Here is a 120,144-nt window from a genome sequence, read left to right as displayed (position 1 = left end):
CCACTTTTGGGTGGGAAAAGACGGGACTAAAAAGGAAGTGGGGTCTTCGACGCTGTGTAAGGACCCTGATTAGTAGCCCGAGACGCCTGTACAGAAGTGGAGAAACGCAGGGGTCAGTGCGCCACTTTATCACCTGGGAGGCCCATTGTGTGTGTTCATGTAGCTCAGGTATGTTCTCACTAGGGCATCAACACTTACATTTGTCAAAGGAGATGCATAGTATGTCTGGTTTTACACATTAGCACACACAAAGCTGACATAAATCATGACTAACAAAGTGGGAATCATGTCAAAATTCATACTGGCTTAAATGATGCCTTAAATTTAGCGCACACATATATACAGACATGTATAATACTTACACAGAAGAAGACACATCTTTGGCAGTAGTTTTTCCTCTAGCTGGCTTCACAGTACGATCTGAATGACGGGGTAACAGTATCGATCAGCGGTGAGCCAAGGTTGAGCACTTGGGCAAGACTGCAAGAACCCGCTGCTGGAGATAATCCAGGAAAATGGACAGAGTCCTCGACAGAGGACGAGAGAATGACAGTGCGATTGCTGGACGGTGCTGCGGAATACAAAATGAGGCTACTTACTGACAATGTTGTTTTAATGTGGTCTGCCGACAAATGGGAATCTTATAAAGACGATGCCAGCCTGGACGACAAAGTGGGCAAAAGACAAAAACACACAAATATACACAGAGAGAGAAAAAAATCATATAGACGTATATATCACAAGCTGACAAGGAGAGAGGAGAGAAAATCAGGAGACAGAGGAAGTGAACTTGATTAGCTTATGGAGGCAGGCAGGGTAAGTCTTCATTAATGTTTGATTACAGATGGTGGTGCTGAAAGGTGCTATTACTCATATGGAACACGACCTTGCAGCCCCATCATCCCTCCTACGCCTCGTTCTCATCTCTCCCTCATCCCCATCTCACTCCTGCACTGACTGTTTATTTCCTCCTCTTGTGTGTCCCACTTTGAGCATCTGGCTCCTCACCATGTGGTGCTATAAAGGATGAGGCCAGCGACCACAGCAGCAGAGATCAGCACACTGCCTGTGTGGGTAAAAAAAAGCTGTACGAGTGTGGTGTCATCAGAGGAAGAGAAATAGTTTTCGTTTACAGACTCTTGCCCTATGGTGACAACAAAAATAGACACTAAACTGTTACTTCTTGGGTACAAATGCATTCCACTGAGGTGGTGACCTCGAACAGACGTTTTCTTTAACATTATTTTCTGGAATATTTACGGTTTATAACTGAAACTTAAGAGGTTTGTAACACAGGGCTCATGTCATATTCAGTCATAATTGTAAGTCGCTTTGGATAAAGGCATCTGCTAAATGCCGCACATGTAAGTGTGTCCATATACATTTGGCCATGTAGCGTCTAAAAAATCTATACATACATTTAAAAGTGAAACATAAATGTATGTTTAATACTTAAGTAAATCCTCTCTGGTTAAATTACTTCAGCAGTGAAACCTTTTATGAATAAGGATAATATATTCTCAAGGGTAAGTCTATATTTGTACAGAAATACATTAGTGCTGTAGGGATTATGTGCTTAAGCTCTTCAATCTTAGAAGTACAGACACAGTGTGGGGCTTTTCAGTGGCAGGATTGTGACCTCATAAAACACACACACACAGCAATACATGATGTAGAACTACCCGATTAGAACCGACAAATCAGGAACCGTCATTCATCAATAGCTGATATAAACACATGAGCCGGTTCTCTGGGTTCGGAGGCATCTGGGTTGGACCATCACACAGTGGAAATGTGTATTGTGGTCAAATGAATCAGTATTTCAGCTTTTTGGAAAGAATGGATGCCATGTGCTCTGGACCAAAGATGTAAAGGACCATTCAGCCAGGGTACGTCATGGTATGGGTTTGTGTCCGTGTTCTTGACAAAGGTGTGATGCTGTGATGGCAGCATTAATGCAAAGATAAATCGCTGCCTTCAAGACAACGTCCTTTTCCAGAGAACACAAAGCATGGCTGTGGAAGAATAGGACACAGGTACTGGACTGGCCTGCCTGCAGTTCTGACCTGTCCCCAATAGAGAATGTGTGGAGAATTTTGAAACGAAAAATCCGACAACGACGACCCCGTACTGTTGCACATCTTAAGACGTGTTGACGTTTGTAATGTGTTGCTGGCCTGGAATGCAGGAATAGATGTTTATTTAACAAATAAAATAAAGTTTTGACAAAAAACATAAAATATCTTCATTCTGTCTGTAATTAAATAAAAGTCTAAATGTAATAAACACTGCATTTTTATTTGCATTTTCTATAATGTCTCAATTTTCTTTCTTATTTGGGTTTTTTAATTTATTCTAATAGTTTGTAATAACCCTTCTGTAAAGATGCTTAATGACAACTTTTTTTGGAGATGAAGCGATCTTTTGTGCACTCAGGGTTCATGTTTTGACCCTGATTCTTATTGCTTTTTCTTCAGAGACTATCAGCTTTCATTCTCCAGCCCTGAGCACTGACTGTCTCAATCAACATTAATAATGAATGCTTCAGTTCATTTCTCTATCTGACAATCACCCTCCTTCCTTCTCCTCTGATGTGCATCATACTCCGGTACTGAAGCAGCACAAGCGTTTAAATATATGGTGAAGAGGAACTAAATAATCACTGATGATGTTGGTGTACTCGTGCTTTCTCATTTTATGGGCTTATCATAGCTGTGTAGCACACACACACACACACACACACATTTAAAAATGATACTCCCTGTAAACAGCCTGGGGGAAGAGAGGGTGTCGTTGTGAGAGTGTGGAGTTATTACGTGTGGAGGTGGGTGGTGGTAAGGTGTTGAATTTCGATTTGATGCTTCAAACTGGGGTGACCATATTTTTTTGTATTTTTCCCAGTTTAACTCCCAATCTAGTTGTATCCAATTACTCGATTGCATTATGCTTCCTTTCTACTGATGTTGACCTCCACTACTGACCGAGGAGAGCCGTGACTAACACACACCCCTCCATCACGTGTGCAGGTGCTGTATTTTCAAAACTCACTAATCATTACAACGCTTGTGTTTTAGCTCCCTCTAGTGGTGGATATTATTTACTGCTACAGTGGTTATAGCAGCAGTTCTCAACCTTTTTATTCCTCTCCGTCTGTGTTTAAAAAAAAATCTGCGACCCCTTCGGCTTATGATATTATTCTTTTTATTATTCATTATTCAGCAAGGATGGCAAAAGGTATTTTGTTCTTGCTCATGGGAAATTCGATGAAGGTGGAGGAGCACTGCATTAATCTATCCAAAACTCCCACCAGTAGCTCCACAGCTGTATTTTTATAGCGAGCTATTAATTACAATTGGTGTTTTGGCTCCCTCTAGCGGTGAACATTGTTTACAGCTATATTGGTTATAGAAGCAGTTCTCAACTCTTTTTCTCTTCTCCCTCTGTGTTCAAATAAATTCTGATACCACCTTGGCACGAGTTAGGAGTTATTCCTTTTATTATTTAGGTGTTGTGTTCTTGCTCATAAGAAATTCGATAAAGGTCGAAATGCAAAGCATTAATTTGTCTAAAACTCCCACCAGTAGCTCTGCTGCTGTATTTTCAAAACTCTATTCATAACAACGCTTATGTTTTAGCTCCCTCCAGTGGTGAATGTTATTTACTGCTACATTGGTAGACAGCAGTTCTCAACCTTTTCCTCCTCTCTCTGTTATAAAAAATTCTGTGACCCTTTGACACGGGTTATGATATTATTTTTTTTCATTTATCATTATTCAGCACGATTGACAAAAGGTATTGTGTTCTTGCTTACGGGAAATTCGATGAAGATGGAGGTGCAAAGAATTATTCTGTCCAAAACTTCCTCAAGTATCTCTGCTGCTGTATTTTCAAAACTCACTATTTATTATAACGCTTGTGCGCCCTCTAGTGGTGAATGTTATTAACTGCTACATTGGTTTTACAACTTGTGTTTTAGCGCCCTCTAGTGGTGAATGTTATCAACTGCTACATTGGTTTTACAACTTGTGTTTTAGCGCCCTCTAGTGGTGAATGTTATTAACTGCTACATTGGTTTTACAACTTGTGTTTTAGCGCCCTCTAGTGGTGAATGTTATTAACTGCTACATTGGTTTTACAACTTGTGTTTTAGCGCCCTCTAGTGGTGCATGTTATGAAATTTTCTAGTATTGTTTGTCGAGTCTTTTTTTATGTTAATCTTTTCAGTTTGTTTTAAATGAATGTTGGTTTTATGTTTGTTTGTACGCACCCTGGTTTTATCTGCGGTCTAAAAACTATATTATAATATTAACAATAATAAAATAAATAATAACATTATAATTGAATAATAATAAAAATATTTAGTAATCACATATTTTTATTTGGCCCAGTTTAATCATTTTTACAAGTTATTTCCACCCACCTAAAACAACATGCAGAAGATAGATTGGATTTCCTAAAGTGACCATGTCAATTCCAGTGTACAGATTTCTTATCCTTTACACTGAGTTTGATCATTTAAAGCTTGTTTTAAGTTAATACATTTACAGCCATTGTTCACCTATTTATTATTTACAATTACAAAGAAATTCTGAATTTGTTTTTACTCAAATTGTTATACTGATTATATTTTTGTAATAAAAAAAACTTTACTGTACAAGTCCTCCCTTAGACCTGTTCATACATATATTAAACATGTTATACATACTGTATATACACACACATACCCTAATGAATAGCCGTGAGGGAGGACTGTACCCTGCCCAGATTAGGGTTACTGGGACCCACCCACATTTCTAGGAATGTTGGTTCACATTGTAACATGCAAAATCATTTGGGATCTGAGGGTACTGATTGTTGCAGTTTTGAAAGTTGCATTTTTGCCAGTTCTTGCTTGATAAAAGACTTCAGATGCTTAGGACATCAGGCAGGTCAGTCAATCACATGCATTCTATGTATCTACGAAACAAGGCCTGTCATTGTTTTGCTGTCAGGCTGCCAGGGAATAGACATGACCAGTTTAGTTGACGAAAGTGTGTGTCTGAAAGTGTGTGTTGATGGTTGGGGCAGTGCATGTACATTCTAGATAGTTAGCTAAAAGTGTGTGTTGATGGTTGGGGCAGTGCATGTACATTCCAGTTTAGTTGACTGAAAGTGTGTGTCTGAAAGTGTGTGTTGATGTTTTGTGCATGTACATTCTAGTTTAGTTGACAAAGTGTGTGTTGATGGTTGGGGTAGTGCATATACATTATAGTTTAATTGTCTGAAAGTGTGTGTTGATGTTTTGTGCAGTGCATATACATTCTAGTTTAGTTGACTGAAAGTGTGTGACTGAAAGTGTGTGTTGATGGTTGGGGCAGTGTGTGTACATTCCAGTTTAATTGACTGAAAGTGTGTGTTGATGTTTGGGGTAGTGTGTGTACATTCTAGTTTAGTTGACTGAAAGTGTGTGTTGATGTTTGGGGCAGTGTGTGTACATTCTAGTTTAATTGACTGAAAGTGTGTGACTGAAAGTGTGTGTTGATGTTTGGGGTAGTGCATGTACATTCTAGTTTAATTGTCTGAAAGTGTGTGACTGAAAGTGTGTGTTGATGTTTGGGGCAGTGTGTGTACATTCTAGTTTAGTTGACTGAAAGTGTGTGTTGATGGTTGGGGCAGTGTGTGTACATTCTAGTTTAATTGTCTGAAAGTGTGTGACTGAAAGTGTGTGTTGATGGTTGGGGCAGTGTGTGTACATTCTAGTTTAGTTGACTGAAAGTGTGTGTTGATGGTTGGGGCAGTGTGTGTACATTCTAGTTTAATTGTCTGAAAGTGTGTGACTGAAAGTGTGTGTTGATGTTTGGGGCAGTGTGTGTACATTCTAGTTTAGTTGTCTGAAAGTGTGTGTTGATGGTTGGGGCAGTGTGTGTACATTCTAGTTTAGTTGTCTGAAAGTGTGTGTTGATGTTTGGGGTAGTGCATGTACATTCTAGTTTAATTGTCTGAAAGTGTGTGACTGAAAGTGTGTGTTGATGTTTGGGGCAGTGTGTGTACATTCTAGTTTAGTTGTCTGAAAGTGTGTGTTGATGGTTGGGGCAGTGTGTGTACATTCTAGTTTAGTTGTCTGAAAGTGTGTGTTGATGGTTGGGGCAGTGTGTGTACATTCTAGTTTAGTTGACTGAAAGTGTGTGTTGATGTTTGGGGCAGTGTGTGTACATTCTAGTTTAGTTGTCTGAAAGTGTGTGTTGATGTTTGGGGTAGTGCATGTACATTCTAGTTTAGTTGTCTGAAAGTGTGTGTTGATGGTTGGGGTAGTGCATGTACATTCTAGTTTAGTTGTCTGAAAGTGTGTGTTGATGGTTGGGGCAGTGTGTGTACATTCTAGTTTAGTTGACTGAAAGTGTGTGTTGATGTTTGGGGTAGTGCATGTACATTCTAGTTTAGTTGTCTGAAAGTGTGTGTTGATGGTTGGGGTAGTGCATGTACATTCTAGTTTAGTTGTCTGAAAGTGTGTGTTGATGTTTGGGGCAGTGTGTGTACATTCTAGTTTAGTTGTCTGAAAGTGTGTGTTGATGGTTGGGGTAGTGCATGTACATTCTAGTTTAGTTGACTGAAAGTGTGTGTTGATGTTTGGGGTAGTGCATGTACATTCTAGTTTAGTTGTCTGAAAGTGTGTGACTGAAAGTGTGTGTTGATGTTTGGGGTAGTGCATGTACATTCTAGTTTAGTTGTCTGAAAGTGTGTGTTGATGTTTGGGGCAGTGTGTGTACATTCTAGTTTAGTTGTCTGAAAGTGTGTGTTGATGGTTGGGGCAGTGTGTGTACATTCTAGTTTAGTTGTCTGAAAGTGTGTGTTGATGGTTGGGGCAGTGTGTGTACATTCTAGTTTAGTTGTCTGAAAGTGTGTGTTGATGGTTGGGGCAGTGTGTGTACATTCTAGTTTAGTTGACTGAAAGTGTGTGTTGATGTTTGGGGCAGTGTGTGTACATTCTAGTTTAGTTGTCTGAAAGTGTGTGTTGATGGTTGGGGCAGTGTGTGTACATTCTAGTTTAGTTGACTGAAAGTGTGTGTTGATGTTTGGGGCAGTGTGTGTACATTCTAGTTTAGTTGTCTGAAAGTGTGTGTTGATGTTTGGGGTAGTGCATATACATTCTAGTTTAGTTGTCTGAAAGTGTGTGTTGATGGTTGGGGTAGTGCATGTACATTCTAGTTTAGTTGTCTGAAAGTGTGTGTTGATGGTTGGGGCAGTGTGTGTACATTCTAGTTTAGTTGACTGAAAGTGTGTGTTGATGTTTGGGGTAGTGCATGTACATTCTAGTTTAATTGACTGAAAGTGTGTGTTGATGTTTGGGGTAGTGCATGTACATTCTAGTTTAGTTGTCTGAAAGTGTGTGTTGATGGTTGGGGCAGTGTGTGTACATTCTAGTTTAGTTGACTGAAAGTGTGTGTTGATGTTTGGGGTAGTGCATGTACATTCTAGTTTAGTTGTCTGAAAGTGTGTGTTGATGTTTGGGGCAGTGTGTGTACATTCTAGTTTAATTGACTGAAAGTGTGTGTTGATGGTTGGGGTAGTGCATGTACATTCTAGTTTAGTTGTCTGAAAGTGTGTGTTGATGTTTGGGGCAGTGTGTGTACATTCTAGTTTAATTGACTGAAAGTGTGTGTTGATGTTTGGGGTAGTGCATGTACATTCTAGTTTAGTTGTCTGAAAGTGTGTGTTGATGTTTGGGGCAGTGTGTGTACATTCTAGTTTAATTGACTGAAAGTGTGTGTTGATGTTTGGGGTAGTGCATGTACATTCTAGTTTAGTTGTCTGAAAGTGTGTGTTGATGTTTGGGGCAGTGTGTGTACATTCTAGTTTAATTGACTGAAAGTGTGTGTTGATGGTTGGGGCAGTGTGTGTACATTCTAGTTTAATTGACTGAAAGTGTGTGTTGATGTTTGGGGTAGTGCATGTACATTCTAGTTTAATTGACTGAAAGTGTGTGTTGATGTTTGGGGTAGTGCGTGTACATTCTAGTTTAATTGACTGAAAGTGTGTGTTGATGTTTGGGGTAGTGCATGTACATTCTAGTTTAATTGTCTGAAAGTGTGTGTTGATGTTTGGGGTAGTGTGTGTACATTCTAGTTTAATTGACTGAAAGTGTGTGTTGATGTTTGGGGTAGTGTGTGTACATTCTAGTTTAATTGACTGAAAGTGTGTGTTGATGTTTGGGGTAGTGTGTGTACATTCTAGTTTAATTGTCTGAAAGTGTGTGACTGAAAGTGTGTGTTGATGTTTGGGGCAGTGTGTGTACATTCTAGTTTAGTTGTCTGAAAGTGTGTGTTGATGTTTGGGGTAGTGTGTGTACATTCTAGTTTAGTTGTCTGAAAGTGTGTGTTGATGTTTGGGGCAGTGTGTGTACATTCTAGTTTAATTGACTGAAAGTGTGTGTTGATGGTTGGGGCAGTGTGTGTACATTCTAGTTTAATTGACTGAAAGTGTGTGTTGATGTTTGGGGTAGTGCATGTACATTCTAGTTTAGTTGTCTGAAAGTGTGTGTTGATGTTTGGGGCAGTGTGTGTACATTCTAGTTTAATTGACTGAAAGTGTGTGTTGATGGTTGGGGCAGTGTGTGTACATTCTAGTTTAATTGTCTGAAAGTGTGTGACTGAAAGTGTGTGTTGATGTTTGGGGCAGTGTGTGTACATTCTAGTTTAGTTGTCTGAAAGTGTGTGTTGATGTTTGGGGTAGTGTGTGTACATTCTAGTTTAATTGACTGAAAGTGTGTGTTGATGTTTGGGGTAGTGCATGTACATTCTAGTTTAGTTGTCTGAAAGTGTGTGTTGATGTTTGGGGCAGTGTGTGTACATTCTAGTTTAATTGACTGAAAGTGTGTGTTGATGGTTGGGGCAGTGTGTGTACATTCTAGTTTAATTGTCTGAAAGTGTGTGACTGAAAGTGTGTGTTGATGTTTGGGGCAGTGTGTGTACATTCTAGTTTAGTTGACTGAAAGTGTGTGTTGATGTTTGGGGCAGTGTGTGTACATTCTAGTTTAGTTGTCTGAAAGTGTGTGACTGAAAGTGTGTGTTGATGTTTGGGGCAGTGTGTGTACATTCTAGTTTAGTTGACTGAAAGTGTGTGTTGATGTTTGGGGCAGTGTGTGTACATTCTAGTTTAGTTGTCTGAAAGTGTGTGACTGAAAGTGTGTGTTGATGTTTGGGGCAGTGTGTGTACATTCTAGTTTAGTTGACTGAAAGTGTGTGTTGATGTTTGGGGCAGTGTGTGTACATTCTAGTTTAGTTGACTGAAAGTGTGTGTTGATGTTTGGGGCAGTGCATGCACATTCTGGTTTAGTTGACTGAAAGTGTGTGTCTGAAAGAGTTGGGGCAGTGTTGATGGTTGGGGCAGTGTTGATGGTTGTGGTTGGGGCAGTGCTGATGGTTGAGGCAGTGTTGATGGTTGATGGTTGGGGCAGTGTTGATGGTTGGGGCAGTGTTGATGGTTGATGGTTGGGGCAGTGTTGATGGTTGGGGCAGTGTTGATGGTTGGGGCAGTGCTGATGGTTGAGACAGTGTTGATGGTTGATGGTTGGGGCAGTGTTGATGGTTGGGGCAGTGTTGATGGTTGATGGTTGGGGCAGTGCTGATGGTTGATGGTTGGGGCAGTGCTGATGGTTGGGGCAGTGTTGATGGTTGGGGCAGTGTTGATGGTTGATGGTTGGGGCAGTGTTGATGGTTGATGGTTGGGGCAGTGCTGATGGTTGATGGTTGGGGCAGTGTTGATGGTTGGGGCAGTGTTGATGGTTGATGGTTGGGGCAGTGCTGATGGTTGGGGCAGTGTTGATGGTTGGGGCAGTGCTGATGGTTGATGGTTGGGGCAGTGTTGATGGTTGGGGCAGTGCTGATGGTTGATGGTTGGGGCAGTGCTGATGGTTGGGGCAGTGCTGATGGTTGATGGTTGGGGCAGTGTTGATGGTTGGGGCAGTGTTGATGGTTGGGGCAGTGCTGATGGTTGGGGCAGTGTTGATGGTTGGGGCAGTGCTGATGGTTGGGGCAGTGCGTGTGGAGTGTATGTGGACAGACTCGCGTGCTCAGGCTCGAGCTGAGTGGAAGCACTGAACGTGTAGAGCACGCGCTGCAGCATTACAGTAGAGTACAGGGCGCTCTGAGCGCGCGGACACACCCAGAGCGGAGAAACATGCAGACAGTAATGCGCACACAGACTGCATGCACACTGCTGCACATTAACACTGCGGCCGCCGCAAGGAATAAACCACTTCCAGAGGAGAGGACCTTTTTTTCCCTTTGCTTCAGTAGCAAAGCGTCCTGAATGCGAAAGCAAAGCATGATTAAAACGAGTCATCGTCTGTGCAATGCGCTTGCGAAAACAATTATGCGCCATGCAGCTGCTTTGCAGTTTTTCTTGTGTGTTGTTTTTCTTAAAGGCTAGCGGATCGGCACACAGAAATCACCACAATCATAGGTAACGTCTATTATTATTTTTGTTCGTTTTCTGCGTCAATAAATGGTATTATTTACATTACATAATGCGTTGTGTTTTGCTGGCAAGATGGCGTCGGGTACAGTCAGGTGACCTTGTGTTTTTCTCCTGGCTCGTACGGAAGTCAGTTTGTCCCCCCCCCCCCCCCCCCTCCTCCCCCCCTGAAATGTGATTGGCTGGTTTGAACAGTGTAGTGATGAGTGTGGGCTCTTGGTTGGAGTGTGCCATGTGGCAGTCAAATGCATGTGACCAAGGTGTTTTTAAAAAAGGCGAGGGGGCAAAATCGATGGTCATGTGTAGTGCCACTGATGGCACCAGTGGCAGGCCAGCAGTCTCACAAACAAATTAACTACAATATTAGACTTTTGTTCCAAAAATAAATTGGGTTATAACTTTAGCTTCTTTGTGTAAATTGTAGCTTTATGTGCAGATATTTGGATGCATTAATGCAGTACTGTTGTGTAGACTGGGTCTGACTTGCACATTTGTTTGTGGTGTATGCAGAACAGAAAGTTAAACTATGGTCCCATTGTGCATTCCCTCCTGAGTCGATGCAAAGGGGGAGGGGTTCGTTTGTCATGATCAGGTTGGATTGTAACCTGCAATAAATAAATAAATAAAGCATTTATGTTTACACAAAATACACTTGTGTGAGCATAACAGTAATACTCCCTTTAAAACGTTTCTTGTTCCACATTCCATCACGTACAGTGAATTGTTTCTTTAGTCACATTTTGTATTTTTTGTTGTATTTAATTATGCTGCGTTTATTTACAGTAAGACTGTATTGTGAGTATTATTGCAGTGTTCATAGACTCACCAGGTCTAAAAAAAAGGTGCTAAATGCCAACATCTGTCATGGTATGGGGGTCCATTAGTCCCCACGGCAAGGGTGACTTACATATGTGTGAAGGTACCTTTGATATATTGGGATTTTAGAGAGTCAATGTGCTGCTTGGTTCATAAAACCACGTTGGCATGATTTTAACGCGTAGATGTCACCCTAAAACAGTCTACGGGAGCAACCGAACTCCAAACCCCACCCGAATTCAGGCGTTGCGCTCATTGGTGCCACGGTGCGTCCTGGGTAGTTTGAGACCCTAACAGGCGCATGTGATTGCTCCGCGGTGACGACAATCCCACACCCAGGTCCCGCCTCCGTGCGCGCAAGTTTGTCCGACTGACACGCTCTAGTTTGTAAAGGGGCTCTCGCTGAATGTGCAGGCGCAGACTCAAGACTTAATTGCGCTCTTTTTTTGAGTAAACCCGTCATTCTGAATCCTCCAGGATGGATATGAAGAAGCGAATTCATCTGGAGTTGCGTAACCGAACGCCGTCGGACGTGAGTTGCTTTGTGATTAATCGCGATTGTTCGATTTTGGTGGAAATAAACGTTAGGGTATGATTAAAGATTGATCGATGTGCACACCGTCAAGTTGATGTGTTGAATGAAAAGTTTGCTCCGACTTTGTTCCAGCCGAATGCACGACACGGCTTGTACCTGGTTCGGATGCTTTGCAGTTTGTGCTGGGTTTTTTTTTAACTTTTCCCCCCTCGACGGGGTCTGATCGATGGGTTAAAGTGTAGCAGTAACGCGCATTGTGTAGCCAGCGTATAAACAAGGGAAGCGGTGCGAGGAGCCATATTTGTAACTTTGTATCCCCGATCGCGCCCTTTTCCTTTGCGCCCTTTTCTATGCACCAACAGGGCTTTACGCGTTGAAATCGAGAGCGCTATTTATTCGCCATGAATTCGTCAAAATGACCTTTTAATGATATTTATACATATGCACGGTCTGGTATGGCTCACCTGCGCTTGCGCCACTGGAATAACTTGAGACAAATTTTCGCTCAGCTCTGTGTATGTACGAGTCAATCGGTCAAATGTGATTAGATTCCTGCAATGGTCTGATCATATTGCAGTTAAACGGTTGAGTCGAACATGAACGATGCGTAAAAATAGCATTTTTTGTTGCGCACAGCAAGGCGATTTAATTTTCGCTGTTATTCGCACGTTGCGTAAAGGCGCACCAAATTAAAACTGCACAACAAAGCCGCGCTGATGTGTATGTAACCACAACCAAACGCTTTTTATTGTTTACAATAAATTGTTTACAACAAGGTGATTTAATTTTCGCGTTAATTCGCACGTTGCGTAAAAGCGCGCATTAAAACTGCACTGATGTGTGTCGATCGCGCTGTATATAACGATAACCAAACGCTTTATATTGTTTATTACACCGGTATACGACCTCTATACGCGTTTTTGATCAGACTGATCCAATATTAGATCCGCCGAAGTATCTTGAGCCCGGGCTGTGACCAAATTCACACATGCGTTAGGACGTCTGGTACGTAGAACGAGCCTGTAATAAGTGTTTCTCAGTATTGACGCCTCTCTAAAGTCTATAACTAACCAAGACTGTTGTAATTAGTTAATTTCAGTGTCTCAGTTTGTCATTTCTAAGCTTGGAGCGTGTTTGTTTGCGCGCTACGCAGCTCCAGCGCCGCCGCTCCAGTTCCGACATCTAGGACAAGCCGCCATTTTAACCAGCAACAAAGACAGACGGCTCGTTTAATGGTTTAAAATCCCTCCTTACACAAACCCGGCCTCAAGTTCACACCAATCTTTCGTCTAATGAAAACAAAACAGCTCATAGTTTCAGAAATTCGAACTAAACCTCGCGTTTTTACGTGCGTATGAAGTACAAGCGTGCTTTCTTTATCCCCGGACTGGATGGCGTGCGCTACCTGCCCCTCCTACTCCCCAAATCTTTCCCCACTGGGCTATCCCCCGCACTTTCGGGACATGTTTAGTCGATCGGGATCACTTCTCCGTACGATTTTGCGCCTCGTTTGCACTCTTCGTTATTCTTTTTGCGCATAGATGTTGTTCCAGATGCGCAAACAGCGACGAGCCGCGGCTGGTTTCGGGTTCAGCAGCCATTTTGTTGTGTGAGGGGGGAAACAGCGTGTTTATCTGATCCGAATAATCGCTCAGGGTTACAAAATGATCACATTAATCGACGTGCTGTTGTAAAAAAGAGCACCGTGCAAGAACACTTCGAATTTATTACCCTATGGTTTATCTATATTTAACATAATTTATTAATTTATAATTGTAGTGCATTAAAATGTGCACGTTTTAGTGAAGAAGGGAGCCAGTACTTACAACTGGAATTAGTAGTCTACTCTCTAGGAACCAAATATCACTTTTTCGTATAAAATTCTTTACTTTTTTAGGCCGATGGATCTCAAAACTGGTCTTTAGTTGAATTCACTAAAGCCTACATGCAATAGAACTTTATCAGGGTTGTCTATATTTATATATGTTGACACTATATTTGACACTTTGTTCACATAATGACCCATAAAATTACATTATTTACTAGTCTTATCTGATTAAGTTACATTTACCTCAGCACTCCTGGCTTATGCATGACCCAAAACTAAAAATTGGTCAAATTAAAACAAATTTGTCCTTTAAATTACAGTCACAATAGCCATGTATTCACAATGTGCTTTCTTTACTGCAGCTCTGTATCCTACAGCTCCGTTATTAATTTTTTGGTTATGAGAAGAGTTAAATCGTACATTAGACGCATTTTAATATGGATCTTTACAGGTTCTTGACAGGAATTGATTCTAGGTATAACAGGTTGGCTAAATTACATACAGTTCACCTCAGTGGGATTTTTGTACAGCTCACCCTTCCTACCAAAACTGGACATTTTAGGACACAGTTAAGGTGGTACTGTAAACAATATTGGGTATGTTTTAATAAGGTGGCCCCTCTTAAAATGTGTTGGTACTTTTACATATGTACCTTTTATTGTGATAAGTGAATGCCAACTTTTTTAGGGCTGTCGCTACTTACAAACCCCTAATTTACATACAATGCCCAAATGTTGTTTGTGGCACTGTATAATGTTTTTTTTTTAAACAGTGTTCAAACAAACCAGTGTAGCCTTTATTAAGGTGTAACACAAACTGTTAACATGAATTTGAACTACCAAAACTTTGCCAAACCTACATTATCCATTTATTATCACAATTTCCAGCTTTTTCAAAAAGGGTAAAATGTCGGAATTGTATCTCCTCAAAAGTATGTCATTGTTTCCTAATCACAAATATTTGAGCTGATCTGGATTATTTGTGGTGATGTCTACATTACTTTATGTACATTTTAATAAATATAAGGTATACATGTTATATACACATTATAGACATATTAAGTAGTCAGTAAACATGTTATTAAATATTAGTTTCTGTTCATGGAACATTAGCATCATATTTCAGTAGTTTCAGTCAAAGGATCTGATCTGCAAATGATTCCTCCCTATATAACCAAATAAAAATATGTTAATATTGCTTGTTTGGTGTATATTTATTGTTACACTAAGCCTTCATGTAAGAAAATTTGATCTGTAAGTACTGTTATTAGCAGAGTCTTCTAAATTATGATTTTTGTTGGTGTCTGTTATAGACAGTGCATTCTTTAGTTATCATAGGAGAAAACATTAACTGTAACCCAAGCAAGCTACACTCTGAGTCAAAAGCTGGCAACAGCAGTGATGTGACTCAATTTAAGCTTGCAACATGAACCAGAAGCCAGTCCAACACAAAGATGCTCTCCTCAACTTATCAGGAGCTGCAGAGTTGGTTACTTCCACACATCCTGTGCCTAGTGGCATGATTTTTTATTTTATTTTATGCCAGAAAACACGTAATAGTATGTCATAGCGCTCACACCTTTTTATTATTTTTATTTTTTAAAGGTGAAAGAACTCGTGCTCGATAACTGTCGGTCAAATGAAGGCAAAATCGAAGGCCTTACAGATGAGTTTGAAGAGCTGGAGTTTCTAAGCACAATCAATGTCGGCTTAACCTCGGTCGCCAACCTGCCCAAGCTCAACAAACTAAAAAAGGTACAAATTTGGTCTGTTTATTAAATCCAACAGAGAAATAAAATTGTACTGTTTTATTTTCTAATCATTAAATTTGCTTGTTTTTTTTGTGATTAGTTGGAGCTCAGCGACAACAGAATCTCAGGTGGTTTGGAGGTCCTGGCAGAGAAATGTCCCAACCTCACTCATCTCAACCTCAGTGGCAACAAGATTAAAGACCTCAGCACTATCGAACCACTGGTGAGTTTTAAAAGCACAGTAATGGTGATATTTAGACATGTGGTAATGTCAGTTTTAACACCCTAAACTGTGCTGCAGGTTATTGTGTATGTAGTGTGTCATTATGATAAAGTACTTTTTTCTTCCTGTATTGTGTATTATTTACAATTTGCCTGATGGGAAAATGTTGTGGTATTTCACTAGCCATTTGTTGTACAGGTTGAGCTTAAATGGAATGAATAATTTCCAAGAATAATTTATTTTTGTTATTTATGGCTGTATTATAGGATAGTTAACCATGTGTTTTTAACCAGGTGTTTTAGTTGTGCTGTAAACAATGTACCTGGAAAACTAGTAGTAAAATAACTTCAGAGCTATACCTGGTTATTATAATACATGCTTTTTATTGTTCTATATGGGTATAACTACTAACATTCTGTTTTTTGTAATGATTGACTGAATGGTTTCTGTTTCTGTTTTATTTTTTTAAACAGAAAAAATTGGAAAGTCTCAAAAGTTTAGACCTGTTTAACTGTGAGGTAACAAACCTGAATGACTACAGAGAAAACGTCTTCAAACTGCTGCCACAGTTGACATATCTCGATGGCTACGACAAAGAAGATAAAGAGGCGCCTGATTCTGATGCAGAGGCCTATGTGGAGGGATTGGATGATGAAGATGACGATGATGGTATTGAATTTACACCTAACATTTTTTTTTATAGTTGGTGATTTCATACTCCTGGCAGTAGGTCAGATAAAGTTTTTTTTATACACATCAGTTCTATAATAAACTGATTAACCATGTTGGTCCTTGTTTGCATATGACGTGATTAGTTCCATTGTTTTTAAAATACCTGAACGTTTTTTACTTGCAGTAGATGATGAGGAAGACTATGACGAAGAGGCAGCTCCAGGAGAGGAAGACGATGAAGAAGAAGGAGATGAGGAGGATGATGAGGAAGGAGAAGAAGAGGAGGAGGAAGATGTCAGTGGAGAGGTGAATGCATTGTGGGGTGGCACAATGGGTAGCTCTGGTCCTTACAACAAGTAGGGCCTGGGTTTAATTCCTCGGCCGAGCGACAGTACAAAACTAGCACTGAAATAGTAATAACACCCTTTAAAACATGTGGGAATACATAAAGCATAAAGAAAATATATATTTTTTTAAAGTGTGTTAAACTGCTCTAATTGCTGTTGAATCCAAAAATGTTGTATCTAACAAATGTATCGTATTAGGAGGAAGAGGAGGAGGATTTAAATGACGGAGAAGTTGATGACGAGGATGAAGATGGTAAGCACTGGTCCTGTTTTTGCTTTTTTTACTAGCTACAATCAATGAGCATCTACAAATTTACACAACCATGCAAACTGTAGTATGATTTTAAAAAGTTGAAATTATTTGCCTTAAATTTACATTAGTATTAATAATACTACTACTACTACTAATAATAATAATGCTTTAGTACTATACAGTAATAGTATAATGTGATAAGGTATAAATTAGCATTAACTAAATTGGGGTGGGGAGTTGCTGGCGGCATTGTTATGATACATGTGTTCCCTGTCGTCTGGCATTTCACCCCCAATGATGCCTTAGAGATCAGTGGGCATGGCTGAGAAAGCATAATTGGCATTGTTTTCTTGGTGGGAGGAATTGCATTTTTGTCTCATTCTAAACTGAAGCCCCACCAGCAAATTTTAGGCTGTTAGCCAATATTTTTATACACATTTATTATTTGAACCTTATTGACGTGATTATTCAATCTTTTTACTCTTGTGTTCAGAGGAGGAGCGGGGTCAGAAAAGGAAAAGGGATTTGGACGAAGAAGGCGAGGAGGACGATGACTGAACATGCACTCTTGGGTTTCCTTTGTGATCCGACTGTTTTAACCTCTGTTTCTATGTCCTGATGTTGTTTTGCGGTGGTTTGGGGAAGTATGCAAATGGTAGGGGTGGGTCAGTAGACAAATGAGGACACCAGTTTGAATATTATGTTTTTTTTTTTTTCTTTTTTAAACTTTGACCCCATTTGTTTTCTCCCAAACCTCTACAGCTAACTGGCAACATGTCGGTAATTTTCTGTTGTCAGAAACAAAATTCAAAAAACAAGTTCTGTGTTGCTTTCTTTTTGTAATTTTTATTCTCCCCTTTACTGTTGATGCCTATTCAGATTGCTTATACAGATTGCTGGGTATGACTTATGTATTTAAATGACAAAAAATACCAAAAACCTTTTAAAAACAGCATGTCTGGCTCTATTTTAAATTTGACTACAGGATTTCAAGAGGGTTTTGTTACCCACTTTTTTAAAATCACACATTTTTTGTTTTGTGTACTTTGCATCTCTTTGGTGTTGTCATCACGTGGCGTGCTGTTTGAGCGCAGAAGAGACGTCGGGATATCGGCTCAAACGTGCGCGCTGCGACCTCTCAATGTGATATTTTTTTTAATGTTTATTTAGAACTGAATGTCTGCCATTGTCAAATGATTTTCCTAAATCCCTTCTCCTTCTTGCGTGGATAGTTCAGAGGTCTCGTGTTCTTTGTAAATAATGACCAAATATATTTTTTTCTATTCCCTTTGATAACGGCAGACATTTCAACAGTAAATCTCAGTTGTACCTGTTAACTGTAATAAAACAAATGAAAACACATACAGCTGTAACATAATTTTGGAAATCAGTTTACCGGGTGCCACAGTAAAACACTGAATCCACACAGGCCAGTTTTATAGATTTACATTAAAACATTTACATAATCAAATTGTATCAGAGAGAAAAACAAGCTTGTAATATTTTTAACTGAATGTTTTTATAAGTTTTCAGGTAATTTAAGTTTAATCTTTTTGTAGATGCTATTTTGTAAATACTGAAATACAGTACAGACATTTAAGGCTTTTATACCTGGTGCAAGTGGCTCTAAAGTCCATGCTAAAATTAAAATAGTAAAAGGTTAAAATATTTAAAAGCTTAAAAAAAGACTAGGGTTATTTGCAAGGTGCCTTTAATAAAGTAAAAGTATTCAAAACTACACGGTTGTGTTATAATAGATAGAATAACACACAAGTGTTATCTTACAATGTGACCTTTAACCAGTCTTTATATAAAGAGAAAATGACAAAGGGGTGGTCAGTGTTATTCAACAAGTAATTTTGCTACATGCAGACAGATTGACCAAGTTTTGCAATGTCTTGACTGACCTTTATGTCCTGTAGTGTAGGAATTGGGTATGGCCTCCTACCCCTTTCTTAAAAAAAAGATCCATCCATTCCTTTTGGCTGCTCCTGTTATTTCAGCAGCTGCATATTTAATTTGGCTATTTTAAAGAGTTTAGGCTGGATACCATTCCTGACTGGGCCCTCTTATTTGTCCAGACTGGGAACTGGCACTTCGGGTGCACTGATACATTTACCCCAACGGCTTGGTTTTTTGTGAGCCCTGCATGGGATTCGAACCCCCTTGAACTATTACATCACACAAGCTCACATTCATCTAGCCCAATTACATAACTTTTTATTGTTGATAGTGTTGTACTTGAGTCTTTATTGGATTTGAAAGTAAACCCATCACACATCAACTAGCACAGTCGTACAAAAGCTGTAGAAGTCAGCTGCATGTGTAAGTGAAATGAATGTTTCCTTATGTGACATAAACTACAATTTATCTACTTACCTTGATCTTCCTAAAACCCCAGCTTTACAGTAAGCAAAGTTTTATGTTAATGATTTTGTACACCGTATCCATTGTGGTCTTTTAAGCATTACACAACAACCGCATTTGCTATGGGTGAAGAAGAAAAGCCAAAATTCGCAGAAGGTAAGAATTTTATGTGGCTTGTGAGAATTTTATTAAAGAAAAAAACAGTTGTTTGCTGTTCTTCCAACATTAACAACGGCTGTTGAATGTCAGAGCTGCCTTTTTTAATAATCTGTGATTAAAAAGGTGGCTAAAGAAAACTGGACCAAAAACTACATTGTTTCTATAATATTCAGCAGCCCACTCAACTTCAAATAATTATTGTAGCAGCATAAACGAAACCCTTCTCGAGAGACAATAATGTCCAGTCTCAACTGGTTTTCACCCATTGGTAGATTTAAAATGCATTTTCTCCCTAATGCTCTGACTTTATACTAAGTTTAGAACATGTATTAAAGTGTAATATAAAAAATATAATGTTTTTGAGTATTTAGAATACAGTGACTTAATGTTATAATTATTTAAGCATATATCTATGAGGATTTTAGAATATATTAATTTAATATAAATATATAAATATATTTATAATATATATTTAATATATATTATATTATATATATATTATATTTTATATATATATATAATATATATATATATATATAATATATATATATATATATATATATAATATATATATATATATAATTAATATATATATATAATATATTTAATATATAATATATAATATATATATATATATAATATATATTTATAATATATAAATATATTAATTTGGTGACACACCAAATAATGGCCAAATAGAAATCTATGTACTGTGGTATACACGCGTGTTGGAAACATTCAAATTACCTGTACAAGATGATGTCCCAGGGTGGAGAAACAGCCTCCGGTCACGGAAGGGTGTTTAGTTTTTCTTCAAGAACTCTGTTTGTTTTTCTACACCTTACAAAAACCTTTAAGTGGTTTAGCTCTAAATCCCCCCCTAGAATTCCTACATGGACAAAGTAACTATTATGAATGAACTAAAATGTTTTAGAATGACAAGAAAACCCCAATCCCCCCACACCTCCCAATGTTCAGTTTATGGCTACGGCTTTGAGTACCACACACTTACTTTATATGTACCCACTCACACTAGGTAAAGAACTGTGTATTGTATCCAACTCTTCTAATGAAACCAACTTGCCGTAAGCTAACCGATAGATAATGGATAGAATATTTTCCTCTATAAACCATGAGTTTCTTAAAATATCTTTGACTGCTATCTTTAAGTCCCAGTGAAATATCACATGACACTACCTACAGCCCCAGTCTCAGAGACTCCACTTGCTTTTTTCACTGGCTTTGTTTATGCAAGGTTGTCTTAGCTGGCAAGCAAATTGAACTGCTAAAAAGTAAAATGAACACAAATCAAACAGTATCATATCACGTTGCATGCACACACTAATTACAAATAATGTAAACATATTAAAAAACTTTAACTGCTGTTTATTATAAATATACTGTGATGGACATTTAATGTTATCTAATTGCCCATTTGCTATGTTAAAATAAGTTTTTCTACATTCACATTGAAATATTTAGGGTCTACAAGCCATTATGTTGTAACTTATGTAGTGCAGCATCTTCCTAAAAAGCTGTTCTCAGCCTTTTTTAGTCAGTAACCCTATTTTTAGGCTTTAAATGTTTGTGATGTCACTAAAACCCCACTTCTCAATCAATCAGCTTATTTTTGCAGGGCATTACAGTAAAGAAGTTCATGTTCCACAGCTAGGTAATGCTGTCAAAAGGTCACGTCTGAATCATATTGGATAAAAGTCTCCGCTAAGTGTCATTGTATGGCATTCCAGCACATGCACTTCACTAATATTATTTCTCATAGCTAATATCGTTTAACCAAAAGCTATTAATAAAACTAATAACTCTTATTTTTAAGGTCTCCTGCAACTTCATTTGTATTTCTGACAAACCCACATGAGGTACTGACCCCAAATAAAGAACCGCTACTGTAGATTGTTGGAAGTTGATTGAAATTTGACTGTAAAATACATTTACACATGTGTATAAAAAATACCCTCATAACACAATGTTCAATAGCATGTATATACATTATATTTGCAGCTTTTAGCTGACTTACTTACCAGTGGCAACTTGGTGGTGGTGGGGCTTGAACCACCAACCTTTTGAAGACTAGTTCAGTATCTTAACCACTGAGCTAACACTGCCCTGTGTAACATAGCATTTAAAAGAACTACCCAGTGGCTTTGCAAACTGGTCATCAAGTGCTACTTTACTATAAGAACTTTAATTAAGTTGAAAAAGGCTGAAATATTCCTTTAATTTGCAGCTTATTTTAATGACAGTGGTCACTGCTGTTAGATGTAATCTATATGATGTAACTATTCTAATTACTGTTACTGGTTACAGAATTTTCTGCACTATTAATGAGTCCTACATGAACTTGGCACAGTGTATACAAGCATGAACAGATGAGAATCTCAGTCAAGTTAAAGATACAATAAGTAAAACGATATGTTTCTATTATTATTCAAATCACACTAAACACACAACAAGATTGCATTTGGGATGCCAAATGTTTGGTAACTGGAGGACAAGACCACTTTAGGGGTGCCAAAGTAATGGAAAATCTGTGTACTTAGAATGCACACATAGCTGGCAGTGGCGCAGAACATAGTGTGGGTGCCACACAGCTCCGGGGTCATGGAGATCTGGATTCAAACAGTCACTGTAAGGTGTTTGGTATCTTTTCAAGTGCTTGGTTCATTCACTTTCGAAAACCATGGCAGTAGGCGAGCTTTAAATTAGCTTTAATTATACAAAGAAAGCCACAAATACATGAGAGAGGGAATACAACCATTACAGGGTGCCAATCAATAGGAGGGTAACACACCCACCTTGCTACAACTTGCCAGTGTGTGAATTAACTTCAAGTTGCCCCCCAAAACCCACGGAGAGATGGAGAGAACATGTGGCACAATTTTTACCACCAGATTTACCATGGTCAGGGCTGTGGAGGGGCCGGCTCCAATCTAAAACTCCAGCAAGGCAGAAATACACTTATGAGTGTGCTTTAGTTAATGCAGGGCAACACCCATCTACTCACACCAGTGTTTGCTGCCAATTTTCCTACTTATCTTACTCGTTCACACAAGGTGGTGGGTCTGACACCACCCGAAAACCCTGGGTGCAGAAGAGGAATATGAAGCGAACAGAATGCAGGTCAACACACTCTCACATTTGTTCTAGGAGCAATCCACCTTTTTCAGGTTTTATAGGGGAGTGAAAACTGGGGTAGAGAACATCCTCCTCCAGAAAGTGACCCTGTACTGACCGGCACCTACACTACCCACTGTGCCACGCTGACAAGCATTGTATTTACATTTACATTTTCAGCATTTAGCAGACGCTTTTATCCAAAGCGACTTACACAATGAGCAATTGAGGGTTAAGGGACCCACCAGTGGCAACTTGGCGGTGGCGGGGCTTGAACCAGCAACCTTCTGTTTACTAGTCCAGTACCTTAACCTCTGAGCTATCACTGGCATTGTATAGATTAAAATGTCTTTAGGTATCTCACACACTTAAATCACATAAAAACACATAAATTCTACTTATTGCATCTTTAAAATATTATAAAACAAAAAATGAGACAAGCGAATCTAAAATTCTGGACATACTTGGTTGACCGGCTAAGTTGTGTCTACATCCATGGCTGAAATTGAGATTAGCATAATTATTCAAAACAACTGCTGAAAAACGTATAACAAAATAAATAATTAATTATACAATTATACATTTTAAAAAACAAAAACACAAATAATTGAATCCAGTTAATGGCTTGTACCAAATGACCTATCAAGCAATTTTCATCCAATACTGCAAGTCTGGCAGCTGACACATTCACAAAGAGAAGGTACGTGTTAAAGTGAGTAAATACAATTAATACCATTAATAAAGAACGAGAGAAAAGAAGAGAAACCCTGTAGATGTATAACACACAGTCTCTTTAAACTACGTTCTGCTGTGAAATCATGTGTCTGTGTGTATGTATGAGCCTTAGGATACTGATGCTGCCGAACAATCAGCAGTAATCACAGGCCACAGGCGTGAAAGGTTTTAGCAAAGGAAGGGGGTGACCTACACCCTTATAAAGTCTGACACAGCAGTAAAGGCATCCATAGCTGAAATCGGGGTGAGAAACTGCTCGGTCAGAACGAGGTACAGGAGACGAGGAGAGGTTCAGCAGTACGGGGTAATCTTACAGGAAGGACCAGTAGCCTGGACTCTGCTCACATGCCGAGGTTGCTGTTGTTGTTACTGTTGTTGAGGTTGTTGGTGTTCGGACTGTTTCTGAGGTTGTTGAGCTCTAGTTCCAGCTGGCGTATTTTAACGTCCTTTTGCCCGAGCTCGTCTTTCAGCCGCCGCAACTCGTCCTGCTGCCTAAAGAACATCCGCAAAAGCTGCAGAGTGGAAATATGAGGAGTAGGATGATTACTTACAAACACTTTAATAAAATAATAAAATTCCAGAACTGCTAATGGACACTGATGTCAACAAAAGTATTAAGTAAAATAAAAATATAAAGCACTTTTTATACTAGTGTGCTACATTATTATTGCTTCTGTTACACTGTGTGCAATTTTTGCATCAATAAACTGACAGCTCATGAGAATTTTTATTGGACACTTAAAATGTACTTTCAGCAAAACACATTCAGCAGCATAAAAAAGTCCATAAACTAAAATAACCCATTTTTAAATAAACACATTGACTTATAATGGAGCTTTTATTATTATTTATTATTTCATTTCATGCGTGCAAAGTTCAGGCACCTCGTTCTCAGTACGAGGAGGCACATTTTCCAGCAGGTCGATTCCATTCACCACCACACTCTTCTTCTCCTTCACCGGGGCCTTGAACACCAGCTTACTGGGTCTGCTGTAACCCTCCTTCAGAGACATTAACACCGGCCCTGCAATAATACACACACACTCATGTTGTATCTCACACTGCAGCCTTTAAACCTACATACGTACAGCTCGCTTGACTGGACGGTGTCATCTGTGTTCCAGCAGCTTCTTATTCATAACTGACCTGCTTTTAAAGGTTCTTTAAAAGCAACTACTATCTGAGCAACTACAGTCAATCCAATGAAAGAAATTTAGGTTAGGGCTAGGGTTAGGGCTACGACTAGGGTTAGGGCTAGGGTTAGGGCTAGGGTTACGGTTTGGGCTAGGGTTAGGGCTCGACTAGGGTTAGGGCTAGGGTTAGGTTTAGGGCTAGGTTTAGGGTTAGGGTTACAACTAGGGTTAGGGTTAGGGCTAGGGTTACGGTTAGAGTTAGGGCTAGGTTTAGGGTTAGTTAGGGTTAGGGCTAGGTTTAGGGCTAGGTTTAGGGTTAGGTTTAGGATTAGGGCTACGGCTAGGGTTAGGGTTAAGGCTTGGGTTAGGGCTAGGGTTGGGGCTGACATTTCTGACAATATCACAATGCTCTCAGTTACCATTTAACATCTGTGCACAGAGTATTATGGAATGCTACGTTTAATTGTGGGAGTTTTACCTCGATTCATACCACTAAGCCACTCATCTGCAGAAAGAGCGGGTTCTGTTCCTGGAGTCATGGGGTAGATGTCCTCCTGATACGTCTCTGACTGCAAACAGTGAACATTCATATAAAACACAACAATTATATGTACTAAATTAAATTAAAGAAAAACTTCAGTGTTTTAACCAGTGTTTGATTAGAAAACCTGAAACCCATACTTAAACCCATACGTAAAAGTATGAAAAACTTACCAGAAATTTACTTCGATAGAAGTTAAAGAAAAAGTATTGAAAGTAGAAGTTCAAGTAAATGGTGTTAATAGCTTTTTATTTCAAATGGCATGTCCAATTAGATTAATATATTACATATTCATGCCCTTCTTCATCCATGAGCACTTTGAATTAATGATTCTGCTTTCTTATACATTGCTATGGAATTGTTAAGAGGATGTTTTTCAGCACAGTTAGAGAATATAATTAATCATCTCTACTTTTGCTATCTAGACAGGCCACCATTAACTAGTGCTGTGTAATTGTGTGTGTATTTGTGTGAGTGTGTGTGTGTGTGTGTGTGTGTGTGTGTTTGTTTGAATGTGATGAGCTTTAACCCAGCATTAGTATTTGTGCATGAATAATGATGAAAATGTGCATCTGGATCTCTGAGTCAGTATAATTACATGGCTTGCATTTTCCTGCACTAATAAAACCTTGCAAACAGACATTGATCCAATTCTCTGCCTGCAGATTCAGGACACAATAATAGCTGTATTTTTAGAGGAGCAGGGCACCATAAAGCTTAACAGTCCAGATATGGGTTAGATTACTAGAATTTAGATTTGAATCTTAGCTGTGTTGCGTGCTTAATGACTCAAAGCTTTTTAAATTATTATTAAGTTGCAGACGTTCAGAGACAGGTAATGTGTTAAAGTAGCATAAAAGACAGCATATGCTTGGTTTAAAATTAAATGCTGCTCAGCACACCTTGTGGATAGTGCATTGCACATATAATAACTAGCATTACACTAGCTGCAAATGATTTTTTACCTTATCGTTTTTACAACAGCAATAGACCAAACTTAATCTTTATTTGGTGCTTTTTACTTGAAAATTAATAGTTAAAAAAAAGTACAGTGGGGCAGTAGGGAAAATACAACTACAAACTCAACACAGTGATTTGAAAGCATATTTAATTAAAAACAGCCCAAAATATTAAGAAAGGGGTCATTTAATATTGGGAAACCTGTAGAATGATTAAAAACTGTTTTGGAACCTTCCACAGGTAAACAGGTGTACAGATTGTAGGTATTTCTCTTTTTTCAAACTGCAGGCGCTGCAATGCCAATCTTTATTCTGGATCTGCTGCACCTAAAATAAAATGCTATCTGATGAAGACAGAATTAAATTGTTAGGGTGAAGGCTTTACTTAATTGTATGATTAATGGTAAAGCTGGTCTCTCTCCATGTTCAAAATTATTTGTAAGGACAAACTGACAGATGAATCTCCCCCCTGAGAGATTTGGCAGGAGCCGCCACTGGTTTAGTTGTTTTGTTATTTCAAGACCTATTAAGGTCTATGGGTTTTATCCAGCAGGAGGTGCTAATGCTAGCCCGCAGCAGGTTTACTGGCTGTCTGGCTTGTACTCACTCTCCTAGGTACGATCATAGAGATGGGCTCGATCAGTCCCTTTAGCGTCACCAGCTTATAGAACCTGAAAACTTCACAGGATGCCACATCCAAGCCATGTTTGGGCATGGTACCTAACAGACAAAAGAGTATCACTGTGTTATGGCATACTTAGATGTAATTATTTAAGATTATAACATTAACATCAGATTTTAAACCAGAACAAGTGATGTATAGGTGCTTTAATCATTAAAGGGTGTACATTTACCAAGTCCTTTCTGAGGGGCAGGAGACCTGAACTCCATGAGGTACTGCAGGTACGGCTTCTCTGTGGTCACCTCATAGTAGCGGATGTTCCCATCACCCTAAAACAACCCCAATAATTTATTCATGCTGAACTTTTGTTTTGTTTTATAAAGTCATAAGCTGTAGAGATGTTCATAAATCATTTAAGTAGATTATTTAGTAGTAACAGCATGCTAAACAATGTATTATTATACATAAAAAAGACCTGACATTTTTTACTTCTCTTTTTTAATGTGTCAGTGTGTGAGGATGCTGTATGCTGTATTTCCCTTTATGTAATTATTTTGCATCTACTCATTGTTGTTTGGTTGACAACAATTCATTTATTTATTTATTTACCCGTAAGAAACCCATGCGGACACGGGGAGAACATGCAAACTTCAAACAAAAGGAACCTGTAACGGGGCGAGCGGCTTCTGCCGTAGTTTGGAATGACTACGTTTCCCACAAGCCACCGCGCTCATCGGTGAAGATTTGCAGCACCTGTGCACGCTGCTATATTAATGCGCGTTTCCGACAGCGTGGCTTTTGATACTGCTGTTGGGTGTATCAGCGCGGTATAGCGTTATATTAATTTAGATATATTCAGAATAGAAATGTAGAAAGAAACAGTTGTACGAAGATATGGGAAAAGTAGTTTCGCGTTTCTCGCTCTTTAGTTTCTGCCTCCGCGATCAGCGTGGTCGGGATTCCTCTCACACTGATCGTTTATTTTGTTCGTGAGAGTTTGGTTATTATTTTAAGTAGTGTAGAGGCTGAACGCGTTTTAATTTCGCTGTGTACGCGGATTTATAGGCATAATATTCTTCCTTTTGCATTGCTGTCAGCGTAGCGCAGAGTATTTTGCGCATATTCCTCCGCCGTCTTAGAGCGATTTAGTTACACAATCACTACCAAACTCCCTTGAAGTTCTAACTTTCCTGCACCGTGGGTCCAAACGGTGTCTAAACTTTATTTTTCACTCACGGTTGGGACCCACGGTGCAGGAAAGTTAGAACTTCAAGGGAGGTTGGTAGTGATTGTGTAACTAAATCGCTCTAAAACCTTGTTGTGAGGCAGCAGTTCTACCACACAAGCCACTGTGCTGCCCTGGTTGACCACTTTCAGAATTAAATAACTTGATTGTTTGTACTAGAATAAGTAGATTGGGATGCTCTATCCAGCTCGGTGTACTTTACGAGTTGTGTTTCTTATCTTGCCCGCTAGGTAGAGCATATATATGTGTCGGTTTAGGGTGGTTCAGTTACACAAGCACTACCAAACTCACCTGAAGTTTTAACTTTCCTGCACCGTGGGTCCATACTGTGTGTGAGTGAATAATATAAATAAAAGCAATAAAGGTAAACTTTATTATTATTCACTCACACACCCCTTACAGGACCTTCTTCTTGTTAGGCAACAGTGCTACCCACTGTGCTGTCTGGGTTGACAATTGTGTGGGTCCAAACTGTGAGTGAATAATATAAGTAAAAGCAATAAAGGTAAACTTTATTATTATTCACTCACACACCCCTTACAGGACCTTACAGCAGTTCTACCACACAAGCCACTGTGCTGCCCTGGTTGACAACTTTAAGAACTAAATGAACTTTAAGATTTTTACTAGACCTAGTACATTGGATACTTTATCCAGCTAGTATAGGTATTCTATGGTGTTTCTTACCTTGCCCGCTAGGTAGAGCATATGTGTGTCTGCATCATAAAAAGGGAAAAGCAGCCCAGAAAGGCCGTCTATCTCCTCCTCTTTTATTGGCATGGACAGATCCTCCTGAAAGTCAAAACAGAATGATTCAGCAGGTTATAAATGCAATTAAATGCATCATCAAAACAAAGTCTAGACAGGACTGGCAACACTACTGAGTGAACATAACTGAAGCAAACACACTGAAACCACTCTGGTGATCCTAAATTTTATCAGTGTTTATTTTTACTCGCTGTCCTGGATGATCAAAGCTTTAACTGCACCATGTTAAGCACATGAAGCTGTTTAGTTTCAACCATAAAAACCTTCAGCGGTGTGAGAAACCTGAAGACGCTGGAGATTGTATATTTATAAACCAACTGGGCTTGTGCATTGGGTTAAAAAACACACACACACACACACACACACACACACACACACACACAAACACAAGTAAGTGGATGCTCTTCTCACCTGATCCCAAAGTGCAATCTGGCGCGTGTTCCAGCGGGACACCCCTGTTGTTAGGAGGCGCTTAAGGTTGCCCAGGAACACCACACGGTTCACCTTGTGGTTCTTGCAGCTCGCCTCCTGCTCAAATCACCCACAGGGTACAAAAATATTCATGATGATGAGTGAAAAATCTGTTACTGCCACCTGCACTACATTACACTGTTTTGATAAATTAAGTATAAAACCTTTTTTATATGAAACGTGTTAATGTTTTATATTTTGATGAGATGCTATAATCTAATTATTATTCGTGATTGAGTAAGGGTGATCTGTTGTGGGGTTAAAATAAATTAAAATAAATTCCTATACAGAAAATGCAGTAAGTATTCATGCACTCATCCATTTCTCTCTAAATATAAAACCCCGCTTAGAACATCAGATGACCTCACCTGTAAAACCTGACCGGAGCGAGGTTCGATGACGCGCAGCTTCTTGTCCTTGCAGCTGGTGGCCAGCAGACTTCCATCAGTATTGAAGGACATGCAAAGGATCACATCCGTGTGACAGTCAATCATCTTCACCGGCTCACCAATCTCCAGGTTCCAGATCAGGATCTACAGCAAAGCGTAAACACTGAAAATTTTAATTGTATATTGAATATTGTAATTGGTTATTTATGGGGTTAAGGTCAGAGCTCTACACCAAACTCATTAAACCATGTTTTGACAGATATTGCTTTGCCCACAGGGTCACAGTCAGCTCTAAAGAAAAGTGTCTTCTCCAAACTGTTGCCACAATGTTATCATGTAATTGATATAGTTGAAATTGAAATTAAAAAACACTGATTTCGTGCAAACAAACATTAAAAAAGTAAAGAAAACAGCTGCTCTTATGTTACCTTGTAATCATATCCTGCGCTGAACAAGATGCCGCTGCTGGTCGGGTGCCATTCTACAAGACCTACTCGCCTACTGTGGCCGTGCAGCTCCAATATAGCTTCAGTCATATTCCTCCTCAAGCCACCATCTGGAATCTCCCAGATTCGTACCTAAAACACACACACACACACACACACACACACACACACACACACACACACACACACACACACCATGTAATAATATTATCATGGAACACTCTAAAATATATTTTTATTTATATTTGATTTCTGGTGTTAAAGGTATTTATGTTTACAAGATTAAAACATCTGAAACATCTTGTTGAGCCTCACATCAGTGCTCATCGTGCACAGGAGTCTGTCATGTTTGCATTTAAGATTGGTGTCTAATGTGAATGACAGGAGAAATGTAAACACAAGTGGTTCAACTCTTGTGTTTGTCACTATTGCATAAAACAAATCTAAAATGCTCCCCGTCTTCTTTCCCCGACTTAAAACATTAACGTTACACCTACATTAACGCTCCCCAGTTTTTGGATAAAAGCAGCGGCTCCACAGAAACAACAACTAGACGGCGAATGCAGAAGATTTTAGGAGCGCTAGAAATTTTTTTATTTTTTCACTGAGCTCAGAGGGAAGTGGGTACGTTTAATTTAAAAATGTAATAATCTTCCTATTAGGATTATAAACTGGTGAGTAAAATCAGCAAAATCTTAGTTTACTCGACGATAGATCATTAGTCACTCAAATGAAAAGGAAGTGTAATTGTTAGTAATCAGGTAGGTCTGTTATATTTTTATTTGTTTTATTACTAAAGAGTCTGTGGACCCGTGTTTGCATATTTTTACTCTATCTGGTCCCCAACAGAAAAAGTTTGGACACCCCTGGTTTTTTTTACCAACTAAACAAACTTCATGGTAAGTTACTATTTAAACCTTTTAAACATTAAAATGAAAATTTACCTTCTGTGACTGAATTTTAGCCTATAAGCTGTCTAACTAGCGAACTAGCTGTCAAAAAGATGTCAATGTTATTATTAAACTGATGTATTTTATTGTTTTTGGACATCAACTGATGGTTACTTATCACTTTATATTTAATATTTAATCTATATTTAATCTGGACCGTGTACTGTATACTTGGAACTGCACCTTCCTGCACTTTTAATTCCATTTCATCTGGTTATTTTGTTTATTTACACTCAATCCATCCATCATTTATAACTGCTCTGTAGCTATGCAGTATATGTAAAACTCAGGTTACACTCAACCTGTCAAAAGTGCTTGTACTTTTTCGAATTTATATTGTTGTATTTCTTTTCTTTATAGTGTGTATTTGATTTGATTTGATGTACAATGCTACTGGGACACTTAATTTCCTTCGGGATCAATAAAGTATCCATCCATCCATCCATCCATCCATCCATCTATCTATCTATACCAAAATTACTTCATTTAACTCTGGGTGAAACTGAACCTAAGGATGCTTGATTCAACTATTTACAAAATATATTCACTGTTTAAGCGTCCTGTTTATTAAATAGGCTGTAAAACCAACAACAAACAAGCTATTAAATGTTTAAATATGTATAAAGCTCACTGAACCCAGAAATACACTTTCAATATTACATATATATTTTGGCCCCTTTGTATTGGTTATGGCCCTTTAGTGGGCCCTGATTTTGAAAACATTGCCATTTTCAACCACTGCACCTTAAAAATTCAAGCAAACCAATCACAAATGGGTCTTAATCTGCCATTTCTGGTCCCAAATATGTAAACAGACTTGTACTTTGTGTGCATAGTTGAGAATGTTGGACCTGCTATTTCCTGAATGAAAATTGAAGCTGAATAGAATCTCCTGCTGGCTCATGTACTGGGATTTGAAAGGATTATGGGGTTAATATAAAGAGCTTTGGCTTTATTAGAGCTTTTGACCCAACATGACTGAGTAATAACGAGACAGAGACTCTGTGACACCGCTTTATTATTTTTTTTCGTAAAGGATCATGATTAAATTTGCACTTAACCTTTGGTTTGAATGAGATTTATCATTTGATACAATAAATTAAATGTTTTAGGGAAGCATACACAATTCATACTCTAATTGTTTCTTTAACTGTGTACACTTAATAGGCAAAGAGTGACTGGATTTGTCTTTTATTTAGTTCTTCTGCAGTGGTGTATTACATTTATAGCACATTAGTTTGTAAGTTTTCTGATGTTTTCAATTCCTGATTGCAAATTCTGGTCAAGGAGAGCAAGGAACTAGCACCCTGTTTTTCTGTGCTTTTGAAATATTTCTTTCACATACTATGCAGTAGTTGGAACAATTAAACATTGGCCATAGCAGATTTTTGGTGACTGGTGTAGTTTTACTCACAGATGAGTCTTCTGAGCAGGATGCAATGATGTTTTCATAAAAGGGGTTCCACTTGATATCCAGCACATTGCCTTGGTGGCCGCAGACCTTTGGGTGGTGAGGGTCAGTTCGACCAGACTGTGCAAAAGAAAAACAAGAAACATAAATATTTATACGTAAAAGATTTCTGCCACAAATTTAGAAGGTGAGAGGAACTAAAGTAACCTGCACATCATAACAAGATACTGATAAACCATGATTCCCAAAAGTTTGCTATTCTACATGTAGATAAATGACATGTCATGTGAGGTCATTTTCAGTGAAATGTATCAGCTGGGCTTTTCTGTAATGTGTTTAAACATCCAGGGAGTGGCGCTGCTTTCTAGCACTCAGACTCATTGTGATTATTAATGGTGATGATATGTTTCATGCCACATAAATTCATTGGCCTTTTTGAGGGGTCATGTGGAGTTTGTAGTGTAGCGTAGACACTAGTGCACCCATATACTTCCCTGAATAAGGTGTGTCCATCACAGGACTGAGTATAAGCAGCTGAGACTCAAGCACTAGTGCTGTTATGAAATATATCCTGTACATTCAAATGCAGATATACTTCACAACTAAGATGTTGCACTTGTGACCTCCTGGGGACACACAAAACCTCATATGATGATCCTTTAATTATTTTAAAAAGAAGCTACACAAAATTAAACTAACCCTGTAGTTAGATTTATTCTCAGACGACGGGTTTCCTTCCTGCTCTAACAGACACAAAGGAAATCATTATTTCTTTTAGTTTTTGTAATAATCAGATAGAATTAGCACAAGCGTTGCTCAAGGGCACTTTCATCTGTGAGACATTCTCTGAGTTCTGACATTCAACTGATGACTTTCTGCTGATTTCCCACCAGGCATCAGAACCCACTGGGACAGACAAATAATAAAAAAAAGACTTCATTAAGAAAGCAGTTTGTAAGAAGCCTAAATGATTAATTCAATAAAAACAACCCTGATTTCAAGTTGTATTTTATAAAATGCAATAATAAAATTAAGACTCTGTAAATAGTTAATTTTCTTAAAACTTTATTTAACTGACAAACATACAAAGTAATGAGTTGTAATGCTTTGGCTGACTGACCTAATTGTGTTTTGTAAATATAAACAAATTTAAAATTTGATGCCTGTAACAAAAAAGTTGGTACAGAGACCTGGTCAGGGCCACTGGGGGTTTGGTTCAAACATAGCAAATCATGTCTGTGTAAATGTACGGCTTGCTGTTAGCAATGCTAAGATTCGAATACCAACTAGCATAATAAACCACTAAGACACCTGAGCGCTAGGTAACGTAGGGTACTGTAGATTAAACCAGGTGAAGACGGACCAGACAGCAGGTGGGAGTGAGTAATGACAAGGTGATGGGGCTGAAGGCCACTATCCATCTAACAAACATGTTCATATTTTTAGGACTGTTGTAATTAAATTTACCATAGAAACTTTGTACCCTCTTTTTTCTTGTCAATTTAGACATATCAAATTCCCTCTTGCATTGCATCTCATGCATGTGATTCCTGCCACTTTTCTGCACATTTCTTCAGTGCAGCAGAATGAATACGATGTACGATTATAAACACACAGCCGAATAAAAAGCCCATTGAGCTGAGCTGGGTCACAAAGGTCAGCAGGAAGACTGGGAGGGGGCAGCAGACCAGAATGGACATACTAAGAGGATGCTGGAGTTTCCTCTGAGACACTCAGTTACAGGAATAGAAGGACAAAGGTCCTGAGTGACACTTCTTTTCTTAATGTGTTATTTCATTTTACTGCTTCCTTTCTGCTTTACACTGAATATCAGCACTAAAAGCCCTGATTAACAGTCTGTTAAAATAAATTTTACCCTGTAGAGTTAATCAAAGATAATTTTTCAGTTAATTAGTAGTTTAAAGAAATGTGTAGAAAACAAGCCCACTAAGACACGCCTTTCTTTGTTTTGAGGTATTAGTTTGAGTTATTTTGATATTTTATGTTTACCCTATGAACTTTATAGATGTTTGTGTACATTTCTAAATAAATGCCTTCAATGCATCACAAAAAAGTTGTGACACGGGCAAATTCAAACTAGGCATGCTGTAAAATGTAAAAAAAAGAAAAATATCCAAAATGGATGATGCTGTCATGAATTCACTGGATATTAAGACTTTTTCTAATGTTTCTTTTATTTCCAAACATGGGTCAAGCTTTGCCACTTTGCAAAAAACTGCATGATCAAATGGTCGCGGTGGAGCTTGAATCAGTGACCTACCTTAATCTGTGATCTACCACCTCCCTAGTTTTCTATTTGGCCTTTCTTTTATTTAGTGTGGCTGCAGAAATTGTGATTGAGGAAAGAAAAAATTTAAAAAATGCATGAAGAGTTTTAATAGAAATAGACAGACAGAGAAAGACAGAAGCGAGACAGAATCACAGATGTGTTGGCTGAAGACCAGCTTGTCCTGTGCTGAGTACCACACGCAGTCCTCACCCTCGCTCACGCCTGTCTGTAGCACACGTGAGTTTAAACACTAATTAATTCAGTCAGCCGCTGTAATCGTGAGTCAAACAAAAGACTGCACGGAGAATCTGTGTGATTATAATAATTACACTCGTACAGTACAGTCAGTCTAGACTTCTGTTTAGGAAGCATTTTAATGCCTCATAGTCTCATACTGTGTCCTCATCAGGGTCACAAAGGGTTTAAAAACACGGCATGAACAGACTTTTATAGCGTGTTTGGTTGTAAGGTTCGTAACAGGTATGTGGGATAATGACAAGATCATCACATGCTACATGCTAAAAATAAAAAATTTACCTATTGGAACTTATCTGTGCAGCTGGATTTGGAATGGTCATTTTATGCCTTTAAAGTCAGGCTCTTTTTTTGGGTGGTGTTTCTGTTGTTTTGTTCACCCTGGCATATTTTATGGACAGCTACCAGGGTGTGTTAGCCACATCTTTAATAGTCAGTTTTTACAAATTAATGTAACGACATCCTGGAATAAAGACGGTGTTATTTACATCATTGATGGTCTCATATTGACATGTTGTGCTCAAACCAGGCAGCTCTTGTAACCAAAGCAGTGGAGAGCTGCGAGGAAAGCAAGCAGGAGGCTGGAAAGTACGTGTCACACTTTTTGCTAATTAACACTCGGTTTTATTCTGCCCAGGAGGTGCGAGTGTGCAGTAGCACATTATGGTGAACTTCCAGTATCAAGCGGCCTGGGACTGGTCAGAAGTGCTCCTTATATCCAGTCATGCTAGGAAATGAAGTCTGGGCAGTACAGCCTCCTCATGCTGTTAGCAGTAAAGAAGAAATTGCCCTGGTGGAACATTTTTAAGATTGTGGTTGATTATACCTTGGCACCTTAGTGTGGTCTAGTCTGGTTGTCGGCATTTTGCTTGGTTTTATTTTACTCGCCGTGCGTCATAAGCACGCAATAGTTTTTACTGCTCTTTTAAAATTCTACTTTACTGTATTTTCCTTTACTTTTTATCATATTACCCTTAGCCTTGTACATGTGTGTGGAGAGGTAGACCAGAATTTCTGATGGTTAAACCATTACTAATGACATCATTATGCATGTCACACATTTTTCCATTTCCTTTTTTCTGATGGCTGCATGATGGTGGTTCCATTTCATAATCTAAGACTATCTGTTATAAGCAGGATCTAGTTCAGTTGTAGCCTAGTGGTTAAGGTACTGGACTAGTAATCGAAAGGTCACTGGTTCAAGTCCCACCCTTGCCAGGTTGCCACTGTTGAGCCCTTGAGCAAGGCCCTTAACCTTAAACTTTCACAGAACAGTTGATTCTTTGCTGCCCAAAGCTGCAGGTCCGGAACCAAGATCAGGTTACATTATTTTATTAACTTTTATACTATAAAATTCTTTGTATGTCACGCATTAGTGAACCCACACATCGGATTACCTCTTGGTTTGAAACTTTTGGTTTAAGATTGTAAAAAATGTGAACTGGACCTAAAAAGTCCAGCACTGGAACCATAACGGTGGACAAAAGATGAAAAAATCATGTGGAGATACAAAAGAAAGGAATAACCAAAAAAACTTCCCGAAGGACTCAAAGAAGAAGAATAAAACGAAAATATCTGTGGCAGGATTAGAGAGAATAAGAAAAGACTCTCACCTCCTGCAGAGATTGGATAAAAACCCAAACGGAAATTTGAGGCACAGAGGGCAGTGCCTCTCTCGCCGGGCCATCCTCTGACCAAAGGCCTGGGAAGCCTGTTGGAGGCCTACACCCTGCAGAATGAGATCATTGACCGAACAATGGCACAGAAGAGCCGTCCCGCTGCACCACACATTAGCTATGTGACTTCTAGTGATCTTCACAAAAGTGCCATTGATAGCTGATTGCGTTTGGTTTGAGAGCATGGACGGGGGTGTGGGAGCCCGATGGGCAGCGTAGCGTGACCGGATACAGTAGTTAAACGGAGCTGATTGTGATCATGCTATCTGTGTACATGTTAAAACTGTCATAGAAATAAGTGTTGGACTTTATTTGGAGATGAATTAGCCTGTGTGATTCACTTTATACAATGATCAGCTTTAACATTATAATCAGGGGCCTAATATGCTGCCGAAACAGCTCTGACCTGCTGAGATTTGGACTTCACAGGACATCTTAAGGAGTCTTGTAGTATCTGGTATCAGAAAACTACCAGTGGGCAGCTAGGTGGCTCTGTGGGCAGCCTCACAGCAAGAAGGTCCTGGGTTCGATTCCCAGGTGACCCAGGTCTGGGTCCTTTCTGCATGGAGTTTGCATGTTCTCCCTGTGTCTGCATGGGTTTCTCCAGGCACTATTACACCCCGTTTTCTAATTAAGAAATGCTAATTATTTCATGTTTAAGAAAGGAACTCTGCCACACCATAGCTTTATAATAATATTTGATATATTTGACTCAGGTGTATGATTCATTTAAACAAAATGTAAATACAAAGTAAAACAGGAAATAATTTTTGGCATTGATAATTTTTTGGCCACAAATTTAAACTAATCTGGTGGTGAAACATAAGGCATAGGCTAGTGAGTACACAATTTTTTGAGGCGCACTGGTCAGTTAAAAAGATTCCATAAGACAAAAATGACATCAGAATGATGCAGACAGATAAACTTAACGGCTGCTGGCCACCGCTGATCAAAGACAGATTTTACTGTGAAATTGCTGATCTTTAAAAGGCTCTTTTAAAAAGAATTTCTAGAGATAAAAGCCTGAACTTCTTGGCCCTACTTGAGACAGATAATTCCTTCCATTCTCTCAGAGCGCTGTTCATTTTGCAGGCTACAAACAGATGTTTAAGGGGTTACTGAGCAATCGGAAGTGGTCTCATTTGCCTTGTTACAAAGTGGGGATTACTGGAATGGATTCCATTCTTTGCTCTGTAATGAGAGTTTGACTTGGCATTTTCTCCAGACTGAAGGATTTAAGCCCTGGAGCAGAACGGACCAAGTATCATCTAACGGGGTCCCTGGGACAGAGTTAGCACTAACAATAATTCTGTCAATGGTTTCCTGATTTGGAAGAAAAAAGAAAGCTTGTTTACTTCAAACGGTCCTGCAATCAGGGGCTTCAGTAAATCTGAACTCCTGACAACGGGCATGTTGGACATCTCATTACAAAATAATAGGCATTAGTGTAAAGCTACCCCCCTCTCATCTTTGTGGTTGTTAAAGCCTTTAATAATAAAGGATTGAAATACTTTATTAAGTAATAAAGGACTGAAAATGACTAGATTGTGTGAAAAATAGGGGGAAATATAAAAAAACAAAACAAATAAATAAATAAAAGGTGGTATCACCAAACTGTGCAGTGGATCTAAGACAGCAAACCCAAACACCCTGGATTTAACACACTTATGTTTTAGCTTCACGGATCCTCGGCTGTAACTCAGAGTTCTGAATCGTGTTTAACTTTCTAATCAAACCCACACGATTGTGTCCAAACCCACAAAAACTTCTCTTGCTATATTTTTTAAGTGTGCCGTCAGTATAAATGCAGCCTCTCTTGTTCAGTTTAATCTCCCCTTTGTTCGGGTCCTTCGTTCACCCATGTTCGTGAGACAGATTGCTCAGACAGAATGCAAATGCCAGTCGAGAGTTGGCAGCGAGCGCCAGGCGTTACCTGAGTGACCGGGATAACGACGAAGGCCCCTCCTCCGGCACTCTCCGTCACTACGGCCAAGAACTTGCTGTTGACGGCGCAGAAGTGGTTGTCATGGACGTTCTTTGTGATGGGGATGCCTTCGAAACAGTGCTCCCGGTTGGCCACTTTGCCGTAGACGTTTCGAAACTTGGAGCTTCGGTAGGTCGGGCGCCATGACATCTGCAGGACAGTAAGAAAGAGGGTCGAAAAGTATTAAGGATCTGACTCGTCCATTGCTCAGCTATTAAAATCCAATATTTAAAAAATCCACACAAAAATGAATACACTATGAAACCACTTTGAAAGTCAGTTCAGTATTTGCTGTTTAAATAAATAGAAAAATAAGCGCACTTCAAATATTAAAATTGTTTTTTAAAGCAGAATATTTAGGGAAATACGGCGACTCAGAAGAAACAAAAACTGAGTTCAGAGAAATGTTTACGATTTTCAGAGTAATGTTCGTCTATTGATTAGCACAGAGTATAATGGATCAACATGGTTAAACATTAAGCCTAAAAATGAGGTGATTACAAAGCACTGGCTTGCATTATTAAGAAGCCTTTAAGTAAAAACTTTCTGTTTTTTCACAAATGGATACTGTCGTTCCCAAAAGGGATGCAAAATCTGTAATGCTGTTTACAGACATGTAAATGTTTTTTTTTTAATCATCAAATTCATGACGCAAAATAGAGACGCCTTAAGAATTCCTAAATACATTTGTGATTAAGGATGATGTTTTGTACATGTTGAGATTTATTTTAAAACATAATATCTTTAGCTGTACACATGAACTCGGGGCCGACACAACATGGTGCTGTGCCGTTCATTTCTAAGTATATATATATTTTTTGACTGCTCCAGTTTTTCAGGAGTGGACACAGAGGATTGGGCACAGTTTTTACACCTGATGCCCCTCCTGACTTACGCAACCCTTCTTATTTTTTTATCCATGCTTGGGACCTTCACTGGAAGCACTGGCAAATGCACCTCCCAGTGGCTACTTTTAGACTTTGATCTATTCATTTAATTTTAAAATGTTTACCAAGATAATTGCTCCAGTGTTCCAGTAAAGAACTCCAATATTCATGACATCAAGAACCAATCAATCAATCAATCAATACAGACTCATTTCCTAGTTTGTGACGCACATTAGCTGGCTCAACCTTATGCGCCACACCAAACCTCCTGCCACTAAAACAACAGGAGGTAAAATTAGTTTTAAAGGCTTCCTTAAATTACAGCCAATGCTCAGCCACAAACAGATGTGTACGTGGGATTCCTGCGCTAATGAGGCGACTGTACCACTCAAAACATGCCGGAGGAGACTGACTAAAAAGACTAAAAGATGTATAATCCTGTTTGTCCCTGTGTGTCATTATGAAGAGGGCATCACTCATGGCTGAGGATGGCATGTGTGTGAGAGGTCGGTCATTAATCTGGCACTAGCATGTACGTTAGTATGCTAAAGACAGGCGGATAATCACTTCTTGCTTGCTGCAGAGGAAGCATGAGTGGCACTCACATTAATACGTCAGACAAAATATTGGGGCTCCTGTCTGTCTCTTTTTTTGTTTTCTTTAGGGTGTGTCTGTGTGTGTGTGTTGGCTGAATGTATGTGAACTGACCTAAAGAGGACCCATACCGTGCCTGGTTATTAATAAATGATTAACATCAGGAAAAGGCCTTGGGCTATAGAGGGATGAGCAGTTCAGTTCTGCTCACAAGGATGCTCATTCATCTGTTATCTCCTGTACGTTCTCTTAACTTCTTCCCACCGCCCAACCCCCTCATCAGCAAACACACATGATACGGAGCAGTCGCGTATCAGGCCTATAAAGGCTTCATTTTTCTGTTAATTTGCCAAAAACTATCACAACGTGGTAAATAAATACATGTTCATGATTTGAATTACAATTATATTAATACTGTAGGCTTCGATCTGGACTAAATGTGTGTTTCGGTGTCTTGAACTATTTCAAAATTTGTCTCTCATTCTTGAACACATTTGTACTCAAATATTGCTTTATTTCAGTTAAAACAAGCTGCCGTTTTGGTATTTTCATTTTAAAATCTGTATCAGGTTCATGGTGGGTCTGTCCACACCTAAAACATTAAAAACGATATAGCAATACTTTTACATTTGAGGCATTTAGCAGACGCTTTTATCCAAAGCAACTTATAATTGTGACTGAATACAGTTCAAGCAATTGAGAATTAAGGGCCTTGCTCAGGTGCGCAACAGTGGCAACTTAGCAGTAGTAGGGCTAAACCGGCAACCTTCTGATTACTAGTCCAGTATCTTAACTGCTGAGCTAGGTTGCCACTGTTGATGACTTGTGGTGTTGTGATTAATATTTATTGCCAGCAGTATTTAGTTTTGCTAACAACTCACCTACAACTCTGTGCCATGTTACACAACACCAAATTAAAGCATTTAATGTGGAAAAACAAATAAATTGATCACATATTAATATTATATTGGTGCATATAAACCCCATTCACAACATCCAAATAAGTAAAACATTTTAAATCCCAACAAATGTCGAGAACAAATGTATAAATTGCAGCTGTTTCTTACCTTCCAGCTGCTCAGTCAGCACAACAATCTGAAGTTGTTTCTGTTTGCTGTGCCTCAGAGAAGAAGAACTAAGGTGTATCCCGTCCGAATTTAAAAGATAAACCACTTAGTCGGCCTACTGCTTCCCAGCGGCATCTGTTTCCTTTTTCCTTCTATACTTCTCCTCCTTCTCCCTCCCTCTATCCCTCCCATCCCCTGTTTTTCCCCCCTCCCTCTATCCCTGTATAACCCCAAAACTTCAAGCTGCACTATTACTGTCATAGCCAAAACATAACAGAATCTCTCTGTAGCTCTTTCTGCTGTAAAAGTCCAATCTGCTGCACTAAATCTGATGTTTAATGTGTGTGTGTTTTTTTTTTAATATGATCAGGATTCATCATTGTTTCACGTGAATGTCTCTATTAGCTATGTGCTCATTTAACAGAAGTCACAGTGATTAACAAAAAATTTAGTAATTGAAGCCAAATAATAAATATAATGCATGCACTGTAAAGCCTCTAAGCTCCAGGGATGCCGTACAATGGCTGACCCTGCACTATGACCCCAGCTTTTAAACAATCTGGGATACACACAAAAATTAATTTCATTGTACTGTACACGTGTATATGTATATATGAGGCATTCTATTCTATTTTATTCTATTCTACTGTGTCCAACAGCCCATCCTCTGTAATCATTCTTCCCAGTGACTTATGGGATTTGGGGTAGGAGTCTTGTTAGGCATTTAAATCAAACACCAGTGGGTACCCTAAGATCCTGTAGGGCAAAGTGCAGATTCTAAACCCCATGATTAAAAACTGCATCCTCTACAAACCTCGTAAACCTTGAGGATTTCCATTAATGAAACCACAACACAGTGTGCTAAATGGGAACAGGCAACATTTCCTCCTACAAACTGGTGATGATCTGTTAAAAGAAGCAGTACTGGTTTTCCCCCAGTATCCCATGCCTACTTCCTTTCATGGTTCTCTGCACTGAAGTGAACTGACTGCTCTTCACTCCTCAGGGATCAGCCAAGCCTCCGGTCAGGCCTGCAGCACTGCAGTAGATGGGATTTCATCGATTAAGCTGGAAGCCGGAGTGATATTTGCTTATCCATGCTGTTCACTGCGGGTTTGCTAATCTCTGCGCATATACAGTGGCAAGATTAAGTTTGTGAACCCTTTTGGTATTATCTGGATTTTTGCGTGACTCACATACTCATCACATCATTAACAAACACATTGAACATAATGAATAATTACAGACAAACAGTAAAATTAGCCTTAGCTGTTGGTCAGAATTGGTCAGTTTGATGGAATTTAAGACCATTCTGGAACTCCTAGCATGAACGGCTCCTCAGATCATGCCGCAGCTTCTTATTTGAAAGATTCTAGATTCTGACTTTGCATTATTTATTTTGTTGTTGATTTTTATTGTTGACATGTTCAGCTTTGCTTCAGTGCGCTGTTAGCTGAAAGTTAGCCTTTGAAAAACTTTTTATTATAAATTATACTGTTTGTTCAGACTTTTCAAGCTGTCTGGGCCCTGGCAGCAAAGCAGCCCAAAGTCATGACACGTCCTCCACCTTGCTGGGGATCAGAATTTGGATTTATTTTCAGTGCACTTTTTGTCAAAACCTTTTGTCTCATGTATCCAAAAAACATAAAAACATTCTGCTAATGCACTTTGGAGATCCATGTGGTCTTTTGCAATGTTGTATTTGGACAGGAATGGTTTTCTCTGTTATGTTCCTCTATCAACACTTTCTGTGCTTATTATTTTTGGACACTAGATGTATTAATAGATTTTATCAGGTTTTAGAAGGCTGTGCATTTGGTGTCTTTTTGCGGGCAACCCTCTCCTAGGGAGAAAGTGTAAGCATTACAAAAACCTCCAGCTGTAAAATATTAATATTATTTATTTAAATCTTTGTAGTATTGGAGATTGATGCTGTAAAAGTGATGCTTTTATAGCTTTTTTTTAAAATCTGACCTCTACAAGGTCCTTTACAATTTGTTTTGATTACTAAATGGTTTTTAAAACCTGTATCTTTAAACTCATCTCATTAATTGGAACATGCACTTGGACTCCTGGAGAAGGTTAACAAACTTGGTTTCCGACTTTGACTGTGAATAATTAATCGGTGTGACACGTGGGTACAATTGTTTATGTGATATTGGTGTGGACAGTGGTAGCTCAGTGGGTAGAGCTTTGGGCTGTAAATGGAAAGGTTGTGGGTTAGAATCTCAATCCTGTGCCCCAAACAACAGCTGGTATTTGTGGGCAAAACATTTCCCTGTACTGTACACGTGAATCTGTATATATTACAAATAAAGCCATTCTATTCTATTCATTCTAATAGTATTTGGCTATTCAAAAAGGTCAGTTGAGCTATTTTTAATCCTCTATGCTTAAGCAGGTGTGTGCACAGGTGGACATTATAGTGGTCATGCTCATGCAGTTTGAGGAATGGGCAAAACATTCTCGGCTCTACGTGGGGGTTAGCCGCGGGCCACAGCATTCCAAAATATTAACTCAGTTTATTGATTTTTCCACATCTCGCCTGCAGCCAGAGCTCTTCCAGTGTTCCTATTCATGCTAAACAAAGCAGCCATGGTTTTTATCAAGTGCAATCAGTACCTTCAGTTTCTCTAAGCTTATGTTTTTTTATTAATTTTTTATTGTATTTTATTTTTTTATACAAGTAAGTCTGAGTGTAACTCTGAATGTGTTCTGAATACATGCAAAACTATTTTAATGCATTTAAAATCTTAATGAAGAACAGTACACTTAAGATTGCACATTCATCATTCAACCATAAATACTTTTCATAATTTAAAAATCATTTTGCCACTGGTCAGTATTTAAAAAGCTTACTAGCTTCTGTCCTGTTAGCAGCCATAGTAATTTTTGAAAGAAACACAAAGGAAGTCTATTAATTCAGTCGCTGACACCCAACATTCATAAACATGACTCAAAACTGAGTGTTTAACTAAAACATTTTTTTATTCAGTGCTATTCAAATTCAAGAGCGGAAGCATGTGTGCTCAGGACAGGACACATAACGTGACTGAAAGGGCCACATCAGGCCCTTATTCTCACTTTATGGTGCCAGTGTTCCGGGATTTTGTTTTTGTTTTTGCTGCTTTCCTCAAAGACAGAGAGATGCAGCAGTGGCAGCCTCTTGCTGCCAGAGATCCTTGCTGACTGTTTTGGCAGCTTGTGGACCAGCTGTGGGCTGGAAGCTGCTCTCATAAGCACAGCGGCGGCTGGGAGAGAGCCAGCAAACACGCTGCCAACTGATACAAAGCCGGTTTTGGAGATACATCATGGATGCACTTTGGTCATCGTTGTTTCTTGAGTACGTAGATGCAGCCCTAAGCATACTGACAACCCACCAGTCTTCTTGTCTCTGACAGTGATGAGCACCCCCGTGTTTTACTATAGGTCTGGTGTTAGCCAGGAGAATTACAGTGCCTGTTTAAAGTTTATAGTATTGGTACTGGACTAGTAATCAGAAGGTTACCGGGTTAAGCCCCACAACCGCCAAGTTGCCACTGTTGGGCCCCTGAGCAAGACCTTTAACCCTCAGTTGCTCAAACTGTATTCAGTCATAATTGTAAGTCACTTTGGATAAAAGCATCTGCAAAATGTTGTAAATGTAAATTTATCATATGAAATGCAAAAAGCCTAAATTTATCTTCTCAGACTGGTTGTTCTTGAATGAGATAACAAAGGCTCATAAAATAAGACATTAATCAAAGAAAATAAATGTAAATAAATAAATGCATGAAGCAGACTTTCTTACTTACAGAATGCATCAATGTGACATGTAAAGATCCTTCATATCAGGACCTAAATGCCCCCCTCCTTCCAGCTGGTAGGGGTGAAACTTTATCTCACATACAACTGTGTCTGTTTGATAAGTCTGCCAGACACCCCCACCCACAAATTAACATGTTTTGGTAAATATTTGGAAGTTTATCTACTTATTTTTTACATTGGACTCTTTGACTTAATACTATTACCTTTAATAATAATTTGTTTTTTGACCCCTGGTTTAATTAAAAAATAATGTGGTTCCAATTTTTGGCAGCAATTTGGGGAGTTTCACTTTCCCATTTTAGCATGCCCATGCCTGTGAGCTAGAAAATGGATTGTCCAGTTTACACTGCACGGAGCACAAACCTCAATCACAAAAACATTCTTGGGATGACTTGGAACACTGACTGCAGGGCAAACCTTGTTGCCAATCATCATACCACTTTGGGACAGTGGTAGCCTAGTGGGTAGAGCATTGGCTTATTAATTGAAAGATTAAGAGTTTGCAGCCAGTGTTGGGCCCCTGAGCAAGGCCCTTAGCCCTCTCCGCTCCAGGGACACTGTGCAATGGCTGACCTGCGCTCTGACCCCAACTTCCAAACAAGCTGGGATATGAAGAAAAATAATTTCATTTTGGTACTGTGCAGCAGGGTACCAATCCATCTCGAGGAACTCACCAACTCCAAGATAACTCCAGGTAATAAATAAATAAGGTAAATAAGTGGTATCATTTTAAAAATGGGATGTTCTAGTCAATAAATAAAAGCAAGTCTATCCCAGGTCTCAAAGGGTGCAAGACACACAGAAACACTTTGGACAGGGTGCCAGTATACACACACAAACACACACACACACTCACATCTAAGGGCAGTTTTTTTAGTATCTCCAATTGACTCCTGACTGCATGTTTTTGGACTGTGGAAGGAAACCGAAGCTCTCAGAGGAAACCCACACAGACACGGGGAGAACATGCAAACTCTACACAGAAAGGACCCGGGACCTTCTTGCAGCAAGGTGACAGTGCTACCCACCGAGCCACTGTGCCACTGAGCTGGTTCTCTTCTCGAGGCTCTCATGTTAACATGTTGATCCTATTGACAGGTTTTGTGTGTGTTACTATGTTGTCTGTCATGCTTTAAAGCATTAGTGTTGTGTGTGTGTAATGAGCTGGGTAACAGATGGTGTAATGGGGGATTAAAAACTCTGTGTGTGTGTGTGTGTGTTAGCTTAGAGGACGAATGAAGGGTTGAGACACTGGCACATGGAGGGATGAAGCGGGTATAATCATTTACAGTGGGGGGGTATGGTGGGTGATGACAGGCCTTATAGTGGCAAAAAGCCTCATGCTGTGATTCACCTGTCAGTAAACTCATGTCATTAATAATACATGTCGTTTATAATGACCTCAGATTTATTAAATGTGTGTATGTGTTAGATGTATTAATATTTATAAATTCATTTGTATTTAAGTTGCATTATTGCCCTTGAATCGTGCTGTCTTTTCTGTAATGTTGGACCTTTTTCCCTCTTTTAAAAAAATACTTTAATACTTTTTACTTTTTCTTTTCCATAAGACAAGTGTCAATACACCTAAAATATTTAACTTTATATTACTAACAGTCTTTATAGTCCTCCAAAGAGGAGCAATGGTGAAGAGCTTTAATAAAAACCCTTTAGGTGACTGAGTCACTGGAGTGTCAATTAAACTGATTCAGCTGAGTTGATTCAGTTAAGCTAAATGTTTAAACTAAATAATTAAAACAGATCAGTGAAAATTTGAATTCTGCAATGAAATAATGTTACTAATACAGCTCTGTGTATGCAAATCTATCAAAACCACTGCCACCTAAACTGTTGTGGACAAAAATCTTCCTAGAATTTATTGTTTTGGCTTCTACTGCGAGAAAACAGGCGGCTTTTTCATGCAGGAATGAAAAACGGGATGTCAAGGTTTTGACTAGCTATCTGCACCATCTGTACTGGGATATCCGGCCAAACATCACATCAGTTCTCCTGACTGAGTTTAATATCATGCGGGGTTGCATTGGGGCCACGTTCAAAAGTATTAGTAAACCCCTTTTAATTATTGTGAAGTGAATTTAATACAGCCTATTATATGGGTTAATGAGTTGGGCGTGGAGTGAACACATCGGTATGTTGCGAAATATATGGATTTGATTCCATAATGCAAATGTTATTAATTAATTCATAGGGTCCCAGTATTTGTGCATGCTGCCAAGATCTAAATACATTGAGAGATATCTTAGGTAATTGTTTTGTTTATTTAATATTAGTAATTGGTTGATTGGTTAAATCCTGCTCAAAATACCTCATTGCATACTAACCAAAGAGGTACAACAGGTGTAATTTCAGTACTTATTAAATAATACTAGTATTATATATAGTACTTAAATATATATAGTAAACTATATAGTACTTATTATTTAAATTCAGAATGAAAACCCTCATTCCTGTTTAACCAGCTTTATCCATGAATTAGATTTTACGGGATGACGGAACCTTTGAGCTCCATATGGTTGCGTTTAGACGGCGCTGATAGGAAAGCTAATTGATTTTTCTTGACTGTTGTGGATTTGCTGACACCACTGTAGCTGTGAAACCGCAGGGCTCACCCCAGTGAGATGACTTTGCTGAATGGCCTCTTTACTCTGTGTTGTAGTGCGGCTAGGCCCTTTCACCAGATTATAAAATGACTGCTAATATCCTACCGTCACAAAAGCTGGAGCACAGATGTGCATCATGTGGCAGCTGTTGGGTTATTGTAAAGATAAGTGTTTCCAAAGGAGGTTTAAAGGTTAATTGGCTGCCAACGTGATCATTCTGGGTGTCTGAAGTGATTATATGTTGACTACCCAGGGGAAATAGTAATAGAAAAATAAAGAGTTTAATCTGCTAGTTAAGAACCATTGTATTTACGGGTCTCGGCCACGCCCATCTGCCCTTCAAGTCCGTCTCTTGGGTAAAAGTCCAATTCTCTACTGGAATAATAATGACACCACACTAGTAGCACAGCACTGTCACTTTACAGTAAGAAGGTACTCGATACGGTGCGCCCACTTACTGAAACTCCAAACCACAAGACAGGCATTACAAACCCAGTTATTTGAAGGAAGCACATGCTAGTCGTCACCCTATCACAGACTGGTAGCTGTCGGCTGGAGGGCGGAATTTAGCAGTGGCTTCATTGGTAGAAAATAAATGGCAAATAAAAATTTAAAAAGAAAGAAAATGTTCATTTCTACAGCATCAATATGTTCTGACGTTCCTGTAATAAATATAAAGAATTCATTTATTATTTATTAGAACAGTATGAGATTCTAATGTGATGTAAATGACACATGGATTTATTTATAGACCCATTTGCTCCTGTAATGGAGAGCTAACTGGTATTTCTAACTGGTTTCAGTATTCATACACCACACATATTGTAGTGATGAATGAAGATGTTAAATAAAGTCTTTATATTTTTCTTTATGTAGCATCAGTGCAGCATTTTAATGAACATTGATTTTAGAAGGATCTTTTGTGAAATACAGAAGTGTTTGTCTTTTTTTTTTTTTAGCTAACCAGCATTCCCACTGGGTTTCCATAGGAACTATGTGGGGAATCCTGATCACCATATTTAACACAAAACCTCTAAATGGCTGAATAGACGGACCCATGCAAGACGTATTAAGGCTTTTATAGCCATTACAGTATGAAAATGGTGCGTTTGAACTGCAGGAGTGGCAGAATAAGAGGAGATTTGCTAGTATTTGCTCATCGGCTCATTGACGTTGTTTATGTGCAACGGTTCTCATCAGTCTGAAAGAATTTCAGCTGCAGATTTTAAAACGTTGCACCACAAAAAATGTTGATACATTTTGCTTCAGGTCTGTACAGTGAAAAACTAATATAATTGTCAACTGAAGGCAACTGACCAGCGAATTCCTGCAGGCATCATCCATCAGAAAGCAACAAAGTGCGGAACGACTCCATAATAACGGATGGGTTTGGAAGGGGATGTTCCATAAGCACATCTGAGAAATGTCACGTATGTCATCAGCACTGGTCACTATTTGGAAAAAGCAGACGAGACTCAGGGTGCTAGACATGTTTTCTGTGGAGACTAAGAATAAAAGCTTTTACATAATGCTGCCAGTACGAGTGCTGCTAAGTGACTTGGCTCTCGTTTGCTCTCCCACTCATTCACGTCCTCCTCCTCTCTCACAGTAGTTCTGCTGTGTAGGTGGAAATGGTTCCTCTCTGGTGATGCAGACCGCTCAAGGCTTTACACACCCTGTAAAAATCGTCTCAACGCTTTCATGCTGGTATAAGCGCCAGATCTCCAAAACATGAGCTACTTCCGTTTTAATGCCACCAGATTACCACGGTTAGTTTACACCAAGTACACGAGTGATTATTTCACAGCTGTTGGTTATCTGTGTCTGTACTTTTACCAGTTCAAGGCCTGAAAACAGGAAACACATCCTCTCCTCTCTCCCAATACAGAATAATCTCACATGTTCTCTCCAGTGTCTCCAGAGTCAGTGGGTGTGCACCGTAGATAAACGTAGCCCTGATTTCATATTCATTCTGACATTAGATCATTAAATCGGACGTAAACTCATGCACACACTTTCTTACACTGTCATATCAACACCTACATATCCTTTTTTGATATTTTTATTTCATATATATGTATATTGTTTATCATAATGTATTGTATCATACGTATTTTAAATTGTTTTTGGAAGTAATGGATGTTGGATGTTGATTGAAGGAAAGGTGATGCATCACAAAAACACGCCCCTGTCCCAACTTTTTCTAAAAAAATGTTGCAGCCGTCAAATGTAGAATAAGAGTATGCAGAAGCTATAAAATGATTCAGTTAAACAATAATCTTGTCTATGTTCTGTTTTGTAATTGAATACAAGCCACAAATCAATAGTCTGTTTTCCTTTTTTAATTTTTCTACTGTAGAAGAATAATATGAAATCTAAAAAAAATTATAGAATTACTGTAAGAATTAATAGTGTTTAATGGTTAATTAAGCCGCTTGCACCACCAAGGCGCTGACCGGGGAGAGTCACAGACTATCACACACCCCCATAGTAAGCATCATATATAATTTGCACAGCCTATAAGCTAAATTAAATTTGAGCAGAAAAAAAGAATAGAGCGCTTAATCTGTTTTACAGCTCTCTCATGAATGGGTGTAGATCACGTTGGGGAGGGGTAGCAGCGCCTCTTGTTCTATTTCCTCTAATAGGAGGATATTAATAAATGACACGCTCTCCTTTTCTATTTTACATTCTGTCCCTCTGAAATGTCCACACAGAGTAAAAGATGAGTTGGGAATTGCGTTTGCTGTCGTTTAGGCACTCTTGCTTTCACAGAAACGAATGTCAAACCTTAGAGTGAAGCACAAGGTGAAGTCCTGTACATGCAAACATGTAAAAGAACCAAATGCTGAATTCAGCACTAGAACTGGTTGTCAAAATGGCCTGCACAAAGACGAGGGATAATGAAGATCAGTGCTTGACTCTCCATGATCCACATATGAACTCGTCTCGTGCTGGTGAAAAGAAGTGGTCAGCTAGTGTTAGTCATGGCTCTCCTTGGTCAGCAGTGGAGGTCAGCATCAGTAGAGAGGAAACAAAATGTAGTCATGTAATTGGATGCAACTAAATTGGGGGAAAATGCATAAAAAACTTATTATTAAAAATGTATTAAACAAATTCTTAAACATTAAGCAAAAGGACTGATTAGTTATGAATTGTAAACATTTTAGATTTTGACCTGCAATTTGGCTTTTCCATTCAAAATGAGTATCTGATTTGAAAATTCTAATAAAGCAGGGGTAAAGGCACTTCATTTCTTTTTTTGCAGCTCATAATATTAAACTTAACACTAAGTTCACAATTCTTTAAACAGATTGATATGATAATGACGGGGAAAACAGAACTGAACATTAGCTCTGTGCAAGAAGGTCTTAAGCTTCTAAATTGATGTAAGCAGTTGCTGCTGATTTTGCTACTGAGCAAACACGACCTCAGTAAAACGCTCAACACTCATTTTTAAAAGTGCTTCCACTCTTTCCCTGCAGCTAGTCTATTATTTCAGGCCTTCAAGTCACAGGTACACACTCGCGAGCCAAGTGGGAGCAATTTGAGGGAACTGTGGCCAGCGGTCAATAAAGCAGCAAGTGGGTCTGATCCCAATTTACTCTGCAGCCTGGATGCATACAGTAGTGGTGTGAATGTAGCAGTAGTTGTGTATTTTTAATTGTTTTGTGAGTATTTTGTTCTACACACTGTACACACATGACTGTAGAGAAGTTCTGAGCCTCAGGCAGAATGAGGCATGGGGTTTTTTGGATGTGAAGAACCATTTTTGACCTGTACTTTTGCCTGGTTGGATATCAAAGATATCAAAGAGATGGGAGCAGCTGAAAGCTTGAGGCAGTATCAGAAGTCAGTGCTAATGCTCACACACACACACACACACACATCACAATATCTTAAAGACATAGCCTAGCATTTTGGAGCAAAATCTTGATTCACTGCGATTTATATTTAGACATGCTTGCAAATAAAATCTGCGATAGAGTGAAGCCGCAAAAGTCGAAGCGCGATATAGCGAGTGATTACTGTACAATTTATAACTATATATATATATACAATTCAAACCCTTATACTACAAAATTAACACCTATTAGACCCCCACCCCCACCCCCCAATGACCCTGATTTGGATAAGTGTTTTAGAAAGTAAGTAAGTGATGCTGGTGTATTTAATTATGATCTCACTGTTTGTATGTTTTAAATCTTTAGCCATTCGCAGGACACAGTGATGAAAATCTTGTCTGGAGCTCCGACTGTTTGTATGTCTGCTGACACAGTGGACATCCTGCCTCTATTCGTTCTCCAACCCACACACACACACACCTACACAGAGTAACCCAGTGTTTATAGAAAAATACCCTGCCGTTTCTAAATGTGCACCTTCATGTATTTATGCTAGTCATGCTCTTCCACATTCCTTTTATTATCTTCGCAGAGCTCCCAGTAATCATGAATTTAATTTACAGTCAAATTAATTAAATTTTCAGGTGAGCCCAGCCGGGGATGAGTGATCAACTTCACACCAACACTGCGCTCTCCTAATTCAATCTTATTATTAGGCGCAGTTAATAACCAAGACTTAAGAAATCCTTTATATTATAAGATGCATTTATTTCCTTTAATGTAAACTAAACTCACATTTAGCCAGATGAAGTAGGTTCATGAACCAGAGAACGGTCACATGGCTACACTGCAGGGGGTCTGTAAGATTCTGATGGACAGGTCACTGTCAAATTTAAACTTCAAAAAGTAGAAAATAAAAATGTAAATCATAAATATTCGAAACACTTTTGAGCCAGGCCGTGTTATCAGCCGGCTGGGCGTCTGCACAGACATGATTGGTTATGTCTGAAAGGTGGCCGAAGCCCTGTGATGGATTTACCCCGTGTCCAGAGTATTCCTGCCTCACAGCTAGTGCTTTCTAATGGAAAAAGTGGGCACTGAACCAACTAAAAACATGAATGACAAACCTACTGTAACACAGAACTGCAGATGTACAGTAACACAGCATCTCACTGTTACTGTGTTATCCCAGTCTGCCTTCCGTTGTGAGTGGCTGGTTAAGCATCGTCAGCACACACACACACACACACACACACACACACAGCTCAAGGTCATTGTGCTCTCTGGTGCCTAATCGTTTACTGGCACCACCCACAGTTTTCATCGTCCTCTACGTGGCCTGCAGAACAGCACACACTGTCATGGACACATGCATGCATACACACACACACACACTCACACACACACACAGCTCTACTGCACTACCATACGATGAGCTCTGTAATCAATATTCTTTTAGCATACAAATGAATAAGATTTAGCTTTATAATAATATTTATCACACACACACACACACACATTATTGAAGTAAAACATTCTGTTCAGTCCAACCTGACCAATGTGAAAGAAGTATTTGCCCACTTAGCTATTAAACCAATCACCTAAACAAATTCAATTAACAGTTTTTCATTTTTCCTTCACTTGTGTTCAGTGCTGCACAGCGTCATATTAACACGAAATTACGAGTGTCAACAAAACCTAAACTTTAAGGCTGTGTAAACTTGTAGCTAAACTTGTAGTTCAGTTCCAACATATATTGGGTTGCATTGATTTGTTGTTCTGGTTTGCTGGTCCACTGGTCTGAAAAAAAGGAAAAAAGGACATCCAGGCACGTGTGTAACAGTTTGAGAGACCTGTTGGTAACGTCCTGGTCATATACTTACACGCTCGTCACAAGTCACATGACCACATTTACTACATTTACAGGTAAATTTGATGGTGGAATTAAGAAATCCAACAGAATTGCTTACACAGTTTCCCACAAGGTGTGGTTCGCCTAAATTTGAATCCTTGTTGCACACAAGTTCTAAACTCACACACACATGTAAACACACATGCTCACACACAACATTCAACGTTCATGATAAAACCCACTCCATCTGGTCGCCAAATGGGCCACAATGCCCACGGGTGCAACCTGCATCCTGTCAGGGTCTTTTCTTTATTTTTAGCAAACTGTTGATGTGAAGCATGAGGTGTGTGTGGGGGTGTGAGTACGATGCCTTATTAGAATCCCCTCTACTTAGGCAGCTGATCAGGTAGAAAGTAGGCAGCAAGGCAGCTCACTAGGTTTTCAGACAGACTTGTGTGTGTTGATCACTGATGTATCCAGCATGGACACTTTGACTGTCCTGCATCTATGTAGTCCCATACAGTGAAGGGTTTGATGCAGTGTGTTGTGACACATTCACCTCAGTAGTAAAACGATCAGACATTTGAGCCACCGTTGCTCTTCTGTTGGTCAGTACCAGACCCCTTAGGCATTAGTGAGACCTGGCTGCCCATCAATCTGTCTCAGGTCTTTATGTCTGATCATATCTGCAGCATTCAAAACATGAACTGTGAGTGACCATCAGCCCAGCGTTTAATAGATCCCTGACCATCACATGCACACTTGTTATGATAAACCCGTCTCTATTAAACATAAACTAACTGAATGTATTAAATACTTACAGCAGCGACAATCTATTGCAATACCAAAGTTTTTGAAAAAAAATCTTTAATCAAGCTGAAATAGAGACAGTCCTCAAGTAAAAAAAAAATGCTCTAAAATGGCGCGTCTAAAGAACAACACTCGACAAGGACTATAAACTGAAATGCAAGGGTTCTTCAAAAAGTTTCTGCACTTTTTAAACTCTATTTATTAAGAATTTCCAAAACAAATTGCATCACTTTTCTACATCATCACCTTCCGGTGCAATTTCCCAGCGTCGTACCATCTTTTAATGCCATCAGCAAAAAATGTTTTTGGCTGAGCGTGTAGCCACTGATGCGCCACTGCTTTCACATCAACATCACATGAAAATCTTCTTCCCCTTAAAGCTTCTCTGAGTGTCCAAAAAGGTGGATACCAGATGGCGCCAAATCCGGACTATATGCGTCTCTCAGACATGACCTATAACTGCTCCTACTGCCCTCAACGTTTCCAACCAAAATATAAAAGTGCAGAAACTTTTTGAAGATCCCTCGTATGAGAATTATCCACCTTTCCTGTCGTGAATATACATATTGTGTAATCACAACGTAAAATATCTACATAAATAAAATAAACCACAGTTCTTATAAAAGCATTCAAAGCCACTTTGAAGACCTCCAAAGGCAAAAGACACGCCCAAAGACAGGTGCATACACACACTGTACCACCATTTGCGGACCTTCCTGACAATTAACTCAGTTTTAAGTGCATTCAACACCTAAACATAAACCTAAATCTAATCAGACACAAACACGTATTACTTTTATCACGGCCAGCACAAGAAAATTATTTACTTTTCTGTTTTTATAATCCCATCCAGTCTCCTTCACAAAGTTCAAGGGTTGGCCTGTATGCAGGACAATGTGGATTAAAAGCTTTCGGGGTAATCGGTGTCAAAGCCGGAGCCAGACAATCCGACTCTGCAATAGCACATAAATAGTTAGCCTAGCCTAGCCTGCAGGTAGGGTGGCCGTCTAAAACGAATACATCCCAAAAATAAAAAAACCCAATGCATCTGCATCTCCTCGTGTTCCTGTTCCTCCTGTGATAACCCACGAGGCTAAACACTCTCACACACTTTCACACACTGGCAGCATCACCCCACTGCAGCAGGGTCCAGGCGCCCCCGCCTCTCTGCAGCACTTACCTTTGTGACAGTCATGCAGAAGTAGGGCGAGAGCGGCCGGCTTCACTTCCCGAAACGCACACAGAGCAGCGAGTGTGGGTGCGCAGTTCAGAAACAGAGCGAGCGGCAGAGGATGGAGCGAGAGAGCGAAGTGAGCAGGATGAGGCAGAGCCACCGCTACACTGCAGTGGAGTCAGGCTGGCTGCTCTGTGTATCCTACTACACAGAGACACCTCCCTCTCGAGCTCTCTCCCTCTCACACTCTCTCTCACGCTCTCTCTCTCACACTCTCTCTCTCCCTCTCTCTCTCAATTCAGTTCAATTTCATTTAATGGTAGCTTTATAAGCATGACAAATATAGACATTAATATTACCAAAGCTCAGTTAGAGGTTTAAGAAACACATTAATAATAATAACAATAATAATAGTATAGAAAAATAGTTACAAAAATAAAAAAACAACAATAGCAGTGCAAATAGTTACAAATAATAATAATACTAATATTTTCCCACCTCTTTATGGTACCACATTAATACTCTCTAATATTCACTGATGTGGTGTTTCTGTCTCACATTTTTTTTCTAAACTTTAAAAAAAAAAAAAAACCTTTGTATTTTGCAGGAATTCAGATTGTTCATGAAATCAATCAGACCAAATATATTTCAATGCTTTTAAACTTGTGACAACAGTTGTCGAAAAAGCCCTTTCCTGTTGCAGCATGACTGTGTCCATTAAAGCTCGTACAGAGGCCTGACCACAAGGCCGTTGAATTTCTTTGGGATCAAATGAAACACATTTCTTTCACCGTGACACTGGATGCATGCTGCCACTTACTGCTGTGGATAGCAAAACTGTTTTTTGCTGGCTGAGCCACTTAGCAGCAAGCTTAAAAACAATATGCGTCAATTTTGTATGAAATGTAATTTAGCTTAAAATAAGAGCGCCCTGCAGTGGTCCTCATTTGGAGACATTAACAGATAAACGGGGAAACATGTTAATGAAACTTTATTGCCTCAATTAAAAGGTGCATTAAAATCCTATTAAAAAGCCGCACAGCCACAAGCAATTCCAGGATTAGTAAACGTAGGATTGCTATCTAATATTCAAATCCAGTCTCCTGGTTCACAGCTTGCTAGTAATTTTCTCATAATGCCTCGGTACTAATTAAAATTGTATTTCAGCAGGTCATGTTTGTGATTTACCTCTGACTGCATCATTTAAACAGTTTGTCTTATTGCCACACTTTAAAAAGCTCAGCGGCACCACCTCACTTCAGAGGAAACAACAGCCACGTGTAATGTAAATGCAGCCTTACTACAAATGAGAACATGACAGACTCCACTGTCAAATGGTTTGCATCTGCTTTTGTAGTTCAGTGTAATTATTAGATCCAAAACTCCAAAATTTTCAATAAGAATTAGAAATTATATAAAATATTAAATTGGAAGCAAATCGCAAAAATGCTCAGTGTCATTACGAATGAGCTTTATTACTTCAGAAAGTAAAACCCACTGAATAGCACTGGTGTTTAGAAATAATTATACAGATTTATTCTTGGATTTAGAAACTATAAAAGGAAAAACGACTGATCCCTTCATTGGTAAAAAAAAAAAAAAAAAAACACACTATATAAAAACATACTGTAAAAATATTAAAGGTATTATTAAGTAATACATTAGGGCTTCTGCACAGTATCTAGAAATCTAAAATTAAAATAGTCTGCAATGCAAGAGACTCATATCCATGAGTATATACTGCCCCTTAGTGGTCAGCTACAGTACTGCAACTGATCGCCTCAGCATCAAAATCTAAACCAAATAAAAAATCTAAGACAGTACTGTGTCTTCATAGGTTTTTTTTGTCTTACAATAAATGTTATTTGAAGATGTAAAAGTATTGAAAGTGACAAATAATAAAAAAAAAAAAAAAACAGGAATGGACCAGTAACATTTTTAGGTGCTAGTTTGTAAAGTAAATAAAAGAGCTAGCTGGCTTTTAGACCTGTTAGGTTGAAACGGTGCATTACAAAATAAATCCTGTGCTTTTAGGAATGATAATGGATTAAAATCCCTCCTGCACAAAGCATGTTAGAGGCCCAATGCAATACATGCAATGCAATACATGCAATGCAGAAATGCTAATACTAGTTGATTTTCTTATGCTTGCCGTAGTATCAAGGTGGAGGATGTGAAGAATCCACTATTTCTCCACCAGTTTTTGTCTTTGGTCGTCTGTACCAATAGTTTTGTACCAGTTGGGGTCAGTGTTGTTCTCTCTAGTTGTTCTAAGGCGTTACAGAATGGAGGTTTGTAATTCTCTCCATTAGCATCTTTCTCACTCAGGTATTATTCTACTCTTGGGTTACACTCTTCCATGTGCACACAGGCCGATTCCTTGATCAGCAGAGGGAAAATTCTGCTGGTGGGTTTCAAGAAAAGGCTAGACAAGGCTAGCAATAGTTTTCTAATTCACATTATATCTCTTTTTGCATATATACAAACATGTTTTTCTCTCTTTTTTTTTTAATTATTGTTGTCTATCCAATACTGTATAGTTCGAGATGTCTCATTTACATTGTTTATTACACACACACACACACACACACACACACTTACCTTAATTAAGCATGAGAGCTTAAGTGTAGTTTGTTTTACCTTTATATAATTTACCTTATTTAAGCATTTACAGACTTAAAACAACTTCTTATTGTACTTGTACAGTGAAAATAAAGATTCCTTACCTTATTTTTTATAGTGTAGCGTATTTAAACTTTTTTTATTGTTGATTAAACAGGAATATTGTTTTCTCCTACTTACACACACTCATACAAAGCCAAGGCATTCATTAAATTAATACATTCCCTTAAATGTTAACATTTAAGACCCCACAAAGAGAACAAAAGCATGTATACATGCTAGTTAGTGCCAATAAGTGCTTGTCAAGCTACATTATATACAATAAGTCCCTATGGGCATTATTAAAGCTGTACACTTTAAAATGCTAGTGCTTTGATCTTCACTAAATTACAAGGAACAATAAGTACCCCCACTGCAATAATGCCCAGAAATGCCTTTAAGGAGAAATGTCAACGTGAAGTCCATACAGCATGTCAGACACGATCCGATCTGCACGCCTGGGTCCACAGAATGGAAACAGCTCTAATTTGCTGAGTGTAAAACCTGAAATATTTTAACAGTTTAAAACAGTTTTTGTGTGGCAGATCAATACATTTTCATTTTGTCAAACATGCCTGATTCAGTACAGCTCGTTACTCTTTTGCACGTGGTACTTAAGTTGTGTCGTGGTTTTTATGGTGTAAAGCCCAGAGCTTTGAACAGACCAAAACAGAGTATGGAGGCAAGATTAGAATAAATCCTAAATGTAAGGCACATGGGAAAGCATTTAACTGACTGTTCATTTAATTCTGTCATATATCTAAAACAATGCACACATTATACAGGGATGAAGTCATAGCAAAGTATATATTCTCTGATGAGAAAAAAACATTCCCCTCCAATGGTTGAAAATAAAATAAATAAATAATCTGTATAGCAATGCCGATTTCATAAGGATTATGCACGTCATGGGTAGTTCTCATAGGATGTGACTTCTATAAAAAGATGTATCTTCAAAACAGCAGGGTGCTCACAGGCAGCTATAGTGAGTACCTACTGATAGGGGCGGCACGGTGGCTAAGTGGGTAGCACTGTCGCCTCACAGCAAGAAGGTCCTGGGTTCGATCCCCAGGTGGGGCGGTCCGGGTCCTTTCTGTGTGGAGTTTGCATGTTCTCCCCGAGCCTGCGTGGGTTTACTCCGGGTGCTCTGGTTTCCACAGTCCAAAGACATGCAAATGAGGTGAACTGGAGACACTAAATTGTCCATGACTGTTCGATATAACCTTGTGAACTGATGAATCTTGTGGAATGAGTAACTACCGTTCCTGTAATGAATGTAACCAAAGTGTAAAACATGACGTTAAAATCCTAATAAACAAACAAACAAAAAACCTACTGATAGTCATCCAACCTTGAACAAACCACCAACAGGTTGTTGGGCAGCCAAGACTCATTGAACAGAAGAGCTACTGTGGCTCCAATTGCAGATCTTCTACTGGGGGGTAGAGAATATTTGCCTGACATGCGCTCAATAACAGCACAATTAATCTGACCAGCTCTAACAAAACTGAAATGTGACTTTTCCCCATCCCAGCATACAGTGTGGCTAAACCCTCCTGGAATATAAAGAGTCAAACCGCCCAGCCGGCAGAGCAATCGAACAGTCGAAGGGCTGAATCAGTATTTCCAGCTAAACCCCGTCATTCCAGGTTTCCAGCTGTTTGGCTCGACTTGACTGCAGCCCCGCCAGCCTTTGTAAAGGTGCCTGCGTGTGTCTTTTTATTTTCCACCCTCAGGAAACGAGTCATTTCTTTTTTCGGCTCCTGTGATGCTACGAGTTTATTTTTGCTTTCGTCCCAGAAATCTTCGGCGCGGCTGTGGTGTCCTCGTCCCACATCCAGGAAAGTGAGCTGATCCCTGGAGGGAGCGCCTCGTTCGTTCTGGACGAATGACGTTCGATTCCTTATTCGATGCCTTCGCATGTGCTCGCCAATGTTATGTGCAGCCGTGAATTCAGATTACACAGAAACAGTCACATCAGCAGAAATGTGCAATTCCTAGGTGTTTAAAACCATCCAAAAATAGAAAATGTGCAAAAAATTATTTCTTAATGAGTAAAATGGAAACTTTTCCACAGGATTTCGTGAGTGGTCCGAGAGTCCTAACATGAAAAAACTCGGTCAAGCTAAACTTTAACCTGGCATATCATCAGAGACACGCTATCGTAAACAAGGAAGTCTGGTGCATTTATACACCCCTGTACTTTTTAAATACTTTTAAAGGCTTATTCCTTCTCTTTGGTGGGTAAACAGCTTTGTGAAGTAGCTTTGATGGCACTTCAAACTACCGTAGATCAAAGAGAACAAAGGAAAAGATATAGGAACAGGCACAGGGTTTTGGGGTCGTGTGTTTTATTTATTTGTTTCCTTCCTTAGCGCTGAAGGCAATCCCAGCATTCAGTGCAGCACAACTTTTCTCACAAAAAATGACAAATATGGCAGGCGAATGCGGAGCAACCAAGTTCTTTTCAAATTTGTATAAAGGTGCACAAGTGTTGTTTATTTGTAAATCCGGGCTCATCAGGGACAGTTTAACCATTTTTGGTAAACGGAGGGAGATGTTAGCTGGCATGCTAGCGGGTTGTGTCGCTAAGCTAACTGTGTTGCTATTGGCTATTGCTACGGTGACGCAATCGGCGTAATTGCTATCTTAGTAGTGTGTCTAAATAATCTGTCTTATGAGTTGAGATGCTGTATGAGATGTCCTATTAGAATCCTCTCTACTGAGGCAGCTGATCAGGTAGACAGTAGGCAGCAGGGCGGCTCACTAGGTTTTCAGACAGGCCCATAATCACCCTACAACAATTTTTAAAATTCCTAATGTTGTTTAGTACCGTATTTGGTAAACGTCTAGTCAGAGCCTTATAATGTTATAGACCAGTAGATAGATTTGGAGTCTGACAACGATCAGACATTTGAGCCACCGTTGCTCTTCTGTTGGTCAGTACCAGACCCCTTAGGCATTAGTGAGACCTGGCTGCCCATCAATCTGTCTCAGGTCTTTATGTCTGATCATATCTGCAGCATTCAAAACATGAACTGTGAGTGACCATCAGCCCAGCGTTTAATAGATCCCTGACCATCACATGCACACTTGTTATGATAAACCCGTCTCTATTAAACATAAACTAACTGAATGTATTAAATACTTACAGCAGCGACAATCTATTGCAATACCAAAGTTTTTGAAAAAAAATCTTTAATCAAGCTGAAATAGAGACAGTCCTCAAGTAAAAAAAAAATGCTCTAAAATGGCGCGTCTAAAGAACAACACTCGACAAGGACTATAAACTGAAATGCAAGGGTTCTTCAAAAAGTTTCTGCACTTTTTAAACTCTATTTATTAAGAATTTCCAAAACAAATTGCATCACTTTTCTACATCATCACCTTCCGGTGCAATTTCCCAGCGTCGTACCATCTTTTAATGCCATCAGCAAAAAATGTTTTTGGCTGAGCGTGTAGCCACTGATGCGCCACTGCTTTCACATCAACATCACATGAAAATCTTCTTCCCCTTAAAGCTTCTCTGAGTGTCCAAAAAGGTGGATACCAGATGGCGCCAAATCCGGACTATATGCGTCTCTCAGACATGACCTATAACTGCTCCTACTGCCCTCAACGTTTCCAACCAAAATATAAAAGTGCAGAAACTTTTTGAAGATCCCTCGTATGAGAATTATCCACCTTTCCTGTCGTGAATATACATATTGTGTAATCACAACGTAAAATATCTACATAAATAAAATAAACCACAGTTCTTATAAAAGCATTCAAAGCCACTTTGAAGACCTCCAAAGGCAAAAGACACGCCCAAAGACAGGTGCATACACACACTGTACCACCATTTGCGGACCTTCCTGACAATTAACTCAGTTTTAAGTGCATTCAACACCTAAACATAAACCTAAATCTAATCAGACACAAACACGTATTACTTTTATCACGGCCAGCACAAGAAAATTATTTACTTTTCTGTTTTTATAATCCCATCCAGTCTCCTTCACAAAGTTCAAGGGTTGGCCTGTATGCAGGACAATGTGGATTAAAAGCTTTCGGGGTAATCGGTGTCAAAGCCGGAGCCAGACAATCCGACTCTGCAATAGCACATAAATAGTTAGCCTAGCCTAGCCTGCAGGTAGGGTGGCCGTCTAAAACGAATACATCCCAAAAATAAAAAAACCCAATGCATCTGCATCTCCTCGTGTTCCTGTTCCTCCTGTGATAACCCACGAGGCTAAACACTCTCACACACTTTCACACACTGGCAGCATCACCCCACTGCAGCAGGGTCCAGGCGCCCCCGCCTCTCTGCAGCACTTACCTTTGTGACAGTCATGCAGAAGTAGGGCGAGAGCGGCCGGCTTCACTTCCCGAAACGCACACAGAGCAGCGAGTGTGGGTGCGCAGTTCAGAAACAGAGCGAGCGGCAGAGGATGGAGCGAGAGAGCGAAGTGAGCAGGATGAGGCAGAGCCACCGCTACACTGCAGTGGAGTCAGGCTGGCTGCTCTGTGTATCCTACTACACAGAGACACCTCCCTCTCGAGCTCTCTCCCTCTCACACTCTCTCTCACGCTCTCTCTCTCACACTCTCTCTCTCCCTCTCTCTCTCAATTCAGTTCAATTTCATTTAATGGTAGCTTTATAAGCATGACAAATATAGACATTAATATTACCAAAGCTCAGTTAGAGGTTTAAGAAACACATTAATAATAATAACAATAATAATAGTATAGAAAAATAGTTACAAAAATAAAAAAACAACAATAGCAGTGCAAATAGTTACAAATAATAATAATACTAATATTTTCCCACCTCTTTATGGTACCACATTAATACTCTCTAATATTCACTGATGTGGTGTTTCTGTCTCACATTTTTTTTCTAAACTTTAAAAAAAAAAAAAAACCTTTGTATTTTGCAGGAATTCAGATTGTTCATGAAATCAATCAGACCAAATATATTTCAATGCTTTTAAACTTGTGACAACAGTTGTCGAAAAAGCCCTTTCCTGTTGCAGCATGACTGTGTCCATTAAAGCTCGTACAGAGGCCTGACCACAAGGCCGTTGAATTTCTTTGGGATCAAATGAAACACATTTCTTTCACCGTGACACTGGATGCATGCTGCCACTTACTGCTGTGGATAGCAAAACTGTTTTTTGCTGGCTGAGCCACTTAGCAGCAAGCTTAAAAACAATATGCGTCAATTTTGTATGAAATGTAATTTAGCTTAAAATAAGAGCGCCCTGCAGTGGTCCTCATTTGGAGACATTAACAGATAAACGGGGAAACATGTTAATGAAACTTTATTGCCTCAATTAAAAGGTGCATTAAAATCCTATTAAAAAGCCGCACAGCCACAAGCAATTCCAGGATTAGTAAACGTAGGATTGCTATCTAATATTCAAATCCAGTCTCCTGGTTCACAGCTTGCTAGTAATTTTCTCATAATGCCTCGGTACTAATTAAAATTGTATTTCAGCAGGTCATGTTTGTGATTTACCTCTGACTGCATCATTTAAACAGTTTGTCTTATTGCCACACTTTAAAAAGCTCAGCGGCACCACCTCACTTCAGAGGAAACAACAGCCACGTGTAATGTAAATGCAGCCTTACTACAAATGAGAACATGACAGACTCCACTGTCAAATGGTTTGCATCTGCTTTTGTAGTTCAGTGTAATTATTAGATCCAAAACTCCAAAATTTTCAATAAGAATTAGAAATTATATAAAATATTAAATTGGAAGCAAATCGCAAAAATGCTCAGTGTCATTACGAATGAGCTTTATTACTTCAGAAAGTAAAACCCACTGAATAGCACTGGTGTTTAGAAATAATTATACAGATTTATTCTTGGATTTAGAAACTATAAAAGGAAAAACGACTGATCCCTTCATTGGTAAAAAAAAAAAAAAAAAAACACACTATATAAAAACATACTGTAAAAATATTAAAGGTATTATTAAGTAATACATTAGGGCTTCTGCACAGTATCTAGAAATCTAAAATTAAAATAGTCTGCAATGCAAGAGACTCATATCCATGAGTATATACTGCCCCTTAGTGGTCAGCTACAGTACTGCAACTGATCGCCTCAGCATCAAAATCTAAACCAAATAAAAAATCTAAGACAGTACTGTGTCTTCATAGGTTTTTTTTGTCTTACAATAAATGTTATTTGAAGATGTAAAAGTATTGAAAGTGACAAATAATAAAAAAAAAAAAAAAACAGGAATGGACCAGTAACATTTTTAGGTGCTAGTTTGTAAAGTAAATAAAAGAGCTAGCTGGCTTTTAGACCTGTTAGGTTGAAACGGTGCATTACAAAATAAATCCTGTGCTTTTAGGAATGATAATGGATTAAAATCCCTCCTGCACAAAGCATGTTAGAGGCCCAATGCAATACATGCAATGCAATACATGCAATGCAGAAATGCTAATACTAGTTGATTTTCTTATGCTTGCCGTAGTATCAAGGTGGAGGATGTGAAGAATCCACTATTTCTCCACCAGTTTTTGTCTTTGGTCGTCTGTACCAATAGTTTTGTACCAGTTGGGGTCAGTGTTGTTCTCTCTAGTTGTTCTAAGGCGTTACAGAATGGAGGTTTGTAATTCTCTCCATTAGCATCTTTCTCACTCAGGTATTATTCTACTCTTGGGTTACACTCTTCCATGTGCACACAGGCCGATTCCTTGATCAGCAGAGGGAAAATTCTGCTGGTGGGTTTCAAGAAAAGGCTAGACAAGGCTAGCAATAGTTTTCTAATTCACATTATATCTCTTTTTGCATATATACAAACATGTTTTTCTCTCTTTTTTTTTTAATTATTGTTGTCTATCCAATACTGTATAGTTCGAGATGTCTCATTTACATTGTTTATTACACACACACACACACACACACACACACTTACCTTAATTAAGCATGAGAGCTTAAGTGTAGTTTGTTTTACCTTTATATAATTTACCTTATTTAAGCATTTACAGACTTAAAACAACTTCTTATTGTACTTGTACAGTGAAAATAAAGATTCCTTACCTTATTTTTTATAGTGTAGCGTATTTAAACTTTTTTTATTGTTGATTAAACAGGAATATTGTTTTCTCCTACTTACACACACTCATACAAAGCCAAGGCATTCATTAAATTAATACATTCCCTTAAATGTTAACATTTAAGACCCCACAAAGAGAACAAAAGCATGTATACATGCTAGTTAGTGCCAATAAGTGCTTGTCAAGCTACATTATATACAATAAGTCCCTATGGGCATTATTAAAGCTGTACACTTTAAAATGCTAGTGCTTTGATCTTCACTAAATTACAAGGAACAATAAGTACCCCCACTGCAATAATGCCCAGAAATGCCTTTAAGGAGAAATGTCAACGTGAAGTCCATACAGCATGTCAGACACGATCCGATCTGCACGCCTGGGTCCACAGAATGGAAACAGCTCTAATTTGCTGAGTGTAAAACCTGAAATATTTTAACAGTTTAAAACAGTTTTTGTGTGGCAGATCAATACATTTTCATTTTGTCAAACATGCCTGATTCAGTACAGCTCGTTACTCTTTTGCACGTGGTACTTAAGTTGTGTCGTGGTTTTTATGGTGTAAAGCCCAGAGCTTTGAACAGACCAAAACAGAGTATGGAGGCAAGATTAGAATAAATCCTAAATGTAAGGCACATGGGAAAGCATTTAACTGACTGTTCATTTAATTCTGTCATATATCTAAAACAATGCACACATTATACAGGGATGAAGTCATAGCAAAGTATATATTCTCTGATGAGAAAAAAACATTCCCCTCCAATGGTTGAAAATAAAATAAATAAATAATCTGTATAGCAATGCCGATTTCATAAGGATTATGCACGTCATGGGTAGTTCTCATAGGATGTGACTTCTATAAAAAGATGTATCTTCAAAACAGCAGGGTGCTCACAGGCAGCTATAGTGAGTACCTACTGATAGGGGCGGCACGGTGGCTAAGTGGGTAGCACTGTCGCCTCACAGCAAGAAGGTCCTGGGTTCGATCCCCAGGTGGGGCGGTCCGGGTCCTTTCTGTGTGGAGTTTGCATGTTCTCCCCGAGCCTGCGTGGGTTTACTCCGGGTGCTCTGGTTTCCACAGTCCAAAGACATGCAAATGAGGTGAACTGGAGACACTAAATTGTCCATGACTGTTCGATATAACCTTGTGAACTGATGAATCTTGTGGAATGAGTAACTACCGTTCCTGTAATGAATGTAACCAAAGTGTAAAACATGACGTTAAAATCCTAATAAACAAACAAACAAAAAACCTACTGATAGTCATCCAACCTTGAACAAACCACCAACAGGTTGTTGGGCAGCCAAGACTCATTGAACAGAAGAGCTACTGTGGCTCCAATTGCAGATCTTCTACTGGGGGGTAGAGAATATTTGCCTGACATGCGCTCAATAACAGCACAATTAATCTGACCAGCTCTAACAAAACTGAAATGTGACTTTTCCCCATCCCAGCATACAGTGTGGCTAAACCCTCCTGGAATATAAAGAGTCAAACCGCCCAGCCGGCAGAGCAATCGAACAGTCGAAGGGCTGAATCAGTATTTCCAGCTAAACCCCGTCATTCCAGGTTTCCAGCTGTTTGGCTCGACTTGACTGCAGCCCCGCCAGCCTTTGTAAAGGTGCCTGCGTGTGTCTTTTTATTTTCCACCCTCAGGAAACGAGTCATTTCTTTTTTCGGCTCCTGTGATGCTACGAGTTTATTTTTGCTTTCGTCCCAGAAATCTTCGGCGCGGCTGTGGTGTCCTCGTCCCACATCCAGGAAAGTGAGCTGATCCCTGGAGGGAGCGCCTCGTTCGTTCTGGACGAATGACGTTCGATTCCTTATTCGATGCCTTCGCATGTGCTCGCCAATGTTATGTGCAGCCGTGAATTCAGATTACACAGAAACAGTCACATCAGCAGAAATGTGCAATTCCTAGGTGTTTAAAACCATCCAAAAATAGAAAATGTGCAAAAAATTATTTCTTAATGAGTAAAATGGAAACTTTTCCACAGGATTTCGTGAGTGGTCCGAGAGTCCTAACATGAAAAAACTCGGTCAAGCTAAACTTTAACCTGGCATATCATCAGAGACACGCTATCGTAAACAAGGAAGTCTGGTGCATTTATACACCCCTGTACTTTTTAAATACTTTTAAAGGCTTATTCCTTCTCTTTGGTGGGTAAACAGCTTTGTGAAGTAGCTTTGATGGCACTTCAAACTACCGTAGATCAAAGAGAACAAAGGAAAAGATATAGGAACAGGCACAGGGTTTTGGGGTCGTGTGTTTTATTTATTTGTTTCCTTCCTTAGCGCTGAAGGCAATCCCAGCATTCAGTGCAGCACAACTTTTCTCACAAAAAATGACAAATATGGCAGGCGAATGCGGAGCAACCAAGTTCTTTTCAAATTTGTATAAAGGTGCACAAGTGTTGTTTATTTGTAAATCCGGGCTCATCAGGGACAGTTTAACCATTTTTGGTAAACGGAGGGAGATGTTAGCTGGCATGCTAGCGGGTTGTGTCGCTAAGCTAACTGTGTTGCTATTGGCTATTGCTACGGTGACGCAATCGGCGTAATTGCTATCTTAGTAGTGTGTCTAAATAATCTGTCTTATGAGTTGAGATGCTGTATGAGATGTCCTATTAGAATCCTCTCTACTGAGGCAGCTGATCAGGTAGACAGTAGGCAGCAGGGCGGCTCACTAGGTTTTCAGACAGGCCCATAATCACCCTACAACAATTTTTAAAATTCCTAATGTTGTTTAGTACCGTATTTGGTAAACGTCTAGTCAGAGCCTTATAATGTTATAGACCAGTAGATAGATTTGGAGTCTGACTGCCACTATCAGCTGTGTCTTAGATCTTTAAGGTCCGATCTGTTTAACCAGTGGCAGCAAGAAATTAGGCAGCTGAAAACACTCAGTATTTAATTCCTCAGCCGCAAAAAGTGCTATTAAACCCTCAGATAGGCCGTCATACGGAGAGCATGTACAGACGCTCCACACAGGGCTTAGCTTGGCGTTTAGGCTGCAAACCACAAAATAAATAATCGCGTGCACGGCTTCCTGAACCTAATAATTACACGCTGGAAATGACGGCGCTCTGCTTTTCCATGGTCACAAGCCTGATAAGACAACCTTTGCAGAAGCAAAATGATTTTCCATCTCCTTCCAAATTTCCGTTCTGTTCCGTACGACCTGAGCCGGAAGCCGTGTGAAACAAGACCGCGTTCCTGACGGAGGATGTGGCGGAAGATCGTCCACTCTGGACCACGTTACGAGCTGAGAGGAAAACGTGGAGGCAACCGATCTGATCCCAGAGGTTTCTGAGGAGGCCAGGGGGGTCTGATCGAATTTATGAATGCTCAGGTTAGGAAGGGTAGTTTCCGACCGCAAACACTCTATCGATGGCCGGTGGGATCGAGGATCTCAGGAGCCCTCGTTTAGCATACATATACATTTCTGTGTGTCTGTTAGGGAAACCACACAACCCTAGGTTGGTTTTGCATACATGTGAGCAACTGCATGTGTCTGCATGTATTTTTGTGTGTTGCATGGTGTGAACTGTGTGCTGTCTCTCAGTGATGTGTGTGGTTTTATTTTCCACATTACCCCATCGCCCAGTGTTGCTACTGGCTCGGTCTGCAAGCTGCCGCCTCCTGCCAGAAATCTGGAAAAGTAGGAATGACTCACTTTTAGGGTCGTATGTTGGTTTTTTGTATTCATTTAATATTTATATTAGGTTGCTTTGCCATTTTTCACATTATAATGAGTTTTTTAAATGGTGCACTCCTTCCGTACTGGGATTTTTTTTTTTATTGTGTTTCCATTCAAAGAAAGTTGTCGTTGGAACCTAAAAACTAAAGTTTAACATTTCCATCAAATTAACAGACAGTCATATGTGCATCTATGGATGTGACCTGTGCCTGGATTTTATTGCTGTTATGATGATTGGACTTCACTGTGGACTCTAACCTGCAGGGATTCCGAGAATACAAAAATAATAGCACTAAATCTGTGTGAAAGGTTCGGCTGGTAAAAAGAGACTTTTAAAAACACAGAGGAATTCCAGACTCAAAATTATACTGGGAGGAAATTTATTATGTGTATCTATGGCAACAGTGACACGTTCTAATGGGTTTATGTGCACCGACCAATGTTATAGTTTGCAAAAAAGCGTATGGGCAGATAACAAACCCTGGCAATGGATAGAGAAAACGAGTCTAATGATAGTTTCCACTGCCAAGGTCAATGCTGCCAGGGACCACTTTACCCCCGCTCTGTACATGACATGAATCGAACCGGGTAGGGGGTGAGAACCTACCCCAAGTGAAGGAGTTCAAGTATCTCGGGGAGATGGACTGAGTGTAGGTTAGGTACAGTAAAGACAGTGATACTGTCGCTATACCAGACTGTAGTGGTGAAGAGGAACGGTGAGATGGACTGTAGGTTAGACACAGCATTCACAGTGATGTGGTCACTATACCAGACTGTAGTGGTGAAGAGGAACCGTGAGATGGACTGTAGGTTAGACACAGCATTCACAGTGATGTGGTCACTATACCAGACTGTAGTGGTAAAGAGGAACGGTGAGATGGACTGTAGGTTAGACACAGCATTCACAGTGATGTGGTCGCTATACCAGACTGTAGTGGTAAAGAGGAACGGTGAGATGGACTGTAGGTTAGACACAGCATTCACAGTGATGTGGTCACTATACCAGACTGTAGTGGTGAAGAGGAACCGTGAGATGGACTGTAGGTTAGACACAGCATTCACAGTGATGTGGTCACTATACCAGACTGTAGTGGTGAAGAGGAACCGTGAGATGGACTGTAGGTTAGACACAGCATTCACAGTGATGTGGTCACTATACCAGACTGTAGTGGTGAAGAGGAACCGTGAGATGGACTGTAGGTTAGACACAGCATTCACAGTGATGTGGTCACTATACCAGACTGTAGTGGTGAAGAGGAACCGTGAGATGGACTGTAGGTTAGACACAGCATTCACAGTGATGTGGTCACTATACCAGACTGTAGTGGTAAAGAGGAACGGTGAGATGGACTGTAGGTTAGACACAGCATTCACAGTGATGTGGTCACTATACCAGACTGTAGTGGTGAAGAGGAACGGTGAGATGGACTGTAGGTTAGACACAGCATTCACAGTGATGTGGTCACTATACCAGACTGTAGTGGTGAAGAGGAATCGCGAGATTGTCTCGTGTGGAGTTGCTGGTTTGTTTCTACATCCAACATCCCCAATATTGCCACTAGGTGTAAGTGTGTGATGCTCTAGACTATATAAAAAGATGTCTCCTGGACTATATATAAGGATGTCTCCTGCATCCCTAATCTTGCCTTTAAGACTACTTTAAATTTCCACTAGGTGTAAGTGTGTGATGCTCTGGATTTATTACACTGACTTGCACGTTGTGTTCCCGGTATGATCTGTTACAGACTGCTGCTCTGAATCACATCACATGTGACAGGTTTATAGAGGTAACCCTTCATCTCAGCTGGTGAATTTGTAAGGAGGCCAGCACTATTTGCAAAAACCACAAAATTCTTTCCCTCTAAACTGAAGTGTGAATCAGACAGTTTAGCATTTTCAAGTGTGTGTACTTTGGCAGTTACTCCATCAATGCAAAATTTTGTGGTCTGATTATGATCCATGACTCATATTAGATGAGTTTGGGCACAAATTGATGTTAAGTGAGTACCAAAATAGCAAACTAAAAATGGACTTACGAGAATCAGTCTAAGAATCCTGACAGAAAAAAATGATGAAGAAAAATAATAGAATGGTGTCAAGTTTTTAAAAATAGATTTGACTGGGCTGAACGCATCATTCTGCTTTGTAAAGGTGGACCAGGATGCTTTGGTGAACGTTTTAAGTGTTCATTTAGTCACAGAGCTGGGTGATAGCACTGCTGAGATTCGAAGCCACATAATAGACTGCTGCGCATTATTGGCATAATTTTTAATCTTACATATAATTCCTGTGTACTGTACACAGAAGAGTCTTAGTAAAATACATGCAGAGTTTTATTCAACTCTATTAGATTAGAATAGATTAGGCTAATTGTCTGCCACAGTCACAATGTGTCCTTGGCAGAGTGACAGTTAGCGTGGATTCAGAGGATCTTGTTATGTGGATTTGTCTGAAATATGGAAGCTTTACCTCAGCCGTTCAAGTTTAAGGTTGAAACCATCGACCTCTCTATGGGTGGGTAACGTTACACTTAAATGAGATGGTTGTCCTTATATCTTACAACATAGATCTTTTCTGCCTTCCAACAAATCTGCAAAGGAAACAGAGAGTCGACTTCATTCTAAAATGAAATCCCATTATGAAAAATATATTTAAATTACTGATCTTGGTTGCCATATTTTGAGTTATAAATTAGCAGGGACCAGATGGAAAATCAGGCACAGGTTTGCGTTACCACTCAGTAGAGTGTTGGGTTCTTAAGGAGGTTCTTAAGGAGGCTGGATGAGGACACTTTAGTATGTGGTTAAAATTTGTTGCTGCACACTGAGGATTTCCAAAACTTTGACCACAAACTTCGACCCGTTTCAAGATTTTTTTTTAACACAGGGGGGTCTAGGAGAAGGTTACAGATTAGTTTGTTGCTCACAGTAAAATGAAACTGGATAATCTGCTACACTTGGAAAATCAAACTGCCCAGAAACTCTTGCACTGAAAATCTGGATGACCTCCGATTCTCTGGTAAAAAGAGAAGCAACCAAAATCACAAAGCTATCGGTTTCAAAACCCTGTTTCTCATGCTGTGCCAGCGTCTATATGCACAGGCATTTTCTGATCACTAGTGGATTATTAAACATACAAAGCTCCCAGTAGGTTGAGTGTGTTTGAGCGTCAGTCCTCCAGCAGCTCTTCTGTGGTCGAAATTTGGAAGTCCTCAATGTGCAGCACACATTTGTAACCACATACTGAGTGTCCTCCTTAGGAAGCACGCTAAACCAACACCCTACTGAGTGGTAACCCAAACCTGTTCCTGATTTTCCAAGTGGCGCCTGCCAGTTTATAACTCAAACTATGGCAATCGAGATCAGTAATTTAGATACGTTTTCCAGAGTGGACTCCCTGTTCTTCTTACAGATTTGTGAAGTTGTTCCCGGTTGTAACATATAAAATGATTTATATTGTGAGACTTAAGTATAACCTTGTTACCGAAGGATCACGTTACCCACCCACGGTAAGGGTGATGGTGTCACATGTATAATTGTATGGCTTCAGGCAATTCGCTTAGCAAACGATTCTCAAAATTTATGCTAAGCTGTGCATTTCTAAAGGTAAAGTGGGATTGTATTTTATTAATAGCAGGTTTTTAGTAACACATTATTGGAAGCAATTTAGGAAATATGATCAGTTTGTAACCATTTCAATGACTGCTGCTTTTCTGGTGTTTGAAATAACCACACAGAAAACATTTTAATATAACACATGTCATTTCTGTGTGTGACACTAAGAAATTAGTAAATGCTTTAATAACATCTGGAATAGACTTTAGTGGAACACTGCAGTTTTTACCAGAATAAAAAAGTCACATCATATTACTTTAGTCCTAATCAGCAGTCTAAATGGTTTGGCTACTATATATCATACTGACCTCATAAAGCAGTATAGCCCATCCTGAGCATATTGTTAATTTGAGGCAGGTCTTTTAATTAGGATTAAACACCTACTTGTTTAACCAGGTATCTGAGACAAATGAATTTCTGATCACATGGCCACTCGTATTTCTTACTAGCCGACTCTCTAAAGGCCTGATCATTGTCTGTGCTTTACACTGGAGGTGATGCTAAGCTGATTTAGGTTATTGTTTGCAGTTGCTGGTTAGCATGTAGATTGTAGTGATGTATGGGGATGCAGAATCATTTCCAGCTACTCTTTTGTTGACCTTCAGACTGAGATGTTAAAGATCTACTATTCTGTGGAAACACTGACATATGCAACCCGATTCCTTTGGCGTTTCCCCTCTATTTAAGGAGAGAAAAGTAGGATTATTTTAATTGTACGTTCTGCTACAATTTATCATTCGTTTCTGACTGTTGATGCATCGCAAGCGGGCAATGGGAGATTCTTAAGCCATGAGAAAAATCCACATAATAGTTAATATTGTGATGGTTACCAGAGCACCACCACCACATTCTCCTGTTCTGCCACTTTATTTAAAAAATAGGGAGGATTTTTTATAGGACTAAGACATATTTGTTTTCTATATAATTAACTAAACTGATAGTCATTATATTATTTGAGCTGCACAAATTGAAAGTTTGAAGCTGTAAAGTGATAATTGTGTGACCTAGTATATACATTTAGGCATATTTAATTAGGTGATTGCTATTTTTAAATATCCACATACAAACAAACCTCAGTACAAGAATAATAGGGTCAATATGTGCACTGGTAATTAAAACAGAAAGCAGTCATTTGTAAAGTGCAAGTGTTATGCATGCGTTATCTTTTATCTAATGCATTTTTAATGTAAAAATCCATAAACACACACAAGCAAGCACAAAGCAGTAAAATAATGTATAATGATTAACTTTGTGTTTATCACAGGAGAAACAACAAGAAAAAATCATTATCCATTAACAAAAATGGAATTGGCATCAAAGAGAATAAAAATGAAGGAAAAACCATTCCTAATGTACATTACGACTTTTTAGAGGACAGTACTGTTATGGTTTATCGATACCTCGATATTAACAGGTTTTAAGACGGGCGTTGTGGGTGTACAGTTACTGACTGTAGCTCATCTGTTGCTCTATACACTTTGTGGACCAACACTGACCAAATGTTGTTTGGAAGGTGGCCCATGCTCAGCACTTGCAGTAATGCAGCCATTCCTCCTAGACATAGTCAGTCATGTCTGTATGTAGATGCCCGTCCAGCTGAAAGCATCACTAGGGATTCGAACCCTGGATCCCAGCAGTAGTGGGCTTGCGTAACTGTTTTTCCCTGAACTGGCAGCAAATTCTCTTGTTTTACCATCCTTGCTTGCAAAAAAATGCAATTATTTAGGTGGAATCTCCTTTTATACCTAATTATGATACCCTCCCCTGCTTATTTGTTTCTATTTGAAAACAAAATTAAAAATTAATAACTAAATAAATCTTTTTTTAAACATTAATATGTATGTGTTTATAAATTTAATATATTAAATTGTATTAAACAATGTAGTAATACATTGTATTAAATAATTTATTGTATAGATAGCTGTAAATTAAAAACGTTATTATAATATTATATTAGTATTTTATTAATAATTTATAATCTATAAATAATAATGTAATATTGTAATGAAAAATATATTACATCATATAATAATATAATATTACAATTTATTTCTATATTATCTATATGTATTTATTATTTATATATTAATAATAAATAAACAAGAAAAAGAATACCAGTGGGCTGAGTAATATGTTGAGTAAAATTTAAAGACTGCAGAAGTTGTAAAACTCTTAAAACTTTACTGTCAACAGTTAGAATAAAATGACCAGATCAGCACAAAAAGTAAATATATAGTTTGGACAGAAGTAAGTAGATTATAGGGCCGTGAACATACAGCAGATCTATAAGTCATGATTTATGGAGTGTGGTTGCCAACAAAAACAAGAATGGCAACTGTTTGAATATACCAGACCATTGATAAACCCTGGCTTCTGTCAGCACCAGCGCATTAGTATAAAGTCTTACCCTCAGTATGTAAGAGAATGTGTGCATGAGAAAGTGAGGGAGACTGTGGAGAGGACGAGTGGACGAGAGGACGTGGAGGTTGAATGGGTGGGATGTTCCAGTCTAATCTTAATTACATTCTGTGGTTGTGCAGCATGTTCCCTCTAAAAGGAATGTAGGGGTGCATGATAGGGAATAGTGAACGGGAGTATCAGGAGTAGCTGTTATGTAATACATAAGTGGATGGTGGTGGATGTTGGCTATGTTTAAAGCTGCGGGTTCACAGCAGGGTTGGACAGCAACCACACAGATATTTAAAATCTCTGTGTGGTCTTCGGCGATTTGTCTCAAAGATAATTATAAGGTATCTGTGCCGTTCTAATCATGTCTGCAAGGGTTCCTTGTAATAGCCTGGCACCCTGTCCAGGATGCATCTCATACCCACACAGTGTTTCCAGATGAAGTCCTGATTCACTGCAATACTGACCAGGTTAAAATAGAAGAGTAAATAAAGAAAGCATACTACAGTCAGTAAGTGTATGTCTTTAAACTGCACCTACTGCATTTAAATGTACATTTTTTAACATGGAACCTTTTTAACTATCTCTGTGCAGGCACTTTGAGTGTGAGGAACTGTGAGAGAGTAAGTGACTGAGTAACAGTAAGAGTGAGGGTTAAGGCTACATGTGCACCTCCTTTTCGTTGAGCCAGTCTCCTCCTCTTCCTTTGTGATATAGCGAGAGTTTTTAGCAGCGGAGGAGTCAATCAAGGCTGTACCTTAAGGAGAACTCACTCACAGACTTTCTGCCCTAACACACACACACACATACACACACACTCACACACACATGGAGTACAACTACTGCACACTGCTGCTCTGGATAATGTGCATGCTGTCAGGTGAGTGTGTGCATGTGTGTGTGTGTGTGTGAATGTGTGTATTCACACGTGGAAACAGACCTGCTGCTTTTTGTTTTTGTATTACTTGGAATTTTCCGGGGTAAAAAGTGACAGTAATTATGCTGGATTTATTTAGTCTAAGTTCTGAACTGTATCAGACCAGAACTAATGCTTGTGTCCAGTATAAACTTTGCTCTACCAGAAACATCTCGACTTGACAGATGTTGAGTTTGCATTGGCATGCTGCATGTTTGGAAAGGCATCGAGCAAAAAGAAAAAAAAAGTAGATATTAAATGCTTATGTATTAAACTGCAAATATCCTGGAATATTTTTAAATATTCTTAAACTTCTTAGAAATAAGAAGTATTTATGATGTCATTGTAATGAATTCTGAACAAGATACCCATTCCTACCCTAAATATATATTTAACTTTGAATACGGTTTAAATAAATACAGATTCATGGCTTGCTGGGCAGCCAACTGCAAAAATCACTTTAATTTTACAATTATGATGTAAACATTAAAAAAATTAATTATTTAATGCTGAACACTTAAAAAGAGCAAGAAACTGCAACCCTATTCATATACTGATGCTGCACTAAAGCCTTCATATATACAGTAATTCTTTACAGTATCTTACCTGCATGGCAAAAGTGTCAAAATGTGTCCGGAAACTTTTAAAAACGCTGGCACAGGCTGGCACATCAGAGCACACCACAAAACTGTATTGTCTGGCAGTTAAATGCTCTCGTGATGTGCATAACTCTCATTTATCACGTATTTAAATGATAAATCATGCGGTTCGGTGTCCTGCCTAGGCTCATAAAAGATAAGACACCAAACTATTTCTAATTAGGAGCACAAGTTATGAAATTGGATGTAAAGACCTGAGGTTTTCATTAAATCTTTTAGCTGGAAGGTTGGGGTATAATTTTTGTCCTGTTTTGGTGAAAATGGGTCAGTGGGTTGAGTAAAATACCAGAATCTGCACTCTTATCTTCACATTACAGAAACAAAATGAATTGACATGAAACAGAATCTTAAAACTGCATCTGTCAGTATTTCTGTCTTATTAAAACTGCTGGGTCGAGTTCCAGTTTGTAATATTACTTCCTTTCAGCACTAGCCACAGTCCATTTCTCAGGGTAAATATTTGTATTTGTATTTGCCTGATAGGATTGAAAAACTGATGAGAAAGCTGGATAGGAAAACTGAGTCCAGATGAGACTGATGTCCAGACAAGTGAGAACTATTGATGTGGGATGTGTCATGTCCTGGGATCAGTGCAAGTCTGAGGACAGAGGACCATGTGGGAAATCTGACTCCGTGGTTTGGTTTCCATTAGCTGCTTGTCGTTCAGCTGCTGGTCTGGACCGCAACAGGCCAAGTGAAGTTTGCTGAGTACTTAAATCTCATCAGGTCTGATATTGGCATTCAGAATAACATCGCGAAATAGCTTGTGGCAAAAATCTCTGTGTCTTGTGTTAGTGTGTGATGCCCTGTGGTGGAGTGACTCCTCGTCCAGGTTATGTTCCAAAGCCACTTAGTGTAGATGTAGATGATGAATTAATATAACTCCAGAGATCAGTAGCTGATGATGCTTTTAGGTCAGAAACCCTTCTGTATCACCTGCTGAAAGTCTCCTTACTTTCCAGTAGCTGCGTAAATGTGTGTTTTGAGGAAAGAAAACATTGGTCTTTGTGGTGCCCCAGTCTTTGTAAACATGAAAACCACCACCAAGGACCACCAACATCCAAAACCAGGACATCACCTGTCAATTTCATTTGAATCCTTAAGGAAGATTTGTTACAAGTGACAGACTTTTTATTATTTTCTGTTTTAGCAATGATGTTGCACTAAGCTACCTACTAAGCGGTTTTACTTTTCTAAATATTCAGGGAAAAGTAGTTTCAAGATGGATCTGCCCCAGTGGACTAGTTTGTATACCTTCACTCATGAGTAATTGTGGTTATTTTGTGTGGCAAAGCAGCCTTGGAATTTCTGAATGCCTTCCAAAAGTTTCTTTTAGCTCTGTTTTTTTTTTTTGCAAACGCTCACACTTTCATGCCAATCACCCAGTCCCAGTGTGAGGAGTCTCTCCATGAGCGATCTGATGAGCTTTCCAGACTGCAGAACACACGGCAGGAAAGTCTGTAGATGCTCGGATTTACCGTCTCCCTTATGTTAAAACTTCAAGTGTGCAGATAAGTGCGTACAGTATACAGTACAGTACACGACTTCTGGCAGTGTGAAAGCGAGGTCAGGGGAATGAATTTCAGACATTTGGTGCTTATTAGAAAAATCTGCAGTCCCGAGATCCTAGCCGATGGGCAGCAGCGGGCCTCATTAGCATCCACGCAGCTCCACGAGTAAATATTTGTAGAGGAGAATGGAGGAGGAAAGACGGATGAGAGAGAAGAGAGATGAGCAGATGTGCTTAGATTGTATACTGTCACAGTACTGTAAGTCATTTTGGTTAAAAAGCATCTGCTAAATGCTGAAAATCTAAATGTAGTGCTTTAACACAGCATCCGAAATTATGATGGTTGATGTAGGATTTGATTCCCCACTGGAAATGATCTAATAAACTGATCCTGAGAGTTTGACATTTTGTCTAATAACATGACTAATAGCGTGGCTTGATGTGGTAAAGCTCCTGCTGCTTGGTTTAGGTCCAAATGCAAAGCAGGCTTTACCCTCAAGTCTGAACCCTCAAGACCAGCAGCCACTGTTCTGAGGTTTATTTATTTGGGAAAAGCATCTTTAAACAGACGACCCAGGCAAAAATGCAGACCGGTTTCAGAAGTTACTGAAATAATTGTGGAGGGGGGATTAAATCACTCTGCCTTATTAGGATTTAAATAGAAACTCGGGCGTCTTCTCATTCTTCTTTGTTTCTCTCATTTTTTGATGAAAGACTGAAAAGTGAACATGGCTCTTCTTTGATGGTCTTTCAACTCAGTCATTTCTGTTTGGGCATGCTCAGGAAAGCATGCAGAAAACTACCAGACACACGTATTGGAGGGAATTTAAATTGAGTTACCCAAATAACTTTGACTCTATTTACCATTATTATGTTTATTAGACGTTCACCAAACGTGAGGAGCCATCTCGTTTTTATAGCTAGAAGTAAACACAGAGTTCTAACCCGGGGTTAAACAATGTGGAGCATGTGTCAGTGTTTAAATGAACGGAATGATCAGTCTGATGTTGTTTTTAAGGTGCATGTGGATTATATTGTGTAAGTGTGATTGATTTTCTCATTTTCTGTGATTGCACTGACAGGTATGAACAACAATGTCATTTTTTTTTAAAATTTACATATATATTTATATTTGTCATTTATTAAAAACACTGCAGTGTTACAAATCTTTTGAAATAGCTCATAATAACCAAGTCTGTGCTTGTGTGTATGTGAAATATGGTGAAGATCACTACTATAGTTGTGACTGTATAAATATTCTCCCACACTGCTGTAAAAAGAAACTCCTGGATTACATCTGGGGTGTCCAGTTGCTCTCAGAAGTCACAGACTCGGTTTAATCTGGTCCACCTGTGTGCGATTAAAACACCAGGTGATCTTAATATAAATAAACCTGCTTCTGGAGGTTCTCGAAAACATCACGAAGACCAAGTGAGCTGTCAAAACAGTTCAGGGGCAAAGATCTGGAAAATTATCAATCAGGGTTTGATTTAGTGACCAGGCATTAGTCCAAGAAGCTACCATGGCCATAAGTTCACAGCTTAGACGGGAGCTGTTTACAGAAAACCACAAAGCTGTGCTGTATTGGTGCTTTATTTTTCTAGTGCTATATTTGATTGGATGATTGGCTATGTAAATTCTAACAAATATTCAAGCGCACATTTGAACCCAACTAAAAGCATTACCTGTCTATAGTCTGTAGTTTAACTGTTTATGAATGTTCACAATACAGATTTATACCTGAAAAAGTTGTATTACTAGTGCTTTTTAAGAGTAATACAGTAACTAGTCTTTTATTGTACTGATTTTGACTTGATGGCTCACAAATCTGTGTCAGGTAGCTGGAGAGCAGAACTGTATCTCATACAGTAAAGAATTTATGTATGAAACTCACATGTACTGTAGGGAACATCAGAATGCAGGTTTAAATATTATTTATCAGATGAGTTTGGTCAGCTGTTAACAGCCTTTGGGAGGAAAAAGAAAATGCAGTAAAAAGACGTGAAGAGAAAAATATCTAAAGAAAGCCAGGTCAGAACGAACATCCCACGAGAATGATCACGGGTGTGTTTGAGCCAAAGGTCAAATTCATTTTCCACATGAAAACCTCCGTACTAACTCACCATGGGAGTTCATGACGTGACGTATATCTCTTCATTCACATGTTTTACTGCCACCTACAATAAATTAATAAATAAATTAAATAAGAATGATTAATCTGGCATGTTGGCGCAGTGGCACACAAAGAAAGTAGGATTTAAAATATCAGGCTTAATTTTTCCTCTGCTCTCAGCCAAAACACGATCCGCGATCACACATACTGCAGTAATTTACTTTAGATAATGGAAAAAACTCTCATATTCAGACAATTCAACCATGCCGTCATTAATAAATGGCTAAACGACTTTTGCAGCACTTTGTCATATAAACTCTCATATAGATGTTTCTTCTTTTTAATTGAAACCAGATATAGATCATTTCCTCTAATAATTCACAGGTACAGTACAGAGAAGTTCAGGCTCATTCATGGACAGTGAGTTTCCAATGAGGTCTGGCCTGCCAGCGTAATTAGATCTGAAAGTGTTGGACGAGATTGAGGTCAGGGTGTTCTTCCAAACTGCTGCTACAAACTTAGAAGTACATTATTACAGCTGTTGTCACATTTTTAGACTTTTAGTTCTCATGTACAGTTATTTTGTGACTTAGGCATACATTTATAATAGGTAACCTAAAAATATTTGGGGTATAACTGAAAAATATGCATGCAGGAACTTATATTATTGTGTTCCTGCAGATTGTTCTGTATTTATTGTGTTATTTTTCAGTATTATTGACAGTAGTTGGTGACTTTTCTGAGGTTTGACGGCAACCTGCCATTTATATTTTATATGGGTCAGTGGTCTCGTTGTCAGCTAAGAGGACATTTGACTAGAACTGATAATATCTAATATTTATCCATCCGCCGGCCAGCCTGTTGTGCACTTTACAGATGTTGCCAGACATATTTAGTTTGGGGAAAATTCTGGTCCTTTCCTGCCCAAAAAGGTAATGATATAGTTTGACAAGTTGTTGAAGTAACTTGCACAGAGCCCTGACGGTCACCCCACTGAACACAATTTTTACCTTCCTAAAACTGAAAGGTCACTTTACAGTAATAATGACCCTAGTTTGAAATACTCTGTCCTACACACTCATGATCAGGTGACCACATGCTGTGTGTGTAGTTAGGACCTGGACAGCTCCACCAGGCAACCCCACTCAGCTGGCAGTGTCATTTAAAACTCTTACTGTCCTTCACGCTGGTGGGTTAAACAATGTCTCTAATTTACCCCAAACTGTTGACTGACTGAGTGACAGCAGGGCAGATGAAGAAGATGAAGCTGGAAGAAAGCACAGACGCTTCTTTGTGAGCTGGAAGTGAAAGTGATTTTCACAGACGTTTCAGCGCCAGACCTCCATGGAAGTGTTTGGTGTTTTGTGTCCCAGAGGTCAAATCTTCCTCACACTGGGTGGTGGTTGTGCTCTATTAGTATAGAGAGGAGTCACACCGAGGGATGTCCAGACTGGGGTTTGAGCATTGTTGAAGATTGTAGATCCTCCTACAGTAATGATAACATCATCGGTAGCTTCTGAACAAACTGGTACAGTGGTGAGGAGGAATTTTAGACCATTATGGAATTTCTTCTAACAGCGTCTCCACTGGGTTAAAGTCTGGCCTCTTTCACTAGAGCTACACTTGGCTCTTTCACTATTTGGCACAATTTTTTATTTGTAAAAACCTGATCCACGTGTGTGTTTAAGTAAAGGGTGTCCAAACTTTTTTTGTTGGGGGCCAAATCTACATACATTTACATCTAAATTTAGTTTTCCAAACCTATTTTTCCATGCAACCGTTGGGTCAATCTGTGTGTGTTATTGTAGTTATTATTTTTAAGTGATCATTTGTCGCAGATGAAAACGTTTGGAGATAAAAACTCCAGTGCTTACAAAGCCTCTGTGAGAGAAACCAGTACAATACTTGTGTTAAAGCAGCATCCAAACTGGAGTCCAGGAGTCGTAAACGAATTGCGTTAGGCTCAACATTGAGGTTTATAGCGCATGTCGCCATCTCAGTTTCAACCCCAAACTGGGGAAACTATACAGCTTGGCGGCGGAAAGACATTTTAGCCACTGTAAAATATTTCTTTAGTGCTCGGGGTCACTGGTGTAGCTGCCAAACAATCAGCACTGCCAACGAACATAGAGGAGAATGTTGTGTTTGACCCGTCTTTGCTTTCTTGCAGGGCTTCATGAATGTTTCAATATAGACACAACAAGCCACAGGGTCATAAAGGGCCCGAAGCAGGCGCAGTTCGGCTACACGGTGCAGCAGCACACAGCTGGGGGACAGAAGTGGTAAGCAGACATGCTTCATTTCACTTCCTTTTTGTGTTTTTTTTTTCCTTAATATATTTTTGGCCTTGATGGTTTTTTCAGCAGATTGTCGTGTTTTTGGAGGTTTGAAATTATACATTGTCTTTGCAAATTAAGTGCAAGTCTGAGCTGTGAAACACTGACAAACAGAAGTAAAAATAAAATAAAAATTGTTTAAAATTGTAAAGTATTTCTTCCTCCAGAGTTTTTTTTTCTTATAAACAGAAGCATAATTTAAAAAATGAGAAAATAAATAGGCGAACATTAGTCATCCCGGCCACCATTGTTTCTTTCCCAAGGCACTCAGAACAACCTCGTATATCATGGTTTATGGGGTTTACCACTGTTAAATCTCCTGAAAATGGAAGAATCCTCCTGAAACCGTTTGACTCCAAGTATAATGACTCAAGTACTTGCCATCCATCAATATGACATTATAGAGTAGTGTTATAGTGTACCACCAGTAAGCGCGTTGGCATCCTTAGTGTGGCTAATAGCTTTAGAAAACCAACCTTAAATTGAACCCAGTGTGGCTGAATCCATTTTTATTTCAATACATCGCGTAGACTTTTCCTTTAGAAATCAGATTTACTTATCTCTTAAGCTTATATTGTTGCGGTTCTTAATCTTGGGGTCAGACTTGGGGTCACTCGAGTTGCACTAGGGGTCACAGGACACTATATGGCCAAATTATTATCATTTATTTCATTTAACAAGTTAGGAGAATTGTATACCCACAAAGCTCATCTGTATGGTAGGTGTAGCTTATGAATAATGAATGAATGGACAAACCAGATGGGTGTTTCTAATAAAGTGCTCAGTGAGTGTATGTATTTAGCATCAGATTAATTAACAGGAGAATATAAGAGCAGATTTGCTTTCTTGGGCTTCCAGCCATGACTGACTGTGACATGATTAGGATTCGAACCCAAAACCTTTGACAGTTTTCTATATAGCTGTCACAGTAAACCATGAAGAAATCAGAATCTGATGTTTATGAATGAGAATATTTTCCACGGAGGCTAAACGTACCACTTTTATACAACAACTCTGTAACCTGAGCGATCTGTTTGGTCTAAAGAAAGAAAAGAAATGATTATTTAAACTTATTTGGATGTTTGAGTAATCAGAATGACATTCCTATTGCCCTCTAGACCATGATGAAAACACCCTTCCACCAAGGTCCTCATTCTCCACATAGTTTTATAGTATAAATACTCAACGCTGAGCCTGGAGAAACTAGAATATTTGTTTATTGTAAATTTACTTGGGCTGATATTTAGCGAGATCAACAATGATTTTCTTAACGGAGCAGCTGCCAAACAGACCCCCTCGTCCCTTTCCCTTCATTCACTGTACATCTGGAAGTCATTTTAAGGCCACTGGGAATTTTTAGAGCGATGTGTATTCACGCCCGGCTTCTGTATGCATGTGTGTGTGATTGAGAGTCAGATTGGACTGATTTTACATTTTGGTGACTGTGGGTCTGTCTGAAAACCTACTGATCTCTCTAAACAGACTAATTTTACGTCATCCTACACTCCTGAGAAGAAGGCATGTCTAAATTGTACTACTACTGAGGTGCCTTAATTTTGAGTGATAATCTGACAGAATAACGACTGAGCGTCCGAAGCATCCGAAGCCTCCTTAGCGCTGAAGGCAATCCCAGCATTCAGTGCGGTACAACTTTTCTCACAAAAATGAAAATATGGTGGACGAATGCAGAGTTTTTTCAAATGTAAACAAATTCTCATTAATGTGTATAAAGGTGTACAAGTTTCATTTATTTACAAATTCAGGCTCATCAGGGACAGTTTAACTGTTTTTGATACACTGAGGGAGGTGTTAGCCGGCATTTAGCAGGTTTGAATGGCTTGAGGCTAACCGTGTTAGCTTAGTAAGCTAAAACTGCAGTGACGTAATCATTGTAATCGCTGTCTAAATAATCTCGGTCATGCTGGATTATTAGGTGTGTTTTCAATCAATGTCGTAGTAAAAGTCTCTTTTCAGTTGTGGTTTTCTGAATGAATGGGGCACACTTACTTCCAGAATTTGCACATTTTGATTGTAATCCATCTCCCTGTGTGATGTTGCCTGTGTCCCTGGCTGCCACACATTTGTTTAACTTTATTTTGAAAAGTGGTTAAATTACGGTAGCCCACTACCGCTGGGATCCAGGGTTAGAATTCCCAGCAATGCTGTCAGCCTTTACATGTCGAGCATACACACATGACTGGCTGAGGAGGGGAGGTGGATGATCGAGGCTCTGCGATGGATTGGCGTCCTGCATCGTGCCCAGTAATCCCTGACCAGGATAAAGCTGTGATAAAACATAAAAATGAAAAAAACTTACTTCTCCCCAAATTTTTTTGTTTAAAATCGATTAAACCGAGATATTGTACATTCCCTTTTTTATATTCAGCAGACTGTCCTTCTAGGGTCTGGATTTAGAGTCTTAGAGGCACAGTAAAGGGATTGAAGAGGCTTTGGCAACCCATATGAGTCAACTGTGGTTACGGAGACCCATAAGTGCATGAATACGTTTTGGCCAGACATAGAAACATATAGTGCATTTCAACCTCATGAAATTTTCCAGTTCTGAGTAAAAGACACGCTGTGTTCTATGTTGCATTCGAGTTTTTGCAGCTTCAGCAATCTGTGTTTAAAACGTCTGGCTGTGTTTAAAATGACATACTGCATACTAGCATATAAGGGGGTAAAGTCATGTAAGGTTAGTCGGTTCATCCTCAGCAGCAACGCCTGCTGTCTGGTTGAGGAGCCGGGAGAAGTGGAGGAAGAATTAGGAGAGAGTGATGTGGTCCTCCTTACAATCTTAGAAAAAAATCTAAACTGTTTATAAACAATTAGGAAAAATACAAATATTAAAATATAAAACCTAAAAAAATTGCATAATGTATAGATATCACTCACTTCCTCACTCACTTTTTAAACAGCTTATACTAATCAGGGTCTCGGGGGGTGCTGGAGCCTATCCCAGCTCTCAATGGGCGCATGGCACACAGAAACACCCGGGACAGGGCGCCAGTCCATCACAGAGCAGACACACAAACACATTCACATCTTAACACACACATCTAAGGGCAATTTCTAGTAGCTCCAAATAACCTGGCTGCATGTTTTTGTACTGAGGGAGAAAACCAGAGCTCAGACACAGACACAGTGATGGCGATGCTACCCGTGCACCTTGCTTCATGTACACAATATGAACAAAAGTATTGGGACGCCCCTTCTAATTTATCTAATCATGTGTTTCAGCCACAACAACTGCTAACAGGTGTAATAAAGTATAATAATTAATTAATTATAGGTTTAAGGCAAATTATACTTTGTTTATGCTTTATTTATACTTTGAAGCAACAGATTAGCGTTTGTCTTTATCCTCTCAGTTCCAGTAGTGTACTCCAATGAGACCCGCCAAATTTCTCCAGCCTCTGTCAGGATGAAAGCGGATATTGCTTCACACTGCCGGCTTTGTGCAACTCGGGGTCCATACGGATGCAGGAAATTTTTCTAGGCTGAAGAATGTGTTGACTGTTTCAGGGGCCCTGCGGTTCTCACAGGCACTGAGCTGCTCTCCGATTAAACTTTGAAGTTGGAAGTGCGCCACAGGAGGGAACCACATGGCTGTACACTAGGTCCAGTCATCTTTATCTATGCTGACCTGCAAAGAGTGGATGTGTATTTATACGCCGCGAGCGAACGTGGTGCAACGTATAGCATTTTTTAAAGCATGCTACTATTTAAAAACATTATCTTAATATCGTTTGATTTGTCAGCACATCAGTTAGATGAAGTTGTAGCTTACTTTGAGAGTTGTTGCGATGGTGTTGGAGGAGGCTGCTGCCAGCCTATGGCTCTCAAAGGCCAGTGTGGATGTGATGCAAGTGGCAGAGGTGTTGTACTGGGGAACTGGAACAAGAGAAAATGCAAAAAGAAAGAAAATTGTTGGAAACTAGAAGCTGGTTCTTAAATCAAATCCAAAAGAAACACACCATCGTTTGTAAATGACTGGGTCTCTGCTTAGCGTACAGTGTGTGTGTTTGATGTGTGTGTGTGTTTTTCCTTTACATATCTTATGTAGAATATAATAAAACACCTTGTCATCCCTTTAACTTAGTGCTAATAGCAATAACACTTATGGCACAGTAATGTATCTTCCATACAGCTGTTTTATTTTGTTAAAACCAGAACTTCCTCGTACTTGCTGTGTGTGTGAGGATGTGTATAGGTTTCATTAGACTTATATGGACAAGACGCACCACTGACCCTTGGTTGCATTTGTGCACAAAAGTGTTTGACCTTAATAAGTTGCAACATTGAATGCTTTACCAACTCCCCATGATCTGTTAAAACCTTTAGATTTGTGCTAAATAACCACATTTTCTCCCCGGTAGGTCTCAGGTGTCGTTATCCTGAGCTGAACTTTCTAGACTAAAGTGCCTCAGACAGCAAAAACGTCAGAAATAATCACAACATGCATGGCCATCATGATATTAGAACCAGCTGAGTTCATTCGGCTGAGATTGTTTCCAGAGTTACTCTTATAGTCTGGGACGTTCAGACACTTCTTGTGGAAAAGATTTATCAAGTAAGACACAATGAGTCAGGTCCAAGGGGCCCAACTGTTTGACCTCTGGCCTACAGCCTAGCACCAAGGTCTGGATCTGTAATAAACAAGTATTGAGTGTCCGCTCAATAAGCTACTGTTGTTCCGGGGGGACATGAGCAGAAGTACAGAAGTGAAGTAAAAACACCAGAAGCTTCTTTATTTAGGAAATTGTACCAATAAATGATTTGAAAATCCTGTTTAAAATAAAACAACGAAAAATAAAAACAAGTGTTTTTGTTCTCAGCTCTAAATGAATGATGATAATTATCATACTTCATTTTATTTTATTGCTGTCTTGCTTATATTTCTTCGTGCTGTCAGTACAGGGTCACTTCTTAGAGGTTGAGTGCACAACACTGAAGGGAATTTCTCTCTCAGGCAGAGTTCACTGCCATAAATGCTCTTAGCACTTTATAAAGTCATTTGGTGACATTTATGGGCCCACAGTGACCTCCAAGTACCTTGTAATCTAAAGCTCGAGAGGATTTTCTTTCTCCTTTGAGACTTTTGTCATGGTTAAACAATTGGCCAACTGCTACATTAGATGCATGAAGTGATGACTTAAGCATGTGAGAGGAGTCCTGGTGGAGCAGTAACCTGTAAGTGGTGTAATGATTTGTCTACGGCCTTGTTTCACAAACAAGGGGTCCATGCACCTAGAGGGATGCCCTCACATGTATGACATTTAAAGAAACTATCATTTTATTTATTTTTTTCTTCCAGGTTGTTGGTTGGAGCTCCATTGGAAACGAATGGGCAGCACCAGACAGGTGATGTGTATAAATGTTCATTAAGTAGAAGAACTGTGGGTCCAAGCTGCACCAAGCTCAATTTAGGTACTTATGCTATCTACACTTTACATTCCTGTTTTATACCTGTGCAGTTAATTAAAAAAAAATATTGGCATTGATGTGTGTTATTACTCCAGTATCTGTCCCTTAATGAGACAAATCTTGTGGTTTGGGTAAAGTGTTAGCAGACAGCTTTCGGTGGACAAAGCTGTAGGAGATACGATCAGAGTGATTCATTCTTTCCTCAGTCAATATACATTTCCACATCTGTTCCTGCACGTGTCGCACATCTGCACGGCATTGTGTACATGCACGCAGCACTGCGTGGACACTGTGTGTGTGTTTGTGTGAGTGTGATGTAGTTTACACAGACGGTGAGCTGTGGATTCATCAAACACTGACTAGACAGCCTGTGAAGATAACACATGGATCATATTTAACAGCAGGATTTTCTTGTTTACCGTGCCTGTCTGTGTTTTATGTTCATGCTCTTAAAGGAAAGGTTTCTTTGACGAATGTGTCTGAACGCAAAGATAAAATGAGACTGGGGATGACACTGGCGTCCAACCCTAAAGACAACAGTTTTGTGGTAAGTTAAAGTAACATAGCTGATGTAGATTTCTTCTTCTTTGATGACCAAAACACAACAGTGTTTTTATACTTTGATCAGGTGATCATTTAATTAATACCTCATTAAGTAGAAAAGTGCCTGTGCAGAAATCCAACAGACACTAGAATGGAGCTTTTTAGCTTAAATAATGCTGCTCTACTTCACAGTTCTTGAATTAAAATATGTTTCAGTTTTATTCAAATCTTTATGCAATAAATTATGTTATATGCTGTGGATCATAATAAATATCAATTCTGGCTCTCTTGTTTTTAGGCTTGTGGTCCTCTGTGGTCGTATGAATGTGGCAGCTCTTACTACAGCACAGGAATCTGCTCCAGGGTCAACGCCAGCTTCAAATTCTCACGCACTATCGCCCCGGCCTTCCAAAGTAAGCCCAGCGCACCTGCACACTGCACCGCTTCACCTTCATTTCACCACGAACCTTTCAGTTCGGACATTTCTGTGGTGTTTTACTTAGTCTTTTGATCATGCCCAGCACTTAGGCATGAAACCATCCTGATGTGAGCAGTCTAATCGTATTTAGAGTTACATTCCTGAAACATTCGAAACTTATAAAGGTAAATGCTAATACATGTTAACATTAGTGAACACCGTCCCACTTTAAATCTTCTCCACTTGCGGTATTTATTCTCTAAACAGAGTTCTAGACTGAGACACAACAATCTTATTACATTCTTATTAGAGAATTGTTTCTTAATCTGCAAATGTTTTTTTCCAGGGTGTGAGACCTATATGGACATAGTCATTGTTTTGGACGGATCTAATTCCATTTATCCCTGGTATGAAGTTCAAGACTTTCTCATTAACATCCTGCAGAAGTTTCATGTAGGACCAGGGCAGATCCAGGTGCAGTTTGTAAATTTAGATGTTCTTTTTCATGTTTGTCTACAATAATTTGTCTAGAATAAATATTTAAATTCTTTCTTGGTTTAGAACAATAATCAGGAATAATTGATACACTGTGTGTAGTAAATGATCACTGTTATAGTCAGGAATGCTTTAGTTGAGACTAAGACAAGACCAAGACCCATACCAGCCTAAACCCAGACAGGACCATCATTATCTGTTGTCACACTGTTTTTTTCCGGCTCTATTGTAGAACATTAAAGCATTATATTTGTGTACAGATGCAATCATTTTAATCAAAAGAATAATTTCAATAAAAGTAAACAATATGAAAGGGATTAATACAGCTGATAAGCCATTCGATTTAGGTGTTTTTATCCTGATAAGTCCTGATATGATCTTCTAGACCAAGAGACCAAGACCTGTCTCAAGAACAGGTGTGTGTGTGTGTGTGCGCGTGTGTGTGCGTGTATGTGTGTGTGTTCAGGTTGGAGTGGTACAGTATGGGGAGAAGGTGGTGACTGAGTTCCAGCTGAATGATTTCCGCTCGGTAGAGGAAGTGGTGAAGGCTGGTCGAAGGATACAGCAGCGGGGCGGAGAGGAGACCAACACGGCATTAGGCATTGATGTTGCACGGTACTTCAAATGCATACAAGTAAACACACACGCACACACACACTCACACATACATATCAAATGAGATATGTAAACGTATCTGGCTTCAGCTGATAAAATGCTAATAAAAGATTCAAATCGAGCACACAGACAGACCGTCGTTACAGTCTTTATGGACGCACACTGACTGTGGAGGGCTTAGTGACTGATCTGATTGTGCTTGTCACATGTTTTGTCAGATCTCAGGCATTTAAACAGGGTGGGAGGAAGGGAGCCAAGAAGGTCATGATCGTCATAACGGACGGAGAGTCGCACGACAGCCCGAATCTCAAGCAAGTCATTGAGGACTGTGAGAAAGACGGAATCGTTCGATATGCAATCGCTGTGAGTTTCTTCTTCTTTTGTCTTAAGTTTGTAGTACTTTTTTAGAACTCTATTTGACCTGCTTTGACTGCTCGTGCAACCTATAAAATCAACCAAAAATAGACCATATTACTATAGTAGTATCAAATCAATTAAATGGTTTCAACTTACTGGGAACAGTTTTGGGAAGATTATTTCCTGTTGCTGCAAGACTGTACCTTTGCACAAAGCTAGGTCTGTAAAGTGATGAGTTCTGCACCACCTCTTTAAATGTTCTGTGGTACAGTATCAGTGCCTGACCTCACAAATGCTTATTTATCAGAAAGGCCACAAATTCGTACAGGCACATTCAAAGATCCTGTGGAAGACCTCACAAGAAGAGTGGAGATTGGCTTGAAATGGGATGGGAAGTCCATCACACCCATGGTTAGGTGTCCACATGCTTTAATAAATGAAATTAGGAAGCTTAAGCACTGTTTTATCTCTATTCTTTGAGGTTCTGGGCTACTACAATCGCAGAGGGATCAACCCAAAGGCTTTCCTTAACGAAATCAAGTACATCGCCAGTGACCCGGATGACAAGCATTTCTTTAACGTGACCGACGAAGCCGCCCTGAAGGACATTGTGGACGCTTTGGGCGAGAGGATCTTCAGTTTGGAAGGTAGTAAATGGGAAGCCCACCACACATTACAAAGTTTTACATCAATAAGACAACAAGAACGTCAGTCTGTAAAACTTTTACAGCATCTTTATAGGGTTTTACACTTTTAACTCTCTGGAGTAAATCTTAAGCACTCTCCTTTCACTTTCAAATACGTTTAGCATCGTAACTCTTCCTGAGATGCTCGACTTAGCCGAAATGCTGCGCAGGGAGTCTGGATGACCAAGCGTGTCACCTCCCTCTGTGCTCACTTTTTGTATTTTTACTTACTGACTCTGTTTCTAGGAACCAGTAAGAATGGGACTGCATTTGGCCTCCAGATGTCACAGGCGGGTTTCTCCACACATGTCGTCGAGGTAAGAATAGCTATTTGTTTGTCTTGTGCATCCTCCGTTGTTTCAGTACGCAAAACGTTTTTCTCATTTCCAGCCGAAAAAATGTTCTCTATTTTCACGATGGATCTTTATGACATGGCTCCCTCCCGTCTGTCTTTGATAATGCAGACTGGGTTTTTTTCCAATCCCTATTCCATAAAACATGAATAAAAGACCCTGTTCCCGAGGGAGGAATAGAAGTGAGTAGTGTGGAGGAAGTGTTCCACAACAGAGAGAGAGAGAGAGGGAAAATCTTTTAGTCCCTGCATATTTCTGTGGAGCTTCCAGCTGATATTAGTGTGAGAAGGTTCGGCTCACTGGCTGACACAGCTGGCTCGTCCTTCATTGCTGTCTGGAGAAGTCAACACTCCCGACTGTAACCGTCATCCACCAGCGAGAACCCATTCCAGACCGTACCTGTCCAGCTGTTTGTCCTCCCGAGTCTCAATCCTGGCTGGAACGGATCTACCACTCATCTTCATTAATGTCTAGGTCACATGTCTGCTGATGCAACCGCGTCAGCTATCTGATTTATTACTGAATTGAGACCCAGCCGGCCTTGGGATTTATAAATATACACTATTTGGATACTTGTGGGAGAGATATGTATAGGAAAACTGCACATGCTTGAAATCTCATCTGTAAGCCTGAACGCCTGGGATCACACTTGCTTTATAAGAACCTGAATGTTGACAAGAGGGATTAGTTATTTGGAAAAAAAAAACAGAAGTACCCAGATGGTTTTTCTTTTTGTGATCAGCATACTGTGCCCGTATATGGCACAGATTTAAAAGTTCTGCTGTCTATGTGTTTTTCCCCCAGTTTTTATCTCAATCTGGTCGTATCCGATTAGCCGTAAGCCGTGACTAACACGCACACTCAGCCACGTGTGCAATTGCTGACCACTTCTTTTCACCTGCACGAGATGAGTTCATATGGGGCTCAGTTTTGCACATGGAGAGTCAAGCAGTGATATCCGTTATCCCTCGTTTCTGTCCAGGCACCATCGATCAGCCTAGAATATGTCGTAATTGCATCAATTATGAGGAATCCCCCTCTGGCATCCAACCTAAAAAATGAGCCAGTCATTGCTCATGTAGGCGCCCAGCCTGCCAGTAGCAGTGCTGAGATTTGAACTCACTGGTGTATTTTACAGCTTAGCGTATTTTACAGCTGTGCCACCTGACCGCCTATGTATGTGGTTTTTATTTCATGTTTTTTTTATTATTTGATTTAGTCATTGCTTTTCCCGGATAGGTAGGTTGATCTGCGTAAGGTTTAGATCATTATAGTAAACAGAGCGTCTATACTTAGTTATGTAAGCTATAAATAGTTCACAGAACTGTTTTTTAGGCTCTGTTATATACTTATGGGGCTATGAACTTGTGAGGCTCTGTTATGTACTTATTAAACATTCAGGATTGCTCTGGTTTTAAAGTTTTAAACTAAGTACGGATGAATGAGTAAGTGTGTGATGCCCTGAAATGTTTGTTATCTTCCTCCTACCCTGCTTTCAGGATTCACAGGACAGTCTTCAGATCACAGGAAGATTAACATTTAATTGAACAAATGGATAAATAAATAGATAAAAAATAATAGTGATAGTGATAGTGCAGTTTATTGTCATATAGCCCATCAGCTAGTGTTACCTCATCATCCAGTTGGCACTTATTTAAGCTTGATGGGCATCTGGTAACAGATGAGCCCGGTCATTGTAAAATTTGCTTTTGGCATAAACATAAAGCGTCTGGTCTTGACTTTAAAGCTCATGCTGTTTTACTCAAACTTATTAGGCTTGTGTTCCTTCAGTTTCTGCAGAACAGGCCAGTGTAACCATGATGAAGATGTTAATCATTCACTCTGTTATTTTGTTTTGGAGTGGTGGATGATCCTCCAGTATAAGCAGCTATTGATGTTTAAAAATATATAAACACATATTTTACATCTGTCCAATAAAACACAAATCAGAATTGTTTTGAGTTCATGGTTTCCAAGGCTGTCGTTCTCAACACGCTGCACAAGCTCTCCAGAGGTATTCACCGAAAAAAGTGGTGCAGTTAGTGGATTACTTTAATACTGACTTAAAAACTGTTCCAATGGGTTACAGGGTATTTGTGGTGGTTTGCTATGCACAGACCGCTGGAAAATGTGCAATCGACTCGCAGATATTTCAGTGCTGCTGTTTCAGATAGACCTCATGCAAAGTATATAGCAGAACAAAAACTGTCAATGCCAAGAAAGAAACATTTTATAATACACACTTCATGAGGCTTTATAGAATGATTGAACAATATTTTTAATTCCTAACAAATTTTTTTTCAGTTTAGTTTTCATTTGTATTCCCGGGCAGGACGGGATTCTTGTTGGCGCGGTCGGGGCATACGATTGGAACGGAGCCGTGCTGAAGGAGACCCGGCACGGCAAAGTGGTTCCACCCAAGTCGTCCTACGCTCAGGAGTTTCCTGAGGAGCTGAAGAACCATGGAGCTTACCTGGGTAAGGAAATCAGATGGCGCTTAATCCGGACTATAAGCGTCTCTCAGACACGACCGATTACTACTCCCCCCATCCTCACCGCTTCCAACCAAAATATAAAAGTGCAAAAAATATAAAAACTTTTTAAAGATCCTTCATATTTAGATAACATACCATATATCATCTCCAGTAACGTCTGATGAGATGATTAGACGTTTATTCTGATGGATTGCCAAATGACGTCTCACTGTTATTTTACTAAGCACTGTGCTAGCTAAAAAGTGCAAGAAAAACGTCTTTTACAGCCTCTTCAAGGTCTCCAGAAGCATTAAAAGTATCGATTTTCCTCAAATGTGATCCTGTGTGAGCTTCCAAAAATGATGTTGTAAATACAAACAGCATCAACCACAAAGTGTTTTTAGTGTTTTCTTGGTCTCACCGTATTAAGAACATAACTCACAAAATCAACCAGTTGGAAAAATTCAGCTGTCACGAATTCCACTGTAAGATTTGAGGTTATTCATTTGGGATTTTTCTAAACACTGTAAAGCTCATTTAAATGCAGCGTATCGTATTTCTTTCTCCTGCTTCTTTCCCTTCATTTCACATTCCTGTCAGTTCTGTCCATCGCCCGTCTGTGTCATGCTTCATGCTTGTGGTGGTGGTGGATATTCGGAAGGTGGATGAGGGCTCTGCGTCCTTCTTCTTCCCTGCTATGGCTCTGCTTTTGCAGTCATCATCTACCATCTGTGTCGTCTTTCATTCTCATTGTATTCTTCTCACTCCATTCGGCGGTGAAGGCCAGCTTTCCCTAGGCCTCATCTTTTTTCCTAGAGCCGAATGTGCCAGGCTGACGCTGATGAGCGAATGATTACAGAGCCCTGATTGGATCTGCAGAGATGTTGGGTTTCTGCAGGCATCGCTTTAACTTCACTCTTCAACAGCTGATTTATTTCTGTATTAGATTTTTTAAATCCTCTCTTTTTAAAGATGACTATAAACTGTAGTAACAACATCTTTACGAGCTTATGGTCAGTGTTTTTACAATGATTAAGTCCTTTTAGTTTCTGGTTCAGTGTTGTATCGGGTTACATCGATAGCTGTTTTTTCCATCGTTTTCTTTAGGTTACACGGTGACGTCGGTGGTGTCGGCACGAAACGGGCAGTTATACGTGGCTGGAGCTCCTCGTTTTAACCACACTGGCAAAGTGATCATCTTCACCCTGAAGAACACAGGAGAACTCACTATACTCCACTCGCTGAAAGGACAGCAGGTGCCAGAACGACATTTTTTAAATTATAGAAGTTTTTGCTTCTAAAGTTGATGCAACCAGTTATTGGTAAAATACTTATTAGTTCTACAAATTGTGCTGTGTCTCTTTGTGAGATGTCATGTTTTATTTCATAATCTGAACTCATTCAGTGTGTTAGATGAATACACCTCAGTACAGGGGTAATTACTTTTTCACCCCAGCGTCAGCGTGAATGTATAGACGTAATATCTGTGGCTTGTGTGGGTTTGTGTGTGTCGACCCTTCGTACAGATTGGCTCGTATTACGGCAGTGAGATCGCTGCGATGGATATCGATGGGGACGGAGTTACAGATAACCTACTCGTGGCTGCACCCATGTTCTTCAGCGGCGGCTGGGAAAGGGGCAAAGTCTACATCTACCGGGTCACTGAGCAGGTATTTTATTTATTTGGTTCATTTTAGTATGCACCATGGTCATTTTAGTAATTAGACACCCACTGGTCGGCTTGGTGCCCTCTAGCAGGCACAATCGGCAGTGCCTGTGACAGACAAAATTGGCCTCTAGTCTGCTGGGTGGGAAAAGACGGGACTAATAAGGGGTCTGGTTATCAACGCTGTGTTAGGACCTTGGTTGCCCAGGGCATAATCATTTTTTGCTAATGATTGTCTGTGGTGATTAGAATGCATGCCTTATACTTCCTGCCATGTAGTGGCTACATATTTATATAAAAAACCTGATCACATTTGCACCGTTCTCTGCACACGTGCTTATGGCTTTTTAAAATCTAAGCTAAGCTTCAGTTTTGCAGTACTGCCTTTCCATACTGATTAGGAACAAATGAACTAAACCTTCTGGAGAAAGCGTTTTATATGGTTTCCTCATTACTTCCCTCATTAATATCCTTACACAGAGACAGCACGGGCGTTTGGCACCTGCCGGTCCGCGCCTCGTGCCAGCAACGCACTGTGTCTTCATTAAACTGGAAGTGCACGTTGAACTCAGTAGGAAAACATTTGCACTCTCCGGCATAATTAGACGCAGTTTGTGGTGCGAGAGGCTGCATTAGAGTTGAAGACGTCTGGGCTGTGAAAAGCTGGTGGAAGATATTAAAGAGAGCGGCACACTGGCATTCTTTTATTTATCCAGTTTAGGTTTATTTCCTAAGACTCTCCTAGTAGTCACTTGGATTGGATAGGCATTGAGGGAGAAGCAATCAGCGTGTGCCAGGAGAACATTTCAAACAGAGATGGTCCGTATTTAGGGCGTTGTTGTTTGGGGAACAGCTTTTGAAGCTTGAGAAGTGGTGTTTACTGGGGGAAAGGATGCATGCAAAGATGGATTTAATTAATTTCTCTCAGATTAAAAGCAGAATTCAGAGCTTTAGTCCTTAGTTCAGTACTTTAAATATAATACTGTCTTTAAAAAACAATTTAGTCCTTACAAAATGATAAACAGCATCATATTTACATGAATCTGCAGTAATCCTTCTCTCTGGCTTGTATGTTTGCAGCCTCGTTTTCTTCTGGAGGGGGTGCTGGAGCTCTCAGATTTAAGCGAGAATGCCAGGTTTGGTTCTGCCCTGGCACCGGTGCCGGATTTAAATGGGGACTCTTTTAATGACTTGGTGGTGGGATCTCCGCTGGAGGACGAGCACAGAGGAGTTATTTACATCTATAACAGCCAACGCAACAGGATCCTGAGAAAGTATAAACAGGTACAAAGATGCTTCAGCTTTATTAATTCAGTAAATAATTCTGAATATGATATAAAAACAGATGCCTGTACATCCGTCCGTCTCTTTGTTTCTCTTAGAGAATCTCTGCAGCACAGTTAGGCTCTGGTTTGCAGTATTTTGGCAGGAGTATTCATGGAAAGATGGATATGAATGGCGACGGGCTGGTGGATCTGGCCGTGGGTTCCCTGGGTGCAGCTGTACTCCTCTGGTTGGTGAACGTCAGAATCAGTGCATGTCTGGAAACTATTTAAGCAGGAAAAATCTTATTTTTGAGCTAAATAAATATCTGTTTAGCAGATTAAATACAGTGGTGCTTCGTAACTGGACCCACGTTTGTCCTTAATTGTGAAATCTGCAGTCAAAAGCGGTTTGATTTTTTAATGTTATGAATAATTTAATATATAAAAAGTGCAATAATCTTCTGTGCCTTCATGTAGTTAAACACCTGCCATTCAAACATTTAAATCTTATAAAACTAAAAAATGAAAAAATGCAAAAAAGGAAACTTGTGCCTCACATAAATGTAAAAGTCACGTTGTTCAGTTCTGTTTGATTTTGCCGTTTTGGGTTTCAGGTCTCGCAGTGTGATCCGCATCCATGCCAACGTGCGATTCGAACCCAACAAGGTGAACATTTTCAATAAGGACTGCAGACGTGCAGGGAAGAACGTGACGTGCATGTCGGCTATCGTGTGTCTCAACGTCACTTCCAGGACTTTCATCAAAGCCACACAGGAAGTAGGTCAGTCCTCAAAGATATCCAATTCTATTATTATTGCTACAACGTGGAAAGCTTGATCCTGTGTTTATATTAATGTGGATATAGGTCAGAAAGATTCATTGTTCAATTGTTGTTCGAGCGTCCAAAAAGGTGGAAATCAGATGGCGCTAAATCCGGACAATAAGCGTCTCTCAGACACGACCGATTACTACCCCTCTCGCCCTCACCGCTTCCATAAATACAAACCTTTTGTATTAGCAGGACTGCAGATCCTGAATAATGTGCTTTTATGTGAATGAAGAAATACGAGAGTGTAGAAATCTGTTTTATTCTTTTAAAATTCCACATCTAACAAGTGATCATTCACATAAAACACATCTGGCTCGTGAACTGGGACCGTATTATTAATGCTTGCAGGGCAGACCGGGAGCTTTTTTTTTTCATGAATTTTTATTTGTGTTTCATTCATACGGCACACTGTAGATTTCTCGGTAGATGAAGCTACTATTTGGATAGCTTTTCTCTTTTATTTAAACGAATGGCTTTAGTGTTAGTGGGATCAGTAACCTAAACAAGTGCTGCTTACTCACTTCATCTTCAGTTCATCTGGGGTAACTACACAGACTTTTAATGGCTTCAAGCATAACAAGAACATGAGTAGAGTGGCTTTTGGCTTTCGCGTTAGCACCGGCTTAGGAGAAACTGTTCCACTGGAAAATAGAACAGACTTATTATAATAGACTGTAGTTACACTGTATGAGTGAAATCCACTTGACCATTAGCATGTGACATCACATATATTGTGGCCCTAACAGCCTTTACTCTTTTGGGAAAGCTTTCTACAAAATATTCAAGTAAATCCTTGGGAATTCACTCATGGGTCATGCACTCATGTTATGATGAGAACGCCTGACTCACAATCCACATTCCACTTCATCCCACCAGAGTTTAGTAGGTTAGAGGTCAGGAATCTGTGCAGACCACTGAACTACATGAAACCAAATATTTTCCTTCAACTAGGGATGCGTCGATACTGATACTGGCATCGAGTATTTGCCCAACACTGTGCTCATTTACTTGTACTTGTACTCCAATACCATTTGGCTAGTGTGTTGTGCTAGCAGTGCGGTAACTGAACAGACAACCCAAAAATGTCTGCGATCTGGAACTTGGTAGGTGAATCGGTCACAGTGTGTGAAATCTGTTTTACTAGAATTTATGTCTGGAGGTCTGACCTGGGTTTTTGGTCTCAAGGCGGTTATTAACACATTGTCAGTGTCTCTGGTCCTTAAATCAGTTCTTATGGTTTATTATAGCCACAAAATACTGTGGTGATTTGTACCTTCCACACTGTCCTGTGGATTTCATTGTAAAAATAAATTCTTTGTTGTGCTTATTCAGAGATCGAAATCTAACCGCTGATTGAATCCTATTCTGTTTATTAAGCATGTGGATTGTATTTATTTGTTAGTATAAACTAGGGATGCATCTATACTGTGATTATAATTATCAGTGTCTCTCTCTAAAACATGATGTTATATACAGTAGTTATACACAAGTTCCATTTAATTAAAATTTGATTGTGTGAAAAATAATTATGTAACTCCTTTTGCCATTAACACTAGAAGCGCCACTGTGAAACTACATAAGCAGCAGTTGAAAAAATACGTGGCTGATTACATGTCTGTGATATTACAGGGTTAAGGTTAGGATTAAGATCATACATTTGTCATGAAACTTGGAAAAACTTGCTGTTGATCTTTCAGGCATTTGGTACAACACCTTTATTGAGGAGAAACGTTTTAACCCTCGAGCTTTAATGGATTATCCTGACCGGCCGCAGCCACAGAACCTCACGCTGCTTCCTGCGAACGAGAGCTGTGAACATATCTACTTTCATGTGATGGTGAGCTCAGACTCTACTACAAGTGAGGTGAACTGGAGATACAAAATCGTCCACGGCTGTGTTTGACATTAAAAAACTTGAACTGATGAATCTTGTGTAACCAGTAACTACCTGAGTGAGTAACTGAGTGATTTTTTTCATAATATTACTTTTGCTTTTTAAGGACACTACAGACTATGCCAGGCCGATCATATTCACAGTGGAAACGGGTCTACAGAATCCAGACAGCGGTCCAATGCTAGATGACACCTGGCCGACCACCGTTAGGACTCAGGTTTGTTCCCGTCAACTGTATCTGCGTTTAAATATATTTTATAGTATAATAAAGGTTAGTCTGGATTTTAATGTGTGACAGTTGTTCAGTGTGTTCCAATCCCAAAGAAACTGCCCCACTCGCTGCATTATTCATGTGTTTTGTTATTAATGTCTCATTAATTCTCCAGTTACCTTTCTGGAACGGCTGTGATGAGGATGACCACTGTGTTCCAGACCTGCTCATCCATTCACAGAACGACCTGATCACTCGCAAGTATGATCACAAATTTCTCTTTCTCACACAAACGAAGTGTCCCAAACCCTTTTTTACCGTCTGTCTCTGGTCTGTTAGGCAGTTTTGCGGACAGGCTTTCCGAGCAGTCAGCGCATTGTGTCGAAGCCCCCCAGGACCAGAGGAGACAGAGCGTGTGATAGAGGCTACCAGGAGAAAAATGGTAGTGGACGTTCGCCTGGAGAACCAGGGAGAAAACGCTTATGGAGCCCTACTTAACATCTCGCACTCCAGGAACCTGCAGTTCTCCAGTCTTATAGTAAAGGTAAAAGGGTCAGAGATCAAAGAAATGACAGAAATTAAAAAGGGACGGTGATTATACTCATACTACTGACCGTCAGAGGAAATACTGTACTGCTGAAATGTTGGAACTCAAATAAAACTACTTACATGCCTTAAGAGTTTTTAAATTAAGTTATTCAGACTGATTTTCTTTTATTACAGGATAACTCAGACATCCAGATTCACTGTCGTGGTGGAGACCGGCAGAGAAATGAGAAGTACTGCAATGTCAGCTCTCCCTTCATGAGAGCCAAGTCTCAGGTAAGTTCCAACTCCCAAAATCTCCCAGATATTTAATTTTGGTGTATGTCCAACAGTATGTGGACTCCTGACTGTGAGAACAGTGGACATTCCAAAACCTTGGGCAGTAACATTAAGTTGTTTTTACCCCCTTTGCGACTATGACAGCCTTTAATTTTCTGAGCAGGGAATCACAAAAATATTAAACAAATCTGTATTTATACTGACCTGACCTGATCCAGATATAAAGCCCATGGGTAAAGTTTGCAGTCAATGGTTTGATTCAGTCCAGTTTATGAGCTTCACTGAGATAAAAATCTACTGTTAGCATGAAAGTATTTTAAATTTTGTCCCCATCCCAACAGTTAACCGCAGAATTTTACTGTATTACCACTGTCCTCATTACTCCACAGGAAATACTGTCTTACTGGTAAGAATGTAATCAACATTCCTAACTTTAATCTAAAGTCAGTCCTGTGCACAGTTGCCTGCTATAAAGTTTCATTTCTTGCTAGAGGCTCATTTGATTCAGTACTTTACTGTAAGAATCCAACACTGATGATTTTCTCCGGTGAGCTTTGATCAGGAGGAATATATGATATGTGTTGATGTTTGACCCATGATAATGATTGATTACAACCTACTGTAGAGTCTGTCCTGGCGTATCTGCGTGATTTTACTTGTGTGTTGTATATATGACGTGGGTTTCTGGTCTTTGTGTGGTTACAAAACGTTCCTCCATTTTTTCTGTGGTTGTTTGTGTAGCCCTCTAATGCTTTTAAAAGGACCTACTTGACTTGGCGTTGCTCAAAACCAGGGCCTGTAAACACAGAAATTGGCTTAAATCATTGTCCCAAGGCTACAGAATTCATTTTAAAAAAATTTCAGGATGCTATGTTGGCCGTAATGTGCAACTGTTTGTCCTTACTGAACACCACATCTCGTTTTGCTAATCCAAACACAAACCCACACAAAGCTTAGCACGCTGGGGATTTATGTGAAAATCTGGGGGTGGTAAAGTGTGATGTAAAAGCAGACAATAAAATATTTAAAAAAACCTTTCATGGACTAAATACTTTTACAGCTATTCAGGTAGGATCTACTAATGTTTCACACCAGATTAAATAAAAGCTTCTGCATGACATCTATAAGCTTTCATTGTGTGCCTGTAGCAATACTTCTCATTAGCCCAGTAATGTGTGCATCTGTATTGACGTACAGACGAATTCCTAAAATTAAAATAAGAATCTTGGCTTTGGATCTCGAATGGAAATAAAGGTGGAGGGAAGAGGAAAAATGTTTTACTCCAGGGTCGTTTTGGTCGTGGGTTTGGGATCTGAGGCGGTTCAGTGGTGCCTGTGGTGGCTTTGTTTAGAACCCACAGACTTACAGCAGATTAGTGCGGGCTGGACTCTTAAACCCTGCACGAAAACTCACACTCCTGCTGCTGGAAGAACATAAATACAGTCTCATACACTGGGGTAACCTCATACACAGGGGTAACCTATACAGTATGTAGGGTGACTATATGTGTCCACTATTTCCCGACATTTTAGAAATATATAGGTTCCCAGCCGTTTCAAGCCATTTCTAAACTATCTGTTATATTTACGATCACACTGATCTGACCGGGAATCATTTTGTTTTTGTGTCTCCTTCTCCAGGTCACATTCCGTTTGGAGTTTGAGTTCAGTAATGCTGTGTTGCTGGACCACGTCCGGGTCATTCTGAAGGCTAGCAGGTAAAAAACATCCCACAGGGTTTTTTTTTTCCAAATTATTCTTGTCTAACTATTTTTATCTAAGTGGTGCAAACACATAGTCTAGGCTGCAAATTTGGACCCTGCTAAAGGTACAAATTGTTTGTAACAGTCACAAAAACTGGCCACCAGATCCCAGTGGTACAGCATAATAAATCCTTTCTAATAGAAGATCAGTTTCTGAATAGGGTCGACCTACACAACCCAATGCCCTCACCCTAATCTTAATCTTCTAATCTTAAATTCATGCAAAGTAAATGGATTTCTACAATTATAATGCAGAATTTTTTTTCTCTTTTCAACCGATTCCATATTGGTTGTTATGGCTTTCTACATTATCTCCCCATGCCTGGTGGAAGACATGAAAATCTGATTTGGAAAGGAACAAGGCTCTCCGTTTATGAAAATTACAGAGGCTTTAGGAAATCAGTGGTTTGGCACTGCCAGTTTTTGAATTATGTTACTGGGCTTTTTATAAAACTAGATATATGGGTTCTTGGTTATGCTAGCTTTTTGACCCCCTGAAGGCAGCACGATGAGTCAAACCACTAAAGTTTCAGACGTTGTTCTTATGTTCAGTTGTTTTCAAGCTGACATCATTGTGAATCATTCAGTGGCAGCCATGTTCAAGACCCTTCAAACGTGTCCAAAATCCTTACAGTGGGTTTCATTGAGATGTGATGGGATTTGATTGATAGCCGTCGTCACTGCAAATGTGGCGTCTGATTCTTTGTGCGTCTCCCAGCTTTTCTCTATTATGTCAGTCTGTCTAACATCACAGACCACATCTGTCTGGAATTACAGCAGCAAATAAAAAACATTTAATGCACTACTTTTATCACTGGCTAAAAGTATGTGGACACACATTTTAATGAGCTGATTTGCCCTCATCAGCCTCATCCATTACAAACAGGTGCATTAATTCTCTATAGACGGTTATAAAACTGTCAAGGTGAACTGTCCTTGGTTGCAACAGTTACTGTTTAGTTCCAAACTGCCTCTGAAAACACAGTCAGTGCAATAATTGTTAACTACTTGCTTTATAGAATGAGTTTCCACGGCTGAGTAGCCACACAATAGCATAAGATAAGTTGCATTATACTAAGACTAGTTTCAAGGACTCAGGTGGAAAATAATGGGCTCTGATGGAACCTACAGCAAATAATAATAATAATAATAAATAATTCACTTATATTAAAATAATCATGCTGAGAGCTTGAGTAGCTGAAGTTGATGTTATTTCTCTTACGTGTGTCTCTGCAGTGATGGGGAGGAAGTGGCTTTACATGATAACATTAATGACATTTTCTACACGTTGAGATATGAGGGTGATTTACTCTTCACCAGGTCAGTCAGAGTGTGTGTGTGTGTGTGTGTGTGTGTTTGGCCATGTGGACATGTAAACCAGAGTTCAGTACCAAACGGCGTAGATGAAAATGTCTTTGTTTGTTTTAGAGATTCAACTCCATCACACTTGGAGCTCAAAGCTGATCTTTCTCTGGAGAAAGCCGAGAACCTTCATCCACCCTTTAACTTCACCTTCCAAGTAAGTCCGAGTCCCTGACACTACTGTAGACAAAGGACCATATGAGCTGGAGATTGAGGTTCCTGAGATGCTTCAATAAATATTGTTATAGCTTGTTATTCATTTTCTGGGTGGGCTATTAAAACTGAAAATTCCCTTGAGTCGAGCATTGTTTAGAAGTATCTAAGCTGCTCTATTAAAACAAGCAATCGTCTTTAAGACACAAACATATTAAACAGTTAATAAAATGGAAATAGAATGGATGAAATGAGCAGATTTTATTTTACTAGCTGTAGCCTAGTGGTTAAGGTACTAGGCCAGTGACCAGAGGGTCGCTGGTTCAAGCCCCACCACTGCCAGGTTGTCACTGTTGGGCCCTTGAGCAAGGCCCTTAACCCTCAATTGCCTAGACTGTATACTGTAACTGTAAATGTAAGTCGCTTTGGATAAAGGCGTCTGCTAAATGCTGAAAATGTAAATGTAAAATAATCAGTAACATCAGAGAGTGTTAAAACTTTAAACTGTATGGCTAAAACTGATATAAATACATGATATAATAAATATATGTAATTATATGAATCAAATATATATTAAGCCAATAACTGGTTTATTTATATAATCCAGCATTTTTTCGATCAGATAAAGCCAGACCTGTGGCTCTACCAATACTCGATTCTAAAAAAAATAATTATGTCGTCTGTTTTGTGCTGTGAAGCTCAAGAACCTGGGCTACTTTCCTTTGCGAAATCTGCAGCTGGACATCAGGATCCCTGAAGTGACGAAAAATGGGAATCAGCTTCTGCAGATTCAGGACTTCCACATAGACCAGGTGAGAGGATAAAGCGAGCTGAAAATCGTACTACAGTCGGGTAGTTTTGTGGTAATGTCTGTGGTGAAACAGTGAATTGTGTTTTGTTTTTAGGTAGATGGAACACACTGCATCCCCCCTCAGCATGTAGCGCACAGCCGAGCGTCACCAGAGGACCTGACACACCTCTCCCACCTGGTAATGACTAACTGAACACAAAGTTTCTAATCCCTGCTTTATTCGTGCTTTTTTAAAATCTGTATTATGACGTCAGACTTCTGTCATCACTATTAGTGGCTTAATGTAAAGCAGAGCAAACCAGTAGTGGTGGTTCATTTTTTAAAATGTGGGCATTCAATCTTCAGCACTGCAACTTCAAATAAATTTGTAATTTTGTACCCATTACCCAAATTTATTAAGCAGTAAAACATCTGAAGAGCTTTTGTAATGGAACTGGCTAATAAATAGTTTTGGTATTCCAGGGTTCCACCACAAGCAGCTGTAGTTGATCCATTAGTTGTGTGTTTGTAAACATTTATAAGTGTTTTGTTGTGCAGAATTACACCAACACCCTGACGTTGCCCGTTCAGTGTAGCGTCAATTTGACCTCCTACAAAGGTGTCAGCGTGAGAATTGGCGGGTTTCTGCGAGCTGATTCTCTACATGCGGTGAGTAGTTCTGCCATATATACATGTAATAAGGGTTAAATCACTTAAAAAAACTTTAACTTTAGTCTTAGATATCTCCTCAGTCTGTGTCACCCTACACACACTCTCTCAGTTTTTGAACAGGAATGCGAGTGGGTAAAATCATAACCTGTTTTGTTTACTGTTTTTTTCATAACCAGCTGATGTTTAAAACCCTGGAGTTGGTGACAACAGCTTCTGTGGAGCTGAACCAGGACAGTCCCATGTTTCTTCAGGAAGAGAGGTCCTTCAGACATGTGAGTCACACACTCTTGAGATGTTCATGTAGACAGGAAGCCACATGCACCCAGGCCATGAGAATGTGTAAACACACTGATGTAGGTCAGGACTGAAAACAGATAAAACAGCAAATATGTGAAGATGCTTTTGTACAGGACAAAACACCAGAATGAAATAATAACTCAGCAAAAATGCAAAAAAGACATGTTCTGTGTAAATAATTTTGGGATATGAAACGAGTGACAAGATTTTTTAGCTTAATTAAATATCTTGTTTATTTATAGTGGTAAGAAAATGTTTGTGAATACTTTGGATTTCAGCGTTTATTATTTATAATGTGGTTTTAGCTTTGTTTTTGCAATTATGCAATCACATTCCACTTCCTCTGCTACTGCTACCCTCCACTCCTGATCAAGGAGGGCCATGACCATCACACTCTTCCTTCAGTAGTAGCCTTAGCCGACCACTTCTTTTCACCTGTACGTGGTGGGTTCATGTAGAGATCAGTATCCCCTGTCTTATTGTACAGGCGTAACTGACCAGCTAGCAGAGGTCGTAATTGCAACAGTCATGAGGAATCCCCTCCGGCATTCCCACCTTTCAGAGGAGCCAATCATTGTCCTTATAAGCACCCGGCCTGCCTGAGCTGAGATACGAACTCGCAAGTTTAAGACTGTAAGCCATTCAGTCCATAAACTTCACATTTCAGATTTTTTAATACTTTATAGGTTGTATTGCTGGTGAGCAATGATTGTGTCAACATTGTGAGAAAAGAATAGTGTAACATGTAGTTTTTTTTAGGACATGCAGCAATGTTTTTTTATTTTGTGATGTTCCTCTACGAGCAAGATTTTTTTTATTGGACTCATGGTCAAAAGAAGATTTTGTGGATTTTGCAGGTTTGTAGGAATGTTATAAGGATCTTCGGAAGAGCTTTTTTTCTGCTGTTATTTTTGTGGAGTCCTCTTAAAGTCGTCTGCATAAGCAGATCTTTATGTGCTTTTTAATAAGACAGCTCACCACTGCAAACCCACATATCACATGTTTAACTCATGAGTTTAGCCTTTAGAGAAGTGATTAGTTTGCTGATTTACAGAACCTTTCAGTCTGGACTGTTAGTGATTCATCAAAAAAAGCCTTACATTTGAAGACCAAATGTTGCATTTATTAAAAGAAGACTGTTGTAAACATGCGCCTGTTCCAACATTCTGATACAAGTTGCAGACACACGTTTATAAAGGAAATATCACATATCATGCTTTTTGAAACAGGTCAAATACAAATTGCGTTCTTTCTGATTTTATTTTCATTGTACTGTATATACTACCACATCGTTCTGGAATCTGGGGTTTGTACATTGTCAGCAAGACTTGAGTCTCTGACAATAATATTTAAATGCACTTTAAAAAGGAATCTGGTTGTGCATCCTGGCATCACATTTCCAGCTATGTGCTGTAGCTGAACTTTCAGCTTCTAATAATTAAGTGTAGTTAGACAGATCCGATTCACACACCCCGCTTTATAATGTGTGGGTGCTCCTGGACGTTTCAACCCTCGACTTCTGAGACAGTAAGTGCACCCTAACAGTCTGGAGCCACAGGACCGAAAGGACCATGAGACCACCACGTGTAGTTTTATTCTTCTCACATTGTTCTCTCCTGCCATCTATCGATGCTCCTGCAGAATGCAGCACATGCTGATGGCAGCAGATCGTGTGAAATGTACAAAATCATGACCATTTTAACTGTATGTTTATTTGTATGCAATAATTAATGTTTGTATTTTTTTTGTTTGCCCTCAGATAATTCTGGAAATTAGGAAGGAGGAAGATTCCAGAGTTCCTATCTGGATCATCATTGGAAGTACACTAGGAGGACTGTTGCTCCTCTCCCTCCTTATTCTAGCTCTATGGAAGGTACAAATTCCTATATTATGCTTCACAACATGCGTAAAGTATGTGAACACTTGAATATCTATGTGTGTCTTTGCTTATCACATTCAAATCTATGGGCATCAATATGAAGATGTTTGCCAGTTGCTGCTATAACAGCATTTTAAATTCTGTTATTTAAACATGGCTGTGGTGATTAATTCTTATTCATCCGCAAGACTATTAGTAATGTCAGGCACCGGTTATCTACCACCTCTAAGGGCTGGCTTGCAGTCAGCATTCTGATTCATCAAAAGGGGGGTCTGATAAAGATGAGGCAGGCAAGTCAGGTTCTTCCACAACAACCTTTATAGACTTTGTTTTTTAGAGCCTGCATCAAACTGTTGCTGAAATTTTTGAGATGCTGTTCTTTGTGAGATTCTGTTGCTTCAATTATTCAAATTTAATTCATACTTGAGTTTATTTAGACCAGATGATTAACCATGCTGCCAACCCCACAGAATCTAAACATCACAGAAATAGAAGAAAAATAATGTATCAATATATCAGTCTGGATAAGGTTAAAAAGCCATTCGTAGTGTTCTGGGTTCTCAGCAAACTTCAGTAAGAGCCATTGTTTTCAAATAAGAACATCTAACAGTAGTAAATCCTTCCAGAAATGGTCGGCCTTCCAAAATTCCTCCAGGAGCACATAGCTGACTTATCTGGGAGGTCAACATTCCTAGGAACTGCAGGCCGTACTCGCCTGGAAGTCATCTTATCACTGCATTCCACATTAAAAAACATTCAGTATCAATGGTATCTACATACTTAAAGTGTTTTCAAAATGCTCTGGTTTTAAATATAACTGTTTCTGTGTTACTGTGTTTTTCCAGCTGGGATTTTTTCAGAGGCAGAAGCGGAGGGACGAGTCAGAAAACGAGGCCAACGGGAAGGTAGCAGAAGAGCGATAACGCAAACTGCATTACAGGGCTTAACTGGCCCGACTCTCAGGGAGCGTCCCACACTAACACTACAAGTCTCTGGATCAGCAAAGGGGAAAAGAGAGAGAGAGAGCGATAGAGAGAAAGAGATAAAAATGAATATGAGAGAGAGAAAGAGAGAAAGAGATGAAAATGAATATGAGAGAGAGAGAGATGAAAATGAATATGAGAGAGAGAGAGAGAGGGGAAGGATATAAAGAGAGAAATGTAGCAAGTCATTTACAATGGAACAGAGTCGATGGGGATTTGCTCAGTGCACTGGACTGTCTGTTGCTTCATAAAGAAACACTGCAACGTCTTTCATCTGGCCTGCACTGCCTACTGAGCCGAATCCATGGATCACAGATGAACCCCCAAATCTGATCATCAGTTACATCCTACAGTGGCCCGTGTGCCTTTGTACAAGTGGGAACGCATTTAAAGACAAAAACACATGGGAGCATGAACTGTTCGTTTTGTTAAATAATATTACAAATAAATGGTCTTATTCTGGTATAAACAGCATACAGTAGCAAAAAAGTTGTGAACCCTCTGAAAATACTTGAATTTCTGAAACTGTTCCTCATAAACCACAGTGGTTTTATTTCTTTTTGTGTTTTGTTTTGACCTTCAGATGCTTCTGTCTGTTATTCAAAACTAACCACTTATTTTAGTATGAACACCTAGCAACACACATATATGTAAATATAATGTCACCCATCGTTCCTACTTCCCTGTTTAATACAACAATTCAGGTATGTTCAAAGGGTTTAAAAACTTTTTTTCTGACAACTGTCAGCTACAAGAAAAACCTCAGAAGGGCTGTGACTCCTGATTTCCTGGTGCTCTAGTAAAAAGAATCATGGAAAAAAGAAGTGGAAAATGTAAATCAATCGTTCGCACAAAGGCTTGCTTTTTTGCTTTTTGTTATGTTGACAGATAAAATATGTAATATAAGGCACTGGTGTAAACTAGCTCCTTGTTTTTAATTCAGTGGTTATAATTTATTGGTATGAAAAAGAAAAGAATGTTTGGGATTTTTTTTCCTACATTTTGATTAGAATGTCGTCCTGTGCTATTCTGCTATAATGTTTTTGTATAAGAATGATTTTGTACTCTAAATGTTTCATGCACTTTTGATCATATAGAAATGCAAACTTGAATTTTGTAAATATATAAGCATTGTTTTATAACCTAGAATGGAAATAGTGTGATATTTCGTCCACAATGACTGTGGCATTACCCTGGCATTAACTCTAGCTCATCTTTAGAGACAAGCCATGCCGTTTATTCTGACATACATAAGATCCAGTAACTCAACAAATAGCCTTTATAAAGGATATGCTTATTGTACAGTACTGTTCCAATCAAGCCAAATACCCCAGAACACTGACAAATATTTAGGAATACTCAAGTGACCCAAGTGTCAGATCCAAAGCATGTAATATAGTCAGAGGATTTTATTGTGTTTTCATTTTATATCATTGCATATCAAAACATTTTAGAACCTATGTGTGTATTTGTACAAAACAGAATAAAAATGCCCATTCTTACTCCCTGTATTATGTCTGATTAAGTACAGTTAACATACTTCAATAATAACATTAATTCATCAACTGTTTTTTCTTGGTGACCCACTACAATAGTCCAGTAATGCTACATTTCAAAATGTCTTTTTACTGATAAAATTTTTAATGTTAAATATGGCCAAATATGAATTACCCTTTGCTAGCATGTATAAAAATGGGGGGAAGAGTGCCTTATCTGAACACAGCGTATGGAGACAGACTTGAACCTGGGACCTTGTGGTCGTGCAGCATCACAAGATACAAGGGTTACTAGTGATTTAATGAGTTATGCTAACCCTAAATACACTTGGTTACACTAGTAAAATAAGTCTGGACTGGGCACAAGTCCACTAGGTCCAGAGCAGCTCGCTCACACATTTACTCACTTACCCACATGGTACCTATGTTGCTATATGGCTGCACTTCCCCAGCTGTATTTCCATGACTTATATTTTTATTTATTTTAAAATTATTGCTGTTATCAGACAAATTTTGGATCAAAATCTCAGTGTGACCACTGCTACGAGGCTCATCTAAAATCTCCCAGTAGGAGGATGTCAGTGACTCAAAACTAATGCATGGAACTGTGACAAGTGATTCAATAAGCAAAATCATTAAAAACATCAACGTAATTACTCATACTAATTTATACCAAAATGCAAAGGCACTTGACTTGGACTAGTGGTCAGAAGATTGCTGGTTCAAGCCACACCAGTGTCAAGCTGTCATTGCTGGGCCCCTCAATTGCTTGCAGTGCCTTTCAGTATTTGTATTAAGCTGTTTTGAAGCCGAAGGAGTCGACACGTATTGTTCAACTGAATCGATTCATATGACTCACCCACAGATAGACTTTCGCTTTGACCAATCGCTGACGAGTGCGTTGCCACGCGACGAGTTGTACACAAATGAGGACTGGATGATTTGGAGTTTCTCCGTTTAGTTTTAAACTTATAGAATATAAACCTGTATTATAAGCAGCACCGCTACACGCATGGTAAATAGCTCTTATTTCCTCTTAAATAATTATATTACATGTGATTTTAAAGCTTTATTTGTTGTTTTTTTCGAACATTAAGCAAACGTTCACCTGTACTGTTAGCATAACATGCTAATTAACCTCAAACTTACTGCTGTGTAATAAATAACAGATTCATGGTTCATTATAGTTAAGTCATTGCATTTAACAATTAAAAAAGTCACATTGATTCAATAGTATATTACATTTTCGTTCCCATTTATTTATTTTTTTACTAAACGCTTTATCCTGGTCAGGGTCGCGGTGGGTCGTAAGACATCACAAACTCACCTGCTCACTTACATGTAGTGGCAATTAAAAACAGTTAATTTAATTCAATTCAGACAGGAAACAGAAGTAAGAATGAACCCAGGTCTTTTACCTTGCTGTGAGGCACTTAGTCTTCCTGCTGTATTCCATTTAAGTCCTAAAATAAAACAAAAAATTTAAAAAAAGTACATTTTGGTAACTAGCTTAACTGATTTTGTTCTGTCCCTCCTCTGGCACCTGGTGGTCTGTGGCTCTCCTCTTGCAAAGGTGGTGCTAATGGCAAAGAAAAATGCAAAATATAAATAAATAAAATAATGTCCCATTGGCTCTGATATTAAGGTCAGAGTGCGTAATCAAAAGAGGTACCAACTCAACCATGGTGGTGCATTTTTATTATTTTTATCATTGTACTTTTATTTAAACATTGAGCTTAGCAAAATAATTTAATTTGAGAGACTTTTCAAGACATTTCTACAAAACAGTATTATGTGATTATTTATACTCTACTACTATAAAACCACATTTTGGCCAAATCAGCCTCACTTAAATTGTTGGTTTGCTGTTGATGTTCAGGCTGCCATGAGCCAGCGGCGCAGCATGTCGCACAGCCTTCAGGAGAGAGCGCTGGCCGAATTCCGGCGTCAGGAGGAGAAGCGGGAGAATCATAGCAGGCACGTGGCTGCAGAAAAGCAGATTAAGGCCAACCTCAAAAATGAGGAGAGACTCGAGAGGTTGAGGTGTTTGCGCCAGATACAAGAGGAAGAATATGAGAGACAAGTGGAGGAAGCCTACTTGAAGGTTGGATGTCATCCACATGCTGATGGACTGAATGCTTTTTATTGTACCGTTTCATTCGTGGTAAAGTTTATCTTTGTTTTTAAAGGCAGAGCAGGAGAAGGTGTACAGAGAAAAGCTTCTGGAGCAGGAGGAGAGGATGGCTAAGGAGCTGGCTCGCATCAATTCGGAGAAACTGCGAGATGAGAAAATGAGGCAGTACATTAAAGAAAACAGGTGAGTGGTTAGATGGTGTGTAAACACAAGAGTTCTCAGTCTGTTTTGTCTGAAATCTTATTTGAATTGCAGTTTGGAGCTTCGTGAGTTAGAGACCAAGTTAAAATCTGCATACGTAAACAGAGAAAGAGCGGCACAGATAGCCGAGAAGGAGGTCGTGAAATACGAGACCATGGTGAGTGATCGCTCGTGTCAGACCCGCGGACAAGGTTTGCCGTGGCTTAGACGTACTTACATATTTACCTGTTGATGTTTTTAAGAGGGAGCAAGCTGAAGTTGCTCATAAATTGAAGAGGGAGCAGGAAAAAGCTGCAGTGGAGAAGGAGAAGCAGGAGCAGAGGCGCTATGAGGAGGCCGTGCGGTATCAGCAGGAGCTGGAGCAGCAGCTGGTAGAGAAGGAGAAAAAGAGACAGGAGGCCTATGAGGAGTTCATCAAGGAAAAACTCATGGTGGATGAAATTGTGCGAAAGATCTACGAGGAAGATCAGATGTAAGAAACTGAAAACTTGCTACTGATTTTACACGTCTAACCCCAAATAACAGAAATAATAATAATAATAATAATAATAATAATGTTTGTGAACTATAACATGTCGAATGATGAAACATCCCAGTCGGCTGTTACTGGACTTTAGGCTTCTTTTTTAATCAGAAATACACTTCTTAGGGTGAAAGACAGGAAACACCCTGGACAGGTCACCAGTCAATCAATGGACAGACATACACACATTCACATTAACACACACACACACACACACACACACACACAAAAGGCAATATTTTATTGCTCCAGTTAACCTTCAGGGACCATGAACAAAATACATTAAACTCAAAGAGAAAACACGCATCACACCAGCTAACAAGCTAAATAGCTCTGTTTCAATTTCAGGGTGCATCAGCTCCGTCTTGAGAAGATTACAGCCACACAGAGATACATCGAGAAGTTCAAGAAGCAGCAGGCTGAGTGGAGGCGCATCGAGCGCGAGAAAACGGAGGAGGAGAACATGCGCATTTTGGAGTACGCTAAATACCAGGAGAGGAGAGAAGAGGACAGGATGACTAGCGTTAGGAAACGAGAGCAGGCTAAAGAGAACCTTCACAAGTTGGTGGGTGACAAAAGACGGGTCTCTTCTTTTTTTTTTTTTTTTTTTTTAATTATCTATTTTTTCCCACTTTTTTCCCCCCAATTTTTATCCCCATTCTAGTCATATCCAATTACCCTGATGATGTCCTCTATACTGGTTCAACCCCTTGCCGCTGACTGAGGACGCCACTCAACCGAATTGCGCCCCCTCCGGCACGCAATCGGTACAGACTTGCATTTTACACCCGCACGAGCCGAGTTCATACACCGAGAGACACTGCGCACAGAGGGTCACACTCCCCTCAATGTTATTCCTCAGCCCTGTGCAGGCGCCATCAGTCAACCAGCAGGGGCTGCAGTTGCATCAGTTATGAGAACCAATGCTCCGACTCTACCCGCTAAACCCATGAACAACAGCCAAACGTTGTTCATACTGCCGCCCAACCCAGTCGGAAAGGTAGAGCTGAGTTTCGATACGATGTGTCTAGAAACCCAACTCTGGTGCACTAGCGTACTTTACCGCTGCGCCACCTGAGCGGCAAGAAGGGTCTCTTCTTAAACTTCTAATCTTAAAGTCAGACCTCACAGCTTTTACCTTATGTGGAGCAGTTCCTGATTTTAAAAAAATCAGTTAACAAGTAATGTGTGACATGACTTTGTGAGTGTGATATGATTATATCACTTGATTTGTTTTGCTGGTTTAGCTGACAGAGAAGATTGAAATTGAGCACAAGCAGCGGGAGGAGATGGAACGTATCCGGGAGGAGCTCTACCTGGAGGAGCAGGCTGAAGCTGCCAGACAAAAAGAAATTGTAAGAACTTGTCTTTAGTTTTCATGTATTTATTTTATAATTCCTGAAATCTTTTGGGTCTTCAATAGCTTTTAAAATATGCATCAAATTGCTCCAAAACAAGTTGTATTTTATCAAGTGTAACCCACATTACACACTACAACTCTTATACTGACACTTTTACCCTGTATTACATAATTTAAAACAGATTTTTAATCATAACTTCAATAGTATTTAAAGTATTCAGCATATTAATAACTTCAATAGCTTTTAAAATATTCATCAAACTGCTCCAAAACAAGTTGTATTTTATTAAGTGTAACCCACATTTTTAATTTGCCTCATTAATTTAAAGAAGAGGGTGTATACACCTCTGCCAGGATAAGACCCAGTTCCCCAGGACCCATGCTCCTGTGCATCACCCACAGCTTCAGCTGTGCCACCATGCCAGCCTTTTCTATGTGACCTTTCTACCTGTGACTTTTTTTATTAACCCTTGCAGGAGGAGATGGAGAGGAGGATCAGGCAGAGGTTGGAGATGCAGCAGACCTGCCGGGAACAGCTGGCCTTCAAGCAGCTGCGTCGTCAGGCTGAAAAAGAGGAGGAAGAGGCCTTCAGGCAGACCATGCTGGCCAAGTTTGCAGAGGACGACCGCATCGAGCAGATGAACGCACAGAAGCGGCGCATGAAGCAGCAGGAGCATAAACGCGCCGTGGAGAAACTGATCGAGGAGAGACGGCAGAAACATCTGGCTGATAAGGTGAGGCAGTCCTGGTTTATTTAGTTTTCACGTGTTGCCACCGTTTTATACTGGTCAGTGGTAGCCAATCATGTCTGTATGTAGGTGCCTGACTAGCCGATATCGTTCAGTAGTCTTATTCCTACTACTAATAGCTGCTTGTTTAATGCTGTTTCATTAATTGACATTGTTGTGGAGGATCTGGTAATGAATATAATGAACCTGTGTACAGGAGCGGGAGGCAGAAGAGAAAGCACTGGAGCAGGAGAGGGAAGCCATGCGCCGACAGATCATTGAGGAGGAGAGACAGAAACTTCTCAAGCTCCATGCTACAAAACTGTTGGGCTACCTACCCAAGGTAAAAAAGACCTGAGTAAATCTACACATATTTATACACATATTTAACTAAGATTAAACAAATACAGTCTGAACCACAAGCTGTGTTTACCTGCAGCCTAATAATAAATGAATATTTAGAATAATAACTATTACGATAGAAAACGTTTATTTGAGGGATCTTCAAAAGGTTTCTGCACTTTTATACCAAAGCTTGTTTCAGTTCTCAGCTGTTGCGTTTCTAGCACAAGCATGAGAACTCTCACTTGAATCCTAAACAGCACAAGGTCACATGCTTCCTCATAGTAATTAAGACTTACATTCAGTTTGGCCTACAGGAGTTTCTTGTTCTTTTGTACATTTCAAACAGAATCTGTGATTTGCACGTAATTATTTCTAAATATTTCTTATTCTTTTTCATCAGGGCATTTTCAGGGAGGATGACCTGGAACATTTTGACGAAGATTTTAAAATGAAGTTTAAGAAAGGTCAGGCTGACATCTTCTCTGAGGAGAGCTGGGGAGAGGATGAGCAGTAAAACGTTTCCACTCAGGGCCACTAGATGACGGACTCGGTGAGGTTGAGTTCAATGCAAAGTGTAACCAGATAAAAACCTGGAAAAACCTAAAAATATGAACCGAAATCCTGTAATGCAAATACCAAACAGGGTGGAGTTTTTCCTTACTTTTCTTATTTAGAAGTGGTGGCATATTATAGTTTAGATGGGACACAGCAATAACTGGTTTTACTTTAGGAGAAAATATGCATTTGTTTAACCATTTAATACAGATTTTGAGACAACTTTAATAAAACTGAATTGTGAAAATGTCAATTTAGAGCATAGTCATGCTGGAACAGGGAGGGTCCTTCCCTAAACAAAGTTGAAAGCATATAATTTCCTTTATATAATGGATTGATTACACCTGTTAGCAATTGTCTAAAACACATGAATTCAATCCTTAGTAGAAAAATATATAGAAACATTGTAAGTAGAGGTGTGCAATACAATCCTATAAAGTGAATAATTCATTTTTAAATACTGACCTTTAATGAGACACCCTGTATTTTAGGTTTGAACTATTTGTAGGTTTGAAACCCATGTGTTAAAATCCATTCATGAAGAATATTACTAGCAGGTTGGGAATTTGAAGCTTAAGATACATATAAAAAATAGAGATGTCAGATGAGAAAAGCATGCCAAAACATGACAATTATCTCATAAATACAGCACGTCTGTTAGGAAGTAACTCTAGTCATGAAATGCCCTCGGGTAAATAAACATTTTAAATAGTTTTCACAAATAAAATATGTTAAACTTGCTGTTTGTCTTTAAGATTTTGTCTTTGCTGCTTCTCGTACTTTCTATTTTTTTTTGCCAATTTCTTTTTTCATTTTTTACCGTTCTGTTACATTTCTTCTGTTTTATGCCTCATTTTTTATTATTTTTGCTGTGTTTAATTGCATTCGGAATCTCACCTTTTTCCCCATCTTTCCATACCTCATTAAGGGATGAGTATTTACTGGTGCTGATAAGCTTTCAGAGCTGTAAAAGTCTCAGTATCCTTTGTTCTTTCTGCCACTTTCCGCTTCATCAACATAAACAGCTACCGTTCTTTAAAAGTCATGACTGACGTACTCAGAGATGTGCAGTATGTTTATAATCATCACTGAGTCTAATCTGGTCTGACATCTTGTGCACAGCTATGTCTGACAGTGTTCGGTCAGCTGTCAGTCACACACAGCCTCCCGGACCTTATTCAGTGTCTACAAACCACATTTCTGGATTTAAAAAAAAAAATCTTTTTTGTCAGATTCAATACAAACAAGAATCTTGATTTGTTTATTCTGTTAAACATTTATTTAATTGACAAAAGTACAAAGAAATAATTTAGAATGTTTTTGACCAATTTTATCTTGTTAATATAAACAGTTGTAGAATTTGTTGCCTACAACACCATCAAACAAAGTTAGGACAGAGCCACCAGTCATTCATTACAGTTTTTAATTGTTTGGAACTGCGGACACTAATTGTCTTTGCTTGATACGAAACTTCAGCTCCTCAACAGTGTGTGGTCATTATCTGATTCTCCTCTTTATGATGCACCATACATTTTGATCTGGAGACAGATCTGGACTGCAGGCAGACCAGTCAAGCACATAAACGTCATGTGTAACATGTATGGAATATAAACTGCCAAAAGTTCATATAGATTTGATTTCACTTTACTCTTTAAGTAATGTTGCTTTTTCATTTCCAAACACAGTACTATTATCTTATCTGATTCTACGTACTGCTTGGCTAAACAGCTTAGTGATCTAAAGGTAAAACAAACCAAATCCTCCTAAGCAAAGATCAGTGGATCTGTGAAGACTTAATTCAGAATGGCACTGTTCTCCACCTGGGCTTTTCCTGGGAGAACAGAATGCACTGAAATCTGTGAATGACCACAGGTCAGATAAACGGGTCAGTAGAGATTCTGAGTTTAGTGAACTCCTCTTTAAAACATGGATCAGTTTATATATAGAGAACAAATATATCTTACATTTCCAGCTGTATAACTATATAATAAGGATTTTATTATTAATCCAACTTCTTGTCATTAATCTTGTTGTGCTCAATTTTACTGCTTTCCATTTTACCAGTCTGATTTCAGCGTTTGGGAAGCATGTTCAGGGGTTTCCTGTACAGAATGACGAGTTAATACCCTTCCTTCACCACTACCTCATCAGATCTGTTTGATTAGGGTTTTCTTCTTTCTTCATTTCAGCGTTCATTTTGTCCTGCAAGCACAGGCTGACAATCATGTAAAATTCACTGATCCACATCCTGCAGTGGAAAAAAACAAACACGTCTAAAATAAAATTAAAAAACATGTGTTTGTACTAACAAATGCCAAGGTCTGCAGGCTATGCGTATGTCAGTTGATTGTTCCCATGCTACCTGCTCTTCATTTGTGGATTGTTTTGTTGCTGATCCTGAATGAGTTAATTTGGCCATAACTAGGTGAAGTTCATATGCATGTAAAAACTGGTATGGTTGATGTCCATAAAGGTTTACGTTTTAACATTTTCCAAAGACATTTTTAACAGGGTGGCGTTATTATAACACGCCCGAGAATAATTACACTGATCCATGACGCATCTTTATCATTATTTTCCGTGGTTATAATTATTTATACTTTAATCAGCACAGAGTTTGACGAAGCTGGATTCGCACGCATGCGCAATACCTGACCTCCAGCCCTGGCGCGCTTTATAAATAGCACCGAGCAATAAAGTGCGGCTGTATTCATCACATCATCAATGCTTTTACATTACTGGCATGTTTTCCTCCAACACTGAAGGACCACGTCGGGGACGATCCTTTGACTCAATTAACAAACAATACGAGGAGAAACAGCTTAAATATGAGGTGAGTGGATTTTTTAAAACTTATTTTCCTGTTTAAACATACCTGATTTGATGACTTTTTACATTATATTTATCAGCAAGGTAATGGTAACCAGTGTCTGATAACCAGTAGTACCTGTCCTGGACACAATTCCCAGTGTTCATTTCACTGAACACTTAGATCCAGTGAACATCACTGGTAATAAATGGGCAAATAAAGTGGTTTCACATTGGCAAAAATAAAGCTGCAGTCTTTTACCATTCCTATTTAATCTGTATGCTCAGCATATAATAAGAAAAGCAGAACTTAATTAAGATGATTGAGAATTCAAGATTGGTGGAAGAAACATCATTAACATTTAATCTTCTGATGACCCAACACTTAAAAAGTTCAAGAACAAAGAAAAAATTAGACTTTAGCTCAATATATATGAAAACAAAGATCATGACAACATAAAAGACTATCCATTCCCTGTTAATAGTGGACAGCTTCAATTATTAACAGAAAATGATCCAGCAGTCAGGAAATATATGTCTCTCCAAGCTTCAAGATCTCCAAGATCAGAACTGTCCAGACTGTGGTGTTTTCTTTGGTTCTTTATGGATGTGATAGCTGGACAGATGCCTCTGAACTTTTGAGAGTACCTTGGTTGGCCAAGAAGAGAAACAAATAGATCCTAGATCAAATCAAGCTTAACCTCTCACCTGAAGCCCAGATAACCAAACTAAAGTTCTGTAATTTTGGACACATTATGGGAAGAGCCAACTTATTGGAAAAGACAATTATGCATGGACAAGTTAAAAGTAAAAAAAAAAAAAGAAGAGGATCCCCGACCTAGTGTATTTGTACACCTACTTGTTTATCATCAAGTGCCAAGATAAAATCATTCCCTCTACATAAACAGATTCCAAGCCAATGTCGAAATGTGAGATATCAACCTGGAACATATCAGTCATGTTTTTTTTCTTGTTGGTTTGTTTTTTTAGGTGACTAAATCTACATTTAACCAGACTGACGTGAACCAAGACGACACCCTGTCCTCCAACAGAGAGCACGCAGCGATTGTCTTTTCTCTGAAGAATGAAGTTGGTAACCTTGTGAAGGCACTGAAACCTTTCCAGGTAAACGTAACTCCTACCTTCTTCTACCTAATATGTTCTAGCTCTTTACTTATTAGGTAACAATCAGATTGGAAATATTATTATCATCTCAAATAATCGACATTATGGGGGTGGTGGGGCTTTTTCTATTCCTCACTGTTAGAACATCAAGTTCTTTTGAAGAAAAATCTTGCTGCTCAGATCTTCTACTCCAGTGTCATTTACTGAATATGATAAAAGATGTCCTCAAAACCGTGCGCACGGGAAGAGACTCTTAATACACAGACAGTCAGAGTGATTCTTCCAATTTATTAGGTGGATGAAGCAAGCTTATATAGTTTGTGTCTGCGTGAGAAATGTGAGCCTATGCCTAAACTTAGTTGAATTTGAATGGTGAGATAGCCTGAAGCTAAGTTAATGGTTAGGGAGCTGTGATTGGAAGAACATAAAACTTGTTTATACAGTGGCTGTGGTTAACTATTACTGGGATGTGTAACACAGAGGTCAGAGGAGAAGGACAAATGCCAAAAGTTTGTGAAAACATTTATATTCTTAATCACTCACAAACGATATTAACTTACAGGAAAACCACATCAACCTTTTGCACATTGAGTCCAGAAGGTCCGAGCGGAGAAGCTCTGAGCTGGAAGTGCTGATCGACTGCCACAGTGAGCGAGAGACTCTGAATGAAATCATACAGCTTCTGAGAAAACAAACCAACATCATAAAAATGGACTCACCTGGCATTCACACCCCTGAAAATGGTACGAACAATTTATTCAGGTAATAAAACAGCTTCTTTATAAATCTTTGAAACAGCCTGTTTTATGTTTTAGAGATACCAGAAGAGCCCTGGTTTCCCAAGAAGATCTCAGATCTTGACCAGTCTGCCAACC

The 120,144-nt window shown here is 39.3% G+C and overlaps 5 protein-coding genes across 5 annotated transcripts in view; 4 read left to right on the top strand and 1 right to left on the bottom strand.

Annotated features, from left to right (window-relative positions):
- The first annotated feature begins 11,629 nt into the window (after positions 1-11,629).
- anp32a (acidic (leucine-rich) nuclear phosphoprotein 32 family, member A) lies at positions 11,630-18,238 on the top strand. Its single transcript, XM_062989818.1, has 7 exons — positions 11,630-11,800; positions 15,236-15,385; positions 15,482-15,604; positions 16,078-16,273; positions 16,461-16,582; positions 16,822-16,876; positions 17,370-18,238. The coding sequence occupies exons 1-7, from the start codon at positions 11,747-11,749 to the stop codon at positions 17,432-17,434; spliced, it is 765 nt and encodes a 254-aa protein (XP_062845888.1). The 5' UTR covers positions 11,630-11,746; the 3' UTR covers positions 17,435-18,238.
- Positions 18,239-20,767: 2,529 nt separating this feature from the next.
- On the bottom strand, positions 20,768-55,175 carry coro2ba (coronin, actin binding protein, 2Ba). The gene is made up of 12 exons (XM_062989546.1): positions 55,074-55,175; positions 38,360-38,560; positions 32,209-32,325; positions 29,827-29,976; positions 29,378-29,542; positions 28,950-29,066; positions 28,458-28,562; positions 26,757-26,853; positions 26,510-26,622; positions 24,881-24,971; positions 24,154-24,293; positions 20,768-23,781 (listed from the first exon to the last, which is right to left on the bottom strand). The coding sequence occupies exons 1-12, from the start codon at positions 55,086-55,088 to the stop codon at positions 23,611-23,613; spliced, it is 1,482 nt and encodes a 493-aa protein (XP_062845616.1). The 5' UTR covers positions 55,089-55,175; the 3' UTR covers positions 20,768-23,610.
- A 20,133-nt stretch (positions 55,176-75,308) lies between these two features.
- Positions 75,309-108,931, top strand: itga11a (integrin, alpha 11a). The gene is made up of 30 exons (XM_062989534.1): positions 75,309-75,384; positions 81,873-81,984; positions 87,356-87,468; positions 87,921-88,012; positions 88,307-88,421; positions 88,773-88,900; positions 89,388-89,536; positions 89,755-89,899; positions 90,375-90,540; positions 90,826-90,896; positions 93,265-93,409; positions 94,514-94,662; positions 94,933-95,076; positions 96,153-96,356; positions 96,455-96,585; positions 96,952-97,118; positions 98,864-99,003; positions 99,167-99,277; positions 99,447-99,532; positions 99,611-99,815; positions 99,995-100,093; positions 101,737-101,813; positions 103,095-103,178; positions 103,287-103,377; positions 104,072-104,185; positions 104,279-104,362; positions 104,722-104,832; positions 105,012-105,107; positions 106,892-107,005; positions 107,857-108,931. The coding sequence occupies exons 1-30, from the start codon at positions 75,333-75,335 to the stop codon at positions 107,932-107,934; spliced, it is 3,573 nt and encodes a 1,190-aa protein (XP_062845604.1). The 5' UTR covers positions 75,309-75,332; the 3' UTR covers positions 107,935-108,931.
- A 1,460-nt stretch (positions 108,932-110,391) lies between these two features.
- On the top strand, positions 110,392-116,077 carry mns1 (meiosis-specific nuclear structural 1). The gene is made up of 10 exons (XM_062989391.1): positions 110,392-110,505; positions 111,370-111,594; positions 111,680-111,807; positions 111,880-111,982; positions 112,068-112,297; positions 112,697-112,913; positions 113,596-113,703; positions 114,185-114,442; positions 114,654-114,779; positions 115,182-116,077. Exons 1-10 carry the CDS (start codon positions 110,503-110,505, stop codon positions 115,293-115,295), a joined length of 1,512 nt encoding a protein of 503 aa, XP_062845461.1. The 5' UTR covers positions 110,392-110,502; the 3' UTR covers positions 115,296-116,077.
- A 2,002-nt stretch (positions 116,078-118,079) lies between these two features.
- The window catches only part of tph1b (tryptophan hydroxylase 1b), a 5,884-nt gene continuing 3,819 nt past the window's right edge, over positions 118,080-120,144 (top strand). The window contains exons 1-4 of the mRNA XM_062989392.1: positions 118,080-118,169; positions 119,135-119,269; positions 119,832-120,012; positions 120,085-120,144. The exon at positions 120,085-120,144 is cut by the window's right edge and continues 41 nt beyond it. Of these exons, the coding sequence (XP_062845462.1) occupies positions 118,080-118,169; positions 119,135-119,269; positions 119,832-120,012; positions 120,085-120,144 (466 nt within the window). The remainder of the gene's footprint in view (positions 118,170-119,134; positions 119,270-119,831; positions 120,013-120,084) is intronic.

This window comes from Trichomycterus rosablanca, chromosome 27, assembly GCF_030014385.1.
Source record: "Trichomycterus rosablanca isolate fTriRos1 chromosome 27, fTriRos1.hap1, whole genome shotgun sequence".
NCBI classification, from domain to species: domain Eukaryota; kingdom Metazoa; phylum Chordata; class Actinopteri; order Siluriformes; family Trichomycteridae; genus Trichomycterus; species Trichomycterus rosablanca.
The sequence above is the reverse complement of the archived record's forward strand: the minus strand, read 5'-3'. Positions and strand labels throughout refer to the sequence as shown.

What these genes read in the sequence shown, in the direction of transcription:
- coro2ba (XM_062989546.1), bottom strand. An exon ending in GCTCCGGTCAGGTTTTACAG is followed by an intron (nt 29,067 to 29,377) that starts GTGAGGTCATCT and finishes TGATTTGAGCAG; the next exon opens with GAGGCGAGCTGCAAGAACCA. An exon ending in TGCCCCTCAGAAAGGACTTG is followed by an intron (nt 26,623 to 26,756) that starts GTAAATGTACAC and finishes TTTGTCTGTTAG; the next exon opens with GTACCATGCCCAAACATGGC.
- itga11a (XM_062989534.1), top strand. Translation starts at nt 75,333, where the DNA reads ATGGAGTACAACTACTGCACACTGCTGCTCTGGATAATGTGCATGCTG. An exon ending in TCTACCGGGTCACTGAGCAG is followed by an intron (nt 95,077 to 96,152) that starts GTATTTTATTTA and finishes GTATGTTTGCAG; the next exon opens with CCTCGTTTTCTTCTGGAGGG. An exon ending in TCTCCAGTCTTATAGTAAAG is followed by an intron (nt 99,816 to 99,994) that starts GTAAAAGGGTCA and finishes CTTTTATTACAG; the next exon opens with GATAACTCAGACATCCAGAT.
- mns1 (XM_062989391.1), top strand. An exon ending in TCGTGAAATACGAGACCATG is followed by an intron (nt 111,983 to 112,067) that starts GTGAGTGATCGC and finishes GATGTTTTTAAG; the next exon opens with AGGGAGCAAGCTGAAGTTGC. An exon ending in AGAAACATCTGGCTGATAAG is followed by an intron (nt 114,443 to 114,653) that starts GTGAGGCAGTCC and finishes ACCTGTGTACAG; the next exon opens with GAGCGGGAGGCAGAAGAGAA.
- anp32a (XM_062989818.1), top strand. Translation starts at nt 11,747, where the DNA reads ATGGATATGAAGAAGCGAATTCATCTGGAGTTGCGTAACCGAACGCCG. An exon ending in TGATGAAGATGACGATGATG is followed by an intron (nt 16,274 to 16,460) that starts GTATTGAATTTA and finishes TTTTACTTGCAG; the next exon opens with TAGATGATGAGGAAGACTAT. An exon ending in TGATGACGAGGATGAAGATG is followed by an intron (nt 16,877 to 17,369) that starts GTAAGCACTGGT and finishes TCTTGTGTTCAG; the next exon opens with AGGAGGAGCGGGGTCAGAAA.